This window comes from Cheilinus undulatus, linkage group 13 (genome assembly GCF_018320785.1).
Source record: "Cheilinus undulatus linkage group 13, ASM1832078v1, whole genome shotgun sequence".
In the NCBI taxonomy this organism is placed as follows: domain Eukaryota; kingdom Metazoa; phylum Chordata; class Actinopteri; order Labriformes; family Labridae; genus Cheilinus; species Cheilinus undulatus.
Genome location: NC_054877.1, coordinates 19775446 through 19919624, shown reverse-complemented (window position 1 = coordinate 19919624; position 144179 = coordinate 19775446). Strand labels below are relative to the sequence as shown.

General features: G+C 38.9%; 3 protein-coding genes across 3 annotated transcripts in view; 2 read left to right on the top strand and 1 right to left on the bottom strand.

Annotated features, from left to right (window-relative positions):
- The window catches only part of ubxn7 (UBX domain protein 7), a 13925-nt gene extending 3945 nt beyond the window's left edge, over positions 1-9980 (top strand). The window contains 10 exon segments of the mRNA XM_041804399.1: positions 285-438; positions 648-712; positions 818-883; positions 1027-1139; positions 1454-1600; positions 3478-3568; positions 3899-4029; positions 4440-4950; positions 6473-6552; positions 7907-9980. Of these exon segments, the coding sequence (XP_041660333.1) occupies positions 285-438; positions 648-712; positions 818-883; positions 1027-1139; positions 1454-1600; positions 3478-3568; positions 3899-4029; positions 4440-4950; positions 6473-6552; positions 7907-8068 (1520 nt within the window). The 3' untranslated portion in view covers positions 8069-9980.
- Positions 9981-52366: 42386 nt separating this feature from the next.
- tfa (transferrin-a) lies at positions 52367-65518 on the top strand. The gene is made up of 17 exons (XM_041802694.1): positions 52367-52476; positions 52562-52707; positions 53304-53406; positions 53536-53727; positions 56187-56316; positions 56555-56610; positions 56844-57007; positions 59786-59939; positions 60053-60219; positions 60326-60422; positions 60523-60543; positions 61018-61179; positions 61284-61434; positions 64174-64241; positions 64334-64521; positions 64840-65032; positions 65180-65518. Exons 1-17 carry the CDS (start codon positions 52437-52439, stop codon positions 65224-65226), a joined length of 2079 nt encoding a protein of 692 aa, XP_041658628.1. The 5' UTR covers positions 52367-52436; the 3' UTR covers positions 65227-65518.
- Positions 65519-74815: 9297 nt separating this feature from the next.
- Positions 74816-143741, bottom strand: cacnb2b (calcium channel, voltage-dependent, beta 2b). Its single transcript, XM_041803727.1, has 14 exons — positions 143618-143741; positions 95098-95163; positions 92020-92142; positions 91785-91924; positions 90126-90187; positions 90011-90036; positions 86477-86557; positions 86281-86339; positions 86063-86172; positions 84320-84328; positions 83181-83332; positions 82691-82786; positions 81639-81812; positions 74816-77798 (listed from the first exon to the last, which is right to left on the bottom strand). Exons 1-14 carry the CDS (start codon positions 143663-143665, stop codon positions 77022-77024), a joined length of 1923 nt encoding a protein of 640 aa, XP_041659661.1. The 5' UTR covers positions 143666-143741; the 3' UTR covers positions 74816-77021.
- Positions 143742-144179: the final 438 nt, after the last annotated feature.

The following is a 144179-nucleotide window of genomic DNA, read 5'->3' as shown; positions in this document are numbered from 1 at the left end:
GTTAAACCATCATTCCTTAAATTCATCGATGGCAAACCTTTTTTTTCCAATAGTGATCAATGTTTTAATATAAGAAGGAATTTAGTAGAGAAACTCTTAATATCTTCCTAGAATAAATACTTTCAATATTTAAATCTCAAGTTCTGTTGTGTAGCTGATGATACATTACACAACTTAAATTTCAAATGTTCAGTATTTATGGCATTGATGGTGTTAGTCTTATCAAAGCTGAATTTATGAATATTTTTAAACATCAATTTGCATATGTTCAACCTCATTTTCAGGGGCAACTGAGAGTGTAGGAAAACACATGTTGGAGGCATGCAACAACAACCTGGAGATGGCGGTGACAATGTTTCTGGATGGTGGAGGGATTGCAGAAGAGCCCAGCACCAGCTCTAGCTCAGCAGCTTCAAGCAGCAGAGCTCCCCCTTCAGAGTAAGATCATTCTGTCTTCACAAACTTCAGTCAGAAAACAAGTCAATACAGCTGTCCTCAGACCAGGTCATTTAACTGCTCCGACTCCCAAACTTCTCTCTTGGTTTAGAGTTTCTAACAGTGAAATAGTAGAAAATTTTTGAGCAAAGTGAAAGATCAGAGTGCACCTTTATGACTTGGCTGATTATATTTGTTTCCTTTTGTCTCAGTGAAGTGCGAGCACCCATTCCCCAGAAGCAGGACATATTGGTTGAACCAGAACCCTTGTTTGGAGGTAATAGCCTGCTTCTTCTCTTCTCCACCCTCATGCAAACTGACCTTAAACAAAACCCATGCTACTAGTTGTACTGTTTCTGTAAGGTGTCTTTTTTATGTGCAGTGCCAAAGCGAAGGCGACCTGCCCGATCAATATTTGATGGTTTCCGAGACTTCCAGACTGAAACAAGTGAGTTAATTCAAGCTATCCCAGCTTTAAGAATCTGTTTGCTCGCATATGTGGTACCTCTTAGTGCTGCAGAGTCACAGCCAACAAGGCAATCAGTCATGTCTTTTTGCCTCCAAAAGTAGCAATAATTGTTGTGTTTTTAGTCCGACAGGAACAGGAGCTGCGTAATGGTGGTACGGTGGATAAGAAACTGAGCACCCTGGCAGACCTTTTCCGTCCTCCCATTGAGCTCATGCACAAAGGCAGCTTTGAGACGGTGAGGAGTCACTCACCGGACACGTTACATCACACGTCTTTATTCAGCTTGTGTGAACTGTCAGAGATATTTCAGATGGTGACTGTAGATCACAGATATGAGATCAGGGGTGCCTCCCTTTCTCTCTGGTTGGAAATGCAATCAAATTATTTACAAAACTCAGCTGGTGTTGTTTTTTTTTTTAAATAATGTACATAACCTGGCACTTTGTCAACAAATTTGACTTTAAATCTTTCTTTTTTTTTTTTTTACTTCATCCAGCCTTATTTTTAGTATTTTTTTCTGATTCTGTATTTCCTTTATTGTTCTTAAAGGCGAAAGACTGCGGGCAGCTGGAGAACAAGTGGCTCATGATCAACATTCAAAATGTTCAAGACTTTGCCTGCCAGTGCCTGAACAGGGATGTTTGGAGTAATGATGCTGTGAAGAACATCATCAGAGAGCACTTCATATTCTGGCAGGTATGCAATTTCAGATTCTGGCATACATGGCTTCTTTTTTATTCCTTTAATCTTTTTGTCACGTTGAGCTGTCATTGTCTGAAGTTGCTGATATGAAACAGGTGTCTGTGCAGCAACACAACCTTTTCTAAATGTAGGGAAACCTGTGCTTCATAATTTTCCTGTTGGCTGAAGCAAGTGTGCAAAAGAAAAATGTTTAAGTATGTTTGAGTGTTACATTTACAATTAAAAGATGTGAACAGTTTTGGCCTTTTGAAAACCCTGAAAATAGAGGATTTCGATGACACACTACTAAGGCTAGAATGTTAACAGTAGCCAGCATTTAGTTGTCTCTCAAATCCGCTCTCTTTGTGCATTTTAGCGCATTTCTGGTGAAGCATCAAGCTCAGCCCTGCTCCAATGAAGGACTGAGCCCTGAGCCAGCAGCATTTGATATAGTCTGGGTTGGACATCCTTTCCACTAATAGCATGAAGACTAATTATCAAAAACATAAAGAACCAAGATATAATGGGAAGCTCCAGTGCACAGAACCTTAAAGTTTTGGATCTGCTCTGCTTTTTCTTTGTTCACCCTCTAGCCATGGCTGTAACTAAGCCTGAACAATAAGAGAAAATAAGCATTGTGTGACAATGATGCTCAAAATCACAACAAAAAATTTGCATTGAATTAACAAGCATGATGAGATAATTAGCTCTAAAGTCTCTCTGCTTATTTTAATAGATACCCAGCTTTATCAGTGACAAGCAGCACACTGCTCCTTCTAAATAGTTTATAATTTTGTCTAACATACGATGAGGAAAAATAAATTAAGTAGGAACACTATTCTAAAAGAGCATGAAGTACAACTAAATCCCCCTCTTGAGCAAAGTCACTGAAATTTGCCATCTTTGTAGCATTAATGTTGTTTGTTGTAATGATAGCAAAGTTATTGATTAGCTGCTACTCAACTTTTTGGATTTCTTTGAATAGCTCTGACGGTTTTTTGTACTTCTTTATTGCTGTGGTGCAGCTTGTGATAGAGGTTTGGCAAATTTCCTCTGGAAGTAGCCACAACCACTCAGCAAGTCTTACACAGTAACGGTTGCAATGTGTGGTCTTTCCCGCCCCACACAGTCTTTATATTCCATATTTCCTGCTCTTCTCTCCTGATCGTCCATCGCACTAGTTAACATCACTACCACACCTATGTCAGTACATAAAGTCTTGGGCTCTGATTTAGCTCAGTTGGCAGAGCATACACTCATATACAGAGGCTAAAGCCCTCAGCGCACTGGTTGTAAAATAAAACCCAGATCCATGCTTGGTGCATGTTTTTCCCAACTCTCACCCCATATTTCCTATCTCTCTTCAGCTCTTCTATCTAAAAGGCAAAAGCCCCCCAAAATTTTTAAAACCAATTTATGAGAATGAAATTACTATGAATTACACCCAGTTACTCAGGGGAGTATGTTTGACAACTGGAGCTTCACTTGATCGACCAGCATATCCAAGGCACCATCTGATTAGTCAGATGATGTATACAGACTGAATACATGGCTTGTGTTTAAAAAAGGTGGGTTTTTTGATAATTCAGCCCTACTTGCAACTTTACAGCCACGCTGTGGTCTGACCCTCATCCCTACCTATTTCTCCTTGACAGCCTGACAGCCTTTCACTTATCAAGAGAACCCAAAATGAAATGACATGAAAATGGAGTGGTCAGTGAAAAGTTGTAGTTGATAATGCAGAGCCTTCTTCTGCTACTGTTTACAACTCACTTAGAGCACATAGAATCTTTTCATGGCAAGGTTTAAGCCTGGTAACGCTTACATTTACTAACTTGTCTCATTCTGAAAGTTTCCTCTCTGTTTCACTCTGCCTTTTCTTTTCAATACAGGTATATCATGACAGTGAAGAGGGACAAAGATACATCCAGTTCTATAAGCTAAACAAGTTCCCTTATATTTCCATCCTTGATCCTCGTACAGGTGAGTGAGCTTGGTAAACTTGCTTTAGTTATTTTGAAAATGGCAGCATATGCTTTCATGCGTGCATACATTAATTTGTTGTTTGACTGAGTAGATGCATAATCAAGCATTAGGATAGATACACGCCATAAATTAGTTCTTCACTGGATTAAAAAACAAAGAAAAAAATTGATTTGCGCTGTTATCTGTAACCCTGAGATACAAAATGTATCTCACCTCAGCTGTGTAAGTAGTTCAATTCCTGCATCAATGTATATCAGCTCTGACTTCTAAAGAGCTTCTTTTATAAGTTGTGATATTCACAACAGAGTGTTGGTATGTTCACTTCAGGTCAGAAAATGGTGGAGTGGAACCAGCTGGATGTGGCGTCGTTTCTGGAGCAGGCAACTGGTTTCCTGGCAGAGCACGGACAGCTTGATGGGCCTTCCTGCCATGCACCCCCAGCCAAAAGAGCTCGCTCTGTGGGTCTCTTATCTCACATAAGTATTTTTTTTTATCAACTGAAGCCATTGTTACATGGTTTTGGTTATTTTATATTAAAATACAATTTCTTTGTCTTCTCCTGATCTAAAAGGCTACATGTAAAAAATGGCCATTTCTTATATTTCATTTACAGTTTTAATGCTAGAAATAAAACTGTCTGATTCTATGAGCTTGACCATCTATATATCATATCTCTGATAATTCATCAAATTTACACATGCTTTGTCCTCTTAGTGTTTATCATAACCCCTTAAGATTGTCAAACTATCATCAGAGTAACTGTACTCGCATACATACGTTTCATGTTGTTAGTGCCACGCATTGATTTTATTTTCCCCAGCTCTTTGATTTGTTCGTCTAAAGCCACACACTGTACTTTGTATTCCAGGAGAGTCTGATTGACGCCAGTGAAGACAGTCAGCTGGAGGCAGCGATCCGAGCCTCCCTACAGGAAACCCACTACGAGTCCTCAAATGCTCCCGAACCTCCCGATTCTCCCCGATCAGACGACGAATCAGATGCAGAGCCTTTCTCTGACAGCGAGGGTCCCATCTCTGTGGATGGCTCAGACAGCGAAACACCAGGACCCCACGAAGAGAAAAGTTCCACCAGCAAACACAACCTGCTCCTCCCATCGACAGCGGCTCAGCAGCGTCTACACCCAGATAGTTCCACTTCTTCTTCCTCCCACAGAAAGTCCCCACACAAAGAAAACAACCACAGTCATAAGAAGGAGGAGAGCAAAAAGAACCACCTTGAGCCCTCAGCATCTGGTTCTCGTCATTCTCAATCTGATGCAGACTCTGGAGGGAACCACTGCCCCCCTGAAGCAGAAAGAGCCGGATCCTCCAAAACCAGCAGCACCAAAACCTGTGAAGAAGACTGTCCTGATGACAACGGTATGTCAACATGTCAGACACATGTGAGTTGTCTGTGGTATGAGGGCGTTTGAAAGGGCATGTCTGTGAGTCTCCAGAAAACAACAACGAATGCAGTTTGATGCCGCATTGTGTTTTACTCCTGACTGTAACGGTTCTCTCTTCATCTCCCTCCATACATTGCTGTCTGTCCGTCTGCCTTATATCAGACTGCTAAGTAAATGTGGACACCTGTTGGCTCATTAAGCAACCAAAGGGGAACCACAGTATCTACGGGAGGGATTATTTGGCTAACTGATACTCGAATGTAGCATCATTTAGGCTACAAGACTTCGTAAAATCTCGAGTCCGTCCGACTCAAGTTTGAAGCCTTTGAGAGGTGAGCAGGTCTTCAAGTTGTGACTTCAGCGGTGTGCCTCGTGCACAGACACACCTCTCTCTCTCTCCTTGACTCTCTGCTGAGGTGAGATTAAATAACTCCAAGCACAGATGAGTTTTCTTGTAGGAGCAACATTATATTGCACGGTACTGCCCAGTGTTGAGCTACGTAATGTTTGCCAGTGTGCTGTACAGCTGCTTTGACATGCTTTGTATTGTTTCAGAGGGGGCGGGGTGAGTGTTTGTGAAGTGAGGCACAAGTTGTGCTCCGCTTTAGTGATCCCCCGGATAATATTCCCCAGATATAAGTTCCTCTTTCCAAAATAAAAACAATGCATTTCAGTCAAATTCATTCAATTTCCGTGATTTCCACATTAAATAGTAGATCCCGTTTTTATTGTCCAATTCTGTGATTCCGTCCACGATTCCGTTTACACGGAAATTATAGGGCCCTACTAATAGAGAGGTTAATATTGTTGATTTCAGGTCAGAGAGACTTGTCCAGTCTTAATGGATCTGATTTTTGAAAAAAAAAAAAAATCTAAATAAAGTGTGGTGAGTTAAAAAGAGTGCTTTTATAATTCATACAATGCTTTGAATGTTGGATAAGCTACCCATTTCTGAAGTCCCTAAACATTCTGCTTGGATTGCAGTAAAGTGGCAAATGATGAGGTACTCTTAGAAAGTACTTCACCAGAACGAGTGTCTTAATTTGGCTGTGCTATCACCCTAAAAAACATTGTGATTGGTTTAAATGAATAAATGCAAGCTGTAAGATTTTCTCTCAGTGTGGATTTTAAGGTTTTTAGCCTGACCTTCTTCCTGTAGGAGGTCATCAAAATCCATATAACTCATGTATACACAATGCATGCACAACATGCTCGTATCTTTGTTTGGGTTTTGACATGTGTTTTCTGCCATGCAGTCACTGCAGTGAAGGTTGTGCACAGTTCCTCAGTGTCTTTTTGTCTGTGCACTTTTTTCTGATGTTCAACCCTTAACCTCCCTGAGATTTTAATGGAGGTCCATCCCTTATAACCTTTTCGACACTATTGACTGAGCAAATTGATGACACGGTTAAAATCAATCAAAAGTCAAAAACTGGGTCTTTGATCATTTTTTTTAGATGGATGAAAGATGGTAACTGCTTTTTTCCCTTCTGTAGGTCCCAAAGCCAGGTTGATGCTTCGATACCCAGATGGACAGAGAGAACAAATATCCTTGTCATCTAAAGCAAAACTTTTGGTAAGACTACACTTTATGCATCCTGTCTTTACACCGACACTATAGTTGAGCCATGTAGCTCTGACAGCATGTTCTTACAACATGTGCGCAAGCAAGCGTCAGCATCAGCGTGATTACAGGCATTCCTGTTAGCTTGTCCCAACAGCCTGTAAGCAACACAGCAAGAAGTGATGTGATGAAAAAAAAAATGCTGTTTTCACTCCCTTTTTAATTTCCTTTCTGCTGCTCGCATAGTCATGGATGAAGAACAAGGGGTGAGGAAGATGGATAAGATAATGGGAGTGTTTTACAGGGTGTAAAAAGGGGAATGTTTTCACAAAGCTTTTTTATGAAGGGTAAAAGTAACAAAAAAAAGATGGAGGTGATAAAAACTTGTGAATTAGATGATGAGGAGATAAAATGCATTTGAATATAAAAAAAGAAGTGGTAAATTATAAATTGATCTAATTAATTTGAGGTTGATTTGATGAAAATTGTTTCAATTAAAAGAAAATAGTGGCAGTTTTTAAAAATTATTGTTAACATTTATCATTAACAGCATAGGCATTTTCATTTATTATTTAAGGATGAGGCCTCAATGTTGAAACTAACAAAAAGTGATAAAAATTAATGTGATGAGAATATAGTTGATTTGACTTTTAAAGCATCAAAATTGCACATGAATTTACACATTAAGGGATGAAAATGTTGGTGAAGTAAAAATAAAAGGGATGCTCTTGTTTTTAATTATTAATTGTAATCATTTAATGTATATGACTCCTTTCCTATCTGTCTTTCCCCACTTTCTCATCCTTGATTCTGTCCTACCTCTCTATAATTGAGGGATAAAAAGCCCAAAAATAAATCTTTGAAAATGTGTATTCTATCCTCCCTTGCATCTTGCACTCTGACTTGTGTTAGGCAAATCTTTTTAGTTAACCTCTGTAAAAAGCTCGTTAATACAAAGCAACACACTTTATATGTTTCTCAACCTTTATAATAAAAGAGCAAGATGTCATATTTTTTACAGGGGAAACTCATATTCAAGGGGTAGAGAATAAGATATGTAACAGATGCACTGTGGACAACAGGCATACACTGTGGACAACAGGCATATGATGATGCATTATGCAAAACCATATCTGACAATTACATGCTATTAGGACACGCTCTTAAGACAACAACTTAGGCTAAGTTTATTTATAAGGCCTGATCTGTCATTTTTTTCATCTTGTTATTTGACCCGTCAAGTGATTTTATTACTGCAGACATATGGTTATTGCTTTAGGCAGAAGAAGCATGTTTTTTTTTTAAAGTGCATGGTTATTATTACCACATGGTTACTGATCATTGTGTCTGTCCTTCTTACTTTAAGGCCCTGGTAAGACACGTCCAGTCTAAAGGCTACCCTAACGAACGCTTCGAACTCGTCACCAACTTTCCCAGGAGGAAGCTGACCCACTTGGACTATGACATCACTCTAGAGGAGGCGGGGCTTTGTCCACAGGAAACTGTATTTGTGCAGGAGAGGAACTAGCCTTGTCGGACACACTCACTGTTGCTTGTCTGTATCTCTGATTGACCTCACCCTTTCACAGATGATGATCCCATAACCTTCTGTTCTCCTGGAATTGGGCCCTGTTTTTCTCATGACAGTTCTTAGTGGATGGACTACTTTCCCCGCCACGGCACTAGTCTAAATACTGACGTCCCTGCTGATCCCTTTGTAGTGTCTACAATTGGCCAGTAAGGTTTCAGGGATGCCAGAACTCTAATTTTCTGAAATGATATATTCATGACTGATGCTAGCCTCATTTTGCTCTGAAAACTGAGGCACATCATGGCAGAATATAACATATAGCTTATTTCAAGTAAAAAGAGAACAATTAATGTCCTACTTACTGATGATGAGGCAACAGGGACGCGTACAAAAAGACTTTACCGCCCAGACAGAACAATTAATGTCAGGAGTTAATTTTGTAGCTCTTCTCTGTACCTGGAGGACAGGTAAAGGGAGGATCATCCATTGATTTTGACCCAAATTTGGTCTCTCGCATGGTCATGGAGAGGGGAATTATATTTGTTCTGAGGGTGGGACCTTTGAGTTAAGGTCAGAAACTTACAAGTAAAAAGGAAAACCTCTCCTGTTGGACTTTGTGACACACTTGTCATGTTTATCTGACAGAATTCTGGTTGATCTGCACATTTTTACTCAAGTTTCTATGGGTTCATTAGAGACTAGTAGATTGTTTTTTGGATTTCAACTTTTGATACAGAAGGGAATGAACGAAGGGTGGTACATCTCATCAGTCGGACCTACACTGTACAGAGATGGCTTAGAGACTGATTTAGCTGTAGTCATTGTTTCCTCTCTTTTTTTATATGCTGCCAAGAAAATATGCTGATGTTGAAATATAACCACCAAAACCAAGGGAGATTCTGCTTGGTCTTTTGTTACATTTCTGAATTAACCACACAGCTGTGATATGGAATACAACAGCAGTGAGTAAAGTATTCACCAAATATTTTTGTAATCAATCAATCTATTTGATTATATATAAAAGAAGTGGAAATTCTTTATATCCAGCTTCAAAAATGTGACTACTTTCTGGTTCCTTCACTTGTCTTTTACATGAAACTGAAGATTGCGTGAGGATGTGTACGAGAATGTCATCTTGTGCTTTGGGAAACTTCAATCAACACTGTCACTTTCTTACACTTTATACACCTGACAAACTAACAGTGAATTTAGGAAACCCACAGTTAATCAGAGTAAAATAATTGTTGAAGGCAGCTTTAGTTTGATAAGTAGGCTATTCCTTATCAGACTTACTTATTTATTTTGGATGTATGATATTAGATACATGCCTATATCTGACATGCGTTTATTTCAAAATTATTTTGATTTAAATACTGCTGTCGATTACAATATATAGATATAGTTCGGACCTTAAACTTCAGTCTTGCAAATGCACTTTAAAGTTTAAGAATTTAGAAGAAACACATCACAGTCCTTAAAACATTTTTCAATTTAAAGTAGGGAACAAGAACCAAAAGAGACTTAAGCTGATGCAGGTTTGATGGTCCAGCCTAAAATTCCGCCTACTTAATTGTTCACAACACCTATATATTTACAGATGATATATCAGTTGTGAATACCTAATATCTGCTGTAATGACGCCATTAGTGTTAATAGTCTCTTAAAAAGGGATTAGTGCAGTGAATATGTCCCAAATGATTGTAGTATCAAGACACCTGTACCTGGAAGGTCCAGTCACTGGTTAATCAGTATTCCTGGCTACCATTACACCATGATGACAAATAACACTCCAAGCAACTCAGAGAAAAGAATAAGTCAGGGGAAGGAGTTACAAGCTTCAGCAGCTGAGTTGCGAGAGAGACTGCATAAAACAACTGTTGCCCGGGTTCTCCATCAGTCAAAGCTTTATGGGAAAGTGGCAAATGGAAAGCCACTGTTGAAGAAAACTCGCATTAGATCTCAACTAGAGTTCACCAAACGGCATGTAGACTCCATGGTCAAGTGGAAGAAAGTTCTTTGGTCTGAGACCAAAATGGTGCTTTTTGGCTATCGGGCAAGACACTGCACATCACCAGAAACACGACATCCTCACTGTGAAGCACAGTGGTGGCAGCATCATGCTGAGGGGATGCTTCTCAGCAGCTGGTCCTGGAAGGCTTGTAAATGTAGAGGGTAAAATAAAGGCAGCAAAATATAGGCAAATTCTGGAGGGCAATCTTATTCCGTTTGTAAAAGAACTACGGCTTGGGAGGAGATTTATTTTCCAGCAAGACAATGACCAGAAGCATAAAGCAAAAGCTACACAGAAATGGTTTAAAGACAACAAGGGGAATGTTCTGGAGTGGCCGAGTTGAAGCCCAGATCTCAGTCTAATAGAGAATTTGTGGCTGGACTTGAAAAGGGCTGTTTACAAACAATCCCTGTGCAACCTGACAGAGCTTGAGCAGTTTTACAAAGACGAATGGAGTGAAATTGCAGTGTCCAGATGTGCAAGCCTGACAAAGATCTATCCACACAGACTCAGTGATGTGATTGCAGCCAAAGGTGACTACTAAATACTGACTTGGAGGGGATGAATATTTATGCAGTCGCTTATTTTACATTTTCATATTTTATTTAATGGACATTAGTTTGTAGAGACCTGTTTTCACTTTGACATTAAAAAGTTTTTTTTGTCGGTAAAGCCAAATTATATTGACCATGATTGATTTATAAAACCAATGTAGTGAAAGGGTCAAACATCAAAGGGGATGAACATTTTACATAAGCACTGTATGATACCCTGAGATTACATCACTGGGTTTCCTCTGATGAGTTTAAAAAACACAAAAACCAAATATTGACGAAACGAGCAAAATGTTAATATCTTCAAAGAAATAAAAACGCACAAATGTATGTTTTCTTAGTGTTTCCATAAGAAAATGCAATGGTTTACATCTTAAAACATAAATATAAAGTTGTTTAAAACCAAGAGTGATTATTCTAGAGAGTCTGCCAAGACCAAGAAAACAAATATGTACTGTAGTTGTCTGCAGAGTGTACATGTATCTGATTTAGGCTTGTTTATCAATTTGCTTTACTTGCTAAGATTACAGTAAGACCTTCATATAAGTTTATCCAATATGGTTTCATCAAGGAGAACACCGAAGATGGTTTGGTTTCCCTTTAAAAAATAGATGTGTTGAAAGCTCTCTGAGGGCTTTGAATTGAATATCTTAAATAAGGTAATATGGACAGGTGGTGGCAGTAATGTGCTTTACAGGTGACATCAAGAGGACAATGTTCCCTAACCATAGGCTCAAAAAGAGAATGGGGATGGTTTCTCTTTGTCTCAGCATATTTATTCAGTTCTAATTGTGTTTTATAACAGAAGTGCTCAATTCCTGGAGAAAAAGTGACGAGTGCAGCCCTTTCAGGTGACATTAAAATAACCATAATTGGTCAAGAAAACCCCTCTTCCTCAAACAGAGATGACATAATGTCTCAAGAGTTGTATGTCCTCTGCAGCAGCTTTTCTCTGGGAATTTGTAACGTATTTAGTGGGTTTACCCATCTTAAAAAAAAAAAAAAAAAGATCTTGGCCTTAAATCCAGACTGTGAGGTAATGCTGTGATAATTAGAACTGCCATCTTACATGTATAAACGTTCCTGAGTTCGTTTACTGGACAGGGTCTTTCTATGTCGACTTTGCATGTTGCATGGGTTGGCTCTCTGCAGGTTCTCCAGCTTCATTCTACAGTCTAAAGACAATCTGCCAGGGTACCTGGTGACTCAAAATTGCCTGTTAAGTGTGACTGGTTGTTTGTCAGCCCTGAGGATGACAGGTGACAGTCTAAGATGTGCCCACTCCTTGCCCAAGCAACAGTTTGGATTGGCTTCAATGCTCCATAACCCCAAACTGGAAAAGTGGTATAGACAAGGGGCAGAGGTGGAAAAAGTACCAGACTACTGTTGTCAAGTAAAAGTACAGTTGCTCTGGTTAAAATTTACTTGAGTAGAAGTAAAAGTACTGGTCTATTAATCTATTCAAGTACAAGTAAAAAGTTAAGTCATTTAAAATTTACTCAGAGTACTGAGTAACTACTTTTACACCCAAGGGGCTTCTGCAGTGAAAAATGACCTGTCCTTAATGTGCAGTAACATCAAGAACATATGGACCTCCAACCAGGCTATTTATTATGAGGTTTGATCTCAGTTGAAGTACAGTGCAACAGATGTTTGAGAAGAAATATGGAATCATTCTCTAGCTATGTGCATGTAGCGACCATCATGAGTTGTGAAAGCCAAACGACTGGTTGTTTTCGTGTTGTTGGCAGAAAGCTTGGACCTCCTTGTTTTGGCTTTTAGTGTTTATTATTGTACTCCTAATCAATGTGTCTTAAAATGTAATTAACAATACTTCACTCAAAATATACTTCAGTAAAAGTAAAAGTAGTAATTTTAAAAAACACTCAAAAAAGTACAAGAACACAAAAAAGCTACTTAATTACAGTAATCTGAGTAAATGTAATTAGTTACTTTACACCCATTATTAATGGGTGGGTGGGTTGTTAGATTACCACGAAAATGCAGACAGCATTGAAGCAGCGCACTCTTGTATTCCTTGCAAAATGACATCCAGGAGCTAAAAGTTCTGGGTAATAGTATCAGAAACATAACTTTAGGTAAATACTGCATCCTCACAACTATCCTGAACATCTTCAAAGTACTTCAGTAATTTTTCTACAAGTTCTTCTACTCTCAAAAGGTATTTCTCTTTTTTTTAATGATGATTATGTTAGAGAGCCTTTAAAACACATCTGCCCACAGTCTCTGACAGGTGTTTAACTTGAGATGTGGAAAGGGCAGATAGTCATCTTGGATTGAAAACTTACATCATGACAGAAATCTTCAGTCTAAAGATAAAGGTGTATGTACAATTTTGGTTTATTTATTAATTTATTGTTTTAAGGTTGCTTTACTGCTATTCTTATTTATTTTATCCTGTAACAATAACATCTGTAATTTTATTTTGGAGCATAGATGACTACAGTGATAAAGCTCTTTATAAAAAAAAAAACTATTAGTGATTGATGAAAAACCATGAATAGCAGAAACAAGGATGAATATAACTACTTTAAAGCTCCGGAGATTTTATCCGGTTATGAAACAGGCCCAAATTAAAAATAATATCTCTACATGAGCAGCAAAAACAAACAAATCCATCAGCAATGACATACGTTATTTCTATAAAGTTATTTTAATGTGTCTTAATGTTTGGTGGGGTAGGAGTCACATGAAGGGATTTACATCATGCTGCAGAAATTGCCATCTTTTTACATTTTTCACAGCAAAGATGAAATTTTCACTGAACACAAATTACACATTCACAGGATACGATGTAATGCTCGGGTGCCAGAATCAATGAAAATAACTTCCCCATAGGAGCTTTAAAGGCACAATGTGTAGAACTAGAAATATCAGCAACATTTAGCTCTCAGATTCTAGATTGTGATGCTCACTTCTGGTGGTAACCATGACGATAGGTGGAATTTAAAAAGACAAGTAACTATTATTTGGTCCCTTTTGTGGTACTGTAGAAACATGCAAAAATCAAAGATGGCGGAGTCTGTGGAGGTAACCCTTTCTGTATATGAACTGAAGAATTTTAAGGAATTAAAATTAAAACAGTTGTATCTATCAAGGTAATTTAATACTAATTTAAGTATACCTATTCATAAAAATGTAGGTTTTTTAAGTATTTAACAGGTGTATTCCCTGGTCTGCACATCAGTGCAGTTTCTGGCACTGTTATCTAGAAGGTTCCTGTTGAGGGCCTTTCAATGCAGAGTTTGTATTTTTTCCCTGTGCATGTGTGCTCTCCAGGTACCCCGGCTTCCTCCCACCACCAAAGACATGCATATTAGGCTCTGAATTTGCCATATGTGTGAGAGTGCCTAGTCGTAAGTAATTTGTGATATCATTCTAACCACACCAGGTAAATCAGTTAAAATGGTAAAACTGTTTTGTAAAGTTTAGGAATCATTCACTTCATATTCAACTTTTCTGGTGATAAGTGCAGCGTAGAGGTCCATTTCGAGCTGTTAAGTACAAATTGGCACAAGAGAAAGTCCATTTTCTATCAGTAATGCTCAACTTAAGCCAGAATGGAGAAAGAAACAAAAACATAAACAAAATGTAAACCCTAGGAAATCCAAGCAGACAATAGAGTATATTTTGGATATTAAACAGATTAAACGTCTTCATTCCTTAGTATCCATCAAATGAGTTAGAAAAGGGCCCCACACATCAAGAAAGAGGTCCTCCCAGCCACTCTATGAATTACTCGCTCATAGCTTACCATTGTGCTCAACAGCTCTAGCCATTCTTTAAAAGTAAACATTTTGAAAAAATATAATTTTACAACCATCATACTGCCATGCAAAAAAGTAAAGACAGTTTATAAAACAGAAATTTCACCATTTCCTGAAGATTGGCCGACTTTAATTGCTTTTTGAATATGTTAATATAACAACAGTAGAAATAAAAAGAAATACGTGCAATAAAAGATAAAAAAGTGGGCTTAAACAACAATTTCAGGTAACATTCAGCACAAAGCAAACTGAGCATATTAAAGAACAGGCAGGGTAGTCTAGGCAATTTGTCTCTTAGTCACAATCAAGTCAAACCTTTTGGGGGAACTGAAAGACAAAACTGAATGTGTCAGCACAATAAAAGTTCAATTCATGTTTTATATTTCCCTTTGAACGAAGGCTCCAACTGATATTAGCAGCAGTGTCTGTACAGGGCAATGTTCAAAGGTGAAAGAAAAGGTCCTGCAGCTGTACAAACAGATGAGGACACTGACTCAGTTTCCCTGCATGGATACTACAATACATGGAGGCTGTTACTTCACCTACTGACAAAAAGAGGTGTAGAGGAGCAACAGTCAAGAGGACAGACCACGTTTCCCTACTTACGTAGAACCATGTTCAAATACCTTTAATACAGGCAAAAAAGCTTCACAGGTTTCCTTCACACCAAAACATAAAGAACTGAAAAATTCTCACAATCAATAATCATTTAAACAAAGCAATTTCTGCCGTGGACATCAAACAGATGAAGTTTGTTTATCTGAGGTTATAATAGCTTTTCAAACCCAGCTGAAATAACAATCTATACAGATAATACTAACAGAAACAAACTCCTCAAACTTCTGAGGATCGTTTTTAATGCTTCAACTTTAGAGCAGAGAACGACCTGCATTCACTCCACTTGTGATTTATGACTCCTATAGAAGGTGAATGAGGTAATGGGGACAGAAATGGTCAGACCTGCCTTGTTTGAGGGTTGTTTTTTTTTTTTTTTTGTCTGTTGCATAAGACAGTTACAGATTCTGGATGTTGACCTGAGTCATTAGTGCACCCCTCAGTGAGTTCTCCGAATGAAATCAATAGAGGTTAATGTGTGATCAGTGAGATTAAAGAGGAACTCCACCAATTTTTCCTCAGAGTTCAGTGAATATGGGACAAGGAATTTACTGTAAGCTATCGTCATTTACTGTTTAGGCTTATCCTCTACTGAAGTGTTTTTTGACCTTTTGTAACAAGTGATACTATGCTAAACTCCAGTAACCTTGCTGTCATTTTACTGAGTCCATGTTTGATGTAATTTTGACATATTTTGCACTGAATTCATTTTGTGGTGACTTTTCCTCACTTAAACCTACGAAGCCCTTAATGTGATATGTCATCATGAACTATTCATACCACTATTCCAATAAGAGCTTTTATATGTTGTGGTGACCTTTTTGTCATGGGATTTTGTCATATGATGCCCCCCCCCCCTTTTTTTTTTTTTTTTTTTTTTTACTTAAGCATGTGTGTCTCATCTGCTCATTATGTCCTGATGAAGACTATCTGAAGTCGAAACACGTTGACATCCCTGTTTGAATTAAAGATTTTTATTATATCAGAGTGCCTCAGACTTTCAGTTCTGACTGCCACCTACACTATGGACTTCTATTAAGAAACTAAAGGCAAGTCACTGCTCCCCCCTTCTTTGAAAAGAAATTTACTGGGTTGGGTAATTTCTGCCTTGGGGGAGACTTTTAAAAACCCATCCATTCATGTTGGTCCACAGGTATTTTTTATCAGCCTGTCTAGAGTAACCCTACATCAATGTAGCTGGAAGCACTCATTTAGTCCCAGAAACATCCATCTATGGTAGGGGGCTGTTTCCAAATTATTTTGCAAATTATAAATAATTTATATTCTAAATAATCAATGCAAATGATAGTCAGTATAATTTTCAACTCATCAACAGAGCATAATTCAAATTTTATTGAACAAACCTCCCAATAACAATTTTTTTTTTTCAAAAATAAAAAACTCAAAATGCACTTTTCCAAATGGTTATACACAACATTTTCAAAACATTTCATAGATTGTAAAGACCTGAAAATGGCCATTTGTTGAATTTTCAGCATAAGGAGGTCATATTTACTGAAATCAATGCTATTTTAATCGAAAACATCTTAACAGGCCAAGTAACATGATAACATATGACCACTTCTTTGATATCACCCTCACAGTTCTTGCATCTATTGTACATGTCTTTGAGAGTTTCTGCTTGAATTTCTTTGCAAGGTGTCAGAATAGCCTCCCAGAGCTGCTGTTTAGATGTGAACTGGCTGCCCACAAGGTTGCCTGAAGGTTGCCCACAAGCGGCAACCTTTGGTCCTGAAAAATGAAGCTGATGCAGAAGTGCAAAAAAATGCTATATGGCGAGTGTCCACTTGAGGCTGGCTGCAGGAACACCGGAAGTCCCGTCTGCACACATGTTAAACAGCCGGTTTTGACACACAAAATAAACTGGTTTACAGCCTGGTTCAAAACACCAAACATGTCTCATTAGCTAGCGTCTTATTGTGCTCCCACTGTACGGGGGGGGTGAATTTTTTTGTACCACGATCGTTTGGATTATATTTAGGATGAAAGCGTCTCATTTGATTGACAGATAGTTCGGTAGGCAGAGGCTCCGTTTCTGTCAACCCCAATGCTAGCTGGCAGACTGACAGGAAGTCGCGCTTAGTGGGTGGGCCGTTAGGCTAATCCAAAGTTCGGATGAGACCGCGATTTCAATATGGAAGCCTCCACGGATTGGCTTTAAGAGCCATTTGAGTCCGCTTATTGTAAGCAGACGACTGACGTCACACGGGGTTTGTCCAATTCTTTCTACAGTCTATGGTCTTCCATCCTCATAGATCTTTAGCTTGAGGATGCTCCAAAGGTTCTCAGTAGGGTTGAGGTCAAGGAGGATGAGGGCCACACCATGAATTTCTCTCCTTTTGTGCCCATAGCAGCCAATGACACAGAGGTATTCTTTGCAGCATGAGATGAAGCATTGTCATGCATAAAGATAATTTTGCTACTGAAGGCATGGTTCTTCTTTTTTAACCATGGAAGAAAGTGGTCAATCAAAAACTCTATATACTTTGCTGAAGTCATTTCCACACCTTGAGGGACCCTAAAGGGGCCTACCAACTCTCTCCACATGATTCTGGCCCAAAACATGACTCCGCCACCTCCTTGTTGACGTCACAGCCTTGTTGAGACTTGGTGGCCATCCACCAACCATCCACTACTCCCTTTATCTGGACTATCCAGGCACTCATCAGTAAACAAGACTGTTTGAAAATGAGTCTTCATGTATTTCTGGGCCCACTGCAACCGTGTCTGCTTGTGAGCATTGGTTAAGGGTGGTCGAATAGTAGGTTTATGCATGACTGCAAGCCTCTAGAAGATCCCACACCTTGAGGTTTGTGGGACTCCAGAGGCACCAGCAGCTTCAAATACCTGTTTGCTGCTTTGTAATGGCATTCTAGCAGCTGCTCTCTTAATCAGAAGAATTTGTCTGGCAGAAACCTTCCTCATCATGCCTTTATCTGCACAAACCTGATAAAGGCTCCATACCAGCAACCAAATTTCTTCACAGTACAATGATTACGCTTAAGTTTTCAAGAAATATCTAATGTTTTCATACCTTGTCCAAGGCATTGCAATATTTGACACTTTCAGGGACAGAGAGAGATCCTTTTTCTTTCCCATATTGCTTGAAACCTGTGGTCTGCTTAATAATCTAGAACATCCTTCTTAAGTAGTTTTCCTTTAATTGGGCTCATCTGGCAAAATAATGATCACAGGTGTCTGAGATTTATTTCAGTGAGTCAAAGAGCCCTGAAAAACAATACTGTCCATGAGTTTAATTGACAAACAAAAAACTGAATGTTTATGAAAGTAAAATCCAATTTGGAACGTGGTGTACATACACAGCAAGGTTGAGCTAAATTTTTAACTCAATAAGGCAGTGACTAGACTACTGTCACTGTCCCAATACACATGCACAATAGTAAAATTCATTTAGTGAATGTGCAACTCCACTCATAGGTAGCCATATAACAGTCATGGATCTTCTTCATGTTGACTTTGCTAACAAGTAAGCAAGCGGTTAAGCAGCTGTAAGTCAGTGGTAAAAAAAAAAAACCTGACCAACTTTACAGCTTCATTCTCCCTATGCTTTTCTTTTAGTACAAATATGATGCCATGACGATGCCATGGCCCTACCTTATGGGGATAACTGACAGGAGACAATAACATTTTGTGCATTTATGTTATTCAACTTCTGAATCAAAGCCCTGTGCAGCGACTGTGGAGTGTGTGCATAACACATAGTCCAGTGTGGTCTGACTAAATTGTATATATCCAACTGAATTTCAGTCTCCATCTACATTATCTAAACTTACCTAAACTAAAGTTAGGAAATTTGTGTTTGGTAGTTAATTTCTTTGTTGTAACAGTGTTTCTTGGCAATAAATCTTATACCACTGGAAAGTCTGTTCATTTCCCTTTTAAATGATGTCACATTTGTAAGGAACATGCATTTGTGTGATGAGCAGCAGAGCTGCGTGTGAGGGTGGCACCCATGAAAAATGTGCCAGATCTTCCCTGCTAATGCCAAACAGCTTATTCTGCCGTTGACTCTTATTTGGTGTTGTTTGGTGGATTGGATGGTTAAAGTCTGAAGAAACAAGACATATATTCATTTAACGAATGGTCAGTAGTAAATGAGTGATATGAAAAACCATCTACAGCCACAGCAGCCTGGCAACTCCTGCTCATGCTGGTCACCAGCCTGGTAAGCCCTGGATGGCATCCCATTCTTCAACCAGCATTTGTCGCAAGTCAGCCAATGTGGTTGTGTTGGTCACTCTGGTACCCAAGCTGATCCCAATGGGGCTGGGGTCAGGGCTGCTGGCAGGCCATTCCATCCTCTCCACTCCCAAATTCTAGAGGTAGTCTCTGATAAACCCTGCTCTGTGGGGTTGAGCCTTGTCATCTTGGAGGATAAAGTCTGGTCCCAGACTGTGGAGATATGGGATTGCCACTGAGTGATTGCCATTGAGATTGCCCCCAATGAGGACAAGCCTTGTTTTTCCAGTGAGGAAGATGCCGTCCCACACCATCACACTGCCTCCACCAAAAGATGTTACTCTATCGGTGCAGCAATCAGCATAGTATTCTCTTCATCTCCTAATCACTTTGACCCTACTATCCAACTGCCGTAGGCAGAATCTGGGGATGTCGCTGAACATGACAATCCTCCACATGTTCAGGTTAGAGTGCATGTGTTGCCGACAGTAGGGCAAACAGACCTGACAGTGAAGGGTAGCCATGGCAGGCCTCCTGGCAGCCCTGTGAGATTAGAGATGTGCAGTCTGTTCCAGGATGTCTGGGTAGAGCTGTCAGTCATATCGTCCTGCAAACCTTGAATGTAAATCTACAGAAGACAGCGTACGGTTCGTAAGTGCTAACAGGGTGAGGAAAAGGTCCTCTTGGGGTGGCATCTTCTTGGGCTGCCCACTTTGCATGCCTCTCTGACATCCCCCATTATGTGTAACTTGGCCTTCAGTTTGGAGATGGTACTAGGGCTCACTACAAATATTGTTGCAGCTTGGTTTTTGTGGAACACCTGCTTGAAGTTGCCCTATCACACAGGCCCTATCCAGATCAGTCAAACGGGGCATGCTGATTCTTGTAGCAGACACCTACTGACCACTGTAGCAGGGCCCATGCTACGAGGTGCTGATGGGCACCTGATTGTCAGCACCTGAGAGTACCAGAAGCTCAAAAAAGAGTCAATAACAACAGCAGAATAAGCTGTTTGGCATTGGCCAAAACTCTTACAAACATGTTTTATGTTCTTGAGACTGTCTGTGTGCAATGACTATCTTAATATCTGGTTAACCCCCAACTCATGTGTCAAGAGAAAAAATGCTGATGATAAGCTTATCCACTCCAAGTTTGCACAGTCAGGACAGGCTTCTGGTCAACAAAAGTATTCTGATTATTTTTAGAATATACACTATTATTAAGTTAAGGCTGTCGATAATTGCATATAGAACTACTGACATTATTCAAATTTTAATTTATCCCCAGATTCTTTGAGTCTGCTCATATGAACAGAAACAGAAACTTGAGATAGAACAGTAGTGTTTTTGTCATCCTGATTACATTATCAGACTCTGCCATGAAAATACAATAATGCACCAATAAACAAAGAAACACTCAAATCAAGACACAGAGCAGACCAAAATAGCCCGGTCTTCAGTGACTCAGAACAATCACAATAACAGCAGCACCCGGAAAAACATTTTTTAAACAAAATTTTAAGGAACACCAATTAAATTGTGTGTACAAATGTTCAAAGCTGTAAAGTTTGTCCTTATTCTCACTGTCCAACATAAAACTGGTTTTCTGCTTGCTTACTTGTTAGCATGGTCAACACGAAGACAGTCCCTTGAAAGCAGCTGGAAGGGGACATATTACCATCTACTGTAGCAGAGGCAGACATTCTACCATCAATAAATAAACACCACCGCTGTAAACTCAACTTTACTGTGCATGTACATGTTCTGAAAGTCACCAACCATTGATAATCCTTGTCTCTAAAAGGCTTGTTGTAAAACAAGAGTGTGGAGAGCATTTAATATGCACTCATTGTCTGGGTTTAACTCACTGGATGGGTTCAAAGTGAGGATTAAGTAAGAGCAGCCATACTGGCATCAGGTTATCTTAGTTTGTAATGATTCAGCAAAAAATGATAGCCAGAGGAGCTTTAACTTCAGAACCTGATCACCATTTGATATCTCAAATAAAGCGTTACATAATGTGCTGACTCGCCCTTTTGGAGTCTGTGGAGGGAGCTCTGACCAAAACCATTTAAAAGTGCAGTACAATTCTCGCTATGAGAAAGTTATATTAAAAAATGAACAACTCAACGGGAATCAACGGGACAAATCTTATTGTAAAACTTGGATAAAGGACTGCACAGTATTGTTATTATGAGCATCAAAACAGATATCTATATCAAATGTGACTCCCAGAGTTGTGTGTTGTTGATTAGTAGACCAAATTTGCACACAGATGGCCTGGAGAAATAAGTCTGACCAAAAATAATTATTGCCAATTTGCCTCCAGTAAGCTTAAAAGGTTTTGTTACCTCATGCAGTGATTTTTAACCTTCTCAGCCCGTGACCCCCAAAATAAAGGTGCCAGAGACACAGCCATGAATGATCAAGAATAGTCATGTGCAGACAAAGCTGCCCACAAGGGGGAATAAATGGGAGAGCTTTCTGGGGCTCAACCAAACTAGGGGACCAGGGAGGTCAGCAAAATCATAGTCCATTGTAAAGTTAAGGTGTGATATCTATATTTTTAACATGAATAATAACCACTCTTATCTAATAAACAATTTTTAATTCTATTGTGCTATAGTAAGTAGTCTTCTTATGTAAATCCCTTTGCTTAAACAAAGTAAAGTAAAGGTGACGAAATAGGATTTCAAAACCAGCATAAATGAGTTAGAAGTGGCAAAAAATAAGCAATCAATGGCAAAAATGGGTTAACGTGGAAAAAACAGGCATGAAAATTGGTAAAAGGGGATTAAAAAGACATCAACATGGGTCAACAGAGGCAACAATAGGCAGAAAGTAACAAAATTTGGTTGTAAGGGGCAAAAACAGGCAGAAAAAATTTGGTGGAAAGGGGTTTGATATGGACAAATCATGGGTTTTAATGGGCAAAAACTGTGTTACAATTGGTGGGAAAAAGTGATGAAAACAGTTGAAAATTTGGCAAAATTGGTGTAAAGTGGCAAATGTGTAATAAAAAAAATATTCAAGTTTTTTTTAAGGCATTGACCCCCCTCTCAGTGTCTCACAACCCCCCAATGGGGTCCTGACCACCACTTTGAGAATCAGTGAGCTAATGTATATGATAGCATTAGAGTAAATGATCTAAACCCTGGGGTGACAGGTAAGGATGTTCCTATGCGTCTGTTTCTCCATTCAGCTAAACACTCATTCAAATTGCGTTTGACCAACTAGTCCAAAGAGAAGAAAACACTTAGGAAACATACAAGTTCATCACAGGGTCACTGTGTTAGCCATGCTGTACAGAGTATATCAGACTCACATCATGGCTGCTAACACTAGCAGCTAGCTCTGCCAGCCTTCGTTCCTCTTTGCAGATTAATATCGTGCTATGATATGGGACCTTTTCACTTAGGTTGAATTGTTGTAAGTGAGTTCAACCATCGCCAGCCTACATACCAATTTAATTTATTAGGACTTAAAAAATAGTCATATTGTGCAGCTTCTACTACTAACTGCTAAGCTTCTCATATTTACATCTGGTGAAGTGCGGGGAAAGCTCAGACAGGTAGGCAGCGGCCATTCCCTGAAGCAACAGTGGCTTCTAGTGGTGGGAGGATCATCACAGTTTAAAAGAGCATTGCAGAAGATTATAGGTAATTAGTCTAAATGACTCATAAATATCGCGCCAGATAATTTGATAAATGAATTTGACCGTTTAAATATACGCACCCCTGGTTACAAGATGGGTAACATCCAGCAGTGTATTGTCTGCATATTAGTGGTAAAAGATAGCTATTATGATTTAAAGTACACCCACATCTGTAATAAACCACAAATGTAATAAAAATATGCAGTTGTTAATGCAATAAACCCATAAACATAATAACAGTTGGATACTGCAAACATAGTAACACTAACAGTTTTGTTGTGTGCCAATTTTCATGCATACTTGTGCATGTCTTAACATAACTCTGCTTATGTTAGGCTGCTACCCTGCTATAGTCACGAATGAACCTCCTGTAGAAGTTGGCAAAGCCCAGAAACCTCTGAAGCTCCTTGCGGTTGGTAGGGATGGGCCAATCTGTCACTGCCTTAATTTTGGCGGGGTCTGGCTGTAACTGAGGGTGGTAACCTGAGGACAGACTGACTGTTGCGCCGAGCTCCTTACAAAACTCCTTCCAAACACGTGAAACAAACTGGGGTCCTCGGTCTTAAACGAGGTCACAGGGGATACCACGGAGTCTGACGACGTGAAGAACCAACAGATGAGCTGTTTCCAGGGCAGTGGGGAGTTTGGGGAGAGGGATATAATGGACGCTTTTGGAGAACCGGTCGACTATGGTGAGGATGACAGTGTTTCCATCTGAAGGAGGTAAGCCAGTAACAAAGTCCAAGGCTATATGGGACCAGGGACGGTTAGGGGTGGATAGGGGGCGCAACAAGCCAGCTGGAGGTTGATGGGACGATTTACCTCGGGCACAGACTGAGCAGGCAGCCACAAACTCACGGGTGTCCTTAGTCATGCCAGGCCACCAGAAGCTTTGCTGGAGAAAGCCGAGGGTTCTCTGAAACCCTGGATGGCAGGTGAGTTTGGATGAGTGGGCCCAATGGAGCACAGGAGAGCGGACCGAGTCTGGGATGAAGAGGCAATTAGGAGGTCCGGTACCAGGGTCAGGCTGGAGTCTCTGAGCGTCTCTGATGGTCTGCTCGATTTCCCAAACAGCAGCACCAACGATACATTCGGGGGAAAGAATCCGATCCGGTTCGGGAACATCACGAGAGGGGGACTCAACACGAGATAGGACATCTGGCTTAGTGTTCCGGGAACCAGGGCGGTATGAGAGGGTGAAGTGAAACCTGCTGAGGAACAAGGCCCACCGGGCCTGACGAGAGTTGAGGCATCGTGCAGAGCGGAGATAGGCGAGGTTCTTGTAGTCGGTCCAGATAATGAAGGGGTGTTTCGTGCCCTCCAACCAGTGCCTCCACTCCTGAAGAGCCCACACTACAGCCAGCAACTCTCTGTTTCCCACGTCGTAATTCCTTTCAGCAGGGGACAAACGGCGAGAGAAAAAGGCACAGGGATGCAGCTTTTGGGTCTCTGGGTCTCTCTGGGACAGCACGGCCCCTGCACCTGTCTCGGATGCATCCACCTCAACAACAAACTGAAGGGATGAGTCCGGATGTTTGAGGACAGGAGCAGAGGTAAAAAGAGTCTTGAGCCGTGTGAACGCTGCTGCCGCCTCTGGAGACCACCGGTAGGGGGAGTTAGGGGAGGTGAGCCTAGTGAGAGGGGCTGCTACCCTGCTATAGTCACGAATGAACCTCCTGTAGAAGTTGGCAAAGCCCAGAAACCTCTGAAGCTCCTTGCGGTTGGTAGGGATGGGCCAATCTGTCACTAACTTAATTTTGGCGGGGTCTGGCTGTAACTGGCCCTGAGCAATGATGAACCCTAAAAAACAAACTGAGTCGGAGTGGAACTCACACTTTTCAGGTTTCACATAAAGTCTGTTCTCAAACAGTCTGTGGAGAACTAGGCGAACATGTTGCTGGTGCTGTTCAAGGGAGTGGGAAAAGATGAGTATATCATCTAAATATACAAACACAAATCTATTAAGCATGTCCCTGAGCACGTCGTTAATTAGGGCCTGGAAGACTGCTGGGGCGTTAGTTAGACCGAAAAGCATGACCAAATACTCAGTGTCCCATGGGAGTCTTAAAAGCTGTCTTCCACTCGTCCCCCTCTCTGATCCTGATAAGGTGGTAAGCGTTCCTGAGATCTAGTTTGGAGAAAACCTTGGCAGAACACAGAGGCTCAAAAGAAGGATCGATTAAGGGGAGAGGATACTTGTTCTTTATGGTGATATCATTAAGTCCCCTGAAATCTATGCACGGGCGGAGTGTAGTGTCTTTCTTTTTGACAAAAAAGAACCCTGCCCCTAGTGGAGATGAGGAGGGACGAATGAGACCGGAGGCTAAAGAGTCGTGAATGTACGTCTCCATGGCCTCCTTCTCAGGGATGGAGAGGTTGTAAAGGCGGCTACTAGGCAGGGAGGCGCCAGGGATTAAATCAATCGCACAGTCGTACGGGCGGTGCGGAGGGAGAGAAACAGCTAGCTCTTTGCTAAAGACGGGAGCTAGATCGTGGTACTCAGAGGGAACATTAGTTAAATCCGGAGGAGAGGGAGTGACTGAGGGACGGTGAACAGGAGGATTGGCGGAACGTAAACAGTGGGAGTGACAATGAATGCTCCAGTTAGAGATGGTAGCAGTTTTCCAATTGATTTGGGGGTTATGGAGCTGTAGCCAGGGGAGACCTAATACCACAGGTGCGTGAGGGGACGGAATAACAAAAGGCTGAAGGCTTTCGCGATGATTACCGGAGATGATTAGGGTGATGGGAACAGTACGATGAGTAACTTTAGCGAGAAGTCTGCCGTCAAGGGCCGTGACGGTCTTGGGGACGATTAAGGGCTCTAAGGGAAGGTGAAGCTGTTGCGCGAGGCTGTCTTGAATAAAGTTATCCTCGGCTCCTGAATCAATGAGAGCCTGAATGGGCACCGAGTCGTGTTCCCACAACAAGCTAGCTGGGACTGCTAAACGTAGGGGAGGGCCAGAAAGGGAATTGGTCTGGCTCACTCGTGTGCCCTGATTCACGAGTGAGCCCGGTCTTTTAACAGTTCCGGACAAGAGGTGAGGAAATGACCAGCTTGACCACAATAAATGCAAAGTTTGAGACTAAATCTCCTCTGGCGTTCACTGGGGTTTAAGCGGGCTCTACCAAGTTGCATGGGTTCTTCATGGGAGGACGAGGGAGAATCTACAGGGGGTCTAGGTGTAACAGGAGGTTGAAAAGCTGTCTGACCAGAAGGGGGAGCCATGGTCCGTGGTCTAGGGCTTCTAGCCTGGCTCTTCTCTCGGTGTCTCTCCCTCAAATGATTATCAATGCGTATAGCTAGTGAAATGAGGCCCTCAAGGGAATCAGGTTCATCTCTGGAAGCTAGTTCGTCTTTTAATTCCTCTGACAGGCTTCTAAGGAAAATCCCCTTGAGTCTGGTTTCCCCCCACCCGCTCTCAGAAGCCGCAATACGAACGTCTATAGAAAAATCTGCCACTGATCTAGAACCCTGTGAAAGGGAAAATAAACACTTGGCTGCCTCTTGGCCCTGGAGGGGGTGATCAAATATGCGGCACAACTCACTGGAAAACTCAGAATATGATGCTAACACAGGGGATTCCCGCTCCCAAATAGCGGTGGCCCAACGGGAGGCTTGACCACGTAACAAATTTATCACAAACGCTATCTTAACCCTGTCTGTGGGATAGCTAAGGGGTTGCTGATCAAAAACCAACGAGCAACGTAACAAAAATCCTCGAGCTTTTCCTATCTCACCAGAAAAGAAATCTGGGTGGGGAACCTGAGGCTCTCTAAGGAGGTGGTGAGGGGGGGGAAGGTGTGGGATCAACTAAGGGTGGCTGATTGCTATCAGGTGCTGGCTCTGGTGGTGGAGGCTGAGGCTGATTGGCAGTGAGTAATTGGTTGGAGATACTGGAGACCTGGGTGCTGAGGGATTGTAATGATTGCATGATACCTTTTAACGTGGTCTCGTGTTGTCCGAGGCGTTGTCCTTGGTGAGATATTGCAGTCTTGATTGAGTCCGGGTCCGCTGGGTCCATTTCTGGCCTGAGTTTTCTGTTGTATGATTTGTGGTGGAGAACCCAGGATGCGGACGCGGAGTAGCAGTTTTAACAGTTTTATTTGCACAGGTAAGCAATCAGGGAATGAGAGTCCAAGAGTCCGGAGTGAGAGAGTGCTGGAGCTGGCTGCAGTGAGCGGGGAGTGAGGCACTGGAAGAAAAAAGGAGGAGGCACGTTAGAACAGGTCACAAAAAACACAAGCACTGGAAATAACTCAAGAGATCTAACAATAAACGCTGAAGACTTCTCTAAAGGTTTCTTGAGAGAACGTGTGAGCCTGGAGCAGAGGGGGGGTAGTCAAAACTCAGGCGCTGGTGGAGAGCTGCAGCTGCAGATCTTAAGTAGTCCCTCTTGATGAGAACTCGCTGCAGGTGTGATCTCTCCACAGCACCCGGGGGGGAGGGGAGATTGCCTCAGGGAACACAAAATAAAGTTAGCGGCCAGCAGAAGTGACACCGGAAACCGGAAGTTATCACAATAAATCAAAATGTACAAAGTAAAACACCACAGTACTGTTATTAAAAAATGTACTTTGTACTTTTGAATACTGAAGTATTGTTACAAGTAAGTACTTTAGTACTTTAACTTGAGTACAATTTCACCGAGCAACTTTTACTTGTACTTGAGTAAGATTTGACCATGAGTATCAGTACTTTGACTCAAGTACCGGAGTTGAACACTTTGTCCACCACTGGACATTAGTGTGGATGCTGCTAAAGTGCCAGCTTTATCAGAACTTGACGACATTTCTTTGTTAAAAGAAGAACAAAGAACAGAACTGAGTTGTTTTCTTTTCAAAACCAACAAAAGTTGTGTACTGACATGTCTACAGTCGCCATGGTTTGTGTTATGCAGTTCTCCATGGAGTTTACCCATCAGTAGGGTCTCACCTTGTTAGCCGCTATGTCACAGGTTTTGTTGCTGATTGGCCCGTAAAGATGTGACAGACAGCACATTCATCTAATCACCCGCTGAGTTTTTTTTCAAAGGCCCTGCCCTTTCCCAAACGTTGTCCACATCCATCTGGCGTGCCAGGTTACCCCGACTTTGGAACTCCCTCCCACCAGACATCCGTAATATTTTCTCTCCCTCCATTTTCAAGTCTTGTCTTAAAACCCATCTTTTCAAACTGCTATATTGAGTCTGACTGATTTCTTTTAGTACACCTACACTGTTTCATTGTTTGAACTTATTGCTAACTTGTGTATATTTTGTGGGCTTATTTATTTGTCTTGTTTTAAGCTTTTCTTCTAAGGTGACCTTGAATGCTTTGAAAGAAACCCATAAATAAAATTCATTATTGTTATTATTATTATCATTATATCCACAGTTAAAATCAGTAGCAGATCAAGTGGAAATTGACATGGTATCTTGAATCCTCCAATACAATTAAAAAAAGTTACATCCTGGATTTCTGAATCTCATTCTCAGATGCTTTTTGGGGCTGCTTGGTCAATATCTGCCACTATGAAAATATAATTCTTCAATTTATTCACGTTGGACACCTTTACTGCAGCCTCGTTTTTAGGACCAAATGCCTGCAATGAAAATATTCACTACAAAATCACTCCTTCTCATATGATAATGCTTAAGTTAAAGGGGAAAAAAACTCTACAGATACATATATTTTATTATAGGGGGATTTTGTTTAAGGACTTGTCCTGAAAATGCATTTTCATTAGAGATTTACTGCATTGTGGTTAAGAGAGTCCCAATCACACTCAACTACTTTCTTTATTATACTTCTTCATGAGTGAGTAAGCCTTATAAATATGTCACTCATATTGTCTGTCATCTTATGTAATAAGACAATGAATCACCTAATCCTGAAAAACACAACAAAGGAACATTTAGACATTCATCATGTTGACTATCAGGTGTCGTCCAAGGAAGGAGAGAAAAGGTTCTTTGTGCAACTAAAAATGCAGGCCAAAAGACTGTGAAAAGGATCACTGTGTAATGATCTGAAAATGTTTCCTGCTATGTTGCCAGAACAAAATATGATTTTCCAGAAATCGTTATAGACCACGCTCACTTCAGGTAAATGCAACATTTAGTAGTCTGCTTCCTTAGTCGTTCCCATAACATCAAGCCTGCCCATCTGTAGTTTCTTTTAAAAAGTTACTAACAACTCATTTTTATCGATTAGCGTTTGTTTTTTAAAATTCTTATTAACCCATCTGTTTTTTTAGTTGTGTCTGCCATTGAATTCATGCTCGTTATTCTATTTATTGTGGGTATGTTTGCTTTGTTTGTTTGCTTGTCTTTCTGTCCCTTCTGGGATTTGTGAAGCACTTCGTAACTGTGTTTTTAAAAAGTTCTAAATAATAAAGTTAATTATTTTATAATTATAAATCAGTGTTTCCTTCATCATCAAAATCTTTACACATTTATTTAAATCTTGGAAGACATACTGAGGGACAACCTTCATTTTCAATGGTGCTGAGGTGTACAACAAAGAAGATAAAAAGAAATCGGAAACAGATTAAACAGAGAAGTTAAGATGTAACCAAATAATTAACATGAATAAAGCAATCATTGAAGAAGTAAAATATTAAGACATTTATACATTACACCGATCAAATAAATGTAGAAAATGAGAGCTAGAACGAATGTAACACAGTGCTTATAAAAAGTATTCACCCTCTAGGATGTTTAATACTTTTATTGATTTTATAAATCAATTATGGTCAAATTTTCCTACAAAGTAATGTCAGTTGAATAAAAATATGTAAGGCAAAATAAATTACTGCATAAATATTTGCACCCTTTAAAGTGACTGACCTAATTCAACAGAGGTCCAGCATATTGGTAGGACGGTTAAACGCAAAAAAATAGGCCTTTGACTTCAAGTCCTGATGCAAAGGTCCCCTTTGGCATGGAAGTACCTTAGGGTCACACAAATAAATTTATCCTAAGACACAAGTGAGTTCACTCTTTGTATCGGAAATAGACACGTTTTTCAAAAATGGCCACTAATTCGCTGAAAATACCCTAGAACCCATATCTTTGCCTCTGTTATAGCTATAATGACAAACTTGGTGTCAAAGTGTACATTTTTGGGGTCAAGGAATCCAATAAAATAGGTTTCAAGTTTAAAAAAACAACAATATTCCCCTTACCATGAGAATTGGGGGGTAAATATGCACATTTTACATAAAAAATTGGCTTTACTTATCTTTTCCTTCAAAAAATTTAAAATTTTGTATTTAAGCAGTGCAGCTACTTCTGCACATTACATTTGTCCAAAGGAGCATGAGATTTCGACCAGTCAGGAGTGACAACACATCCCATCTGCACCAGGGGCTGTGACAGCTGTTGTTGTCAGAGGTGACAGGTTAACACTTTGAGGTTTGTGTGACTTTCTCATTGAATATAAAAAATGTTTTTAAAATTATATAACTAATAACTAGCTTACTAGTAACTAGTTAGCCTCATTATAACTAGCTAGTAACAAGTTAGCTTCATTATAACTAGCTAGTCACTAGTTAGCTTCATTATAACTAGCTAGTCACTAGTTAGCTTCATTATAACTAGCTAGTCACTAGTTAGCTTCATTATAACTAGCTAGTCACTAGTTAGCTTCATTATAACTAGCTAGTCACTAGTTAGCTTCATTATAACTAGCTAGTCACTAGTTAGCTTCATTATAACTAGCTAGTCACTAGTTGGCCTCATTATAACTAGCTAGTCACTAGTTGGCCTCATTATAACTAGCTAGTCACTAGTTAGCCTCATTATAACTAGCTTCCTAGTGAAGCATGGTGAGATATACTGCGAGAGAACTTCGGCAAGACAATAACCAGATGCATACGCTGAAAGCTACACAGAAATGGTTAAAAGACAACAAGGTGAATGTTCTAGAGTGGCCGAGGCCAAAGCACCGGATCTCAATCCAATAAAGAGTTTGTGGCTGGATTTGAAAGCGGCTGTTCACGTCTGATCCATGTGCAACCTGGCGGAGGGAAAGAAGAATGAAGTAAAATTGCAATGTCCAGATGTACAAGCTTGCTCTTTGTTACATGGATAAAAGAGGACTTGACCTCATCTTCCTTGACACACTATTACCAGTCTAAAAGTTATTTATGAAATGATGTTCAACTATTGTTATCAAACTTAATCGGTAAAGTTTTAGTAAAAGTGATCAACTGTGTCAAATGCTTCAGACACATCCACAAACAGTGCTACAGAGTGTTTTTTCTTATCTGGAGCTGAAATAATCTCATTAATAACAGGAGACGTGGCAGAAATGATGCTGTGCTTAAATCTGTACCCAGATTAAAATGGTGTAAGAATGGTCTTAATAAAAATAATTTCAAATGAATATTTTGAGATAGGATGATAGTTATTTAACAAACACTTATGGTACCTTAATGTCAAACTGAGTTGTTTTAGGATATGAAGCAGCAGACATACAGATCAGAAGTTCTAATACAAGTAGTTTAATATACTTTTCTACCTTTACTGGATTAGAATTGTTCTTATTTGTTGGAACTTTACCTTTAAAGGCCTCCATGTTTCACATTGGTGTAAACAAATTTGATTTAAAAGGGTTGAACAGGAAAGAAAGAACAGCTATTAATCTTGGCTTCCAGTAAAAGACAAACAATAGGTCCCTTGTATGACAAAATGAAGCCAGATACTGTGACAAAGTGTCATAGTTTTAATGTTTGCTTTTTGTTTTAATGACCTTTGTTTACTTTTTCTCAAAGGTGGAGTCAGTAATTGTGTCCTGGAGTTTTTGTTATGTTGAAATCTGAGAATTTAGAATCTGTATTCATGCCATTGCAAACATACCAGCACATGGAAAGCACATCAAGCACCTGCTACACCCAAGAGCCAAGTTTTTTGTCCAACATGAGGCCGCTTATGATTTTGGTTTTACTCAACTATTTTTAAATTTACTTACATTTTAACACAGTCACAGCAGCTCAATACCATACCTGGATGCTATGAGAATATCAAGCCCTTGTTTCCTTGCCTCTTTTACACTTAACTGGCTAAATAAAAGTGAGGGTAAAAGCTGTGTTTGCACAGAAATCAGGAACAGAACATTTGTTTTGACTCATTGATCTTCCTCTCTCAGTGGTTGCAAACTACACTTACTTTGCTCTTTAACAGTTGTGTGCTGTCACAGTTGTGCATTTGTGTGTGTGTGTGTGTTAGCGAGTGAAGCGTGCATGCGTGTGTGTTTGTGTGTTGTCTTGACTTCGGTGATGTCAATCAAAATAAGAACCCACAATCCTTTCTCAATAAAAGTTTTCAATGTGTTCTAATGGAGCTGGAAATGATAAAATTCATCTCTTCTGCACCTGCTCTCATCAAGACCTTGACAGGAGCTGCATGTCTGTATAAAATTCAATTAAAGGACTCTATTTCATAGGGAGGGCCAACACCACCAGGTATATCAAGAAGACAGCTGAATCTCAGGTGCCAGGTGATCAGCATCAGCTAATCAGGCCACACATGACTAAAACACATGAATGAAGTCTCCTATCATGTACAGTGTTTCTCAACCATTTCACTGTGTCATAGTGCAGCTACATGCTGCTTCAGCCTGGACTTGGGCATGACCTTGTAATGACAAGTCAGGTGTACTTCCTAAAAGTTCAGCTTTTGTCCACAGAATATTTCTCCAAATGTCTTGGGGATCATCAAGACTTTTCTTTGCAAATGTGAGACGAGCCGTTGTGTTTTTTTTTTTGTTTTTTGTCAGCAGGTTTGGCCTTAGACATCTCCCATGATGCCATTTTTGCCCAGTGTCTTTCTTATGATTGAATGATGAACTTTGACCTTAACTGAGGCCAGTGAGCCAATGAGTGGCCAATGAGGCCAATACCAGGAATCCTTCAGCAGCTACACTTGTTCCTGATTAGCTACCGCATTGATTTTAAGATTCTGCTCCTGACCTTCAAAGCCATCCATAACCTCGCCCCTCCGTACCTTTCTGACCTCCTTCACATCAGCACCCCCTCTTACACTCTTGAATCCTCTTTCTCTCTCCAACTCACCTTCCCACCTGCCCGCTTCACCACCATGGGCTCCAGAGCCTTTAGTCGCTCTGCTACCCGACTTTAACCATACAACGCAGTTGGATACGCTCGTGTTACAACTCCGCCGCACCTGAAAGTACTGCCCCTCGTCACTGATTGGTCCTGTCACTGTCTAACCAGGCCCAGAGGGTTCAGACGGGAGCTCTGCAAGATGGATTCACCAGTGAGAAACATGGAAACGGGCGTTTCCATCTGCTTTGCAAGGTAAAGCAGCAACAAGGGGCCGGTGCATTTATGGCGGAAGATATTAGCAGTGGCGGACAGTAACGGAGTACATTTACCTGAGTACTGTACTTAAGTACATTTTTTTAGTATTTGTACTTTACTTGAGTATTTGTTTTTTTGGAAGCTTATGACTTTCACTCCACTAAACTTCAAAGACAAATATTGTACTTTCGACTCCACTACATTTCTAGGAAGCCTGTCATTACTCGTTCCTTATAGGTTCAGAATAGCTTTGTAGTCAGATGTTCATGTTTTTCTTTTCTAAAATGCAATTGGCCACACGCTGTGCTCCTCACAGAAGGGAACCAATCACAGTCACCACTCAAACCTGGGATGGATTTGGAAATAGGCTACGTCATCCTCCCTCCGTGTAGCAAGCTCTCCCGCCTTCATTCAAACAAAACTCAGCAATGGAGATGGCAGGAGAAACTCAAGCTGAAAAACCAGCGCACCCATGGCCATATCTCAGCTTGATGTTTGAGATTTCAGAAATGAGGAATGATTCTTATCATTTCAAATATCTTCTGTGTAAACAGCTAACAAACTACATTTCAGCAGTCAAGAAAAAAAAAATGACAATAGTTGTCCTTATTGTTTTTGATTGCATTTTTATGGTGAAGCTTTTACAGGTGTTTTTATAGACTTTTTGCAGCAGAGTGGTTCAACATGTAAGTCAGTACATCATTAGGTGGTTTCAGAGAGTTACAAGGTTCTGTAAAAGCACTGAGAAAACAATACAGCAATGTACTGTTATTAAAAAATGTACTTTGTACTTTTGAATACTGAAGTATTGTTACAAGTAAGTACTTTAGTACTTTAACTTGAGTACAATTTCACCGAGCAACTTTTACTTGTACTTGAGTAAGATTTGACCACGAGTATCAGTACTTTGACTCAAGTACTGGAGTTGAACACTTTGTCCACCACTGGACATTAGTGTGGATGCTGCTAAAGTGCCAGTTTTATCAGAACTTGACGACATCTCTTTGTTAAAAGAAGAACAAAGAACAGAACTGAGTTGTTTTCTTTTCAAAACCAACAAAAGTTGTGTACTGACATGTCTACAGTCGCCATGGTTTGTGTTATGCAGTTCTCCATGGAGTTTACCCGTCAGTAGGGTCTCACCTTGTTAGCCGCTATGTCACAGGTGACAGACAGCACATTCATCTAATCACCCGCTGAGTTTTTTTTCAAAGGCCCTGCCCTTTTCCAAACGTTGTCCACATCCATCTGGCGTGCCAGGTTACCCCGACTTTGGAACTCCCTCCCACCAGACATCCGTAATATTTTCTCTCCCTCCATTTTCAAGTCTTGTCTTAAAACCCATCTTTTCAAACTGCTATATTGAGTCTGACTGATTTCTTTTAGTACACCTACACTGTTTCATTGTTTGAACTTATTGCTAACTTGTGTATATTTTGTGGGCTTATTTATTTGTCTTGTTTTAAGCTTTTCTTCTAAGGTGACCTTGAATGCTTTGAAAGAAACCCATAAATAAAATTCATTATTGTTATTATTATTATCATTATATCCACAGTTAAAATCAGTAGCAGATCAAGTGGAAATTGACATGGTATCTTGAATCCTCCAATAAAATTAAAAAAAGTTACATCCTGGATTTCTGAATCTCATTCTCAGATGCTTTTTGGGGCTGCTTGGTCAATATCTGCCACTATGAAAATATAATTCTTCAATTTATTCACGTTGGACACCTTTACTGCAGCCTCGTTTTTAGGACCAAATGCCTGCAATGAAAATATTCACTACAAAATCACTCCTTCTCATATGATAATGCTTAAGTTAAAGGGGAAAAAAACTCTACAGATACATATATTTTATTATAGGGGGATTTTGTTTAAGGACTTGTCCTGAAAATGCATTTTCATTAGAGATTTACTGCATTGTGGTTAAGAGAGTCCCAATCACACTCAACTACTTTCTTTATTATACTTCTTCATGAGTGAGTAAGCCTTATAAATATGTCACTCATATTGTCTGTCATCTAATGTAATAAGACAATGAATCACCTAATCCTGAAAAACACAACAAAGGAACATTTAGACATTCATCATGTTGACTATCAGGTGTCATCCAAGGAAGGAGAGAAAAGGTTCTTTGTGCAACTAAATATGCAGGCCAAAAGACTGTGAAAAGGATCACTGTGTAATGATCTGAAAATCTTTATAGACCACGCTCACTTCAGGTAAATGCAACATTTAGTAGTCTGCTTCCTTCGTCGTTCCCATAACATCAAGCCTGCCCATCTGTAGTTTCTTTTAAAAAGTTACTAACAACTCATTTTTATCGATTAGCGTTTGTTTTTTAAAATTCTTATTAACCCATCTGTTTTTTTAGTTGTGTCTGCCATTGAATTCATGCTCGTTATTCTATTTATTGTGGGTATGTTTGCTTTGTTTGTTTGCTTGTCTTTCTGTCCCTTCTGGGATTTGTGAAGCACTTCGTAACTGTGTTTTTAAAAAGTTCTAAATAATAAAGTTAATTATTTTATAATTATAAATCAGTGTTTCCTTCATCATCAAAATCTTTACACATTTATTTAAATCTTGGAAGACATACTGAGGGACAACCTTCATTTTCAATGGTGCTGAGGTGTACAACAAAGAAGATAAAAAGAAATCGGAAACAGATTAAACAGAGAAGTTAAGATGTAACCAAATAATTAACATGAATAAAGCAATCATTGAAGCAGTAAAATATTAAGACATTTATACATTACACCGATCAAATAAATGTAGAAAATGAGAGCTAGAACGAATGTAACACAGTGCTTATAAAAAGTATTCACCCTCTAGGATGTTTAATACTTTTATTGATTTTATAAATCAATTATGGTCAAATTTTCCTACAAAGTAATGTCAGTTGAATAAAAATATGTAAGGCAAAATAAATTACTGCATAAATATTTGCACCCTTTAAAGTGACTGACCTAATTCAACAGAGGTCCAGCATATTGGTAGGACGGTTAAACGCAAAAAAATAGGCCTTTGACTTCAAGTCCTGATGCAAAGGTCCCCTTTGGCATGGAAGTACCTTAGGGTCACACAAATAAATTTATCCTAAGACACAAGTGAGTTCACTCTTTGTATCGGAAATAGACACGTTTTTCAAAAATGGCCACTAATTCGCTGAAAATACCCTAGAACCCATATCTTTGCCTCTGTTATAGCTATAATGACAAACTTGGTGTCAAAGTGTACATTTTTGGGGTCAAGGAATCCAATAAAATAGGTTTCAAGTTTAAAAAAACAACAATATTCCCCTTACCATGAGAATTGGGGGGTAAATATGCACATTTTACATAAAAAATAGGCTTTACTTATCTTTTCCTTCAAAAATTTAAAATTTTGTATTTAAGCAGTGCAGCTACTTCTGCACATTACATTTGTCCAAAGGAGCATGAGATTTCGACCAGTCAGGAGTGACAACACATCCCATCTGCACCAGGGGCTGTGACAGCTGTTGTTGTCAGAGGTGACAGGTTAACACTTTGAGGTTTGTGTGACTTTCTCATTGAATATAAAAAATGTTTTTAAAATTATATAACTAATAACTAGCCTACTAGTCAATAGTTAGCTACATTATAACTAGCTTACTAGTCAATAGTTAGCTTTATTATAACTAGCCTACTAGTCACTAGATAGCTTTATTATAACTAGCCTACTAGTCAATAGTTAGCTTTATTATAACTAGCCTACTAGTCACTAGATAGCTTTATTATAACTAGCCTACTAGTCACTAGATAGCTTTATTATAACTAGCCTACTAGTCAATAGTTAGCTTTATTATAACTAGCCTACTAGTCAATAGTTAGCTACATTATAACTAGCTTACTAGTCAATAGTTAGCTACATTATAACTAGCCTACTAGTCAATAGTTAGCTACATTATAACTAGCTTACTAGTCAATAGTTAGCTTCATTATAACTAGCTTACTAGTGAAGCATGGTGAGATATACTGCGAGAGAACTTCGGCAAGACAATAACCAGATGCATACGCTGAAAGCTACACAGAAATGGTTAAAAGACAACAAGGTGAATGTTCTAGAGTGGCCGAGGCCAAAGCACCGGATCTCAATCCAATAAAGAGTTTGTGGCTGGATTTGAAAGCGGCTGTTCACGTCTGATCCATGTGCAACCTGGCGGAGGGAAAGAAGAATGAAGTAAAATTGCAATGTCCAGATGTACAAGCTTGCTCTTTGTTACATGGATAAAAGAGGACTTGACCTCATCTTCCTTGACACACTATTACCAGTCTAAAAGTTATTTATGAAATGATGTTCAACTATTGTTATCAAACTTAATCGGTAAAGTTTTAGTAAAAGTGATCAACTGTGTCAAATGCTTCAGACACATCCACAAACAGTGCTACAGAGTGTTTTTTCTTATCTGGAGCTGAAATAATCTCATTAATAACAGGAGACGTGGCAGAAATGATGCTGTGCTTAAATCTGTACCCAGATTAAAATGGTGTAAGAATGGTCTTAATAAAAATAATTTCAAATGAATATTTTGAGATAGGATGATAGTTATTTAACAAACACTTATGGTACCTTAATGTCAAACTGAGTTGTTTTAGGATATGAAGCAGCAGACATAGAGATCAGAAGTTCTAATACAAGTAGTTTAATATACTTTTCTACCTTTACTGGATTAGAATTGTTCTTATTTGTTGGAACTTTACCTTTAAAGGCCTCCATGTTTTACATTGGTGTAAACAAATTTGATTTAAAAGGGTTGAACAGGAAAGAAAGAACAGATATTAATCTTGGCTTCCAGTAAAGACAAACAATAGGTCCCTTGTATGACAAAATGAAGCCAGATACTGTGACAAAGTGTCATAGTTTTAATGTTTGCTTTTTGTTTTAATGACCTTTGTTTACTTTTTCTCAAAGGTGGAGTCAGTAATTGTGTCCTGGAGTTTTTGTTATGTTGAAATCTGAGAATTTAGAATCTGTATTCATGCCATTGCAAACATACCAGCACATGGAAAGCACATCAAGCACCTGCTACACCCAAGAGCCAAGTTTTTTGTCCAACATGAGGCCGCTTATGATTTTGGTTTTACTCAACTATTTTTAAATTTACTTACATTTTAACACAGTCACAGCAGCTCAATACCATACCTGGATGCTATGAGAATATCAAGCCCTTGTTTCCTTGCCTCTTTTACACTTAACTGGCTAAATAAAAGTGAGGGTAAAAGCTGTGTTTGCACAGAAATCAGGAACAGAACATTTGTTTTGACTCATTGATCTTCCTCTCTCAGTGGTTGCAAACTACACTTACTTTGCTCTTTAACAGTTGTGTGCTGTCACAGTTGTGCATTTGTGTGTGTGTGTGTGTGTTAGCGAGTGAAGCGTGCATGCGTGTGTGTTTGTGTGTTGTCTTGACTTCGGTGATGTCAATCAAAATAAGAACCCACAATCCTTTCTCAATAAAAGTTTTCAATGTGTTCTAATGGAGCTGGAAATGATAAAATTCATCTCTTCTGCACCTGCTCTCATCAAGACCTTGACAGGAGCTGCATGTCTGTATAAAATTCAATTAAAGGACTCTATTTCATAGGGAGGGCCAACACCACCAGGTATATCAAGAAGACAGCTGAATCTCAGGTGCCAGGTGATCAGCATCAGCTAATCAGGCCACACATGACTAAAACACATGAATGAAGTCTCCTATCATGTACAGTGTTTCTCAACCATTTCACTGTGTCATAGTGCAGCTACATGCTGCTTCAGCCTGGACTTGGGCATGACCTTGTAATGACAAGTCAGGTGTACTTCCTAAAAGTTCAGCTTTTGTCCACAGAATATTTCTCCAAATGTCTTGGGGATCATCAAGACTTTTCTTTGCAAATGTGAGACGAGCCGTTGTGTTTTTTTTTTTGTTTTTTGTCAGCAGGTTTGGCCTTAGACATCTCCCATGATGCCATTTTTGCCCAGTGTCTTTCTTATGATTGAATGATGAACTTTGACCTTAACTGAGGCCAGTGAGCCAATGAGTGGCCAATGAGGCCAATACCAGGAATCCTTCAGCAGCTACACTTGTTCCTGATTAGCTACCGCATTGATTTTAAGATTCTGCTCCTGACCTTCAAAGCCATCCATAACCTCGCCCCTCCGTACCTTTCTGACCTCCTTCACATCAGCACCCCCTCTTACACTCTTGAATCCTCTTTCTCTCTCCAACTCACCTTCCCACCTGCCCGCTTCACCACCATGGGCTCCAGAGCCTTTAGTCGCTCTGCTACCCGACTTTAACCATACAACGCAGTTGGATACGCTCGTGTTACAACTCCGCCGCACCTGAAAGTACTGCCCCTCGTCACTGATTGGTCCTGTCACTGTCTAACCAGGCCCAGAGGGTTCAGACGGGAGCTCTGCAAGATGGATTCACCAGTGAGAAACATGGAAACGGGCGTTTCCATCTGCTTTGCAAGGTAAAGCAGCAACAAGGGGCCGGTGCATTTATGGCGGAAGATATTAGCAGTGGCGGACAGTAACGAAGTACATTTACCTGAGTACTGTACTTAAGTACATTTTTTTAGTATTTGTACTTTACTTGAGTATTTGTTTTTTTGGAAGCTTATGACTTTCACTCCACTAAACTTCAAAGACAAATATTGTACTTTCGACTCCACTACATTTCTAGGAAGCCTGTCATTACTCGTTCCTTATAGGTTCAGAATAGCTTTGTAGTCAGATGTTCATGTTTTTCTTTTCTAAAATGCAATTGGCCACACGCTGTGCTCCTCACAGAAGGGAACCAATCACAGTCACCACTCAAACCTGGGATGGATTTGGAAATAGGCTACGTCATCCTCCCTCCGTGTAGCAAGCTCTCCAGCCTACATTCAAACAAAACTCAGCAATGGAGATGGCAGGAGAAACTCAAGCTGAAAAACCAGCGCACCCATGGCCATATCTCAGCTTGATGTTTGAGATTTCAGAAATGAGGAATGATTCTTATCATTTCAAATATCTTCTGTGTAAACAGCTAACAAACTACATTTCAGCAGTCAAGAAAAAAAAAATGACAATAGTTGTCCTTATTGTTTTTGATTGCATTTTTATGGTGAAGCTTTTACAGGTGTTTTTATAGACTTTTTGCAGCAGAGTGGTTCAACATGTAAGTCAGTACATCATTAGGTGGTTTCAGAGAGTTACAAGGTTCTGTAAAAGCACTGAGAAAACAATACAGCAATGTACTGTTATTAAAAAATGTACTTTGTACTTTTGAATACTGAAGTATTGTTACAAGTAAGTACTTTAGTACTTTAACTTGAGTACAATTTCACCGAGCAACTTTTACTTGTACTTGAGTAAGATTTGACCACGAGTATCAGTACTTTGACTCAAGTACTGGAGTTGAACACTTTGTCCACCACTGGACATTAGTGTGGATGCTGCTAAAGTGCCAGTTTTATCAGAACTTGACGACATCTCTTTGTTAAAAGAAGAACAAAGAACAGAACTGAGTTGTTTTCTTTTCAAAACCAACAAAAGTTGTGTACTGACATGTCTACAGTCGCCATGGTTTGTGTTATGCAGTTCTCCATGGAGTTTACCCGTCAGTAGGGTCTCACCTTGTTAGCCGCTATGTCACAGGTTTTGTTGCTGATTGGCCCGTAAAGATGTGACAGACAGCACATTCATCTAATCACCCGCTGAGTTTTTTTTCAAAGGCCCTGCCCTTTCCCAAACGTTGTCCACATCCATCTGGCGTGCCAGGTTACCCCGACTTTGGAACTCCCTCCCACCAGACATCCGTAATATTTTCTCTCCCTCCATTTTCAAGTCTTGTCTTAAAACCCATCTTTTCAAACTGCTATATTGAGTCTGACTGATTTCTTTTAGTACACCTACACTGTTTCATTGTTTGAACTTATTGCTAACTTGTGTATATTTTGTGGGCTTATTTATTTGTCTTGTTTTAAGCTTTTCTTCTAAGGTGACCTTGAATGCTTTGAAAGAAACCCATAAATAAAATTCATTATTGTTATTATTATTATCATTATATCCACAGTTAAAATCAGTAGCAGATCAAGTGGAAATTGACATGGTATCTTGAATCCTCCAATACAATTAAAAAAAGTTACATCCTGGATTTCTGAATCTCATTCTCAGATGCTTTTTGGGGCTGCTTGGTCAATATCTGCCACTATGAAAATATAATTCTTCAATTTATTCATGTTGGACACCTTTACTGCAGCCTCGTTTTTAGGACCAAATGCCTGCAATGAAAATATTCACTACAAAATCACTCCTTCTCATATGATAATGCTTAAGTTAAAGGGGAAAAAAACTCTACAGATACATATATTTTATTATAGGGGGATTTTGTTTAAGGACTTGTCCTGAAAATGCATTTTCATTAGAGATTTACTGCATTGTGGTTAAGAGAGTCCCAATCACACTCAACTACTTTCTTTATTATACTTCTTCATGAGTGAGTAAGCCTTATAAATATGTCACTCATATTGTCTGTCATCTAATGTAATAAGACAATGAATCACCTAATCCTGAAAAACACAACAAAGGAACATTTAGACATTCATCATGTTGACTATCAGGTGTCATCCAAGGAAGGAGAGAAAAGGTTCTTTGTGCAACTAAATATGCAGGCCAAAAGACTGTGAAAAGGATCACTGTGTAATGATCTGAAAATCTTTATAGACCACGCTCACTTCAGGTAAATGCAACATTTAGTAGTCTGCTTCCTTCGTCGTTCCCATAACATCAAGCCTGCCCATCTGTAGTTTCTTTTAAAAAGTTACTAACAACTCATTTTTATCGATTAGCGTTTGTTTTTTAAAATTCTTATTAACCCATCTGTTTTTTTAGTTGTGTCTGCCATTGAATTCATGCTCGTTATTCTATTTATTGTGGGTATGTTTGCTTTGTTTGTTTGCTTGTCTTTCTGCCCCTTCTGGGATTTGTGAAGCACTTCGTAACTGTGTTTTTAAAAAGTTCTAAATAATAAAGTTAATTATTTTATAATTATAAATCAGTGTTTCCTTCATCATCAAAATCTTTACACATTTATTTAAATCTTGGAAGACATACTGAGGGACAACCTTCATTTTCAATGGTGCTGAGGTGTACAACAAAGAAGATAAAAAGAAATCGGAAACAGATTAAACAGAGAAGTTAAGATGTAACCAAATAATTAACATGAATACAGCAATCATTGAAGCAGTAAAATATTAAGACATTTATACATTACACCGATCAAACAAATGTAAAAAATGAGAGCTAGAACGAATGTAACACAGTGCTTATAAAAAGTATTCACCCTCTAGGATGTTTAATACTTTTATTGATTTTATAAATCAATTATGGTCAAATTTTCCTACAAAGTAATGTCAGTTGAATAAAAATATGTAAGGCAAAATAAATTACTGCATAAATATTTGCACCCTTTAAAGTGACTGACCTAATTCAACAGAGGTCCAGCATATTGGTAGGACGGTTAAACGCGAAAAAATAGGCCTTTGACTTCAAGTCCTGATGCAAAGGTCCCCTTTGGCATGGAAGTACCTTAGGGTCACACAAATAAATTTATCCTAAGACACAAGTGAGTTCACTCTTTGTATCGGAAATAGACACGTTTTTCAAAAATGGCCACTAATTCGCTGAAAATACTCTAGAACCCATATCTTTGCCTCTGTTATAGCTATAATGACAAACTTGGTGTCAAAGTGTACATTTTTGGGGTCAAGGAATCCAATAAAATAGGTTTCAAGTTTAAAAAAACAACAATATTACCCTTACCATGAGAATTGGGGGGTAAATATGCACATTTTACATAAAAAATTGGCTTTACTTATCTTTTCCTTCAAAAACTTTAAAATTTTGTATTTAAGCAGTGCAGCTACTTCTGCACATTACATTTGTCCAAAGGAGCATGAGATTTCGACCAGTCAGGAGTGACAACACATCCCCTCTGCACCAGGGGCTGTGACGGCTGTTGTTGTCAGAGGTGACAGGTTAACACTTTGAGGTTTGTGTGACTTTCTCATTGAATATAAAAAATGTTTTTAACATTATACAACTAATAACTAGCTTACTAGTAACTAGTTAGCCTCATTATAACTAGCTAGTCACTAGTTAGCTTCATTATAACTAGCTAGTCACTAGTTAGCTTCATTATAACTAGCTAGTCACTAGTTAGCTTCATTATAACTAGCTAGTCACTAGTTAGCTTCATTATAACTAGCTAGTCACTAGTTAGCTTCATTATAACTAGCTAGTCACTAGTTGGCCTCATTATAACTAGCTAGTCACTAGTTAGCCTCATTATAACTAGCTAGTCACTAGTTGGCCTCATTATAACTAGCTAGTCACTAGTTAGCCTCATTATAACTAGCTAGTCACTAGTTAGCTTCATTATAACTAGCTAGTCACTAGTTAGCTTCATTATAACTAGCTTCCTAGTGAAGCATGGTGAGATATACTGCGAGAGAACTTCGGCAAGACAATAACCAGATGCATACGCTGAAAGCTACACAGAAATGGTTAAAAGACAACAAGGTGAATGTTCTAGAGTGGCCGAGGCCAAAGCACCGGATCTCAATCCAATAAAGAGTTTGTGGCTGGATTTGAAAGCGGCTGTTCACGTCTGATCCATGTGCAACCTGGCGGAGGGAAAGAAGAATGAAGTAAAATTGCAATGTCCAGATGTACAAGCTTGCTCTTTGTTACATGGATAAAAGAGGACTTGACCTCATCTTCCTTGACACACTATTACCAGTCTAAAAGTTATTTATGAAATGATGTTCAACTATTGTTATCAAACTTAATCGGTAAAGTTTTAGTAAAAGTGATCAACTGTGTCAAATGCTTCAGACACATCCACAAACAGTGCTACAGAGTGTTTTTTCTTATCTGGAGCTGAAATAATCTCATTAATAACAGGAGACGTGGCAGAAATGATGCTGTGCTTAAATCTGTACCCAGATTAAAATGGTGTAAGAATGGTCTTAATAAAAATAATTTCAAATGAATATTTTGAGATAGGATGATAGTTATTTAACAAACACTTATGGTACCTTAATGTCAAACTGAGTTGTTTTAGGATATGAAGCAGCAGACATAGAGATCAGAAGTTCTAATACAAGTAGTTTAATATACTTTTCTACCTTTACTGGATTAGAATTGTTCTTATTTGTTGGAACTTTACCTTTAAAGGCCTCCATGTTTTACATTGGTGTAAACAAATTTGATTTAAAAGGGTTGAACAGGAAAGAAAGAACAGCTATTAATCTTGGCTTCCAGTAAAAGACAAACAATAGGTCCCTTGTATGACAAAATGAAGCCAGATACTGTGACAAAGTGTCATAGTTTTAATGTTTGCTTTTTGTTTTAATGACCTTTGTTTACTTTTTCTTGAGGGTGGAGTCAGTAACTGTGTCCTGGAGTTTTTGTTATATTGAAATCTGGGGATTTAGAATCTGTATTCATGCCATTGCAAACATACCAGCACATGGAAAGCACACCAAGCACCTGCCACACCCATGAGCCAAGTTTTTTGTCCAACATGAGGCCGCTTATGATTTTGGTTTTACTCAACTATTTTTAAATTTACTTACATTTTAACACAATCACAGCAGCTCAATACCATACCTGGATGCTATGAGAATATCAAGCCCTTGTTTCCTTGCCTCTTTTACACTTAACTGGCTAAATAAAAGTGAGGGTAAAAGCTGTGTTTGCACAGAAATCAGGAACATTTGTTTTGACTCATTGATCTTCCTCTCTCAGTGGTTGCAAACTCCACTTACTTTGTTCTTTAACATTAAATATTTGTTTTTCCCAATCAAAAAGGTTCAAAGTTAAAATTCCAGATGAAGTTGATTTTTTTATAGTACCGTGAAAAATGGTTTTCCCCTTTCTGATTCCTGTTTTTTTTTTTTTTTTTTTTTTTTTTTGCATATTTATCACACTTAAATGTTTCAGATCATCAAACCAATTTTAATATCTCACAAAGACAATCATAGTAAACACAAAATGCAGGTTCTAAGAAATGATTATATTAATTAAGGGGGAAAAAATACAAATCTATCTGGCCCTATGTGAAAAAGTAATTGAAAAAGTAAAGTGATGTTCTTTTTATCAAATGCTTTATTATTTTTACGCCAGATGTAACAGGGCGCACACCTTCCAAAAAGTTAAGCTTTTGTCCACAGAATGTTTCCCAAAAAGTATTGGGGATCATCAAGACGTTTCTTGGCAAATGTGAGACGAGCCGTTGTGGGGGGTTTTTTGTCAGCAGTGGTGTTGGCCTTGGACTTCTCCCATGATGCCATTTTTGCCCAGTGTCTTTCTTATGATTGAGTTATGAACTCTGGCCTTAACTGAGGCCAGTGAGGCCTTCAGTTCTTTGGATGTGGTTCTGGGTTCGTTTGTGACCTCCTAGATGAGTCGTCGTTGCACTCTTGGAGTATTTATAGTTGGCTGACCCCTCCTTCACCCAATTCACCCAGTTTTGCCAATTTGTGGATAATGACTCTGTCTGTGTTTTGCTAGAGTCCCAAAGCCTTGGAAATGGCTTTGTAATCATTTCCGGACTGACGGATTACAATCACGTTGTTTCTCATTTGTTCTTGAATTTCTTTGGATCATGGCATTTTGTGTTTCTTTTTGACCCACAACAGTCACAGAGTCACTCTGATGACCATTCAACAGTCATAGAGTCACTCTGATGATAACTCAACAGTCACAGAGTTACTCTGATGACCATTCAACAGTCACAGAGTCACTCTGATGACAACTCACCAATCACAGAGTTACTCTGATGACCATTCAACAGTCACAGAGTCACTCTAATGACCACTCAACAGTCACAGAGTTACACTGATGGTCAGTTAACAGTCACAGAGTCATTTTGATGACCACTCAACAGTCACAGAGTCACTCTGATCATAACTCAACAGTCACAGAGTGACTCTGAGGACCATTCAACAGTCACAGAGTCACTCTGATGACCACTCAACAGTCACAGAGTTACACTGATGGTCAGTTAACAGTCACAGAGTCATTTATATTACCACCCAGTAGTCACAGAGTCACTCTGAAGATAACTCAACATTCACAGAGTCACTCTGATGACTAGCCAACAGTCATAGAGTTACTCTGATGACCACTCAATGGTCACAGAGTCGCTCTGATGACAACTCAACAGTCACAGAGTCACACTGATGACCACTCAACAGTCACAGAGTCACTCTGATGACAACTCAACAGTCACAGACTGACTCTGATGATAGCTCAACAGTCACAGTCACTCTGATGACCACTTTATGGTCACAGATTTACACTGATGGTCAGTCAACAGTCACAGAGTTAATCTTTTGACAACTCAACAGTCACAGAGGAGCTCTGATGACCACTCAACAGTCACAGAGTTACTCTGATGACCATTCAACAGTCACAGAGTCACTCTAATAACCACTCAACAGTCACAGAGTTACACTGATGGTCAGTTAACAGTCACAGAGTCATTTATATTACTACCCAGTAGTCACAGAGTCACTCTGATGATAACTCAACATTCACAGAGTCACTCTGATGACTAGCCAACAGTCACAGAGTTACTCTGATGACCACTCAATGGTCACAGAGTCACTCTGATGACCACTCAACAGTCACAGAGTCACTCTGATGACCACTCAACAGTCACAGAGTCACTCTGATGACAACTCAACAGTCACAGAGTGACTCTGATGATAGCTCAACAGTCAGAGTCACTCTGATGACCACTTTATGGTCACAGATTTACACTGATGGTCAGTCAACAGTCACAGAGTTAATCTTTTGACAACTCAACAGTCACAGAGGAGCTCTGATGACCACTCAACAGTCACAGAGTGACTCTGATAACCACTCAACAGTCACAGATTTACACTGATGGTCAGTCAACAGTCACAGATTGACTCTGATGACAACTCAACAGTCACTGTTTTACACTGATGGTCAGTCAACAGTCACAGAGTAACTCTAATGACAACTCAACAGTCACGGAGTGACTCTGATGATAGCTCAACAGTCACAGTCACTCTGATGACCACTTTATGGCTCGGAGTTAATCTGATGACCACTCAACGGTCACAGAGTTACTCTGATGAAAACTCAACAATCACAGAGTCACTCTCATGACCACTCAACAGTCACAGACTTACACTGATGGTCAGTCAATGGTCACAGAGTCACTCTGATGACCACTCAACAGTCAAAGAGTTACTCTGATGACAACTCACCAGTCACAGAGTTACTCTGATGACCATTCAACAGTCACAGAGTCACTCTAATGACCACTCAACAGTCACAGAGTTACACTGATGGTCAGTTAACAGTCACAGAGTCATTTTGATGACCACTCAACAGTCACAGGGTCACTCTGATCATAACTCAACAGTCACAGAGTGACTCTGATGACCATTCAACAGTCACAGAGTCACTCTGATGACCAATCAAACAGTCAGAGAGTCACTCTGATGACAACTCAACAGTCACAGACTGACTCTGATGATAGCTCAACAGTCACAGTCACTCTGATGACCACTTTATGGTCACAGATTTACACTGATGGTCAGTCAACAGTCACAGAGTTAATCTTTTGACAACTCAACAGTCACAGTGGAGCTCTGATAACCACTCAACAGTCACAGAGTCACTCTGATGACCATTCAACAGTCACAGAGTCACTCTAATGACCACTCAACAGTCACAGAGTTACACTGATGGTCAGTTAACAGTCACAGAGTCATTTTGATGACCACTCAACAGTCACAGGGTCACTCTGATCATAACTCAACAGTCACAGAGTGACTCTGAGGACCATTCAACAGTCACAGAGTCACTCTGTTGACCACTTAACAGTCACAGAGTTACACTGATGGTCAGTTAACAGTCACAGAGTCATTTATATTACCACCCAGTAGTCACAGAGTCACTCTGATGATAACTCAACATTCACAGAGTCACTCTAATGACTAGCCAACAGTCATAGAGTTACTCTGATGACCACTCAATGGTCACAGAGTCACTCTGATGACCACTTAACAGTCACAGAGTCACTCTGATGACAACTCAACAGTCACAGAGTGACTCTGATGATAGCTCAACAGTCACAGAGTCATTTTGATGACCACTCAACAGTCACAGGGTCACTCTGATCATAACTCAACAGTCACAGAGTCACTCTGATGACCACTCAACAGTCAAAGAGTTACTGTGATGACAACTCAACAGTCACAGACCTACTCTGATGACCATTTAACAGTCACAGACTTACTCTGATGATAACTCAACAGTCACAGTCACTCTGATGACCACTTTATTGTCACAGAGTCACTCTGATGACCACTCAACAGTCACAGAGTTAATCTGATGACCACTTAACAGTCACAGACTTACTCTGATGACCACTTTATGGACAAAGAGTCACTCTGTTGACCACTCAATAGTCACAGATTTACACTGATGGTCAGTCAACAGTCACAGTGTAACTCTGATGACACCTCAACAGTCACAGAGTTACTCTGTTGATAGCTCAACAGTCACAGTCACTCTGATGACCACTCAACAGTGACAGAGTTAATCTGATGATCACTCAACAGTCAAAGAGTTACTCTGATGACAGCTCAACGGTCACAGAGGCACTCTGATGACCACTCAACAGTCACAGATTTACACTGATGGTCAGTTGACAGTCACAGAGTGACTCTGATGATAGCTCAACAGTTACAGAGTCACTCTGATGACCGCTCAACAGTCACAGAATTACTCTGATGACCACTCAACAGGCACAGAGTCACTCTGATGACCACTTTATGGTCACAGAGTTAATCCGATGACAACTAAAGAGTCACTGAGTCACTCTGATGACCACTCAACAGTCACAGAATCACACTGATGGTTAGTCAGTAGTCACAGGGTCACTCTGATGACCACTTTATGGTCAGGGTTATTTTGATGATCACCTGTTACAGAGTCGCTCTGATAACCATTCAACAGTCACAGAGTTACTCTGATGTTAACTCAACGGTCACAGAGTTACTCTGATGACCACTTAACAGTCACAGAGTGACTCTGATTACCATTTTACAGTCACAGAGTTACTCTGATGACCATGCAACAGTCACAGAGTCACTCTGATGACCACTCAACAGTCACGAAGGACTCTGATGATAACACAACAGTCACAGAGTTACTCTGATGACCACTTTATGGTCACAGAGTTACTCTGATAACCACTCAACAGTCACAGAGTCACTCTGATGACCATTTAACAGTCACAGAGTTACTATGATGACCACTTAACAGTCACAGAGTCACTCTGATGACCTCTCAACAGTGACAGAGTTAATCTGATGATCACTCAACAGTCAAAGAGTTACTCTGATGACAGCTCAACAGTCACAGAGTCACTCTGATGACCACTCAACAGTCACAGAGTCACTCTGATGGTCAGTCAGTAGTCACAGAGTAACTCTGATGACAACTCAACAGTCACAGAGTGACTCTGATGATAGCTCAACAGTCACAGAGTTACTCTGATGACCACTTAACGGTCACAGAGTCGCTCTGATGACCACTCAACAGCCACAGAGTCACTCTGATGACCGCTCAACAGTCACAGAGTTAATCTGATGAACACCTAACAGTCAGAGTTACTCTGATGATAGCTCAACAGTCACAAAATCACTCTGATGACCGCTCAACAGTCACAAAGTCACTCTGATGACCACCTAACAGTCAGAGAGTTACTGTGATGACAGCTCAACTGTCACAGAGTCACTCTGATGACCAATCAACAGTCACAGAGTTACTGTGATGATAACTCAACAGTCACAGAGTCACTCTGATGACCACTCAACAGTCACAGATTTACACTGATGGTCAGTTGACAGTCACAGAGTTAATCTGTTGACAACTCAACAGTCACAGAGTTACTCTGTTTACCACTCAACAGTCACAGAGTGACTCTGATGATAGCTCAACAGTCACAAAGTCACTCTGATGACCACCTAACAGTCACAGAGTTACTGTGATGACAGCTCAACAGTCACAAAGTCACTCTGATGACCACTCAACAGTCACAATGTTACTCTGATGACCATTCAACAGTCAGAGAGTTACTCTGATGACCACTCCACAGTCACAGAGTCACTCTGATGACCACTCAACAGTCACAAAGTCACTCTGATGACCACCTAACAGTCACAGAGTTACTGTGATGACAGCTCAACTGTCACAGAGTCACTCTGATGACCACTCAACAGTCACAGATTTACACTGATGGTCAGTTGACAGTCACAGAGTTAATCTGTTGACAACTGAACAGTCACAGAGTAACTCTGTTGACCACTCAACAGTCACAGAGTCACTCTGATGACCACTTAACAGTCACAGAGTCACTCTGATGACCACTCAACAGTGACAGAGTTAATCTGTTGACCACTCAACAGTCACAGATTTACACTGATGGTCAGTTAACAGTCACAGAGTAACTCTGATGACAACTCAACAGTCACAGAGTTACTGTGTTGACCACTCAACAGTCACAGAGTCACTCTGATGACAACTCAACAGTCACAGAGTCCCTGTAAAACATCTAAAAACACCCCTTTTCTCCAGTAAACTTCACATACCTGCTTTACTTTCTATTGACATTTATATTTTTATCACAACAACCACCTTGTTTACTCAGCATTGGCCCATTTCACATTACCCTGTTCATATATTTATTTCCAGTCAAAATCTTTGTCCTTTGCACTACAGCCATTCTTGACTTTCAAGTTTTTACTGTAATTATAAAGCTTGGTCCATTTATTTTAATCTACCTATACCTATATTTGAAATAGTCTATATAGTGTTTATTTTTGTATATAGACATACATATATGTATATATTGTTTAACAACTTCACTTTTCTTTAAATATTGTTTATATTTGCAATTGTATTTCTTGTTTTACTTCCCCCTTTCGTTTATGTAATGCTGCAGCTTTTGGTGCCTTTAATTGTCCCCCTGAGGACAAATAAAGATTTTTGAATTTCATGGATCTATACCAGGCATTTTTTTTTCATTTCATAGACCTGTAGGCAATCATACCCAGAAATTGTGCAAAAATGTCCCCAAAAAGTATTTTTTGATATATTAAACTTTGGTAGGTAACAAGACAAAGGTGTTGAGTCAGTTCACAGACTAACATGAACCTTTGCTCTAGTGTTGGGCAACACTGACTCTGTAAACAAAGCTCTAAATGTTTGTCACACTGCAGTTCTCCTTGGTAAAATGCTTTGGTATCTGTTCCTACAGTACTTTAGGTATGAAATTTGACTGGGTCATCTGGACCTCTGCTCTGAATAAATGAGGTTGATAACTCATGGTAAATGCAACACTTCCTTGTCAGCCTGAATCATCATTTACTCCCAAACATTTTTAGCAGGTCCTGTCTGGCTCAAGTAAACCTCATGATGTCACTTCAGGATATAACTCGACAAAAAAAAAAAAAAAAAAAAAAAGGCAGTCAATTACCCATCGTTCTAAGACAGTAAAAAAATTTAAAATAACATGAAAAAATGTTTGAACTGCAACATAGCGGAATTTAAGATGCAATAAAAGGGTCCATTAATCGTGATAAAGTACAGAAATTCTGAGATTAATCACAATCAAAATTTGCAATCATCTGACAGCGCTAATTTCTTGTCATGACTTTAAAAAGACAGTGTCAGAGAGGCCAGAGTTCCATGCACCCTATAGGGGTGCCCAGACCAAGGTTGTGAACCAATGTAACCTGCTAAATTAGATTAAAATAATAATTACAATAAAATGAATAAGGATTTAAGAAAAGGTCAGGAATTTGAGATGGAAAGTCAAAATTATAAGCAAGTCATAATTATTGTGCTAAAAGGTAGAGCAAATATTTGTTTCTGACTTTCCAGTGTGTAGAAATTAGGATTTTTCCAGCTAGCCCGCGCTCCTGCAAACAAAGGTACGCGCGCCCACGCACGAGAGAGGAGAGAGAGGATAGGCCCACATGAGGAAACCTGAGCAAACGGACGGGTTTTTTTTTTTTTTTTTTTTTTTTTTTTTTTTTTTCCGGGTGAAGTTTGCTATATAAAGCCTGAGCTCCCTCCCGGACACCACTTGTCTGAAGACTCTGCTGCCCAACATGAAGCTTCTTCTCCTCGTGTCGCTGCTCGGGTGTCTCGGTAAAGACTTCTACACACCTGTACAGCACAATAATTTATTCAGAATCATTGCGACACTCTCAGTTTCTCTGAATTTCATCCACAGCGACCGTGTTCGCGGTCCCTTCCGTTGTGAGATGGTGCGTCAGGTCGGAAAAGGAGCAGCAGAAATGTTTGGCCCTTGCAGCGAGTAATACTGTGTTTTCCTGCGTGTTGAGAGACAACACTCTGGACTGCATCATTGCTATCCAGGTGAGAAGAGAAAATATTTAGAACACAGGCTGTTATCCTGATAATCTTCAAGATTCGAAATAATGCAGATGAATGAAAATGAGGCCATAGCTGTTTGTAATATTAATATAGCATGTAGACTGTTTTGATGATTTAAGCAATGGAGGATACAGACTTTTTGTTTTTGCTAACGTATCAATAATGAAAAAAACATAACACTTCAGGATTACATAGCTTTGTTTTATGGGCATTAATTTTCTACTTTTGGCCCAGCTGCAAAAAAATATTGAGCTGTAATGCAGTAGTCACTCATGTAGTGCCATATTAGTACAAAAATGTTATACTCAAGCAGACTGTAGTTATCTATCTATCTATCTATTACATTAAAATCTTTAGTTATTATATTAATTAAGAAGTTAAAAAGTACATATTTTTTCCACAGTGGTTTATAATTAAAGAGAAAATTAGATGAATGCATTTAAATATATATATATATATATATATATATATATATATATATATATATTCCAGTGTGATGCAAAAGTCACTACTTCAAAGCACTGTATTGTATTTCTGAGCTGCTGGGGCAATGACGGGGGGGCTGGTGGGTTTTTCAGGCTGGTGAAGCAGATGCCATTACTTTGGACGGAGGGGACATCTATACAGCTGGTCTGAACAACTACAATCTGCAGCCCATCATTGCTGAAGATTACGGCACCAGTAAGTTTACCAATCAGCAAACATTCACTGATGAAAATAACCAGAGAAAATGAGATTTTTAGCATTTGCATGAACTAGACATGTAACTTTTTTTTTTCTTTCTTTTTGCTTGTTTGTTTTTTGTTTCAGCTTCAGAAACCTGTTACTACGCTGTGGCTGTGGTGAAGAAGGGCAGTGGATTTAAGTTCAGTGAGCTTAGGGGTAAGAGGTCTTGCCACACTGGTTTGGGGAAATCTGCAGGCTGGAACATCCCCATAGGAACTCTGGTGTCCATGGGCTTGATTCAGTGGGAGGGCATGGAAGACACATCACTGGAGACTGGTGAGTTACCCGAATGATTAACACAATCCTCAAATTTAATTTAAGTACACTTTATCAGCCCTGATCACTGTGTGAAATACAAAATGAGAATGAGGTATTTTAAGGGCTCCAAAATCTAACTAGTATAGTTCCTAATTCTTATTACAGGTGTCAATGAACTTAGCTTGACTTGAAGCTGGGAGCCGTCTGGTCACTCTCTGAGGTTTCCCATGCTTCTCCTACAGGAAATCAGCCAAATAATGAACGATTACTTTCAAAAATCTTTGTATCTCCTCAGGAACTGACCAGTATTGGTTGTATAATAACATAAAAGCCATATCACACAATTTGGAGTGATGTGCTGCAGAATATCATAACTGCTGTGTTTTGGTCATAGGTATGAGGCTGTAGGCTGAGTGGCAAAGATAGTCGCATCAGTGACGATATGCAGTACAACATCATTCCACTTTGTTCATAGACAAAGTCTGGCAGTAGCGTCATGAAGTTACAAGGTTGCAAACATTACAAAAACATTTCATAATAAATACAATCAAGAAAAAGATAGAGGTCTAATCCAAGATCAAATTTTTGTAAAGACCCATTTTAATAGTAATTAGAGAAATGGTGGCTCATTTTACATTTGTTAGCTTAAGCTAAAACTAGCATAGCTACGTTAGCTATGTTATTAATGTTACTATATAAGCTAATGTAGCTAAGTTAGTTTTACCAATGTGAGCCTTAGCAGATGTAGCTTACGTTAACAGAGCTACACAGACAGTGTACCTTCGTTGCTTACATAGGTGCTTTGTGAGCTTAGCTTTAGTTATTTAGCTATGTTAGGTACATAGCTACATTATCAATTGCTAAGTTTGCTTTAATAAAATGAGCTTTAGCAAACGTAGCTAAAGCTAACTCAGCTACGCAGATAACTTAAACATGCAGCTTACATAGCTGCTTTGTGAGCTTAGCGTTACATTATCTATGGGTAAGTTAGCTTTAACAAAGTGAGCTTTAGCAAATGTAGCCAGAGCTAACTCAGCTACGCAGATAACTTAGACACATCACTTATATAGCTACTTTGTGAGCTTAGCTTTAAATATGATGGCAACGTAGCTTGTGCAGTTTACAGAGCTACATAAGTGTTGTAGTTTTCATTAATGACAAGCTTTTTACCTGTAAGCGGACTGTTTAAAGGGCTTTATTTAACATCTTGTAATTAGATTTTAACTTTTGGTATTGCAACCCTTACCATAACCCAAGACAGAAGTTTAATGTGATTTTATTTTGAATGTGCTAAGATGTATGGCATCTCGGATGAACCATGGAGAGAGTGGTTGTCAGCAATGAATGGTCTGCAGAAGGGAATGTTTTGATTATTCCTCCGCCTTTTACTATTAAGGAAAGAGAGGAGAAATAAAAAGAAATAGCTCTAGATAAGATACACAAGTATATTTAGCAAATATTATATCTCCATATCAGTGTTTGTTTAGGGAGATCATATTTTGTTGATGGGGGTAGTACATGACCTTTCATACTTAAAAGCAGTTGTAGAGACCAGTCAAAGCCTTAGCATTGCTCTTTTTAGTTTCTGGATGTTCTGAAATTCATATTATTTCAGAAACTAGTCTCTCTTTTAATATCTGTTTCATGCAGTCATGATTTACATGGGCACCCCTTCAAGTCTGTAAGTCTAAAAACCTAAATGAAATTCATTTCGACAGTGAACAGATTTAACAGCTTAAAACACCACAGCTGTTAAAGAAACATATTAACACTGTCTAGTTATACGTTTTAAAATGAAGAGAACAATTTATAATTTACAGTTTGTAAAAACAGTTGTTGTTTTTGTTGTTTTTTTTTAACTGGACACAGTATTTACTAAACTAAAGGGAAATTCCTTTTAAAACAACTGCTGTTGGTGGTTAGCCACTGATAGAAACATGTTTTTCTGTCGGTTATACCAGCAGAGGTTCCACCTATAATCATATCTGCAGTAGAGCCCCCATAAATGAGGTGGATATGTTAAAAGAAATTATGTTTATCATGAAAAAAGAGAAATTACAGTCTGTTAGGTGATTCTGAGAAATGAGACTGATGAAAAACACTGATGGTTGTAAATGTAGCCTTTAATAAAAGCATTTTAGAACATCAGGCTGAGATGGATACTTGATATGATAAATCCCAGTGATGTTGTTTCCCTTTAACATCACTCATGGAAGGCCTCTTGTCCAATCAGATCCCTTGGTTCAAACCAACTGTTGTTATATATTTTATATATATATTTGTAATATATATATATATATATATGTATATATATATATAAAATATAATATAATACTGTTTTATATATTGGAAAATTTGAACATATTCTTGCTTTCTGGGCAAAATAAAATCAATATTGTTCAGTGTGTTTTTACAAAATATTTTAATAAAAAATATGAGTTTAAAACCCGTATTATTTTGTGGTACTATTATTGCAGTGGTGAGTAACTTCTTCTCAGCCAGCTGTGCCCCAGGAGCTGTTAGGAACACCAAGCTGTGCCAGCTGTGCAAGTCAGACTGCTCCAAATCCCACAGGGAGCCTTACTATGACTACGCTGGAGCTTTCCAGTCAGTATTCCTTTTCTTATCCTATACAGTCCAGAAATAATCTTTACTGTTCTTTTTCTGTCTCTGCACATTCATTTTCTAAATATAAAAAGCAGTCACAGCAAAGTATGCCCCTCTATACACATACATACATACACATACACAAACACACACACACACGCACATATATATGTATATATGTGTATTTTTTTTTCATTTTTTTTTTCTATGATACAGAGTAACAGAGTCTATGTTACAGGTGTCTGAAGGAGGACGCTGGAGATGTTGCTTTTGTGAAGCATCTCACTGTCCCGGGTCAGTATCAGTTATATTTATTCTAATATTACCAGACTGTTTTTCTCTGTTAATAGTTCAAACTTTCACTCTTCATATTGAAATTTTATTCCTTTTTTTGTTACCAGGCTCCACAACATTGTTTTTTAATCATCAGTGCTTAAATCGATAATCATAAAAATGACTCTTACTCTAACCTGTGTGATTTAAGGGAAAGGAATTTTTAAAAAATCTTTTATTTTTCAAACGTTCAGCCTCTGAAAAGTCCAGTTATGAGCTGCTGTGCAAGGATGACACCAGAGCCCCTATCGACAACTATCAATCCTGCCACCTGGCAAAAGTACCTGCTCATGCTGTTGTCACTCGCAAGGATCCACAGCTGGCTGATTTTATCTGGACGAGCCTCAGTTCAATTCAGGTATAATTTAAACGATTACACTTTACTGGGTACTTTACTACAAAAGAGACAGAAACAGGGTTGTGTTGAGGGGCTGAGGTGGTACAAGTCCACCAAATCCTGATTGGACACCCAAGGTGCCACCCAATGATCTTAACTCTTATGCTGGAGCACTGTATGTGTGAGGAAATTAAAGATGATTCTAAGGGACAATGGCTTACAAGGGGCTGAAAAACATGATAACAAAAGTAACATTTTTCCTTTTTCAAGATTTGTTTTTGTTCTTCAAAAAGTCTTGACACCACGTTCCACATTATTATGCAAATGACATTTTTCTCTGATATTCCTAAATATTAATGCAAATGACCGTTAGAGCATAATTCAAATGTTTTTGAACAAACATCATAATGAAAACCATTATTTCAAAAGAAACAAAAACCTCAAAATGCACTGTTCCACATTATTATGCACAACAGCATTTTAAAACATTTTATAGGTTGTAAAGAACTGAAAATGGTCATTTGTTAAATTTGCAGCATTAGGAGGTCATATTTACTGAAATCAAAAGCTATTCTTTCAAAAACATCTTAACAGGCAGAGTTACATGTTAACATAGGACCCCTTCTTTGATACCACCTTCACTATTCTTGCATCCATTGAACTTGTGAGCTTTTGGAGAGTTTCTGCTGGAATTTCTTTACCAGATGTCAGAATATCCTCCCAGAGCTGCTGTTTTGATATGAACTGCCTCCCACCCTTATAGATCTTTAGCTTTAGGATGCTCCACAGGTTCTCAATAGGGTTGAGGTCAGGGGAGGATGGGGGACACACCATGAGTTTCTCTCCTTTTATGCCCATAGCAGCCAGTGACACAGAGGTATTCTTTTCAGCATGAGATGGTGCATTGTCATGCATGAAGATAATTTTGCTACAGAAGACACGGTTCTTCTTTGTGTACCATGGAAGAAAGTGGTCCGTCAGAAACTCTATATGCTTTGCCGAGGTCATTTTCACACCTTCAGGGACCCTAAAGGGGCCTACTAGCTCTCTCTTCATAAATCCAGCCCAAAACATGACCCTTCCACCTCCTTGTTGACGTCACAGCCGCGTTGAGACATGGTGGCCATCCACCAACCATCCACTACTCCTCCATCTGGACCATCCAGGGTTGCACGGCACTCATCAGTCAACAAGACTGTTTGAAAATGAGTCTTCATGTTTTTCAGGGCCCACTGCAACTGTTTCTGCTGACCATTGGATAGGGTGGCTGAATAGTAGGTTTATACACAGCTGCAAGCCTTTGGAGGATCTCACACCTTGAGGTTGGTGGGACTCCAGAGGCACCAGCAGCTTCAAATACTTCTTTTGCTGCTTTGTAATGGCATTTTAGCATCTGCTCTCTTAATCTGGCAGAAACCTTCCTCATTATGCCTTTATCTGCATGAACCCATCTGTGCTCTGAATTAGCCACAAATTTCTTCACAGTACAATGATCACACTTAATTTTCATGACATATCTAATGGTTTCATTCCTTGTCCAAGGCATTACACTATTTGACACTTTTCGACAGCAGAGAGATTTTTTTTTCTTTTCCATATTGCTTGAAACCTGTGGCCTGCATAATAATGTGGAGCAGTGCATTTTGAGGTTTTTATTTTTATTTTTTTAAATTATCATTATGAAGTTTGTTCAAAAACATTTGAATTATGCTCTAATGGCTGATGACTTGAAAAATATTCTGACTGTCATTTGCATTAACATTGAGGAAAATCAGAGGAAAATATCATTTGCATTATAATGTGGAACGCGGTGTATATGAGAGATTGAAGAGTTTGATATAGTTGGAAATAGAGGAGAGATAGTGGGGAATAACATGCAGTAAACCCGGACACCATATTTGAAACCAGCCTCTATACCTGGGGCATGCACACATAACCAGTAGGCTACTGGCCCACTATTAATGAACTTTGTTTTTTAGATATTTTTATTTATGTAGGGCTATTCGATTAGGGCAAAAATCATAAACATGATCATTTTGTTAAAATAAAATACAACGTCTGCATCAGGTGTATTACTGTATTTAAAGCTATTAAAAACTTTTACAAAGCAAACACAAATCATCAAAGAACATAAATATACTTTAAAGATAATATATAATTCTGAGTACAAACAAAATTAGGTTTTGAGGCAATGAGGCCAGTATGCAGCAGCAATTGCTGAAATGCAACAAACTCTGTGGACGAAAAAATGCAATGCCAAATGTGGCCATACAATTATTTGTCCTCGATGATTTCAGTTTCTTGACAATGGAAAGACAAAATTGTAACTGAAACTCAAGTATTGCACAGCACTATAATTATGTTCATTTTCATGGGTACTTTGTAGGAGGTGGTTTGCAATCAAAGTCGAACAGCCATGATGCAGCAGGCTGCTAGAATGTTTGTGGCATTCAATATAGCACATTATCTCTCCTATTTTGTGACTTCTGCTTTGCAGCCTTTGAAATTCAAAATGGATTGAGCTATCACGTCATTCAGTTTTGACATTTTTTTAGCTATAAATCTTAAAACAGAACTTAAACAGTGATTTGATTCCTAAATACTGAAACAGATAAAATAAGTGCAAAAAGTTACTGATGTTTTACTTGATACCGTCCCTACATGATCAGCGGGCCAGCTTGTGCAAACCCTGCTTGAAAACATCTGGATGTAAAATGATTCATGCAAACTTGTGGCAATTTCTTTACTATACAATGAAGGGCTAACACAAGTAATTAACATACTTCATGTGTTTTTCAGAACTTTGACCTCTTCTCATCTGAAGCCTATGCACCTTCCAAAAACCTGATGTTCAAAGACTCCACAGAGAGACTAGTGAGGGTGCCAGCAAACACAGACTCCTTCCTGTACTTGGGTGCTGAGTACATAAGCATCATCCATTCCCTTACGAAAGGTAACCTGTAAATTAAAGCACATTTAGCACACATATTAACACAAACCAGCAGACAGGCACATTTATTAGATGGCAGACAGAGTCTCATGGCTATGTTTGACTTCATTTTACAGAGCCGTCCACTACCAGAACACCCAATGTCATCAAATGGTGTGCTGTGGGCCATCAAGAGACAGCCAAGTGTGACAGTTGGGTCATCAGCAGCGCAAGTGAAGACGGCAACGCTGATCTTGAATGTGTGAGAGGCAACACTGTTGAGGAATGTCTCAAGAAGATAATGGTATATCGCTCACACAAAGATATGTGAATATGGTGTCTGCTTGAATTATTTGATGCATTTCTGCTGCATTTGTCTCTGATAATCTACTGTCTTGTTCATCGCGTAGCAAAAAGAAGCTGATGCAGTGGCAGTGGATGGAGGACAGGTGTACACAGCTGGAAAGTGTGGTCTGGTTCCAGTTATGGCAGAGCAGTATGATGAAAGTATGTAATTGGAAAGCACAAAAACCATCATATAAAATTTAGATTTTTGCTTTTAGCTTTTCTACATGGATAAAATTTTAATCTTTGTATCTCTTCTCAGCACAGTGCAACACCCCTGAAGGTAAGAAACCTACCTGTGCAGTGCTTTTATACATATAACATAGTAATAGCATAGTGGCATTACAATATCACTCATCCGAAACCTCAACATTAATTTATAAATTTGTATAATTAGCCATTATTAAAATGTTTTTTTCATTCCTAATGATAACTGAAGAAGTTTCCTATTTATTATTAAAACTTTGCTCCCCAACAGTTTTGAGAGTCATTTAGATAAACTTCTCATTATGCCATATTTAGCTGACCTGTTTTTTCTCAAATACTATGCATATTATGATAAAAGTTAAATAAAACTGATTATTGAAAAGTGTACAAACCAAATAGACTTTTTCTGTTCCTCATGTACATTAATACTCTTTCAAGAAAGCTGTATGGATATATTACTGGATCAAAGATTAATAGATACAAGTTTTTCTTCCAGCAAAATATTTTAATGAAATTAACAATAATACTAATTAAATCTTACTTTTTACAGCTGCAGCCTCCTACTATGCCGTTGCTGTTGTAAAGAGCACCTCAGACGTGACATGGGACACCCTGCAGAATAAGAGCTCTTGCCACACAGGGGTTGGAAGAACTGCCGGCTGGAACATCCCAATGGGTCAAATCTACAAACAAACCGGAAACTGTGACTTCTGTATGTCTGGAATTAGAGCAGTACAGGGATATCATTTGTAGCAGATACTTTCCTCATTATTGAGTGTAACACATCACACTGACTACCTCTCTTTCTCTCCTTAGCCACATTCTTCAGCAGTGGCTGTGCCCCTGGGTCAGACCCCAACTCTTCTTTCTGTGCAAAATGTGCTGGCAGCGGCAAAGCTGTGGAAGTTGAGTCCAAGTGCAAGGCCAGCGCTGTGGAGCAGTATTACGGCTATGCTGGAGCCTTCAGGTAGGACAAAACAGCACATTGATATATATTCTGCATAAATTTTATTTGTGTTTGCATGTTTTTATTGCACCAGGAAAACTAGTACACCTATAGACCCTATGCATGATTAAAAGAGGAAGGCAAAGCAATGTAGGATAGAATGAGTGCCCTATATAGGGTATAACAAAGGTAATTCAGAATTCAGACATCACTACAAAAGGGTATATTCACTATATATGGTGCACTCCATAGTGAATAGGATGTAGTGAAAGTCCATAGTGAATAGACGCAGCTAAAATAATGAGAGGGGTCTGGCTGCAGACGGTTCATCTCTGATGGCCACTCTCACAAACCATTTATCTGAGATACGGCTTGCTGGTACATTGTGTTTCCAAGTTTAGATAAAAAAAATCATTCATAAACAAAGTCTGGCTGTTACATTCATAAATAACAACATTGCAAACATTACAGACCAAGCAACATTTCATGAGTAAAATAGAAAGGTCGGGGGCCTAACCCGGGATGTATATAGGTCTACGTTAGGGTGACCAGACGTCCCGATTTACTCAGGACAGTCTCATTTTCAGGCTTTGTGTCCAGTTTCCTGACAAAAATCAATAAAACACCAATATGTTCCTTTTTTGAACAGCCCCTGTCCCGATTTTAGCCAATGGAAATAGGGAAATACCAAAACATAGCAACATGCACCATGCCTGCAACACTTTCTTTGTATTTGTCTGTATTTATGTCAATCATTGTCATTGCCAAGACAGCTGTGGTTTAACCAATGGAAAAACAGAGCTAATGTCCTGCACATCAAAGCTCACTCCTGATTCGTCAGTACTTATGTCAGTCAATTTTGGAGTACTGGTTGGACCTGCTGCAAAACATCAGGTAGACCAGCTGTCATGCAATGATAGGAGTAAGTGTAGAGCGCCATGAGAGAGAAAACTTTCTACAAGTAAACGCTGTGTTTTTAACTTTTAACTTTTGGTATCCTAACCCTTACCCTAACCCTAAATGGGAGTTTAATCTGATTTTGTTTCCAAATTTTCGGCCTGTATTTCCATTCTGAGAGATAAGGTGTCTCAGAGGAATGGTCTGTGAGAGTTGCTATCAGAGATGAACAGTCTGCAGCCAGATTGTCTTGAAAAAAAAATAATGCAAGAGTAAACAGCTAGCTTAGGTCACTTCTCATGTTTTTCCAACATTATCTGATCTTCATTTTCTAGCCAACCTAGTGAGATTTTAATCATTGTTTTTTGAATATAAAAATCGATTACATTATAAGTGACAGCATTTACAGCAGTGCTGTGTCAACCCTGCTCCCTATGTGTAAGCAGGTCTCAGAGAGGAGCCTTTAGTGTAAGAGAGATATTAGGGAAAATATTTAAGAAAAAAAGCAGATGTATTCAGCCACACATAGAGGGCTCATCGTTGTTAAAGGCTGTCCCAGAAAGCAGCTGAAAAATCAGTGCCAGCAATGTGATGGCACCGTGAGCATCCATAAAGTTCTCTGTCCATGTTTTCATTCTCACTCCCTCATCTCTGCACCTCTTCTCTCTCTGTGTAGAAAATATCCTTTAGAAACAGATATTTAGCAGCACGGCTTGTTATATTTCAGAGAAAATAGTGATGTCACATTTACAAATCAGCATTTTAGCCCTTTATTTTAATACTGCGACCTGCAGCAATACCATGTGCATATAGACCAATCAGTAAACACAGTATATTGATGATTGATTGACAAAAAACAAGGCAAATCATCTGAAATCTTTAAAACCAGTCACTTATGCAGGGAGAGAAAGGTAGAGTTGACATGCTACAGTCAGAGTTTTTAAGGTTCATCCTTAAGGTTAATCCTGAAGCTTGTAGATAACCTTCTATTTATGTTTGCCTTTATGTACGGTTTACTTTAGATAGGCTTTATGTTTGTAGGTGTTAAAGCAGTTAACAGACTTTTCCAATGTGATTCTGTTTAATATGAGACTAAACAGTTTGAGAGGAACATGTAGAAAATCAAAAATCCAAGCTAACTAGAACACAAGCTTCATTCTGTTAGCAATCAATTATTTTGTATTTCTAACTGGATTTCTTCCACTAGTTGTTGCATAAATATTTTCCAGAATTCAGTGGTGGAAGGTTGACATTTCCAGCGGAAGGACCCCCAGATCCCTCTCTTATTTACAGTACTCACTGTGTTTAAATGAACTCTGTACTGTTGTAAAACACTAGTCCAGTTCTCTAACATTTGGGCAACCAAGTTTCTGAATGTTATATTGATTTTTAACAGTTATACTGTTTAGAATCAGCTGAGCACACCTGCAAACATGAGTTATGAAAAAATATAAATACACAGTATTTTGATAGAATTAAGGCATTAAATGTGCCAAAAAACATCAAATTTGGGCATTTACCCCCCCCCCACCAAAATCCTAATTCTACACCATTTGACATTCTGAAACAGTACATTAATTTAGAAAATTCAAACCTGGTCAGAGAAACCTCACATGCCTTTAATTTTAACCATTTGCTATGTAAAAAGTTGTATTAAATTTTCATCGTTCAGGTTTTAAAAAGGCTTTTTAAAAGGCTTAAATTTGATGTTTGAAACTGTGTATCAACCCTGAGACAAAGAAGCAAAGTATGCTGAAAAGTGTGGCTAACTTGTCAGTCAGACACATAGCTCAGCAATGCTTATCCAGCCTCTTCTAGTAATATCACTTCTTAACACAAGTCATGTTTTGCATATCATAACAGATGTCTTGTTGAGGGTGCTGGCGATGTTGCATTCATCAAACACACAACCGTTGGTGAGAACTCCGATGGTAAGCCACTGAAACAGGCTTTATGTCATTTCTTTTACTGTTTGGCCTTGTCAACATTTTAATATTTTTAATGCTACCTCATCCTTTCAAAGGCAATGGTCCAGCATGGGCTGCAGGTCTGAGGTCTGAAGACTTCAAGCTCATCTGCCCTGGATCACCTGAAAATTCAGTGCCAATCAGCCAGTACAAGGATTGTAACCTTGCTAAAGTGCCTGCACATGCTGTGGTGACTCGTCCAGAGAGCCGCAACACAGTGGTCAGTTTTCTCACAGAGCAACAGGTAAGTTAAACTTAATTTCAGAGTGCACTTAATGTTTAGGGATTTTTTGCTTTAAAAAGAGTACATTTTTGAATGCTGTATATGAAAAAAAAAAAAAAAAAAGTGTTTTAATTTTTCTCCAATCTGTGAAATGATAGATTGTCTCACATCTGCAACCATCTTTATCACCTAGCTCATCATTTTCTTGTTTTAACATTCTTTTTAACTATAGTGGGTGTTTATTTTTACAGTGCTCTTAAAATTAAACTCCTGATGGTCTCTGGCTTTGATCTGACATTGAAGCATCTTCTAAATCACACTGTACTTTCTGATTTATAGATGAAATTTGGTATGGATTCAGCTGATGATGGATTCAAATTGTTCGTGTCACAAGATGCCAAAAACCTCCTCTTCAAAGACTCCACTAAGTGTTTCCATGAGATTCCAGCTGGAACAAGATATGACCAGTTTTTGGGGTCAGAGTACATGGATGCCATGAAATCACTCAGAATGTGTGGAACAACCGCTCCAGGTTGGTACAAATTGTGTGTGGGTTGTACAAATATTTACAGGAGGCTGAGTTTACAAATTTATATCCTTAAAGCTGTGACATATATAAATATATACATGTCTCTGCTCAACATTCATTAGTCTTTTTCTAATTTGTCTTTTTTAACAGATCTGGAGAAATCTTGCTCTTTCCATTCCTGTCAGCAAAAAAATTAACTTTGACCATGGACCATGTGGGTTCTCATCCAGCCCTCCATGATTCAAGCACCTTACCCACAGTTCCCAAACTCATCTCTAAAATTGCATTTTGTATTTTTCTATTGATCTTATTTTAGATTTTCTAAAACACTTTCACTTACAAATCCTACAAACCAGCTACTCTCTGATCAGTCATGCTCATAAGTTCCTATTTGAAAGCTTTTGAAAAAAGTTACAGCCTGCCATTCAATCAACTTTTGTTTGTTTTTTTTCTTAATGTGACTTTTCCCAAATAAAGCATTTAAATGATCGCTTGTGTATTTGCTGTTTTTGTAGCAGTATTGTTGTTTCAACCTTCTATTGAAAAGTCATGAAAAGTAATATTGCCATTGAAAGAAAATATTAATGGACGGTATCATTTTGCTTCAGTTTCAAGTGCACAGGCTAGAACAGTTGACATAGTTTCTTGTTCAATAACACGTTTATCAAAAATAAATATAATTTAAAATACAGCTAAGAAAAAACTGTGTTTTTCTAAAAGAAAATACATTCTTCTGAAAAGAGCTGTTTCTAGTCAAGGAAGGCTTTAGATGAGGGGAGGAATGAAATGACAGGTAATCAGCTTTTCTTGTGGGGTAAGGGACCGCTGGGCTTTCAGACTCTGTGAAGCCTCCAAATAAAATCCAACTGACCCAGAAATCTCCACAAAATCTTTTCACGGCCCTCTAGCACAGAAACAGAGAAATGTTATATCATTGGGATAGTTTACACAGTACAATGACCCCATCTAGAACGTTAATTGACAATGTCACATCTTAGGTAAAAAAAAAACATTTTGTCACTGACAGAAGAGGCTGTCATGGCTGAAACTAACTTGCTTTTATAGGCCACGAGGCAAACATTAACTCTGGACTGAAAAGATTTTTCCCCTACAGTGCCTATAAAAAGTATTTACCCCTAGGATGTTTTACATTTATTGATTTCATAAACAGTCATGAGGAATATAATTTGGTTTTGTTGACAAAAAGATTTACAAAAACGACAGTCAAAAAGTGACTGACCTAATTAAACAGAGATCCAGCCATCTGGTGCAAGTAGTCTGAGTGCAGTCAACTAAGAGAAAAGGTTATTTGAAAGGTATAAGTCAGGGGACGGGACACAAAAAGAGTTCCAAAGCACTGAACATCCCCAGGAGTTCAGATGAATAGTGTTTGTGTTTAATTTGTAGGCTGGGTAAGCCCTTGTTTTAAAGTGCTATACAAATAAAGTTATTATTATTTGGGCCCAAGCACCGAACCTTGGTGGGAGGACCTATTTGTAATCTGAAGGATTCTCGTTTGTTATTATTATACTCTGCATTTAATCTGAGATTTAAGTATCTAAACGTGTAAAAAATCCTGAATTTTGGCATGTGCATCAGGCCCAGTGAAAAATTAAAATTTTTTATGGGACCACAAGTAATTTTGGGAATTGCCTCGATAGCACCCCCTAACAGTTTTCAAAGTTAAAGCCCCCTCCTTTTATTTGTGCTGATGCTACTTGGGGAGATCTACAAAAAAGCCTCTTGGGTCCCTCCCTTATCTCCAACAAGAGATCCAACATTTTGAAAGAATGAGCTAAATTTGGTTTTTTTTTGACCATTGCAAGGGGTCCTTTGAAGATTATCTTCTCCAACAGCATTTATTCAACCAAGCTTAGTTTTGTAATACTGGCAGAGGAGACATAAATGATCAAAAGTTATTCAGAACTCTTATTAGTCTTACGGTGTGGCCATGGTGAGCCCTCAAATTTACATATTTTTCAACAGAAACATGAAGTTGTTTACAACTCAGCAGACCATTGTCCAATTGGGCTCAAACTGCTTGTGTTTATGGAGCGTTAATGTCTGCACAGTCATATGGTTATGATTTTCATAGATCATAGCGCCTCCCAGTGGTGACAGGAAATGTCAAGCTTTACAGTGCAAGCTGCTATTAAAAGTCCTTCGAAGATATCCACTTCAAATTTGTGTAAGGAAGGCCTCAAGAACTGGATTTATGTCTGTGCTAAAATCTGAAATACTAGGACTAATGTGTGATGATCATTGTAACATTTGGTGATTACTGAAATAAACACTGAAAAGTTATAAGGCAATATTGGTGTAATTTCACAGCAAAAAATAGACAAAAATGAACTTCAACTTTGGGCACTGATAACCTACAACGTCACGTGTTTTGTTGCTCTGATTGGCCCGTAAAGATGTGACAGACAGAACGTTCATCCAATCACCCCCCAAGTTTTTTTTTAAAGGCTCAGGCCTTTCCCAAACACAGTCTATGGGAGGTTTCCTAGATGGATGTGTGAAACAAATCAATCTAATCTTAAAGTGTGACTTTTGTCCTTAGTAATGGTGAGTCAGTATTTCCCAAATTAATAGTTGTTGGATTAGACAGTTAATTTAAATTGTTTCCAAATTACTGCAAAAATTTATAGTGAGTTCATTTGATCAGATACTACGGAAATATTTTAAATTTGTTTATTTTCTTCATGTGGTGTACCACCTGGAACAATGCAAATTACTTTATAACAAGCAAAAACACAAAACTATCCAAAAAGCTAGCTAAGGTCAGCTACACCACATGGTTTTAAAATCTTGACCAACTTGTTAAGTGTGGGATTGGGTTTGGCGTTCATTTTTTAAATAAATCTTCTCAAAATGTCTGCGGTATACAGTATTTCCACCACATGTTTAAAATACAAGAAGCAAGTCAGACCAAGTCCTTGGACAGCATGTGTGAAAGAAGTTGTTTTAAACGTTATCGAGTTCTTCTGCAATAATCAGTTAAATGTTTGTTTTTTGCAGAGCAGATTCTACATTTCAACTAACCAACAAGGCCACTGGGTTTTGCTTGGTTAAAACAGATAACATCGGCAATGAAGTACGGTGGACAACCAGTGACAGACTTCTGGTTCCTCGAAGGAATAAGTGCCCGGGCACCCAGGGCAGAAGTGTTGGGAGTGAAATAGTGACATACAACTCTATGACTGTGATGAAAACAGTTAGCTCTAAAAGTGGTAATGAGTGAATGAAACCATGCTGGCGCTAAAAGACCAAGCACTCTACATTAAGCTCACTGCAGAAAACACAGCTGTTCTTTCCAGAACAGCAGGGGCAAAAAACAATCTCACCATTTTAAGGATGTCCAGTGGTGCTTGCACAAGAACATATTGAGGTATACCACATCATCAGTATTCAGTATTCAGTTAAAAGTTGTTGCTCCAATATTTTGTACATTGCAAATTTTTCCAATATGTTAAAAAGTTTATGGAATAAAATGTTACTTTGGCCAACAATCAATTATCAGAAATGGTTGAATTGCTATTTACAACACTAATGACCCAGGGTCAAAACTTATCATAGACTTTTCTTGATATTGTAAATATAAAAAAATCTGAAACTGATCTTTATTTGTTATCTCCCATAAGAGCTTTATTCCATTGGTGGAAATGCAGCAGGGATGCCTTGTATGTTTCCCTTCCAGTACCAACACCAGTGGTACTCAGAATGCACCATACACAGGAAAATCTAGGGAGTAATTTTTCCAGGGTTAAAAAGTCCATCCATCCATCTATCCATCCATCTTCTTCTGCTTATCTGAGATCGGGTCACGGGGGCAGCAGCCTAAGCAGGGAGACCCAGACTTCCCTCTCCCCGGCCACTTCGTCCAGCTGTTCCCGGGGGATCCCAAGGCGTTCCCAGGCCAGCTGAGCGACATAGTCTCTCCAGAATGCCCTAGGTCTCCCCGGGGGTCTCCTCCCAGTGGGACTTGCCTGGAACACCTCACCCGGGAGGCGTCCAGGAGGCACCCGGACCAGATGCCTGAGCCACCTCATCTGGCTCCTCTCGACACGGAGGAGCAGCGGCTCTACTCCAAATCTCTCCCGAATGGCCAAGCTTCTCACCCTATCTCTAAGGGAGAGCCCATACACCCTGTGGAGGAAACTCATTTCAGCTGCCTGTATCCGTGATCTCGTTTTTTCGGTCACAACCCACAGCTCATGACCATAGGTGAGGGTGGGAGCGTAGATCGACCGGTAAATCGAGAGCTTCGCCTTTCGACTCAGCTCTTTCTTCACCACGACGGACCGGTGCAGAAACTGCATCACTGCAGACGTCGCGCTGATTTGCCTGTCGATCTCTTGCTCCATTCTTCCCTCACTCGTGAACAAGACCCCGAGATACTTGAACTCCTCCACTTGGGGCAGGGTCTCATTCCCAACCCTGAGAGGGCATTCCACCCTTTTCCGACTGAGGACCATGGCCTCAGATTTGGAGGTGCTGATTCTCATCCCAGCCGCTTTACACTTGGTTGCAAACCGTTCAAGTGAGAACTGGAGGTCACGGCCTGTTGAAGCCAACAGAACCAAATCATCCGCAAAAAGCAGAGACCCAATCCTGAGGCCACCAAACCGGATGCCCTCAACGCCCTGGCTGCACCTAGAAATTCTATCCATGAAAGTTATGAACAGAACCAGTGATAAAGGGCAGCCCTGGTGGAGTCCAACCCCCACCGGAAACGAGTCCGACTTTCTTCCGGCAATAAGGACCAAGCTCTGACACTGGTCATACAGGGACTGAACTGCCCTTATCAGGGGGTCCGGTACCCCAAATTCCCATAACCCCCTCCACAGGATTCCCCGCAGGATACGGTCGAATGCCTTCTCCAGGTCCACAAAATACATGTAGACTGGTTGGGCAAACTCCCATGCACCCTCTAGGACCCTGCCGAGAGTGTAGAGCTGGTCCACTGTTCCACGACCAGGACGAAAACCACATTGCTCCTCCTGGATCCAAGGATCGACTATCTGATGGACCCTCCTCTCCAGGACCCCTGAATAGACCTTACCGGGGAGGCTGAGAAGTGTGATCCCCTATAATTGGAACACACCCTCCAGTCCCCCTTCTTAAAGAGGGGGACCACCACCCCAGTCTGCCAGTCCAGGGGCACTGTCCCTGATGTCCACGCGATGTTGCAAAGGCATGTCAACCAAGACAGCCCTACAACATCCAGAGCCTTGAGGAACTCAGGGCGGATCTCATCCACCCCCGGGGCCCTGTCACCAAGGAGCTTTTTGACCACCTCGGTGACCTCAGTCCCAGAGATAGAAGAGCCCACACCCAAGTCCCCAGGCTCTGCTTCCCCATCGGAAGGCGTGTTGATGGGATTGAGGAGGTCCTTGAAGTATTCCTTCCACCGACCCACAACATCCCGAGTTGAGGTCAACAGTGTGCCATCTCCACTGTACAAGGTGTTGACAGCGTACTGCTTCCCCCTCCTGAGATGCCGGATGGTGGTCCAGAATCTTCTTGAAGCCGTATGGAAGTCGTTCTCCATGGCCTCCCCGAACTCCTCTCACGTATGGGTTTTTGCCTTGGCAAACTCTGAAGCCGCAAACCGCTTGGCCTGCCAATACCTGTCAGCTGCCTCTGGAGTCCCGCAGGCCAAAAAGGCCCAATAAGACTCCTTCTTCAGCTTGACAGCATCCCTCACCGCCGGTGTCCACCAGCGGGCTCGGGGGTTACTACCACAACAGGCACCGACCACCTTACGGTTGCAGCTCCTATCAGCCGCCTCGACAATAGAGGTACGGAACACGGCCCTCTCGGACTCAATGTCCCCTGCCTCCCCCGAAACATGATTGAAACTCTGTCGGAGGTGAGAGTTGAAGCGCCTTCTGACAGGGGACTCCGCCAGACGTACCCAGCAGACTCTCACAATACGTTTGGGCCTGCCAGGTCTGACCGGCATCCTCCCCCACCAGCGGAGCCAACTCACCACCAGGTGGTGATCAGTTGACAGCTCCGCCCCTCTCTTTACCCGAGTGTCCAGGACATGTGGCCGTAGGTCCGATGATACGACTACAAAATCGATCATCAAACTGCAACCTAGGGTCTCCTGGTGCCAAGTGCACATGTGGACACCCTTATGCCTGAACATGGTGTTCGTTATAGACATTCCATGACGAGCACAAAAGCCCAGCAACAGAACACCGCTCAGGTTCAGTTCAGGGGGGCCGTTCCTCCCAATCACCCCCTTCCAAGTCTCACTGTCATTGCCCACGTGAGCATTGAAGTCCCCCAGCAGAACGAAGGAGTCCCCAGAGGGATCGCTCTCCAGCACCCCCTCCAGCGACTCCAAAAGGGGTGGGTACTCTGAACTGCTGTTCGGTGCAAAAGTATTTTACTAAAATAGTAAAATTTACTCTTTATTGAGTATATTTATTACCAGCCACCACGAGAGTTGGAGTAAATTCTGCCGGAGTAAAACTTTTAACAACACCCACCTAAGTTTCAACTCCGCTGCCATCAGTCATGGACGGTCCCAGCTATAGCTCATTAACTGTCCCAGCTGATAATCCTTGGCAATCAAGATCTCACCAGGTGATGAACCTTTGGTCACCTTTGTACTACAGCTTCTAGTCAGGTAACTCCTCTTCAACCTGTGATGATCTAGTGATTTTTCAGTGAGTTTTCATTTTTCCTTGTCTAACTCCATTTGTCTTCTTTTTTTGCAGTGTCTCCATCTTTCTGCCAGTGCTATTTCCAAGCACCAGCCAGTACACTCACCATCATTGGCACTATTGTTGTCAAATAAACTTCTTTTACTTTACCACGTTGTCTCGTGCTCTGCTCCTGAGTTCTTGTCATATGTTCATCACAATTGTTTCTGTAATATTAGAACACTGTCTAATATACAAAAACACCTCTTTAGTACCTTTTATAGATAGAAAGGCAGAATTATCTATTAAGAGGAAAATGTAGCTGTATATAAAGAGGAATATCAGTCTATTTAGAGTAAGATACAGCTCTACACAACCTTTACCCAATTCTATATGGAGTTGAAATTGTTCTGTAATAAGTAGAGACATTTTTATAAGGAACGAAAAACAGTTCTGAAAGGACTAAATAAAACACTGTATTGAGAAAAAAAACAGCTCTATAATGAATAAACTAAGGTCTGTATTACTCTGTAGTGAGCAAAATTGCTTTAGAGTTGTTTTTATTTTGTTCATTGTGGAGTACATAAGTATAACTGATCCCCATGAGCTGGCCTATATCACAGGTATTATATCTATAAAGGTTAGTTTATCTGAGAAAGTACGATGTTGTATATTTTATGGTTATTATATATTTCTTCCCCATTTACATCAAATACCACTTCTTGGGACAGAGGGAAATAAGCTTTGGACTGGGCTCATCCTGGATCCAGAACATGGTTGTAGGTGGTCTAATAGAAAACCTTACTGCTATAAGAAATGGGACTCAGGTAGGGTTTTTCTTTCCTATTCCCACATTCAGTACCTGAAATCCAAGCAAAAAAAAAAAAAAAGTTTTTAAAATCCTGACATTAAAATTAACTTGAATCTCTTTAAAAACAAATTTGAGAGAAATTTACAAAAGCAGATGCAGTAGAAAGCGGGGATGGTGTAGGCCAGTGCCTTGATTTTCTAACTGACTGAAATTACTGTATAAACTCAAAGTGAGCATTGACTTGTTCCCAACCCTAGAAACAAAGTGTAAAAGCAACAAAGAAGACTGGAGTTGAAATGTTCTTGTCTGATCAAGTTTTTCTTTTTCTTTCCACATAAAGATTTTTACTACTCTCATATTTTCTGTTTTTCAATTAAATTTTAGAAGTTACTCAGGAGGGTTATTTAATAGGATGTTCAGGAAATAACATGGCAATTTTAATTTCAGTCTTGTTCAAGGGAATCCCCTTCCTAATCTTGGATACAGCTGTGCATATGTTGACCCTGTTGTACGGTACTCCTGGCAGAGCTCCACTTGCAGCAAAAATCTTGGGTACATCTGCTCCAGCAAAGCGAGCGAGGCGCTACCCACAGAAGGTGCGGTATAAAGAACTATTAAAGTCCATACATACCTGGAAACTGATGAGCTCCATTTAATATGTCAGTAAATCTTTTTATTTCTGTTCCTTTCATGAACATCTGGGAGTTTGGAAACCTGCTTTTTCAACTGATATCAAATACTGTGTCGTCATCAGAGGGGAGGTAAGAAGTCTCAAAATGTATCTTCACAAATTAACTTAAAAATTAGTTGATAGCATACAACACAATGATTACGATAAGACAAATAGTGCTATTCACTCATCAGGTAACATGAAAGAATACCGTGTGACTTCATACCATAGATTAATGTTTCTAATACCATGTTTGGCATAACAGTTTGACATTACATTGAATGCTGCCTCTACCAGCACACACAGTTGTCAAATAAATAAATACTGATTTATATTTTGTTGCAGATTGGGAACTGGGCTGACTGTGTGTGTGAGGAGAAACATGGCTTCATTTGTATGAAGCTGAGTTCCACAGAGGCCACAGAGGATGAAGTTGTAATGGATGAAGGCTGTAAAAGTTAGTTTACTTTTAGAGCAAGATTTATACAGTCAGTGCATAGCACTAAAAGTTTAATCAGAGCAACAAAGCAACGTAAAAGGCACTTCATAACGCATGGTCATGCCCACTATCAGTGCCAGTCAGCCAGTTGGTGAGTATAGCTTGGTTTCACGTCCAGCTAATATTGCAAAGGTTTGAAAAATTGAGAAGAAGCAAAGCAACAATGGTTCTCATGATGCATCTAATTTTTGGCTCAGCAAGGTTTTTGTTTTATTTTCAAATCAGTCCCTGCTTTCAGAAACCCTTTAAAATTGTTATCATTCGCTACTGTTGTTTCCCACCACTACAGTATATAATGGAACATGATTAGAAAAATACAAGATACTAATTCATTACTTCTGTTATTTTTTCTTTCATCAATCCAGGGATGGAGAAGACATGGCTCATACTGCTACTTTTCAGGCCTCAGACCAAAACCTTTGATGAAGCTGTGAATGACTGCAGTAGTTATGGTTCTTACTTAGCTGAATAACTAAAATCAAATGATTTTTGACAGCAGTGTATGGTTTTTCCAAGTGAGCTCAGCTTTTCTTAGATAAAAGTAGGGGGCCTCAGAAGAAAAGAGGCTAGAAACCAGTGGTACAAGAGCAAAATATGTGGTATGAATATTATAGAACATGAAAGTGTTGGCACCTTTAAATATAGACAAACCAAAAGCATTTTAAGTTTTACATTTTAATAATTTTCAACAAAAGAATGCATATTTGTCAAAATCAATTCCTGAATAATGTACAAAACACATATGTAACCAAAACATATAAGTTTAAAAGAAACTGAGTCATTTCAGTGTTGTCAACTCAAATCAATCATACACAGAAGATCTACCAAACAGTGCAACAGGCTTTCTGGTTCTCCTTACAATAACCTAACAAGGCAGTTATGAAGTATGTACAAATGCATAGAGATTGAATTCAAGCAAGATATTTTATCACAAGGAGATGCATAGAGTATCCAGCGTATAGCACAGGTCAGTGTCACCGAAAAAAAATCATGCTTCCAGACAGGGCAAATGCAAGTCAGTGAATATACTTCAACACCCTTTCTTAAAAAAGTAGGAGGCATGGTAGGGCCTCTTTTAAGAAGAACTTTTAAGAGTCATGTAGAAAAATAGTTTGACTTTCCATGTTTAAAATAAATTGTTGCCTTTTCAAGATACACCCATGGGGGCAGAGTTGGATGTGACACTGAAACAAAAGTCTGTGGTTTTATAAATTATTCTGACCATTAAACTTAACAAGACATCCCTTTTTCTCATCTTTACATTGAAATTATAACATGTATTTGCTGTACAGAAGCCAAGAACAGCAGACGTTGCAAAGAATCCATTTGGTCTCATTACAAGATGTTAACAAATAAATTTTCCTGATTGTGATTTGTTTTGGGAAATTGTTATGTGCATTTTAGTAAAAGCTGTCAAATATAGGGGCAAATCATGCTCATCCTAGTATTTTTAAAAGCCAGAGTGAGATCTTCAGCTGATTTATTGTGTCTGTTTCACAGTCCAGGACTTAAATATTTTCCATGTTCATTAAAATAATGTAGAAATAAGAAAATATGCCTTTAAATGAGAAAGGCTGAAACAAGATGATGTTTTCCACCTTGGCTAAAAAAAAAAAAATCAAGTTAAGGCTAAACCAATATTACTTTTCTGTCAGTCAGTCAGTTAACTTAACATCAATCAGCAGTTTTTAGCTGGTCTAGCCTCTCAAATTCATATAATTAGGATTGATGCAATTTGAACCTGGAACAGAGAAAAACATCAGCATTTCTTTTTGATGGCTTCACACTTCACTCTGAGGTTTCTGTCCAATTTGTCCTAAAGTAAAGAAAAATAAAACCCAAGTTATGTGTATTCTGTGACATAATCATGTCACACTAGGCAAAACTGGCAGCATAAAAATGTTGCACTTCTACATGTTTTGTCTTTAATTGATAATTTTGTGCTGCTGTCTTTCTTGGCCAGGACACTCTTGTAAATGAGATTTTTTGATCTCAATGAGGTTTTCCTGGTTAAATAAAATTAAATAAATAGATAGAACCTAGTATTAGCAACCCTCACTATAATTTCCACAAAACAAGTGTAAAACATAAACTTTTTGCCAAAACTTTTTATTCCCAGGAACACTTCTGCAACCCGCTCAAAAAGGCTCAATGACCCACTTTGGGGTGTTGACCCACCAGCTGAGAATACAGATGTAAATCATAACCCTGCTTTATTGGAAAATACCCTCTTCTTCAGAGATATACATCTCAAAAATACTTTTCATTTCTTTTATTTTTTATATAAATAAATATTGTACTGTGGATTTGTTAACAAGGTATTATCATACCATGGCATGTTGATATTGTTACATTCCTATATTATAATCATTTTTAAGGGTAATTATTTTGATTCAATTTCAAACAAAAGTTCCAGACGGAAGTAAATGTAATATAGTGCAATATCAAAAAAAGTTTAGCCCAGAACAGAATGAGAAAAAAAAATGTTTCAACATAAAACTTGTAAATTGGCAGAAACCTGCCAAAATTTGGCCATTAACTGTAAATAACTCCCTTTCTGTATATTTTTAACAATGACAAAGGGAGACTTTTTCGTTTGTATGGAAATGATGCATGTTAGTCAATTTTCACGTATCTCAATCCCACTTAAGGGGGGTGCAGTATGACTTGGGGGAGTCACACCATTGCAATAATGATGATTCTCTGCAGTTTAAAATCCCTTGGAAACTAAATCGTATAGCCTTAACAGAAAAAAAAAGTAGGAGCCATTTTTTTGTAAAGGCTCATTTATGCTCTATTTGCATATGAAAGTAGATCCACATGTTTCAGGGTCACTGCCCATATACTCACATACATCTGTAATGTTGGAGAGGACATCAAAGAATTCATCCATTGGAGGGCATGGTCTCACATGGGACTGTTTGCTTACAATGCAAGCTAGCCAACTCCAAATCTTTCCGTAAAAAGTTATCGCCATTTTCCAAACTATTCTTTTTCATTGTTTTGCTGGTCTGGCTAGGCTATACTACTCAGCACTGTGCCCTGCAATTTCAGCTGTTATGGTGACATTTGGTCCAAATCCAAAACCTCCAGAAAAGTTGCTAAACTATAGACAAAATAAACCCAGAGGATGCATGGAACAGAAGGCTTCGTCTGTATCCATTTCAGACAGAGAGCATAAATGAGCCTGTAGGTGAAACACTAAAACAAGAGAGAAATAATAATGGAAAATAAAACAGCAATGAGGTAAAAAGGTAAAATGAAAATATGAGACACTCTGCCCCGTGCATTAGTGCATAACAACTTGAGCAGCATAAAAAACATGCACCAACACAGGGAAAGAACATCAGTCACTAGTGTATGTAGGAATCCCTGTGCCATTGTCGTACATCTCTGTCTCGTTCTCTACCATGATCCCTCTCTCTTTCTCTGTCCTTGTGTCTTTCTCTGTCTCTATCTCTGTCTCTCTCTCTGTCCCGGTCTCTGTCTCTCTCTCTGTCTCTGTCCCGGTCTCTGCCGTGATAGTGGTGGTAGCTGTGATGATTGTGTGCGGGGTAGTGATCCGTGTGTTGAGTCCGTGTTGAAACGTGCTGGTGATGTCTGTGCTGCCGGTTGCGTTCGTTGTGCTCCTGCTCGTAGTCCTCCCCGACTTGCGGCTGGCTGCTGCCGCGGTGTTGATGTTGGTGATGGTGGTGGTGGTGGTGATGGTGGTGGTTGCTGTTGTGATGCTGGTGGTTATGGCCCCGGTGGTTATAGCGAGTCTCCTCCTCGTCCTCCTCCACCACATCCTCCACCACCTCCTCCTCCTCCTGTTCCTCCTGTATGTGCCTGCGGTGAATTTTCTGGCTGTACTCCCTGCTAGTCTGTACCTCCGCTCCTCCAGATGTTTGGTTGCTCTGGCTGTGGCCGTGGTGCTCCATTCGGCGGTTGTGGTGGTGGTGGTGATGGTGGTGGTGATGGGTGTGCTGGGGTCTCTTTGGTTCAGTCCTCAGAAGTCGCTCCTCCTCCTCTCTATGGCCCTCCTCCGTCGTCTGCTCCTGTGCTGGGGCTGAAGGGGGCTCCTCATCTAGATGGTTCTCCCTGGAACCCTTCCTCTTGGGTGCTGCTGACTTCTTGTTTTTCTGCCCTTCCTGGATCAAGGAAATAAGCATAATGTCACATTCATGTACAGACAAGAAAACCCATTGCTTTTACTGGGGAAGGTACAAAGCCAGAGCCCATGTGTGTATACTTAGACACCTGCAAAACTAAAACAAACATACACAGCTGCTGTTAGGAGGACAGCTGACTCTCAAGAGCCCAAACTGGCAATCTCCATCACACTACTGGCATACGGAATATTTCTGGAATATCAGGGGACTCTTGGCTACTCACTCCTGCTATGAGCTATTACTCACATGAAAACAGACTGACTCGCTGCCTCCAGCATCTCTGCATCTGTTGTACAGCTGCTGCAACTACCGATTGTATTCACTAGCTGTTAATTTTTCCAGCTTTGACCCTTTTCAGTACTTAAAGGTTTATTACGTAATATTGAGCCTAGTAGGATTTAAGGGATCAAACTTTGATGAAAGAAACATAATATTCATACAGTGCCTATAGAAAGTATTCAACCTCTTGGATGTTTTATCCTTTTACTGATTTTATAAAATAAATCATGGTCAATATAATTAGGCTTTTTGGACAAAAGAAATACCAAACCTCTTTAATGTCAAAATGAAAACAGATCTCTACGAAATAATTTAAAATAAATAGAAATATGTAAGGTAAAATAAGTTACTGCATAAATATTCAATCCCTTAAAAATGACTGACCTAATCCAACAGAGATCCAGACAATTGGTCTTAGTAGTCTCACAATTAGGGAATTGATGATCACCTGAATGAAGTGAATGTGTCTCAAGTGATTGTAGTATAAAGACAATGGTTAATCAATATTCCTGGCTACATTACACCATGAAGACAAAAGAACACTCCATGCAACTCAGAGAAAAGTTTATTGAAAAGTAAAAGTCTGTGGATGTAAAGAAAAAAAAAAAAAATCCAAGCACTGAACATCATCAAGAAATGAAAGGAATATGGTGCATGTGTAAACCTGCCTAGATCAGGCTGTCCTCACAGGCTCAGTGACCATGCAAAAAGGAGACTTGTGAGAGAGGCCATCAAGACATCTGTGACTACTCTGAAGGAGTTACAAGCTTCAGCAGCTGACATTGGAGAGACTCTGCACACAACAACTGCTGTTGGTTCTTCACCAGTCAAAGCTTTATGGGAGAGTGGCAAAGTGAAAGATACTGTTGAAAAAACTTATAAAGTCTCAACTAGAGTTCACCAAAAGGCATGTGGGAGATTCCATGGTCAAGTTGAAGAAAGCTCTCTGCTCTGATCTGGCCCTTAGACAAGACACAATGTTTGATGGACCCTCAAACACTGCACCATCCCCACTGTGAAGCACGGTGGTGGCAGCATCATGCTGTGGGGATGTTACTCGGCAACCAGCACTGAAAGGCTTGTAAAAGTAGAGGGTAAGATCACTATGGCAAAATATTGGAATATTCTTGAGGACCATTTTATTCAGTCTGCAAGAGAACTATGGCTATAGGGGATTTATTTTCCAGCAAGACAATGACCCAAAGCATAAAGTAAAAGCTACAGAAATTGTTTGAAGACAACAAGGTCAACATTCTGGAATGACAGAGTCAAAGCTAAGACCTCAATCCAAAAGAGAATTTGTGGATGAACTTGAAAGGGTTGTTCAAGCCCAATCCCCATGCAGCCTGACAGAGCTTGAGCAGTTTTGAAAAGAAGAATGGAGTAAAATTACAGTGTCCTGATGTGCAAGCCTGATTGAGACCTATCCACACAGACTCAATGCTGTGATTGCAGCCAAAAATGAGTCTACTACAGTAAACACTGACTTGAAGGGGGTGAATATTTATGCAAATATATATATTATATATATTGATCACATTATATTTATATTACAAATTTTATTTAGTCGACATTACTGTGTAGAAATCTGTTTTTAACTTTGACATTAAAGAGGGTTTTTTTTGGCAAAAAAAACAAAGGGTAAAACATCAACATCACATAAATATATGACTTAATAGTTTTTTAAAAATGCATATTTTTTTCCATATTCCTTTTTCTAAAGGTACTGTTGTAAACTTAAAAGGCCTTTCTGCAGAAAGTTTGTAAACCTTTGGGAGCGCAGATGGTTGAGTGGTTAAAGGTGCTACCCATGTATGCGGGCGGCCTGGGCTCAAATCTGGCCTGTGGCCCTCTACCCCATGTCTCTCCCCACTCTCGTTCCTGTTTCCAAGTCTATCCACCGTCCTTCCTCTATCAAATAAAGGCATGAAAAGGCCCAAAAATAAATCTTTAAAAAAAAAAGTTTGTAAACCTTTCAAATCCTCAAAGAAAAAATGATGGCAGCCTTGTGAGCAATTATGTACAAGCAGTTATGCTCATCACAATTTCATTTACATTAATTGTGAAGCACAACCTCTTACTATTTTTTTCATCTGTTGTTTGTTTTTCACAAAAACCTAAAGTCATACCCCTCATATGTATAAATGTTCTTAGCAATAAAATTCTCTTCTGATTTTATTCTTTGTTCATCTTCTTTCATTTGCACAAGTAAATAAAGAACTAGAAGAATTTGACATAGTCTGTAGGTGCACTCCTTTAAAAAGAGAAATTATGTAAAAGAGGAAACAGAAAAACTAGAACTACTGCCTACCGGTTATGTGACTCCACAAGATCTACGGTGAAACTACTGAAATAAGCTGGGGTGGTTTATGACATTATACCTCTATGATGTAATCAGTTCATCCTTGAGTCAGAGTGGACATTGTGCAAAGTTTGAAGAAAATCCCTCAAAGCTTTCATGAGTTCATTGACCTTGATATTGGACTTTTGAGCTCCAAAATCAAATCAGTTTACCTCTGATCCCTAAAAGCAGTCTTTATATTTACATGAAAGGACTTATTGGATATACGGATGTAAGAACAGAAAGATGTAAGGACATATGACGTACGGACTGGTGATCTGAAAACCTAAATCTTTTGGCCCTTGCTATTGCTGGCAAAGCAGCATAAATATAAAAAATGCCATATAAAGAAAAAAGGAGATTAAAATAAAGAATTGGCAAAGTGAAAAGCATGATTTGAGATAGCTATTGACAAAACAGAACAAATATTAAAGGACCAGTATCCTTTAATTGAAGCTTTCATCTCAGGTCTTTAGCCAAGAGCAGTGCTTTTAAATAAGGTCGTGGATATTTTCATGGATAAGAGTGAAGAGTAAAAGCCAGTTTTAAATTCTCTAAAAGCTCCAGTTGTCATTGTGTCTTCTACTGCCTGGTTCGTGATTATGACAAACAGCAGGATTTCCGGGCTTAAAAACTATGAACATATGGCAGGTATTATAAAAATTAATGACACAAAAGATGTTAAGTGCCATTTACATTTACCTATATAAGTACTCCAACTATTTTTTGGCTCATTGCATTGGTCTCCATACTAACAATAATTCCCCATACAGGTATTATGTCATCCAAATATTAAATCAGCCTTCTGTGTGGATTTTGCACATAAGTCTCATTTACTTCTAGTGTAGGCACAGCTAAAACTAATCTCTATTTCTGCAGAAGGAAACTCGGCTACAGTAAAATTATATCACTCACCAGAGGTACTATTTCATTTCTTCAACTTTCCAGAGGAGTAGAATAAGGAGAAATGAAATGAAAATGTTAGATGGTCACCAATAAACAACACACGCTGGTCTTTCTCTCTCTACAAAATTATAACTCACTTTGCAAACTTTTTTTTTTCCACAGTCATCAAAATCTCTGTGGAGATGGAATGGGTGGGATGTAATGAGACGGTACAATAAAATCTTATCAAGTTGTATAAGATCATTTATAATAACTTATGTTATATTTCCTTTATGGTTGTCTGTTTACTGTACCTGTATTCCTGTTGGGTTGGTGGGCAGTGTGTTCTCAACCAGCCCAGCCACCAGAGCGTTAGAGGACTCCATCTCTGGTGGGTGAGTGGCTCTCCAGTAAGACTCAAGATAATCAGCGATGTGCTCACAGGCGTCCGTCAGCTGGTTCTCATCTAAGATGACGTCAAACATTTCCTGCAGGGTTATGAAAACAGAGTAAGAAGAAACAAAGGTTAGTCTGTAACTAACTAGACTGTGATTGCAGTGAAAGTGTGAGAACTTTTCAGCAAGATTTGACTTTGGGTACAAATACAAACCCCCTAGCTTATGGTGATATCAAAAAGAAGAAAATGGTGCAAATTCTGCTATATTATGCATTCATGCTGTTTTAAATCCTGTGCCCAGCGCAGAGGCTGTGGAGTGCAGTACACCTAGCCTAGTCTGGGTTCAGTCCAACTTTGTGTATGATTTCAGTCAGACTAAAATGTCTGCTTGTATTTAAAAAGTCCGGGTTTAGTTAGACTACCAATAGTTTTTTCTGTAACTGCATGTAAACAAACTTAATAAGAAAAAGACTTCTGAGATCTACCGCACTTAATCTTGCATCAGTAGAGTGCATAATTTCATGGCTTTTGCAATAATCTTAAATCACTAAAATAATATCTGTTATTACATAAACATTTCTTACAATGTATGCAATTTTTAAGTAATTTATTGCATTATCTGCTGGATTTATTTCCTTATATTGCCATTTAAATGCCATTTTAATTCTGCTTTCTTTAATTTATTAATGCCAGCCTCATACAAGTATACTAAAGGTAGACAGGACTTAGAATACGGTTTTCAGCCAAAGCTTTTTTAATGCATTGCAAAATATCAGAGAAGTCATCAATCATCAACGGTCTCTAAAACACTCTGCATTAACTCTCCTAATGGTGAGTTAATGAAGAGTTACATACTTTCTTTGAAATAACTCAAAGATAAAACACTGATGGGACAAAAAAATCCATTCATCCAAGATAAAGTATAACCACCACATCTGCATTATACAGTGGCCACTAGATGGCACTCACCGGTGGGCATTGGGCGAGCTTGTCTGCAGCCACGAGCTGAACGTTGAGATGCTTGGTCTGTGACTTCCCTCTGGTTTTGATCAGTCTCGTCAGTACCTACACAAGATGAGAGAAGAGAAAGGAAAAAACAGTTTTAATGTGTGAATATTTACAGGATATTACATCCTTTGTACAAACCAGTTTAAGGAAATGTACCACTTCATTAGGTGCTCCAGTTCAACAATTCAATCAACCAATCACATGGCAGGAACAAATACACTCAAGCATGTAGAGTTGATCCATCTTCAAAGTCACTTAAATCACCCTTCTTCCTCATTCTGATGCTCAGTTTGAATTTCAGCATCATCTCGTCCATCTCTACATTCCTAAATGCATTGATTTCTGCAAAGTGATTGGCTGAAAAGATATTTGCATTAAAGGGCAGTTAAACAGATATACCGGTAAATAAGTCAGTGTGTGTAGTTGTAGAGTGTTCTCTTGAAAAGCTCACCTTTGGTGAGGAGATTTTGACGTAGACCAGGATGGGGGCCAGTGAGGTCTTGGATACCTGGAGAGGGTGGTTTATTGTGTCTGCATCTAAAACCACCAGTTGTAAGCTGCGGGCTAGCTCAAAGATGCGCTCCACCTCACCCTGGATCTGAGCTGTAATAGCAGAAAGTAAAGCATGATGGTGCCAATGAGGAAAATGAAGGGAAATTAATCTTTACAGCAATACTCCACATTACAGCTACACAGCTTTGGATAAAATATTTCTATTTTACTGAGCCACATTTTAAACTTTCAATCGACTGTTAATGACATCTATTTTGACATACCTACATTATGCCATTGATGACCTTTAAAAATTTCATTTGTACTGTCAATGCTGTTTGTACAGATGTTGATATGGGGATATAATCTGGTGTCTTTCATTTTAAAACTTGAGGTAAATTATTAAAACAATTCAGAAAATATTTTGTCTTTCAATACAACACAAAAGACAAAAGCGACATATTTTGTAAGAAAAGCTCAAGACTTGTGAGCAACTCACAAAACAAATGGAGCTCAAAAAAACATATAAAAACCACAAATGCGACCATTAATGAAACACTGCCCACAAACTGAGAATATTTAATCTGTACAGATGTTGTACTCATGTTGTTGGTTATAGCATGTTTAACTGTTAAAAAATAAAGTTTAGCACTCTTCATCACTCTAACCCTCCATTAACATGTCCATAGGATCATGTTTGCGCATATTCATGACCTAATCATATGTAGCATGATCTATAAGCAAAGATAAAAACTGAGTTCCCCCTCATTGATGAATGACGTATGTCTTTTTTCTCATTTTCTTAACCCATTATTAACCAGGGTCCATTGCACTCATATAAGGATGTAATGCTAACTCTGGCCACTAGAGGGAGACATTCTACCATAACAGTAAATGACACCTCACACATTAGACGCTCACTAAACAAGTAAGCAGCAGAGGACGTTGGTGAGTGTCAGTGTTGGTTTGCGTCCACACATTGAACAATGGCTCTTGTTACTGATATGGGATGAAGTGAAGGAAGGAAGGCAGATATAAAGGAAGAAAGGTGGAGCGTTTAGACAGACACGGACTACCAGTGCTTTCAGTCATACATACCGGCAGCATCTGGGATGAGAGAGCAATGAGAGAGACAAGAGTAGAGAAAACCAAGTAAATCTTATCCCCCTCCTGAATACCCATCCTTTCATTTGATCAGAAAGGCGAGACTTAGCCTCCTAGCCTACTGCACAATGTTACCGCAGACAAACACTTCAAACCAAATAATTCAGAGACCTTCTGCTTCAGGTTGAATGTTTTCTCCAACAGCAAATGGAATTTCTAAATTATATATGCTTTCTTGCAGAGTAAGATCAATCTTACCCCTCAGCTTAACATTACACAGGAACAGGAAGGGAAAGTTACAAAATGTACATCAGAGGTTTTGGTGGTTAGCCCCCCCCCCCCCCCCCCACACACACACACACAGTGACTCTAATTGCCATCATATGTCCTTACTTAACTTTGATTGAGTGAATAGTCTTTTGGAAAGCTTCAAGAAAAACTTAAAGTGTGACACTTATATTTCAGACCTGGGTCAGATAGCTTTTATGGCTTGTTTTAACCTAATTAGAGTTTTAAGTGGGTTTGCCACAAGGGAGAACACAAAGCCTGCTAGAATGCAGAGAAAATTACAGTGAGTTATTTAAGAATACAATTTATTTTCTGTTGCTATTACTATCTCAGTCACCCTGCACTGATTGCATCAGCTATGTGCAGATGAGGATGAAATTATTAGCCCCCGTATGAACATTTCAGTTTTTCCAAAGTATTTCCAAAGTGCTGTTTAACAGAGCAAGAAATTTTAACACAGCCTTTCCAAACATCCTAGTTTTATTTTTGTGCTTACAGTATTTTACTTTGAACCAAAAATAAAATAAAATAAAATAATGCCAGGGTCAAAACTACATAGTAAGATAATTCAAGCCTCCAAAATAAAACTAGGATGTTTGGACAACTGTAATAATTCCTTGTTCTGTCGGAAATACTTAAAAAATAGGGGGGCGAATAATTTCCTCCTCATCTGTACGCAGGTATACAAAGCATACCCACTTTTTTGTCTCCTCTGAGTATATCCACATCAGAATGAAGAGCATACCTAATAAAGTATAAAGTAAGTATAAAGTAAATTAAGAGTATACCCACTTCTGCCTGCACAACTGCACCACTGTGTGTTCTCAGTTACAGATTTCATCCTCAGAAATGTTTCAGGACCCTGTTTTGTGCACATGCCTTAGTTTTTATAAAGATGAGTTTCTGCCCAACTATAGAGTACCAATAAATACCTCGTGGTGTGTGATAATTTCACCACCCAATGTCACTGATATTTTTACCTTGGCTATAGACTTTAGGGTGTAGGCTTAGTTATCAATTAATCATCATATTTTGTGCACCATTTTTTTGCCCCTTGAGAATTCACAACAGTTAAGGGAAGTTACTTCATCTCTTAGTCTTTTCAGAGAGAGTTAGACACAAAAGGCAACACCATAACAGATAATACATTTGGAAAATACTGCCTGGTCAAATAAACTCAAAGCGTAAATTCTGCTACAATATCTTGGAACTCTGCTAGTTATAAGAGGAACTTTCTGCCTTCATGGTGCAACCAAATAAAGACTCAACTTGAGTTACAACTCAGCTAGTTTTAATGAAAGGTTTGGTGTCGATTTTAAACAGATAGAACTGACACATAGGTGGTCCAACAGGCCCTGTAAAGTAAACCTTCAGTATCTTCCTTCTTTAAGTGCCTGATATCATTTAACTCAGCTCCTAGCTACATGCTGAGACTATAAAGCTGCATACCTAAGTTGGAACGGGTGTTGGACCGGTCTATTAAGGCCTTTTTGCCTGGGTTGTTGAGGATGGACCGTTTAGCCAGAGAGATGTCTGCTGTGACCCGGGTAATAGTTATTCTGTAAAGAAGGCAGAGAAAACAGGGATTGTTACAAAGTCTTGATTTTTTTTTTTTTTTTAAATCCAGAATAAAAGATGAGGCACTGAAGAGTTGAGTCAGGACCTACCTGCCTTCAAATCGATGTTTTAAGAAGTCAAACAGAGCTTTTTGCATCATATCTGTAACCTGGAATTACACCAGAAAGTCAAGTTATAAATAAAATTCTGTAAGTCCAACACAAGAAATCAGGTTCATTTTAAAACTCAGTGAGAATTATCAGCTCCAGAAATGTTGAGGAAAGTAAATGTGTGAGGCAGACTCACCTCTAAGCCCTTCAGTGATGGTCCCATTAGAACCACAGGGCGCATTGTAGGCACTACATCATACATCGCCACCTGCTCCCCCTGTTTGCACAAAGACAGTTTAACTCAGAGTATGAGTAGTGGTTTTTAGGGGAGGTATCAAATGTCTATTACAGCATGATTATACTGCAAGAATTATCTCAATCCCATTAAAAGTGAAACCATTTATAATCTCATAGTTTAGGTTTTCAACTTATTTAGAAAAAAGCCTTTCAGTCCCTGCATAAATCCTCTTTCAGTTAAGATCAAGATTAATTTTGTTTTCCCACAAAGTGAGAAATTTGTCTTAGGCTCTTCATCCATGCTACAGCCATAAAAAAGACTACTGCACAGTGCAAAAGCTCAGATCTAGAAAGTGTATTTGTCTACTTTCTGGTCAAAAAATATCTCAGAACTCTTATTTTATGCCACATTCACCTAAAAAAGGCTACATAAACATTTTATTTTAAGATATAAAACAGCTGGAACTGCCACCTATTATTACATGCCTCTGTGAGGTACAGTGAAAATACCATGGTGGTTCAAGAAGAGGGGCTGAGGTGGGTTTCTTGTGGTAGTGTGACTGGTTGAAATCGTATTTCTTTAGTGGTGTAGGTACATTTTTTTGTTTTAAACTTTGAATGACAATGCTAGGTGTGTGTATGGGGTTAAAACTGACCTTCAAAATCTAATCAGTTGACCCAGAAATCAAAGTTTAGACATTGTGTCATTGACTATAATCCCTAAATGCATTTTCAAAATATATTGCGCTCACAAGATTTGAGGTTGCAGTGACCTTTGACCTCTAAAATGGACTAAGTTTATCCTTGAGTCAGAGTAGACATGTATGCAAAGCTGAAAATGTTCTTGAGATACGTTTTCAGAAGAAAGGCCTTGACGGTGCATGGAGTTCAGCTTGTTTAGCACTTTTATGGTCATATGAATACTGATGGTGAAGGCTGCTATGTAAAGTCTACATCAGTATAAACTTATCCCATTTATACACAGACCACTGAAGCCGACACAGCAGTTTGAGGTTAAGCGTCTTGCCCAAAGATACACTGTAAGTGGCCATTTAGCATCTTTTATTTTGGTATGCGCTTTTCATGTTCCAGGTGGAAGTCGACACCCCGGGACTAGTATAAATAAGCTTAATTGGCATCTCTACACACCAGCCTCATCCCCATCAGTGCAGGTATCATTGCGCATGATATGCTAAATTCAGTTGTTTACATTTGTTTTCTCATAAGTCTTTAACGCTAGACATATGTGTGTTTTAAGCATGGAGTGCAGTCGCTGTCGGCTAATGTGCACGTGCCTTTTTTTGATACAAGTCTCCAGCCATGTGTATAAAAATTTACACCCCTTGGTAAGCGGAGCGAGGTTTGTTTAACATGTTTCGAACCTTGTTAGTTGAACTTTGAGATTGAACTGGATTGACTGTACTGTATTGTATTGGACTGTATTGTTGTACTGTTGTACAAACGGGATATGCGATATGGTTAATTTCATGTTTGAGAGAATTTAAGATGTGAAATGATTTTCTATTTAATGCACTGTGTTTAATTATGTCAATGTATGCCTATTTGGAAGGTTTATTGTGAATCTTTTGTCTTTAAGTTTTAAAGTGCTTAAAGGACAATAAAGAAATTGCCTCAAGAAGGCAGCTACATACATCATTACATGACTGCAGAAGCAAGGGATCGAACCTACAACCTTCCATTTGACAAACGACTACCTACTGAGCCACAGTTGCCTGAAAAGATAATGTCTCAGTCCTGGCTTTGCCACCATGGAGACATAAAATATCAGGCTTGCATTGTTTGTAATAGATAAATGCCAGGGAGGCATGCAAATTTTACTTTTTGTTGAATACATCTCAATGCAAGACATTCAACAGGTAAAATCCGCCAGCACCACTAGCAGATGTTTTTTATTTCTTACGAGCAATGCCAGCCTTGTTTGTTGCTTTTTATATCTTTTTATAAAATTTTGATCTGGACGTTTCAGGTGAATGTGGCTAGGAAAAAGTGTAATGAGATATTTTGGCCAGATATTAGACAGATACACTTGCTTATATATGCAGTCTAAAGTCTGAAATTTGTAAAACACATCAGTCTTAAACATCAGACATAAAAACGAAACAGAACTAGTGCTCCATAATTACATGATAAACCATTTAAGTATAATAAAACTGTTATAAGGTTTTAACAACAGTGTTTAAAAAAAACCTGTGGCAAACTTCTAACTACTCTTTAGAGTTCTATACTACATTATTATGAATTATTTGTCAAGAAAATACCCTTAGTATGGCTGTTACTTGATTTGGCCACGTCTTAATACAGACAACTATTTACACCCTTAATAAAGTTATGTCCAAATATGGTTCCTCCATTTTTATGCTAAAATTTCAGTATTGTCTAGAAATCCTTCACAAACAAAACGTATCAAGACCTTTAGCACAACCATTCACCTTTATAATGTGTGAGTTTCATCAGCTTATCATGGTTAGTTATGGTGTTAGAGCCATATGTTTGGAAGCAAAAGTTGTAAAACTTCCTTTTTCGAGTTCTGGGAGAAAACAGGAAGTTTGAGATGCTCTGGGCCACGGCTGATTGGTTGGATGGTGTGATGTCACTTCCTGTGATATTGACTGACCTCCACTGATTGAAAAATCATTTTGGGTCTACTGTATCACAGAGAGCTGGGGGGAGGCCACAAAGGAAGTTGACAAAGATACCATATATGGTTCCCTCCCCCATAAAGGGTTTTAGTATTATTACACTTAAAGGTTTTTCTTTTGAAGAAAAAAGGTGCAACAGTGACACTTTTGTAAACTTTAAGGCTTTTTGTAAACCTTTTATGTAATAATGAATACAAAAATGACTGCAGCCTTTTATGTGATTATGTAATTGCACAGCCTGACATCAGTCTGATTGCAATTGCGATTATGTTAACTGTACAACACTATAAACTACAAACTACAGGGTACAGGAGGTACAAATATTGAAATTTTTGAATATCTATTGATCAAGATCAATTTAGTATGAAAGAAAGGACTTTTATTTCATGGTCAGAAACTCCAAAATCTGCAAATCAAGAAGATCCTGATTTAATATTAAACCATAGGAAATCCCTCATGATTAAAAATACAAAGGTTCAATGTTGCACACAGCAGCGTACCAGTGTAACAAACATTTATTTGAGCCAAAACAATGCAGACTACTGTAGCTTATCCACAGAATGCTTCTGAAAAATGATAAAAGCATTTTTTTAACACAGTTTCAGTAATTTCGTAACATGTTCCTGACTCAAGCACACGGCTTGCACTGCAAACACTGTAAACATGGATGAATGATGAGTTGTTTTTTCCTTCCCTTGATGAATAAAGCATGATGCCAAGCTTACTAATAAAACAGTCTTGAAAAGCAGCCCATAGGCTGACATATCTCCATAATGAGACGGTGAGGGATGTTGAGGCGATAACAAGACAAAAACAAAAGGTGAGTCACTTACCGGTTTCTTTTTCACCTGCTGATTGGCTGCATGTACAGACAGAAGAGATGGCCATCTTATGTTAACGCAACAACCATCAATAAGTGTTTTTACACTATGAGGCACACGCACTGACCTTGTGATGGAGGAGTGTATTTCTTTGAGTTCATATCTTGAGCTGCTTGAGACGCTGCTTTGCTGAAATAAGAGAACATAAGCTCAGATCTTTTTCCCATTAAAGACAAAGTGTACGTTTCATAGTTTCATTCAGGGTGAAAATAGAGCCCTATGTGTCTGTGATATGAATTTATCTGTGCTTACAGACTGCATATCGACTTATATAAGACACAGCTTTAGAGCGCTTAGAGGGTAAATCCCTTGAAGTGATTCAGCAAACATTTCCCACCAAAGCCAAATTTCCAAGATCCTCCAGATTCGTTTCGTTCGGCATAACTGGGTCAAGCAAAGTATCTTTCAGTATGGTGTGGAGACCAGTGTGATTGGAGGAAACACAACCCTACCATATGAAAAAGAAAGTAAAATTTCTGCTCTTTAATGTGAAATTGTTTAAAAGTTGATTGTGAATTTTAAAAAGCATGGCTAAAATTAACTTCACTAAATTCACTTTTATTGAATAGGGATGAAGTAATTTACTAGTGTCAATACAGAACAGGATACTGATGCTAATTTCAGACTTGTCTTCCCAGTTGGGCCTCTCTGTATACAGTGAATAAAATGTATATCATTCAATACGTTTAACCAAATCTTTGTACATGCAATGTCTCAGGAGGTTAATTAAAGCAGTGTTGCTCCTAACTCTAGGACCCACCACTACTTCCTCAATGAGAAATTTCAACCCATATTTCAAATTTATACATAAAGCACGATGCCAGGCTTAATTCAAAGGTCTGTCAAAAGCAGCCCAACGGTGTGCTATAATGCAACTATGTTCTAGGTCAGTGTTTCCCAACCGTTTTTCCATAGATCCCCCCTACTCATATCCAAGAAAAGCTAAGCCCCCCAGGACCTACTAAGAAAGACAAAACATTGATTACCTCCGCCAAGGAGGTTATGTGATTGGCAGGGTTTGTTAGTTAGTTTGTTAGTTTGTTAGTATGTTTGTTAGCAACATAACTCAAAAAGTTATGGACGGATTTTGATGAAATTTTCGGGAAATGTCAGAAATGGCATAAGGAAGAACTGATTCAATTTTGGGAGTGAAAGATCGGTTTATTACTACATGCTAAAAAAAATAGACTTTAAAAGTCATAAATGAACATAAACCAACTCTAACAACTTTTGAGATTATAAGCTTAAAATAGCCAAATTGCATGAAATAAAACCCTACCAGATGAAGCTGTTTTCCTTGCTAAAGTGCTTCAGCTGAGTGTCTAATCAACTGGTACTTCTTACTGGGACTGGTCAAAAAGGAAATACTTGTGGTTTTAGGCCAGAATCATCATATTACATTATATAGCATTATCATCATGACTAAGAAGAGACATTTCTGTAAACTTGTGCTACCCAACCACCATTTTCAGTTATGTTTCTTTAAAACTTACGACTCTATAATGTCATCACATTAGATATTTTACACCTGAAATTTTTGAGTTTTATAGTTTCTGAATTGATAACTTTTAAAACTTTAAAATTCTGGGTTGGTTTCTTGTTAATATCTGACTTTATACTTTCAAAAAATTCAAGTTTTTTCTAAAAGTTAATGAATCCTGATTTTCCGTCTCTTGTACACTGTCATACATTATGTCTGGTTCTTTGTAAAACTTCCTGTACATACTTGGCTAAGGCCTTGGCAGCTTTCCTCGCCTGGACTTCTCTTCTGATGAGAATGGTTTCCAGGTTGACTGGACTGGGGATGAAGCCCACCACACCATCCTCCTTCACCGGTCGCCCGATCCACCAGTCATTGTTAAATTTCTGCTCATTAAGACAAAACAGACACTTGTTGTAATTATACATATGTACTGCTTCAGTGCTTTGTTTATTTGCATTATTAATAAATGGTTTCCGACCTCTTTGACATGTAGGAAGTCTCTGGCCTCAAAGGTGACGGCCTGGCCCGGCACAGGAACGTTGTCGTCGTCTGCTGGCGTGTAAGAGAAGTTGCAACGTACTGCGAATGCCACGGGCTTGTACTGAAGAACCAGCAGGACAGGAATGTGAAATATTATTACCCCTGTTATATTACATAGAAACCACACTTCATCACTGTGTTCAGGCTTCCCAAAGTTACAGGTAAACCCAATTTCAACACATAAAATACATAAAAATGACTCTGCTCCAACATAGCAACTTTCCTAACAAAGAGGAGCAAAAAACTGATGTATTAATGCTGATACACTTGATTACAACTGCTGCTTGTACAGTCATTTAGATGAATGACTCTAATTTTCATGTCTTTCCTTCCTACTACAAGTTGCTGTATTAGAGCTTGTTAAGTATAGCATTACCTCCTTACTTTAGGTTTGATTAAAAAAGGCATGTGTGGGAAGTATTTTGGATGAAGGCAGAACGTATTACAGTTTACTGGGCAGCAGTAAATGTAATGGAAAAAGATGATTTTTAACTGTAATGCAATTTTTTTGCACAACATTTGACAAAATCTAGCACAGAAGTGTATTCTTAACATTTAGGGATTAGCAACGTTTTTTTTACATGCACTATATAGCCAAAAGTATTTGGACACCTGACCATAACACCAAGGGACTTTAATGACATTGTATTCAAATACATGTATTTCAATATGGAGTAAGGTGGCATCTGTCACAATACCAGGCTTGAAGTCACTGAGCTCTTCAGAACGACCTATTTTGTATCACGAATGTTTGCATATTGAGCCTGCATGGCTAGGTGCTTGATTTCATTCACCTGTGGCAACAGGTTTGATTGAAACACCTGAATTCAATAATTAACAGGTGTGGGCAAATTCTTTTGTTCACATAGTGTATGTTTATTACTTAAAATGTTTTTGTAATTTTTTTGCCACAACACTTAAAACCTGAATCTTATCACTGCTCTAATATTATATTACACATACAAAGTATGATGTCAGATCTGTTTTTGGAGCTTTTTTGCTTTTTTTTAAGAGATAGGACAGTGAATGGATCAGAAACTGCAGAGAGAGTGAGTGGGGAATGACAAGCCACAGGCCAGACTCTAAACCTGGTTGCCTGCTTTAAGAATCTCTGTCCATGGGGCACACAGATGTAACCACTTAACTTCAAGTGCTCTTCTTTCTTTCTTTGCTGTTGACATGACAGAAAATTGTCTGCATAGAAGTCAAACAAAACGATTTCATTAATCTGCCTTAGTTGAATGATCTGACTTATTTCCATGCTGGCTTTGATACTTAAAAAGAGTAGATACTTTTAATTTATCAGTAAACTTTGAGCTTTTCCTTCTATGACAAATCAAACTCTCCTCTGTGGTAAAGACTTCTCTCAACTTAGTCTTTTTGCTGCACTGTGGCTCCTCTGTGCCTCCTGCTGGAGTTGTAATCCTATCAGAGTCAAATGTCAGTGACATGCAGATCAGTCTGCTAATTACTCCACTTTGAAGACGAGGCAGCGGGAGACACTGCAGGGGTCAGCAGGGGATGGGACGAGTGTGTTCGCCGCCTTAATTACAAAGCAGCAGTGGGGGCACGTTATATCTGTGGGGGAGGATTTAATTCAATATTCAACTGGACGCGTATCAGCAGACGGTGCATGAAAAAAGGAGAGAGGGGAAGAGTTTGATATCAGTTGTAATGATCTAATTTAATTAGGAAACTATCTTTTAAAGTTGACATCCCAGATTTCCTGTCAATTTAAAGCATAAACAGAAATGGCTTGTGCAGAGGTCTTTTTTTTTTTTTTTAACAACAAATGTTACTTCAGAGGTTTAACTTGGCCTATTTTTAACTGCTTACATTTTAGGAGGATTTATTTCATAAACAGCTTCTATGGTACAGCATATTTTTCTGATTTTAAAGCTCCTGTTGGAAACTTTCAGTGTTTGTTGATTTTTATTGCCCCCTTTGGACCAAACAGATCTATCTTGTATGTTGTGGGTTGTGTTTTATAAAAAATTCACCCTACTTTATCACATACACTATATGGACAAAAGTATATGGACACCCCTGCTTATCATTGATTTCAGGTGTTTCAATCAGACCCATTGGCACAGGTGTAAAACATTTGTGATAATAAATTAGTTGTTTTGAAGAGCTCAGTGACTTCAAGTGTGCTTCAGCATACCAAGACATTTTGGAAAATGCTATGCTTCCAACTTTGTGGCAACAGTTTGGGGAAGGCCCTTTTCTTTTCCAACATGACTGTGCTCCAGTGCACAAAGCAAGGACTATAATGAGTTCAGTCTGAAGAACTTGACTGGCCTGCACAGAACCCTGACCTCAATCCCATCGAGCAACTTTTGGATAAACTGGAACAGAGATTGTGATCCAGGCTTTGTTGTTCAACATCATCGCCTGACCTCATAGATGCTCTACAGAATCAACGGGCAAAAATATCCCATAGAAACACTCCAAGATCTTGTGGAAAGCCTTCCAAGAAGAATAGAAGCAATTGTAGGTGCAAAAGAGGGCCAACTGCACTTTAAAATACAAATATTTGAAAACAATGTCAGAGTCCATGATGGTGAAATGATAAGGTGGCAAAATACTTTTGTCCATGTATACCCAGAACCTGTTTGTGAAGCATGCAGCTACACATTTCTTTTGTAAGCCACCTACCCCCGTCAGCAGTGTCAGACACATTCATTCCAGCTTGTTTTATAACCAGCTAAAAAGTCTTCATAGTAGCTTTAAATGGAACTGGAGAAAGTGTTAGAAAGTATGCAAACTTAATCAGCACTAATCAATATCCTTTGCCATTGCTCTTCCTAACACTGAGCTCTCAACAGCATGACAGGGGCCACTAGCGATTCATTTTAAAGGTAGCATATTGCTTTGTTAATCCACTGTCCTGATGTCTCTGTTTCCTGTCTGTGATAAAATAATGTCCTTGAAAACTGCCTTTGTGAAAGATGACTCTCTGACACCACACTGTGTTTGGTTCTGATGTTCCCATGATGCAACAGTGAGACAGTACCTTGGCCTTCTCCAGCTGCACCTGGGCGTTTCTTTCTTCAACAGCGTCTGAGTCCTGACGCTCTCCCTGCAAGAGAGAGAGAGAGAGAGAAATATGACAATTAAAAAAAAATCCATGCATGATATCCCGCAGTTTTATGGAATCAGTCAGCTTCTTGTTTTAAAAAATGTAGAAAACTGATTCATGATTATGAGAAAAAAAAAGATTTAAAACAGTCAAACAATACCATCCCATCACAGTTTTGATTGAACTGATTCAACATGGAATTAAAATGATTTCTCAGCCAATTTTACTTACTTTATGATTTGTCCATCAGTGAATTGATGAGAAAAAAATTCACATCAAATCAAATATCAAAGAGAAAGGTTAAAATGGTCACTTTATAAAGTGTGACTTCAAAGGAAAAGATACGATGACTACAGTTTGGGCGCTACAATGTCTTTAATTAAGAGTGCTGACAGACCAAGATTTAAGTTAATACATATTAGAAGCAAAAAAAAAAAAAAAAAAAGACTTACAGCAGAAATGACCACAAGCAAGACGGCAGCTATTTTGTAGTAAACCTCAATATAGGTTTACAACAAACACTACATATCCTAAAATGAGTTGCAGCATTTACCCTCTATGCACACACAGTATGTGTCAAAGACTCTAAAGTGAACAGAGCTGAGCAAAAATCTTTAAACCAATCAAATGTTAATTATTGATTGTGTTTTTTTTTTTTGCAATAGATTTTAATGCAGATGTTTATTTTGAAAATGTTGATCAAAGCCTTGAACTTCTGTTGAATTCAGTTTCCATTATCATCATTTCAAAATAAAGAACAAACTGCTTTCTGTTCTTTAGAGAGGTGACTGAAATCCAGCCAAAATGAAATGCACGCTTTTATTGTGAAATGCTCCTTTCCCCTTGTGGGGTTATGTACTTCTGAGGCTCCTCTAGACTGAATCAAAATGTGTTTACTGTTTGTTGTAGATGTAAATCAATCTGGGGGTCTTTGTGGATGTAAGTTTTTTAAATTTGTGCATTAATTTTTTAAATAACATTAACCGTACGTCTTATAGTCTTTTTCTGCACCTTATTTTATCAGTTGTCACATTTTTACAGCTCTCTTATCTCATTTTCAATGCATAACAATCTCCTTTTCAGTGGTGAAGTTCATACCATAGTCTTCAATCTACCAGAGGTTCTTTGTTTTCTAATGAAAGCTAGTTACCCTTAGTTTAATGCAGTACAAAAATTAAGAATAGAAAAAACAGTTCCAAATGCAAAACAGTAGAATTTCAAAATTTTACAAAAAGAAGAGATTAATAGCAATTGCCCACAGAAATTCAGAGCTTAATCGTGATTAAAATTTATAATCCCTTGGCAGCCATAGTCTGGATTAAATCTGTTACTGGACTTTGATTTTGGGGACCCTTTCTGAAGCAGCAGGAATGTTTTTTTTTATTTTTTTTATCGATATTATGATCAGGAAAATACAGAGGGGCCTTAAACTGTGCATTTTTATGACAAAGGAAATCATTGTTTGTTTGTTGATCTGCTGGATTTGTAGACTGTGGTTGATTGTGGTCTTTTTTGGTCTATGTATTTATCAATTTTAATACAGCATGAAACAACACATAAAAAAGGACACAACTGAACTTTGATAAGATTTCTACATTAATATTTACCTTGATTAATTTCGAGAGTTTAATCGTTAATCTCCTTGTAAAGTGAAATCAAAACTTTGTGTTTTGAACACAGGGTAAGTTGGAATAAGGTTGCTGTAAACACATAAAAACACTGAGATCAATGCATGACTAAATTCTGAAATTAGACCGTTAGAAATTTTGTCCTCCCCTTTCCTGGCTTGGTTTTATGTGAGCAGGGTGAGCAGTTAGGGTTAGGGTAAAGGGTCATGGTTACAAATACTTTACTGATGCATCAACAATCCATTTCAAGCTGTATTTTTAAATGATGAAATATAAGTAAGTTGTAAATAATGTAGCTCCACTAATGCTTTGCTGATGCATTGATACATTTCCTAAAGCCCAGTTTTTAAACTGCATCCAGATAATCTTTAATGCTTTTTAGATGATAAGTTAAGTATTCGCTTATTGTTTAATGCTTTATGAATGCTGAAAGTGTGGAGTTATCGTTTAGTGTTATCTGATTAACTGCTATCTACATTAGTGTCTATGTTGATGGATTAATGGTTTAATGAGTTAAATTTCTGTTTATCTGTGCCACCTCTTAAATTATATTGAATTGATTAGTTTGCCTTTAAATTTGTAATAATACAAAAGATCTGTGATGAGTTTGTGTCATTGGATGTGAGCTTCTTATCAATCCAAGCAAATTAAGACTTTCTTTGATATACCAGTGGATATCTTCACTGTTGTGTACAACAAATTGACATGAGTTACAGTGTTTTACAAAATATCTTCCTCATTTTTTAGTTTACCATCTAACTGAAGAAAATATCTTTTCATTAATGAGTCTTATAAGCATAAAACTATTTTATCCAGTTTTAGGAAATTAGATTTTTTTTTTCTTTTCAGTGAAACTGCATATTATATGAGGGAACATAAATTATATTGCTGGATGTATGGGTGTTTGTACTTCACTTCTTGGCTAACCACATTTAAATGAAAACTATTTAAAAAAAAAAAAAAGTTAATTTATTTTGACTTATGAAAACTGAGTTACTTATACAAAAGTTAACTGTGTGATCTAACCACTGACCATATCAAGAATTGCCTTGCTTTCTGACCTTAGTGCTTTATTAAAAATTGTAGACAGAGTTGCATTTCTGTCTTGCTGTGTTTCCTTATGGATAATAAAGCTCTATAACTCTGAAGTGGTTTATTACTTGTATCTGTTGATCATGTTCTTCCTATCCAAGCCACAATCCAAGACAGCTGACATCCCTGTCAGACTTTTGACCTAAAAAGAGCCGAGACATGCTTTTACACGGTTCCTTTTCCCAGAAGCCTCCTGCCTCTAATTGTTGGGAAACGACGCAGCAGATCCCCCGGGATGCTCAGGTTTATGTGCCATGTGTCCCAGAGATTAGACTGTCCCCTCAAAGACATGCTAATTAATGCCCTCTGTGTCATAGCCAGGAGGAGGCACAGCCCTCTGCATCAATCTGGCATTCAAAGATACACATTTGCATCTTACAGTCACAAATCATCCGTCTTAGTGTAGACAGTCTGCTCAGTCTGATGCATTTTAACAGCACGCTGATCCCAAGTCCTTGGTGAGTTACACTGGCATATAGCTTCTCTATTTAAATACATGGCATATAAATGAGGGGGAAATTCACATCACAGCTTCCTAGAGCTAAAAGAGACATCCTCAGATGTTTTTTAATCCAACGTACAGTCCCAAACAAAAAAAGAGTCACCTTTATCTCATGGCAACAAAAAAACAGCAAATCCTTACATTCTAGATGAAGGTTTATGCAAATGTTTGGCATTTTAGCAACTGACTCACACTATGACAGGACTAAAGAAGCAGAGACTAAAGAATTACGGGTAGCGACTTTGTTGGAGTTACTTGCAAATTTTGTCTTCTGCTTTCTAGAGTTATGTTGCTGTGCCTGCATAAAGGTTACTACTAAAAACCAATGCTAAGAGATACAATCTGCAACCATGACTGTGAATTGAGAAAGTCTAAAGTTGAAAGAAATTGAAATAAATAGAAGAAAACAGCTAGGCCTACTTCTATTCTAGCAATTCCAAGCTAACTCTGCTTCATAAACGTAACTTTACAATACAATACAATAACTTTATTATCCCCAAAGGGAAATTTGTTTGTCTGGAGTCTGGGTTTGTCTTAGTTGAGTTAAGTGAACCAAACGTAACTCTTACACAGCTTACTCTAAGCTAAGCTGACTCTACTTAAATAAATGATGAAAAGGTTTACCTGCGCTATTCAGGCTAACTTTACTTGTGTACACAAGTGGGTCCCAGCCTGTTTCTACTTTTCTCTACTTATGCTAAGCTATGCTAATTGTACCTATACAAAGAGATAGGGGCCAGGGCTGCTTCTATATTTTATCTAAAATGCTTTAACTAATCTTATTTTGCTCTGCCAAGCTAACTCTACTCTGCTAAATGAGGAAAAGCTGGGTCTGCCTGTTCCACACTTTATTAATGCTACGCTAAGCTAACTCCACTTATACAATGCTATCCTCCTCTACTTACATTAAGGCATACATGGAGTCACCAGGCATTTTCTTGTCTACTCAATGGCATAGAGCAGGCTAACTTTAATGCAAAGAGAGCAGTTAGCTTGGCCTTATTTTTCTCTTCTGTACCTGTTTAGTTAAGCTTAATCTCCTCTCATAAACTGAGTTGTATTAGACCTGCTTCAATTTTATATATGCTAAGCTAACCTAAGCTAACGCTGCTTATTCAGTGGAGGTTGACCAAAACTTCGGTCCTACTTATGCTATGCTAAGCTAACTCTGTTCATACAAGAGAAGAAGTCAGGACGGCCCCATCCGCTCTGCTTAATCTAAGATAACTTTATTTCAGCTATAAACATGTCTTAAAATGCATACTTCTGTTAGTTTAGACTTAAATGCAGTGCTGAATCACAGCAGTTTAGTATTTTTCCAAATTGCGCACAGTTTTTTGCACTTAAAAGTGACGACGGTTCAGCCTGTTCTTATTCTACTTCTTTTATGACAGCAAGAGACGTTAGGCGAATATAGTCAAGATTTGGCGACTAGTTTCGCTTACTGTTAGATTTGTGTGATGTGTATTTCATGTTAATATTATTTGCTCAAAGAAAATGAATTTTTGCCCAAAATGCTCTTTTCTTGATTTAAATGCGCTGTACTTGCTAATAACACATTAGTTAGCTAGCAGATACTATTGTTAGCTAGCGCGCTAGCTTGCCAACAGTACAATATCTGCTACATCACCAATATGTACACAAATTGGCAATATCAATTCGTTGAAAGTTCTGAATGGGCCAGTAGTACTACATTTGAGTATAGTTCTCAGTTTGAATTGCACTTCATGCACTTTTATGCTCAAAATTACTATTATTTAGTATTTTGTACAGAAGTATGTGATTTGGGACACGCCATATGGTTGTGTACTTGAGCTAGCAGCTATGCTACTGAGGTGCTCCTCATAACCTTTGACAAAGGTGCAGTGCTGGCGACTAATTTAATTTCAACAAAGTACACGCACAACATTGGAAACAAATTGCATGCATTTATGGCCTGATGACACATTAAGTATCAGTAAAAATAGTTAAAACGCTGTCAGGAAGTTAACCAAAAAGTAAATTCCAATAAGCAAAACTATCAAAACATGAGAAAATGGAGAAAACCAGGTTTTCTAATAGGAGGAAAATTATTCAAAAAGCTACAATAGCATTGGAGACAATTAAATACAGCTTCAAATATTATGGCTAAAGAAAGATGAGGACATAATGTATGTAGGTGGGTAAGTGTTGATAATTAACATCGAGTGTAAACTACAGAGGCGAGAGGATGCAGTAGAGAAAATGTCAGTACAGAGACTTTAGCATGATGAGGAGGGAATAAGAGAGGATGAAGGGGAGGAAATAAATCTCCCCCTGGGCAGAATTATGCCCAGGCATGAGTTTGTGTTTACCCATGGCTGGTGTAGACATCTGTTCGCACAGCACTCGCCTCTCCTGCAAGCCAATGTCACCCAGCCAATAGAACAAAACGCCCACGCTGAATTATTAAACAATGTGCAGCTCAATTCTGCAGGTGCACTTTATTAAAGATATCTACAGTCAGAAATAAATTATCTACTGGTTTATATCTTCTGCACTGTGTCCATTTAAACCTTGCAAAGATTATGAGATATGTGTTATAATCATGTACACAAAAACAGCTTGTGACATCAGGTTTTACAGCAACACTAGTTTTAATTAATTTATGCATTTAAGATTGTTTTAACGGACGAGAGAGGACTGGACATGCACAGAAGGGTCAAGGCCAAGAGTGGATTCACAGAGGGCTGTGGCCTCTACTCCTGTGTGGCCCACTCCAACTACCCAGCTGACCCGACACTCACGAAAGGACTAACCTTTAAGGTACAGGTGATAAGGGGGAAGTCTAGTACTTCCAATTAGCTGTAAAATTGTTTACTTCTAACCCATCATGCAATTAATGCAATTTTAAAAAGTTAATGCACCATGAGCCGTACTATAGATGCAAGGCTGATCAGATGCCATTCATACAGGTGAGAACAAAGTGCTTTTTCAGGGGGATTTGGGTTGTCTAACTGGGTGCTGCCCCTGTTAAAAAAGCGTTTCTGAGTCAGGTCCCCACAGAGTACCTATTTCATTGTATGTGCTTTATTTGGACTGTGAGCTACATCTATGTGGAAGGACCAGGTTGTCATGACTCATGAGATGATTGTATTAAACATTCTTATAAAATCTGTGGCCATTTCAGCACCACAGTAATGTAGACAGCTCCTATTCTCTGGTGCTAATTGTCACTTTACAGAACACTGGGCCTCACTCACCAATGTTTTCCTAAGATTTTTCGTCAATTTGTTCTAAAGACAGATGATGAATGCCTTTTGCTTTTAAGCTGGACACACGTGCACATTTCCCCCTATTAAGCATAAAGAAATGCCCCTTTTAAACTCATATAGGGGCATGAGACTGCAGGGCATTGGGCAAACACAGAAGGTACACAGGAGTGTGAGAAGAAGCAAGGTAGCAATTAGGGCTGGGTGATTAATCACAAATCGCAATATGTCCCACTGCAATTTTTCAAATTGCAGAAGGTGCAATATTTCTTTGATATGAAATGTGTCAAAATACTAGTTTAATAATATTTTGGCAATGTTTACTGCAGAGATGTTCTCTACACATCATGAAAACATTCAAGTGTCATTTGTTAGAATAGTTTACAGAAAATCCTACTTTCCTTGTTTTATATGTTTCTTTTTCTTAGCTAAGAACAAATCACAGATCAGACGCATAAGAGGGTTTTAAGATCAAATTTCTTTTTAAGAACAGTTGGTGAATGAGGTCCAGTGACTGTCAAAGCGCTATCCATGGTCCTGAAACCTTCCTCCCTGGTCTTAGTACTTTGCAACCACAATAGCCACGTGAAAACCTGGTCTTTAAACACCGAGTGTGTTTTTTCAGATGCATTTTTAGGTTCTTAATCAGATTTTTTTCTAAAGTTACATACACACATATCTTGTGCATGCATGTGCTTCCTAAGGAGCAAAGGGTCCTGTCATAATAGCCTGCACTGGGCCTGTCAGAACTACATTACACCACTGTAATTATGGACCCTAATCACATAAAGTTTGCCATGACTGTAGAGCATCTAACAATTCCACATAGATTCAGTCAGCTCCACATCATAGTTTGGGGTTTCGCATTTAAAAAAATTAAGAAAATAGGACATGAAAAAAAAACACGGGGACCGAGCACATCACACTTGCAACAGGATTTCTTTTTTAATATTTTTTGCTTTTTTTTTTTGTCAACCATTATATTGCCCCAAGATTTCCTGCTTTTTCAAATAAAAAGGGGCATTTTGAAGTGACTGTAAAGTTTAAATTAAAGAAACTCCTTTTAATACCCAGAATTCCCATGCTTCACCCTGCCTTGTGGTGTTTTCTTTCTCCCTGTTATATCACATTCATGCTGTCTTGTCTTCGTGTGAACTCTCTACCCTTCTCCTTCATTCATCCCCACCCTCCCTGCTGAAGAGCCATCTCAGCCCATTACCGTGATTATGCGGCTTAGAAGGTGGGCAAAGGAAGGTGGAGGACAAGGATGCTGGGAGGGTGGGGGGAACAAGTACAGCAGCACGGTCGTGCACTACCTGAAGGTGACTCCTTTCCCGCTCAAAAGAGTTTACGCAGCTTTTTCGGCACATGCCAGGGCAGTGCATTAGGAGAGGAGAGTCTGATTGGGGAGATGGACTCCATCCCTGAACAGAAATAATCAGAGCCATCGAGTCACCAGGAGCCAGCTGGCTGGCCTCGAGCACTGCAACTCCCCAGAGGACAAACCCAACTCTGGTGTAGGTCTTAAAAATGCTGAGATTCAAGTTATGTTCACTTTGGTGGTATGATCGGGAGTTTAATCCTTGTTTTCAAATTTAGGTAGAAAACAAGTGCTGAGATTTCTACTTTGAGCCCGGGGCAGGATGAGCGGTCTAATTGAATTATCTACACGCACTCAATAATAACTCCAAGAGAGGATTGTTTCAAAGAGTAGAATAACTTTTGTTGTACAAAAATTGCCTAAAAAGAACGGAACATTGATGTGGAAAAAAATCAACAAACTTTGACTCCATGGAAGAGTGGGTTGTTTACCAGCTGGAAGGAACAACGGTGTAATCCCTCAGCTCCTGCAGTCTACAAGTCAAAGTGCCTTTGGTAAGTTCACTTCAGCATCATTTCTTTATAAAATTAGAAAATCTCAAGTAAAGTCTTGTGTGAACCTAGTATTATGGTATGCATTATATCATAAGTGGAGTATATCATTCAATCATTTAGCCTTGGGCAAAAATCTGAACCCCTAGTTACCCTTGTGCAGTGTTAGAAGTACAACCGTTTCAATATCATCACTGACTTCCACCAGAAAATGATTTTTACCATCATTGCCAGTTTAAACATGTGCCTTTGGTTGTAGTACACATAGATGACAAATTAATAACACAGATGGCTCAACTTACCAGCCAGGATGGTAGGTCAATAAACAGGCATCAGTTCAGACTGAACCTCCTACATGTTTCACACTGACCCTTACAGAGCAGAGCCAGGCCGACCTACACACTCACTGATCAAACAGCACAGCCTTCCTGTCAAAGTGGGTATGCCAGAAATTCAGAAATATCTATGGCCCGAATGATGATAACCCATCCTTTTCTGAAAGTTTATTTTCAACTGTGTCTGCTTTGGAAGGTCTTTATATAATAGGAGGCGATTTTAATTGTACCCTTGATCCTTTATTGGACAAATATACCCAGTCAGATATTTCTCATACACAAACCAGGAAAACGCTGGTTAATTTACAGAGTTACTCTCTCATTTAAGAAAAATGCTGGTCTAATAGCATTGTTATCAGTGATCATGCAGCAGTCTCCATGAAGATTCAGTTGGGATGGACTGAACTTCACCAAAGTTGTTAAATTTGTAGAAAGTTGGATAGACAGCTATTTTGAACTAAACCATGATGAAACAACTGCTAGCATTTGATGGGAAGCATTTAAAGCATATATAAGGGGCAAATTATTAGCTCTACCAGTATTAAAACTAAACAGTACAATCAAGAGCTACAGTCATTGGAAAATCAAATCAAGACTGCTGAAAACAAATTTTGTCATAGTAGAACCTGTCCATAATGAGTGCAAAATAGGATAAATTAACAACTGAGTAAGTGGCAAAGAGTTTAATGAGGACTAAACAAACGTGTTATGACCAAGGGGAAAAAGCAGGCAGGTTATTAGCATGGAGAATAAAGAAAGCACAAGCTGAATGAACAATTAACAGTATTAAAACAATGTCAGGTAAATTAACATTTGAATCATCAGAGATAAACAAAACCTTTAGAGAATTTTACAAAGAACAATACAAATCAGAATAAAACAGGTGATGAAGAAACCCAGAATAAATTTCTTGACCAACTAAACTTCCAAACTTTATCAGAGGAAGAACGGATGAGAGTGGATAGTCCTTTAACAATAGAAGAACTTTAGGAAGCTATAGGAAACATAAACAGTGGCAAAGCACCTGGGCCTGATGGGTGATAGAGTTTTATAAAACTTTGAAAAGAAAACTTGTTCAACCACTCTTCGACATGTACGAAGAATCATTTACTCTTGGAATGCTCTCTGAATCATTGAGATTAGCTACAATAACACTCTTATTAAAACCAAACAAACCACCAGATCAACGCTCATCTTAGAGGGGAATTTGTCTTATGGGATGTGACACTAAGATATTATGCAAAGCGCTATCTAGACGATTAGATAAATATATGCTTCAGTTAATAGTAGATGACTAACAAGGTTTTGTACAAAGAAGGCAGGGATATCAATATTAGACGCGTCCTAAATATATTATATGAACGGCATAATGCAAAAAGATACAGCAATGTTATCAGTAGATGCATGTCAAGCATCTGACAGAATAGAGTGGAATTACCCTTTAAAAATGCTTCCAAGATATGGGTTAGGCCAAAAATTTCTCAAATGGATTCAGTTACTATATACAAACCCAAATGCACAAATTCTTACAAATAGCAACATCTCTAAATCCTTCAGTCTACAACGATCAACCAGACAGGGGGGGCCCTGTCTCCCTTACTTTTTACATCAGCAATAGAGCCCCTCGCCACAGCCATAAGAGCACATACGGAAATATCAGGTATTGTACTAGGAGGAGTCGATCATTGTATTTCTTTATATGCGGACGACATTATATTTTTCCTGACAGATTTAAAAAAAATAATAATCCAAATCTGATGAGATTAATGGAAAACTTTGGAGAGTTCTCTGGATACAAAATTAATAATTCTAAATCAGTAATAATGTTTCCTAACGATGAGGAACGAAGAAATCCAACTATAAACACTCCATTTATAACAACTACTGAAGGCTTTAGATATTTAGGTGTCAAAGTCACTCCTGAACTCAGTAAAATAATTCCAGCAAATTATGACTCTCTGGTAGAAGACACCACTGAAGCACTGAACCAATGATCTAGTCTATATCCATGATAGGACAAATAAATATAATAAAAATGACAATTCTACCTAAATTTTTGTATTATTTCCAAACTCTCCCTTTGCCATTACCAAACCTCTTTATAACAAACTCAATCAATTATTTAGTCAGTTCATTTGGAATAACAGGAAAGCTGGACTTCGTCTTAAACTATTATATTTGATTTATAAAAGGGGGGAATTCAACTTCCTAATCTAAGTTGGTACTATATGGCTGCACAGTTGACATCAGCGTCACACTATTTTTGTTTAACCTCACCTCCAGCCTGGGTCAGTATTGAGCAAACCTCAATCCCAGACTTGCTTTTAAAAGTATATCTATACTCCTCAGATATTAAGGCACTAAAAAAACAGACAAAAAATCCTTTTCTGAATAATACCATTTTAGTTTGGTATGAAGCCCATAAACATGTTGGTGGTATGCCAGAATTGTCTCAGTTTACTCCTATTTGGGGTAATGACCAGTTTACACCAGGGGAAAAAGATGGAGGATTTAAGTCATGGAGTATAAAAGGCATTTAGAAAATGAAAGATCTTTATCAGGATGGAGTTTTGCTTACTTTTGAGCAATAAACAGAGAAATAACAACTCCCTCAAAAACATTTCTTTAAATATTTACAGTTAAAAAGCTTCATGTTATCCAAATGCAAACAAGTTATGTGCATTCCAATTCTATCAAAAATTGAGGTGATAGCTCAAGGTAATTTAGATGGAAAGTGTTACCTCCCTAAGTATTATAATATATTGATGTCCAACACTGAACAATCTGCTATGGATAGATTGAATGCATGGAAAGTTGATATCCAAGAAGACATTAACAAGGAAACTTATTTTATTCAAATGAAGCATGCAAGTTTAGCAAAAGTGTGCATATGTATGTATGTATGTATGTGGGTATATATGTTTGTACTAGTCTTCATGTGTGTTGTTGTTTTTGGTTTCAAATTGTTCAGTATATGTTCAATGCTCTTTAATAATGACAGGAAAATCAATAAATATATTGGGGAAAAAAAGTGAACATGATCTCTCTTCATCAAGTTTGAAGTCTGTAATATCAGTAACATAAAGTGAGTAATCTTGTTTAGCAGAGCGTCTCTGTTGGCCTGTATGGGGCTTTATCACAGGCTATGTGCTGGAATAGAATGATTTGATTTGCCTCAACCCAACACTGCCGTGCTGGATCATCAACAGTGGCTGGGGCCCTTCCTCCCATAGCTTCCTAATATAAACACATGCAAATCAGCAGTGTTACCACTACTTTCTGACGTTGTTCCCTCTTGTCTAGATCTTTGTTTGTGTTCTACTTGTTCTCAGATGTGCGTTGCTTTGGGCAAAAGTACTAACTGACATTGTAACATTGTAAAGACATTGTACAATAAAATGCTTAAAGTTATAATTGACCAAATGCCAAAAAACGGCCTCAGGCATCGCTCAAGCCAATAATAGGTCGACCCTATTATTTATGGTGATAAAAGTCCTGATCAATTGCGTTGTTCGAATGCTTTTATTGTGAACTGCCATATCAGGAGAGGAGGTGTTTTCAGTAGCAGCTTGTAACTGAGCAGGACAGAAAGGAAACTTTTTCATTCAGCTACAAACTACAACGTACTGAGAAATGAACACATAGAGAAAAGCATCTTTTTATGAATTTGTGCGCAGACATGAGACAAGTTTACTATCACAGGCTAGTTTTAGAGAGTTGAAGTCGACTGTAGCACTTGAACATGCATTTGAATGTGTGATCCCTGTTAATTGATAAATTAAAGGTCATATTTCCCAGCTGTACTCTTCTACCCTTGAGGCATAGCCGTTGGTGCAAGTTGTAAATGCATTATCTGATAATCAGCCTCATATGGATTTGAAATAAGCATGTGAACTGGTAAATTTTACATGCATTGCACATGCATATCCTCCCTTGGATCAAGATCTTCACATGTCTAATTTGTGATACTTTGATGTTTTCTGTGCACCAACTAAGTACATCTGTGAATCCTGGAGAGGGACATTAACTCTTTACTCTGTATTTTTTACAGCAGAGGTTTTTATTATCCAACTCATAGGAACTCTAAGGCTGCATCAAAGGTGGAATATTTGATTATTTTGATCCGTGCGAAGTCCATCAAAAGCAAATGGGTTTGCCCTCCAAACAAGTCAGTTTGAACAGTAGCATGGATTTGCTGCTGTTACAGGATGTACCATAGTGTTTTGTATGATCTCCATGTGCTGCTGTTTTTTGTATCTGCAGGACAGAGTCCAAGACAAATTTCCCTGAGGATACATTAAAGTATATCTTATCATCTTATTAGTCTTTTCTTTGAAAAGCTAAAAGAAAACTCTTTTTAAAAGCTCATAATAGAGGAAGAACTGTTTTACATTTTGCATTTCATACAAATTTGGATTGAAGCCACTCCAGGGAACAAGAGTACTTAAAAATACTAGGAAAATAGCCACACACAGAAAAAGTGAGCTGTTTTTTGAATGGCTTTTATAACATCAATCTATTCTAGAGAGACAGGCTTTAAAGATAAAGTAAAGTCATACTTTATTAATCCCCGAAGGGAAATTCACTGTTTCTGCACTTCAACAGTGCTCAGGACGTGATCTGGCACCTCTCCAGTGACCAGGCCAAGGTCCAGACATGCTCCAACCGGGACTCAAACCGGCGACCTTCCGATGATGAGGACTACCTTGTTGGTTTGGCCAGATTTAAAATGTCAGCCTCCAGAAACACATGCAAACAAATCCACATTTCAGTGATTGAGACCAAAAAATGTTTTTGTTGGATTAAAAAAAAATGCATGTGTCAAAACTATTTAAAAAGTGAGTTCAGTTGTTTTTCTCTGCATTTTGTTTGTGGAGATCCAAAGCTGTCATCGTATTTAGGCTCACGATGGCTGCTTTAATAAGGCTGCTTTTGTGATGTATTGCATCAAACTGTATTATTATTGCATAATATCAAATTTTTTTATCTACTGTATAATAATGCATTATATAATATTGTATCCTATCTTATCCTTTTACATCCTAAACCTATATTTTTCATGTTATATACCATGGTATCCTATCATTTTTTACTATTCCACTTTTTTTACTTATAACATATTGCATCATATTGTATCTCAGACAGTATTGTATCCAGCAGTATCCTATCATATTCTATCATATTTTCTTTTTTTCAATTTTTCCTTATCTTCTATCACATCCTACTTTGTCGTATCGTACCTGAAAATACTATATTGTATTACATCCTATCCAGCATTACTTTATAATATCCTATCATACTTTAATATTCCATATCTTCCTTACAGTTACATATCATATTGTGTCTGACTGTATAATATTGCTGTATTGTATTGTATAATATAATTACATATCGTATCCTAACATATTAAATGTTGCATATTTTCTTTATCATATTGTAATGAATCATATCTGACTGTATCATATTGTCATATTATATCATATATATCTTAATCTTCCATGTCTTCCTTATCGTATCTGACTGTATCGTACAGTTGTATTATATCATGTCATATCAAACCATATCTTAATGGTCCCAGTCTTCCTTATTGTATCAGACTGTATCATGTTGCTGTATTGTATTGTATAGTACAACATCAAATTAGGGTTGAATGGATTCCTTGAATTATCCAAGTGATTTGATCCAAAAAAATCCTCTAGGAAAACCATCTGCCTCAAGGCTTCGCTTTAATCAGTCATGTATCCATATACGCCCATGCTGGAATCTTGGACATCGCGCCGTGTGTTGTGAGCGTGCTGTGTTTCGCACGGACGGCTGTTTATCTGGCACAATGCACTTGTTTTCGCTGTTACCATAATGTAACAAGCATGATACAGGGCGTGAAAATCACACATTTATGCATAAAGTAGAGGATTTTTAAATGATTAAGTGTCCCTTTACTTTAGTGACAAATTGGAAAGTAAACTACAATAGAAGAAATAAAGTGTCAGCACCCAAAATGTCCCTATTTAACTTCCCTTCCTTGTAACTTTAAGAAATGTAAATTGTCATCAGAACTTCATTGTACTTTGTAAAATGTACAGCACTTAAGAAATTTATTAGACCACCTGTCATATTTGTCTCAGAGACCATCCAGCATCATGAAGTGCTTTAATGCGGACTCTTTTATTTTCAGTGAGCTCTCCACATTTTACCATTTTGAACAGGAATGAGGGATTTCAAACTGAATTCACCCAAATTTGAGCCGGCTCACTGGGCTTCTCTGAGAAGTCAAAAATTAATTAGGCATAACATTCAACCACTAAAACTCATTTTTCTGTTCAGGAATGCAAGTAAATAAGTATAATTTGACCTATTAATCAAGAAATAATAATGTGCTTTACTATTTTTTCAGGTTTTTTTTGTAAATCAGTAAATTTGAAAATTCATGGATAACATTAATAATTCTATTTTAGCATTAAAAATATCATTTGGGTTAAAGAGCTTCTACATATTGGTGTATTAACCATTGCAGAAACATAAAAAAATGAAATGATTTTGGTAATTATCCACTTCTTGCCACAAATGCAATGTTTTGCCTCTCTTTGTCAACTATTTTTAATACACTAATTACAAGAGCTTCAAATGTCAGATATAGTAACTGGACAGAGTTTAAAGTTACATAAATTATTTCCTACCAAACCAACTGAAACCAGAAACTGTGCTGTTCGTGTTTTCTTTTTTAGCAGCCTGCCCCTCTTCTTACATAACAATATCCTGAGGTCAGCAATAGTAGCAATCACTGCAGCAGATATATATTACACACACTTGGGTCACTAAAGACACCAGATCCTGCTGCACACCCTGCTCCACAAATGAGAAGATGTTTCCATGGCAACATATGTGGGGTTGGGGGGGGGGTGCCATCTCAGCAAAAATGACTCCCACTGATGAAAATAGTTCTCCGGTTGTGGCTTGTATGCTTTAATCTTCAGAGAAATTTTAAAAAAGCCTACCAAACTGTGTCTTTGACTACAACTATTCACTGAAACCCACAACACACTCATACACTGTTTAAAGACAGAGCCAAGAGTAATTGAGCAGTACATTAAAATCAATGGAAGATCCATCGAGGAGCTATTGGATTGACAGATAAAGAGAGCGTCTGTATAATTAAGTCAGCTTGGCAGCGTTTAATATCACTGCTTCTGTACTTTTCAAGACCAAGACGTCAAATTTCCAACGGTGGAGTGTCACTCAAACTTGTTACACGCCAAATACATGAATGAATGGGCACACACAGAGCCAAGAGTTTCAAAACTGCACACAAATACATAACAAAGGTCCAATTAAAATGATAAAATGAAGGATATGATAAAACAGAAGCAGTAAATTGGTGCTTACCCTGCGTGTTATGAGCATCCTTCTCACACTGAGCCGCATGAGTACAAATAATGTAGACTCCACGTGTAAGCAGGGCTGACTGATCCAGTGGGTTCATAGTGCTGCACATGAAGGATGTATGTGAGACTAATGTACATGTCACTCTTCTTGCCTGGGTGGGCATTGTTATCCTGATTGTCTTCACCGTCAGATTAAGTGTGTGTGCTCTCTTGCCACTCTCTTTGCTCCATCCCTGAAGCTTCCTTGCTCTGTGCTGGCTTCTTACCATGTTCTGCTCTTATCTGTGCCTCATTTGTAGCTACAGAGAGACCAAAGTTTCTGCACTGCAGCTTCAGCGAGCAGACCGGTGATGCCTTCAGCCCTGTGGCTGCTGAGCTTCTAACAGAGGAAATGAAAGCTTAACCACTTTTGGCAAATGTACTGCTGAAAATTTCTGAAAAATTGAGACAGACTGATCCTGAAGATTTCCTGAGTTGTTTGCTAGAACATGCCCCTCACAGTGAAAGACCCCCTTTAAGGTAAGAGAGGGGGTCTCATGAGGTGACATAATGTAAAAAGGACAATGCAGAAATGGCGGCAAAGTAGATACATAGATACATCTCTGAAGTGTTCAGTACACCTGCCAAAATGAGTAATATTTTCCTACCTTTATATCTTTTACATAACAATTAAATGTACCTGTAAAAATAAAATAAACAATTAAACTAAGTTATGCAAGTTATGCAAGTCTTACCTGTCAAACTATATTTTTATGGATAATGTGGTAAATTTCAGACATATTTTAATACTAATGTTATGTCATCAAGTTTTGAAATCAGGACTTTCCCTTGTACCACTGCAGCTATATTGTGGGGGACACTTTTACTCCTAAGTAAATTAAACTAAAGAAGTCTTATTTCATCTGGAATACGGTGTTTTGTTTTGATAAAATGGTTGTAAATTTTTTCAGCCCAATGTCAAAATTCCTGTAGCTCTCCTTATCAATATTAAACTTGATACTGCACCATGAAAAACTAATGTAGCTAAAAGGGGGCTAACCAACCTGAATGAGGGGAAGCAAATATCTTTAGCTGGTATTCAACTTCTTATATTTACATGTTTTAATAAGTAAATGCTTATATAGCAACACCTGCAACTCTTTGCTCACTCTTATTTCTGTGTCTCTGTCCTGCAGGTATGCATTCGAGCTTTGGATTAAACCAACTGTAGAGAGAGGAGGGGGGGTCGCCTTTTTCAGGCATGATATAGCCAAATGACACGCAAGTCTGACATAGTACTGATTATGACGACATATTATTTAAAATAAAAATATACCTATCAGACTCTAAAAGTCTGGTTGGAGAGTGACCTTGTCTTTTGAGCAGTGCTGAGAGGAAGTTCAGAGGTGCTACACCACCCCTAAAAAGAGTCTAAAACTGCACATCCATCACTATGATGACACACTGCTTTTATACAAATGCAATGTGTAGTTCAACAAATACCAACAAAAGAGTGGAGAGGACAGCACCATTGAACAGAAAACGAAATAAAGAAGTTTTAATTAGTATGGAAGCATTTTGCATTAACTTGAGAAAATAAAAATTCCTCTTAAAGTCTTTCATTTGGGAAAAACATAAACATGCTGGCAGTAACATTCACCATGAGTCCTCTGTGTGTTTCATTATAGTAAAATAACAATCACCATTATTTCTGAGTGATATTGAGATCTGATTGTTATATATGATTACTGACTCAGGTGCCAGTTTGGCTCACTGGTAGAGCAAGCGCCCACATAAAGAGGCTGTAGTCCTTCACACACTGGTCCCGGGATTGATATCCGGTCTCTGCGTTATTTGGTGCGGGTCTTTTCCCTCTCTCTCTCCACATATTTCCTGTCTCTTCTCTTCTTTATCCTTAATAAAGCAAAAAAGCCCAAAAATAATCTTAAAAAGAAAAGAAAATGAAATATTACTGATTTTGTAGGTGCATGAATTGCAAATGATTAGTAGTAGATTGTGATACATTTCTTAGTTTTATTAGTTTCATAAGGAATGATTTTATATGAGATGTGTATCCAACTCAAGTTTAATTAATGCACATCAATAGAACATTTTAATCACTTTTCATTTTACTAGCTTTTTGTCAAACCTTACAGCGATGTTATTGTACAGATCTCAGGAAACAATCATCTTTATTTTTTAAAGCCTGATAAACATAAAGGTGCAAAAAACACCAGCATGCACTGGAAGGGTCAAAGAGGGAGGCAGAGAGTGAAATCTAAAATGTAAACTTAAAACAAAAAGTAAGGCAATTTGTCTTTGGTACATTAGTTCTTTGTTGTAACAATGTTTCTTGGTAATAACTCTTATACGTTGGAAAGCCTGTTTATTACCCTTTAAAATGATGTCAGTAGATGTCTGCTTCAAGAATCAGCATGCCACGTTTGACTGATATGGATAGGGCCCGTCGGCTAGGCCACTTCAAGCTGGTGTTCTGCAAAACCAGGTTGCAACATTGTTTGGAGTGAGCCCTTGTACCATCTCCAAACTGAAGGCCGAGTTCCATATAACGGGTAATGTCAGAGACAGGCCGCGAAGTGGGAGTCCCAAGAAGACAACGCCCCAAGAATACTGTTTTCTCACCCTGTCAGCAAGAACTCTATCTTCCAAGATGACAACACTCGCCCTCACAGAGCGGGGCTTATCAGAGACTAGCTCCAGAATTTGGGAGTGGAGAGGATGGAATGGCCTGCCAGCAGTCCTGACCTTAACCCCACTGAACACTTGTGGGATCAGCTTGGGTGTGCTTTTCGTGCCAGAGTGACCAACACAACCACATTGGCTGACCTGCGACAAATGCTGGTTGAAGAATGGGATGCCATCCCACAGCAGTGTGTGACCAGGCTGGTGATAAGCATGAGGAGGAGGAGCCAAGCTGTTGTGGCTGTGTATGGTTCTTCCACACGCTACTGAGGCTCCTGTTTGTCAAATGAATAAATTGTTAAATTGTCAATATGTCTTGTTTCTTCAAACTTCAATCATCCAATCCACCAAACACCAAACAAGAGTCAATGGCAGAATCAGCTGTTTGGCATTGGCAGAGAAGATTTTCATGGGCACAACCCACATACTCAGCTCAGCTGCTCATCCCACTAATGCATGATCCTTACATATGTGGCATCATTTTAAAGGGTAATAAAATGATGTGGGTAGTCTTATCATAAAGTAAGTAAAGCAAAACTTTATTTATATAGCACTTTTAAAACACTCAGTTACAAAGTGCTTCACAAAAATTAAAAAATAAAAATAGAAACAGGTAATCAACAAAAGGAGAAAATTAAATCACATCGTATTTCACATCATCAAACAAGACATGATAAGAACACACTACATTCTAAGAAATGCAAGTTACAAGATCAAAATAGTCACAAGTCCTATCCTTCAGTGGTAAAAGTGACAAAAGGCAATAAATCCTCAATGGATAAAGGATCAGTAAAAGCAGCAAAAAGAAACCAAAAAAAAAGGTGTTGACAGCTAACCACAAACACCAGCCTGTCACAGACAAGAATACTTCCGTGTTGAAGTTAGTCTGTAATTTTTTATTTAGGCGTCTGATGACAAAACTTTTACTCTGGGTTTAAACACGTTGATAAAACAACTTGCAGCCAGAAGTGGAACTTCAGATAGTGACTTGAAAACAGGACAAAAACCATTTCTGTCAGATGCCGGCATGCCAACCAACAACAGGTCACGCATGCATGATGATAGAAGATGCTTTTACATTGAAATGCATTCCTGAAGTGTAGCGTACCTTATAATTCAAACTCTTTTGAATTCAAACTTTACTATCCTAAAGAAAAATCTGCAGAACTGACCCAGAGAGACGGCATCAAATACAAAAAGTCTGCAGCTAAGGTAAAAAAAAAAAAAACAACAACAACAAAAAAAAAACCAGGTACTTCAACCACACCGAGTCAAAGGTAGAAAGCATTAAGAAACAACAAAGACAAGAGCATTATGTCAAACAAGTGCTGTGCAGTTGGTAAAAGTAACAATAATGTTGAATAATCAATGAAGACAAATGATCACAGCAATCCATGATTTCAAGCTTGCAAAAAGCTCAGCTGCAGAAATACAAATGTCACGCTTTGCCTGCAAAAACAGTCTATTAAGCTACAGACAGGTTCATCCTGTCTCTTCCATCTGTTTTTTTTTTTCTTATCATTAAAAAGTTCAGTTCCAAAATGATAAAAGGCTAACTCAGGGGAACAGAAGAAAAGGTGTCAGGCAGCACACAGCAGTGTTAATTCTGCATAATTACCCCCAGGGATGCACAGATAAAAGCTTCTAGTCTTTACCAAAACGTGTTTAATATGCAGCAAATTAAGACAGCTTTGACTTGAAAAAATATGGACCCCAAAATAACATTTTCCAGACTTGATCAGAGATCAGCACTGTATTATGTTTTTTTTTTTTTTTTTTTTTTATCTAAGTGACAGAGTGTGATGCTCTTAAAGTTTAAAGCAGGTTTTAGTTGACTCTTTGTACATGGTGGCTCTGTTTTTACAGATTGGCAAACTAGGTACATGCAAACCGCCACCTACCTTATCAGACTGTGCAGGGAGCGCTAACATTAAAGCAGAGTAAGGGGAGCAATCTTTCTGGGTAAACATTTTCCAAGCTTATGTAAGGAAATGTCTAACCCTTTACTTCTTGTTATTGTTGCTGCAGCATCCATCCATTTTCTTTACCACTTATCCCGTTAGGGGTCGTGGGTGGGCTGGAGCCTGTCCCAGCTGGTGTTGGGCGAGAGGCAGGGTACACCCTGGACTGGCCGCCAGGCAATCAAGTCTCTCTTCTAATGCTAAACTTCAACTCATCCAGTTTAAAGTTATTCACTGGTTACATTACTCCAAGACTAAATTAAACAGGCTTTTTCCCTCTGTTTCTGCTACATGTGACAAATCTGGGTTGGGTGATGGAACTCTGGGATATCTTTTTTGGTCATTTCCTAAACTTAGAGGCTTCTGGAACAATATTTTTCATCTGTACAGTGTTATATATAGTATAGACCTGAGCCCCAATAGCCTTACTGTGATACTGGGTTGTTCCAGTCATTCTCTGACCGTTCCCTCTACCTTGCAACAATCCCTGAGGTTTAGTATGGTAATAGCAAAAAGAGTTTGAAACAGTGGAAATCCACTCCTTGTTTTAAACTTGGTTAAGCGATATCATTTCCTGTATCTTAAAGAAATCAGGTATTCTTTGTCTAACTCTCATCCAAAGTTTCTTAAGATTTGGGGTCCTTTCATTGCTTACATAAGGAAAGAGAAATGCCAAACAAGAAACTGACTGCTTTTTTTTTTTTTCTTTTTGTGCTTTTCTGTACATAATCGCTATGAGCTGCTCTGTTTGAAACATACTGGTCTTTGGGCCTGGTCTTTGCTCTGTGCCTCACTCAACTATATACAATTTGGGATTGATGGACTCTCCTTCTGCCCTCTGTTTGATTCATGGACATTACTAACCGCTGGACTGACATGGACACATTCCTTTTTTTTTTTTTTCTTTTTTGTTGTTTTTGGTCTGTTGTTTTTGGTATACTGTATTGGATTTGCTTTGAATTTTTGTCTGTTTTTTCCGTTTGTGTATTTAAATAACAACAATGTTCAGAAATAAAATGTATTAAAAAAAAAATACAGATTTTCTATAGTTAAAAAGGTCAAAACTTTAATTTATTTTTCTCCTCTCTCTGATATTTTAGCTGCTCTGCAGAAACAGTTTTGGTTTGTTAGATAAATGAGTTTCATTTAAAGCTTACTGCTTTAGCGGATAGAGTCATGCACCAAAAAGGACAAAAACACTGCCTCTTTACTACAGTTTATTGTTGTCCGTGGAGCGGGTCACCATCCTAATTGTGACTAATTTCCTGTCAGCCCTCCAGTGAGTGGCTGGCACTGAGCCTAGGTGTTCACAAACTCCTCTCCTATGAATATTTTCCTGTATCGGCTCTTTTTGCAATCCAGGAACAGTGGAAATCATCTAATGACATCTTATCTCTTGCAATTTTGCTGCCCTTCATTTGCATTGATGTGTTTTCAGGGATACTCGGATGATTTTCGCCACTCTTCTTCTTCTCCATTACAGACCGTTCATTTGCATGCAGTGTGAGTTCAAATCCTGTTTTCTCCGAGCCCTGTCTAATCAGCCGCTCAGCATCATCTGTCTGAAGGAGACTGGCTCCATGCCCTCTGCCTGATGCTACCACAGAGCAGATACGGCTGGGCTGGCACCGCCACCTTTACTTTGGCACGAGTCTCCGTCTGTGGAGTTAAAGGCTGCACCGCGGCCCTTTAGATCTCCAATTATAGATCAAGAGTGGCAGTGAATCTATCCGCTCTAAATGTAATAAATGTCTGTAAAGTACATTAATATGGCATTGATCGTGATTACAGATACCTACAGTTTGTCATTGTGGTTACACACTCAGGCAAACCTAAAAAGTGAAATTCACTTGAATTCCTTTGATGTAACTCAACCTGCTGCTGCTAAGCCTGCTAACCTTCATTTCCTCCACAGCCTAAATATAAACATAAAGTTTTTAGACAGATTTATGACCCAGAATGATTTTCTTAAACCATGTTTCCTGATGAAAAACAGATACTGCGGGCTCATCCAACCCACGCTTTGACCACAACTCTCAAAAGCTGATGACACCCCCGTCTACTGACAGAAACGTTTTTACAGATGCTGGCACAGCAGCGTGTCCAAACGACTGCAACTTTCTGTACGTCTGAGATGTGGGATATGATTTTTGTTAAAGTGTGATCGCATCAATAGCGGCAGTGATTTAGTTTAGTTATCAGAGGGCTAACATTAACACACATAATAAAAGCTAGTTCAAAATTAGCTTAAAATGTAATCATAAACTGAGTCACTCTGCTGTACAAGTACACTGTTGTTCTGTTGTTCAACTATGTTACTCCTGTCTGAGTGGCATATTACTGTCTAAGATCTGAACCAAATCTAACCCATATAAAACTGAACCTGATAATAAACCTGTTCTTGTTACAGACCGCCTGTTTACACAGATTACACATGATGAGAGCATAAATAATGACTATGAGAGACATCATTTCATTTATCTTGATCTAAGATGTTTTAACAATAAAAAAGTGTCATCAGCTGTTTCTTGCAGTGCAACATACATGCTGCATTTAACACATGGCCAACACTTAGCTTCACATTAGCTCTAAATTAGCCAGTTAGCACATTAACCACAGATAAATCCAACAAACTCATACTTGAAATGAAACTGGATCTTACTGTCCAATTCCTCAGCTGCAGCTGCTCTTGGCTTAAAACTTGAAAGTCCAACCATGGTAGTTTTTTTGGAGTCCAGCAAGAGAGAGAAAAATGTCTACTGTGGATAGCTCAGTGCTGTCCTCTAGTCTGCAGGGCTCCGCTGGGAGCGGGATCCTGCGGGACAAATCTTGTGGGAGCAGGCGGTTTTGACACCGCTGCGAGCTGGAGCGGGCAGACAAAAAAAAAAACTGCTGCGGTCCCGGAACATCAATTTTTGTAAGGGAAAGCAACTGTTCACTATAATGGAACTAAACAAAAGCAATGCCAGTCTGTGAATGAATTTTTCATAAGAGTAAATGACAGAGCAGCAAACTATTGGGCTTTGCTGAGATGCCAACAAGGAACGTATCTGGCACGTCTGGATGAGATGATACACCTGCTCCACGATCTGAAATCAAAGTAAGTGCTGTTTAATGATAAGGCACCTCTTCATGTTCATATGAAACAAGATAGCACAGGAGTCATGTTTCTAGTAGAAATCATGGTTTAACTGATGTTATTTATCACTTGGAGCATGTATGAATCTGGGTTTGTCTCTACGCAGCCTAACATGTGATGCTGTTTTAAAGTTCCACAATAAACTGCACACACTAAAACTTTGTAAATAACTCAAATGGTACAGCTTAAATGCCGCAGTTATTGTGCACACGAATGCTGAGCCATTATGGTCATTTAGGGAAAAACAGCCCTTTCCATGCAAATTTGCCTTATTTTATTAATCATTTAATGACAAGGATGTTTTTTTTATCACTCAAAATATTTTGCATGATTTCCTCAGTCTCAACTTCATAAATTTTTGTTGCCTTAATTAGCCATGTGAGACGTGATTTGTCCATAGGCAAATACTAGCTAAGGTAGCCTTAATTTTGCTCACTCTACTCCGTCAACAAGTGATACTGTGAATGTAGCTTTCACAAGCAGATTGTAGACAATTCTATATACCTTTCTCTGATATTTTCAAAACATCTTTTTTTTTTTTTGTAGGAATGTTCAATTATTTCCTAGGCCAGTCCTGTGTTAATAATGCTGTCTCAAATAATCTATGAAATCCATAATGGTCTCCTCTTTCGGTCATCGGTGTACACAAACACCCACAAACACATTTTCAACTAATAATCTATCATTTGTATAAACATAGGCCTGATATCACCTCAAATGCCTTTTTTAAAACTGTAATAAAGCCTCCTGCCACTAGTGGCCACTGTAGCTTCAGTTAATGGCTGCTACCTTCTGGCCAGAGCATTCCTCTGGCTCTTCACCGGACGTAAACATGAGAAGTTAGCAAATAGCATGTTGTAGAAACAGCGCGGTATGGCAGTATTTGAATTTGAAAATGGAAATAAGGCTGTATGTAGGCTGTTGAGGGATATACTCACATATAACGACTCAAGCGAAGTGAGGAGTGACCACATTAAACATAATATTAGTTGAAAGAGAAGAACAAGGGCTGGCAGAGCTAGCTGCTAACTTTAGCCACACTCTACTCAGCCCACTGACACAGTGATCCTGTGATGAGTTGGCTGTCTTCTGACCTCTTTCCCTTTCTTTGGACCAGACAGTTAAACACAATTTCAATGAAAGTTAGCCAGACGAAACAAACACAGTACCCTGGGAATATCAATAGTTAAAAATGTTGTTTTATAGAAATCTGTTGGGATTTGGGACATGGAGAAAAGGGGATGGCACTAGTAAAGTTTCCCATCATATCCAAGCAGAAAATGTAACAAAGTTAGCTAAAACTCTGATACAGTATTCAAAACCAGCACATATACATTAGGGAATCCATCATGTACTATACAGTGGAGAGTAGACATTATGGGGTCTTTTTTAATTGGAATTAAACATTGGCTAATAAGGAAGCAGCCACTGCAGTAGGAAGTAACACAAGGTGACTCTTGTAGACCTGAGCTAGCTAGCTTCTAATTCTAACATTACAGCTTATATTGTTTGATCTCCACCTTATATTTATTATTTTGTATTTATGGTTTTGTTTGAATTCATTGAAAGTTAGACGTTAGGTGTACTCTTTAGTCTTTATAGTTTTTGTGTGTGGGATCAGGCTTTATACCTTGAATGCCTCTTCAAAGAATTAGTCTACACTGGGACTACAAAGAAAATCTGCATATTAAGAAGAACATTAAAAAGAGAAAAAAATATTCACTGTAGAGAGAATCCCGGCACCAAAGACTAAATTTGGAAAAAAATTATTACAGGCAGAAAACCTATGTGTATTTGAGCTCCTCGGTCTCTCTCTGGGTCATGATTGTCTCTGAGTAAGGAGATTAAGATAGCATGCGTCAATCCAGGATTTAGAGAGAGGGAGACAAATGCAAACTCCTCACAGACAGCCAACACACCGCTGCTGTGCTGCGTGTGCTCAGGCTCCCTGACAGTCATCAGATAGAGACACAATAGAAGTATTAAAATTATCTATACAACTTAATACCTGGCCTGCACAGCCCCTGTAACAGATACATTTCACCTATAGTTCACAGACGGGGAGTCTCTCTGCTTTGCTGCATTGCACAGCATTATGATGCAACATGATTACTGTCGGTATAAGGAGGGGGGTGCGTGTGTGGGGATTATAAAAGAAACATTTGCCAACCATCCCTGTTATGTTATAATTTCTCACGTATTGCACTGAGGCTATTATTGAACCACCACCACCGTCACACTGGAAATGTCATCTCTGCAACACTCTCCATCTAAAAAAGAAGAAGCATCCTTCTGAGCCTGAGCCTAAAAAGACAGTAAAGAAAGAGTAAAATATACACCATGGTAGCCATCCTAAACTCAAACAGGTCTACACGCTGTTCTGCTTTTTTCAGACAGCTCAGTTTCTTTATTGCTCCACTTCCTCCCTGGAAGGAGAGCAGGTATCTGCCCCACTAACAGCTTCTAAGAGGCTTTTCCTATTCTAGGTAACAAGCAGTGGGGCAGCACTGACAGCACACACTGCAACACAAGTCAGTAGGTCATCCAGAGACCGTGAGGGCTCCTCTCTATGTTCCTGATAAATTCAAGACAAGGATTTGTTTTTCTGAAAAAGATAAATAAATAAATAAAGGACTTTGGGAGGAAAGAAGGTTGTGCATCATTCACTGCTCTTTAGTATTCTAAGAATCAGAAAGATATTCCTCCAACCACAATACTGGAAAACACTGGCCTTGCCTTATCTTTCCTTTCTGCAACATTGGTACATTCAAATGGAGTTGTGTTTACCACATTTATGAGAAGAAACCATATGAATGCCTCCCCCATAAAAACAATAACGACATCATAAATCATATTTTTCTGTTTGCTGTGAGTTCATGAGTTGCGGCGTTTGCAGAAATAGTGGAGCCCATGGACTCTAGTGTAGTATTTTGGAAGGTAAAGAACCAAAAAGAGCTATGAGAAGTTTTTATCAAAATCGCTAACACTGTAACATGTCTCTTGTCGCTGAACCTGTCACCTAGAAATCACAGGGCTGACAAACAACCAGCCACACTCACACCCATGGGCAATTTAGAATCACCAGTTAATCTAAAGAGCACATTTTTGACTGTAGGGGGGAGCTGGAGTACCAATAAAGAACCCATGAATGCACAGGTAGAACATGAAAAGTCCATACAGAAAGGCCATGTCCAATTCCTAATCTGAACCAGGAGGCAACTTAGTGGCATGTGGCAATCTCAGAGAAAGAGTGTAATGGTATTATTTACATACAGAACAAATAATCCTTTGGTATCCATATTGTCATTCTCACAGCTACCACTTCAACGCCAAGTCTCCCCTGTGAGCGACTTCACATGACTTAAAACTTTATGAGTTCTATTTGATAGCAAAATATATTGGTATATGAAAAACAGTTTAATGTAAATATAGCAAGTTTATCTAGGCTTAAACATCCCAATTTGAATCATACATTCATTACTTGATTATTCTGTGTAAGTCTCTTTTATCTGACGCCTGCACAATACAAGGAAAAAATGTGGAATGACATTGTGCAACATTGTGATAAGGATATTAAGCATGGTAATTTAACTAATATTAGTGACCCATGTGAGCTTAAAGTGGGGGTATTATGCCTTTTTTTCAAGGCTTTACACCATCTCTCTGATACCATGTAGTAGCTTCACATGGTTTACAGCTCAAAAAACTCCTCATGTTTCTCACACTGGTGTCCTGAAAAACCCTTATTTTAACCTATGTCTGAAATGCTTCGTTTTCGCTGATGTCTCTTTAACACCCCCCCGGACCTGCTATCCTCCAATTGGTCGATTTCTCAGAGGCTGGCCCGGGGCAGGACTCAATGTTTTGTGCCTGCCCCCTCCAATGTGGCTATGTTTATGTACTTGTAAACTTTGAATGAACCGGTCAGACCAGAAAACCAGCAGCAGCGAAGGATAGAGCAGGACGTATCTGTTTGGTAAGTGTTTAATTACTGTGTTAGTAAATGGCTAAATGGCCTTGTGGGGGCGGTCTGTTCCGCTTTGCCGGCAGCAAGAACGAACCAGTCAGGAGATCCTATTGCGATGACCTCATCAGTTTGCTCTATCGAAAACTCATCTCAGAAGATCTCGGAGAGATTCCAAACGAACTGTTTTCATCAGTTTACACTCTAATTCCAAGATAACTGCCACATATGTTTATCTTGCTGTTTGAAAATTTGCATACGTGAAATATGGACACCCAACATTGTGACTTTATATTCGTTTTAAACATCGGAAAAGTATAATACCCCCTCTTTAAGCTGCAGCAATTGCAACATCCATCTATCCATTATCTACACTGTTTATCCCGTTCAGGGCTGTGGGGGCTTCAAACCAATCCAAGCTGCCATTATTTCAGGGGCAGGGTACACCCTGAACCTGTGCCTGTCACTCGCAGTGCTGACACATAGAGACAGACAACCGGCCATGCTCACACTCATGTTTACAGGCAATTTAGAGTCAACCAATTAACCCAACGAGCATGCTTTTGGACTGTGCGTGGAAGATGGAGTGCCCAGAAAGAACCCATGAATGCACAAGGAGAACATGCAAACTTCATAAAGAAAGGCCTTGTTCAGTTCCTGATCTAAACCAGGAGGCAACAGGGCGTACCCTGTGCCTCCCTGTAACCCTATTTTACTACATGTTTCTGCTGAATCCAGAATAAATGGCTGTAATATTTAGGCACCCATGGAAGACATAAAATGTCTACATTATTTGTTTACTGCAATTATTTCAGACTTATGCAATGTCTTTATTAAAAATGCTCATATGGTAATAATGATAATGCAATTTATTGTGCAGCCCTACCCCTGACATAGACTTATTTTCAGGTTTTGGATTGCAATGGATAATATAGTTAACATAGATAACTTATATAACAGCTCCTTTTCATCTCATCCAGCAGTTATATATATATAGTTATGTTATTATATACAGTATATATCTTCATTGTTATAGGCAATGCATTTTTTCTTCTTGTCTTCTGTATATATTGTCTTAACAGCCATAAGTGTATTTTTGTTTTTGTTTTTGTTTTTTGTTTTTTTAGTTTTTAAACCAGCGCAAGAGAAGCAACGAGAGGCAAGTTTCATCATCTTAAGTCCTGAGCTCTTTTTGTCTCATGAGTCTCTGCATGCAGGATAAATGTTACTGCAACAGTAAAAATACTTCTCAGGAAAACTGAGGATTGTAGAAGTATGTAACAAAATCATGATTTAAATGTTCTACTCTGATAAGAAACTGTACCCCATGAATTTAGTTATTCTTCACAGCTTGTGCATCAAGAGGATTGGGAATATGATCACACCTGCTGTCATTGCACTGGATACTAATTTGCCCATTTATTAGGTACACCTGTTAAATTGTCCAGCAATGCAAATACCAGCCAATCACATGGCAGCAACCAGGGGTTTTAAGCCTGGAGGTGGTGATCTGCTGAGGTTCAAACTTAGCATCAGAATGATGAAGAAAGGTGATTTAAATGATTTTGAATGTGCTATGGTTGATGGTGCCAGACAGAGTGGTCTGAGTATTCAAAAAACTGCTGATCTATGGGATTAACATGCACAACAATACTGTGTGTCATGTTAACAAAGTATGGTGAGAAAAAGAGAAAATATCTAGTAAGTGACAGTGCTCCAGGTGAAAATGCCTTGTTGATGATCAGAGGTGAATGAACAGACAGACTGGTTTGAGCTGATAAAAAAAATACAGTTACTCAAAAAAAGCACTAGTTACAACTGACATAAGAGAATCTCTGGACACACAACATGTCGAACCTTGAAGCAGATGGGCTACAGCAGCAGAAGACAGCACTGGCTTTCATTTCTGTCAATTAAGAGCAGGAAACTGAGGCTACAGTTTACACAAGCTTCACAAAATTGGACAATAGAAAACTTGACAAAAGTAAAAGTCACCTGGTCTGATGAGTCTCAATTCTAGGCACACTTTTAAGTTTATCCATCTTCTGATGGCTTTTCCTGCAGGATAATGTACCATGGCACAAAGCTCAAATCATCTCAAACTGGTTTCTTTAGCATGTTAATAAGTTCACTGTACTCAAACGACCTCTAGAGTCACCAGATCTCAATCCAATTGTGTACCTTTAGGATGGGGTGGAACAGCTTGCATCATGCCTGGCCGACAAACTACATGATACTTTCATATCTAAATGAAGCAAAATCTCTGAAGAATGTGTCCAGCACCTTTCTGAAACTAAGCCATGAAGAATTAAGGCAGTCCTGAAGGCTAAAGTGGGCAAACCTGGCCCTGGGAAGGTGTACCTAATAAAGAGACCAGTGAAATTATACATCTTATGACTGGAAAATAGAGCCATATGTACAGGTCTCTTAATACCTGCAGCATACAGAGTTAATACAGTATCATGCAAAGGTCATAGCAAGTCCAGGAGTCAGAAGAATGAATGCGAGAAGACTCATATAATCCATCTGATGTCACAGGCAATTGGTTATGCAACTTTCTGTGAAGCCTGTAGTTTTAACTGAACACATGGTATGATTCATGCATGTGGATATGCATCTCCGTCCGCCCTGCGCCGCATTGTGACTGTTTTACTGAGAGCAGCGATGTGGAAAGGCCTCACACAAGGATTAACGCCCGGTGCAACAGATGGTGCATTCTCCTACCCTTCCTGTCCACACAAACACACAGCCACACATACACATGTGAAGAATAAACACCATAATTTCTCATATTTTACCTTTTTCTTGGGTGGCATGGTGGTTAAAGCGCTCCACCGGTGTTATTCCACGGATGCAACGACCAGATCAGATTATCGCTCACCTGGCTCCACTGAATGAAACATGGACAAGTCTTCCATGAGCCCCTGTTTACCTCTGAAACAGGTGGATACGTCCGAACGTGCCAATAAATGCAGGAAAAACGCCGTTACTGGCGCACCGTTTCGTGCGTAAAGGTAAAAGAAAAACTTTCCTCCAAAACACCGAGACGCGCAGGACACTACCGGAGACGCAGATGAGTGCCGTGACTGGGTTTCACTTAAGTATGCATTGTGTATTGAGAGTTACCCTCTCCAGAGTCCTCGGGGTATTAACGGCTTATTTCTCGGTGCGGCATCTGTTGAGCCGCGCGCACCGCTCAGTCTGACCTGCAGAAAAATCCAAGAAGTCGCTCCACCAGTCCGCACTGCCCACTCTGTGTCCGAGCGAAGTGAGGAGTGTCTCATTTATGTTGTTGACCACAGTTTGGCGGCATCCACTGTGCGCGCGATGCCTGATTAATGTGAGCGCGCGCGAGTGCGTCCAAACAACTTCCAAAAATGGGAGCATTACAATGGCCAGGCTCCAAAATAGAAAGATGAAATTAAAAAGCCAGCACATATAATTACGTTACGTAGCCGATTTACGGCTCACAACTACGGACAAACCTACAACTCCAGATCGTGAGATATTACTGCATCTCATCAGTGCTGTGCTTTTTCTGTCACTACTGAAGACACACAGGCTGCTTCCTGCTCATCATTCATCTCTCTCAGCTATCCTCATATTACCCTCATACAGGGTGAGGCTACATTCAGTGGGGCACATCCTACGCATGATTAAGCCACATTCAAACTACTAGCCAATAAAAGACTTACTGCTTAAGCTTCGCTCCTTCAAACCTCAGTGAACGATAGTGAACCACTTTAAACAGCCACAATTCTTCGAGAAAGTGATTTGAAGAAGGTAAATGACACCAAGCCCTCAGTTCAGGTCATCATGAGGGGGCACAGATTTGTTTTAAAGCTCTGAAACCAAACCTGGGTCTAATTCTAGTGAACACAAGGATAAAGTTAAACAAACATACGCCTGCTGCCTGCTGAAAATACAGTGAAATACGGTGGCCTGGAAGTGCAATACAAAATTACAAGTCTGAAACACTTTTAAAAAGCTTGAAAGAAATTTACATCAACAAAAACTTTTTTTTACATCTTACAAAAACAAGCTTACATTGGTAAAACACTTATAAAAATAATGCAACAAATTTACATTTATGGAATTGTTTACAAAAAATATGATCCAAAAATACAAAGTCTGAAACACTTTTACAGAAACATTTTTACATTTCTTTAAACAAATTCAAAATGTAAAACACTACATTCAAGATTCTTAATTACTTCACAAAACAAATTTACAAAACACTCACACATAACAAATTCACTAACAACAGTATTTTATGGAAAGGGTCAGGGTACCAAAGTGTATTTTATTTTGAAAGGGCATGGAAAACAAGAGAACGTCCCACCTCACTCCTTTTTGGTTTTTGACCAGAGACCCTAAAACGAATAGACAGCGCCATTTTTTCTTTTGTGTTTTTTCCATAAAAGTGATAAAACGAGGAAACAATCCTTGAAAAAATGGTTACATTTCATTTCATGTATTTTCTTTTGTTGTTTTACAATAAGGCAGTAAAGAAGCGAAAAGGGACGGTCAAGTAGTCCAGAAGTAAATGTAAACTTTTCAAAATAAAAGCCATTTTTGATTTCAATACAGCCAAATGCCTTTTAAAACGAATTATACTTTGGTAATCTGACCAAAAAGGAAATGTAGCAAGTGCTGCAAAAGTCACCCAAGTTTCAAGTTTTGTTGAAATGTTTCAGACTTTATAATTATGTGTCAGATTTTGTTTATAAAAGTGATTTAGACATTAAAATCTAGTACTGCACTTCTAGGCCACCATAATTGCAAACACAGGCCTACTTAAGCATATTTGAAATTTATTGTATCATTTCCACTGAAGGCTTGAGCAGACAGATATCCAAGCATTTAATTTTACTCAATTTTTTAAGTGCTATAACATAATTTTCAGGTTTTTTTTTTTTTTTTTTCAAGATTTCAATTTAATTGTCATTATCTTGTGATAACAATGCTAGTGTTGAGATGAGTCATGTCTGTCTTCATTTTCCTGAGTCTATGGAGGTGCAACAGGCACACCTGTGCTGACTGCAGTAATCAGTCACAGGTGATTCAACAATTACCTCTATCGGGAGTCTACCATTGCTCAGTTTGCTCTACTGTTGATAAAAAAAATATATATAAAAAAAATAAAAAAAACTGCTTATCTCAGCTGTTAAGTGTGTCAAATAAAAGTCCACTTGACAAATTAAGGTGCAACTCTGTAAATAAAACTTTAAGTGGAATCCTCATCTCATACCCTTATTTGTGAAGCCTCGTTTTCATAAACAAAAAACCCTCAAATTTCTTCTTAGAAATTAGATGTTTTTTGTCACAACACTGAGACAAATAAGCTCAGATTTACCAAAGTGTGCTTGTTATCATGTATAAGCAGAGTAAAACAAAATGTATCGATTCATGTCCTATTTGGGCCACCATACAGTTCACAGTGTAATAACGTATTTCATCTTGCCAGTATAGCAGCTTCTTTAATGTATTATAGTGTTAAAATTACATTTTTCAGGAATCTCTTAGTGGATATGTATCATAAATCATTTTTCTCCATGTTTTTAGTGATGTGAAGCGTAATTTTCAGTTTTCCCCTCAAGATCCCAACATTTTTTTCCTCTTCAAGACAAAATTATTCTGTTTTCCCAAGCTGACTTAATTTCGTAGGAATCTTTAAAAAATGACTGAAAGAACACAGAAAACCACTGTCTCTCAAAATAACAAGATAAGATTTACAGAAAATAACTAGTTTCATGGGAAATCAATTAAATGAACTATTTGTCTACCTAAACATGTTGCCATTTTATGTATATTTTTTTATAGATCCATGGATCCTAAAGGTTGTACTGTTTCTGTTTTTATACCCAAAACATAACAATCTTCATTGTGTGTCCTTAAAGTAAAGTAAAGCCAAATCTCTTAAATCTGGTTCTTGGTAAAAAAAAAATTTAGAGTCTTGTTCAATGATGCTACATTTTCTTCAGCACAAACAAGACTCTAATATTTGAGATAACACTTTTATCATATTTTATAGGGGGTTGGAGCATCTTTTTTTGGAGCCAAAGCTGCATAGGAAGCGGCAACAGAGATCAGCAAGTTAAACACTGTTACTTCACATAGTTAAATTGAAATAACTTCATAAATAAAAATATGTGCATGTGCATTAATATGTAAATAAGTACCTTTTTTTTTTTAAAGACATACTGTGATATTTTTTAGTTACCAAAAATGAGTTTTTATGGTTTGTTGCCTCAGGGCAACATTATGCAGTTAGGCCACTACTATTAGAGTAATTTTGCTGAAGCAGTGGTTCCCTGCTCTGGCCTTGGAGACATCCCACCATACATGTTTAGATGCTTGTCTTCTTCATTACATCTGAACCAAATGATCAGCTTGTTGTAAATCCAGTTGATGAAATAAGTCAAGCAAAGGCAGTGAAAAGGGGTCCTAGGGACCAGGGCTAAGAGGCACTAAGTTACAATTTTCAGAACATTGTCATTAGCGATTAGTAATATAATAATTAGTATTTTGAATTGGAGATTAACCAGTCAGAGATCATCTTTGATGTAAATGAGTTAGCTGTGGTATATGTAGATGTCAGTGTTTAGTGAGTCCTTTTTTTGGAAGGCTGGAGAAGTCATATTGTAAATGTATGTTTGTCTTTTATATGACACGGCCTGTTTACATCCACCACTGCTACTGCACTGCATCCAAAGCAATAGCTTTCCTTGGTTCTACACCAAATACTGTTGCAAAGACACACTGGGACTGAAATATGTTCAACTAACATACTATTCAGACACACACAATCACACACTTCTACTGACATGCACACACTAACTCCTGCATGCAAACATGCATTCAGACCTACAAAGGCATGGAAAAGTACAGTTATTTCCTCACACTAGGCTTTGCCTGCTTATAAAAGGTGTAATACAAGGGTAGAGCAGGGTTAAAAATGATCTCTCAATAAGGACCCCAAAGGTACCAAAAAGTAGGGTGAAATATTTTTTCTCAAAAAAAAAAGAAAAAAAAAATCATGCAATTTCATTAATTTACACTCAGTTCCCCATAATGACAAAATAAAAACAGAATTTTAGAAATCAGTGCAAATTAACTAGAAAGAAAAAACTGACATATCACATTGACATAAGTATTAAGACCCTTTATTTGGCAGTAATTACAGCCTCAAACTTTTTGAATATGAAGCAATAAGCTCTGCAGTTTGCACACCTGGATTGGGGGATTTTATGCCACTCTTCTTTGCAAATCCTTTCAAGCTCTGTGGACAACCATTTTCAGGTCTCTCCAGGGATGTTCAACAGGGTTCTAGTCAGGCCTATGGCTGGACCACTCTAGGAGATTCAGAGTTGCCCCTAAGCCACTCCTGTGTTGTCTTGGCTTTGTGCTTAGGGTTATTGTGATGTTGTAAGGTGAACCTTCGGTCAAGTCTGAGGTCCAGAGTGCTGTGGAACAGGTTTTCATTGAGGATATCTCTGTACTTTGCATCCCCAAAGCATGATGCTGTCACTATCATGCTTCACTGCTGGAATAGTATTGGACAGGTGATGAGGGATGCCTGGTTTCTTCCAGGCATAACGTTTAAAATTGAGGCCAAACAGTTCAATCTTGCTTTTTATTAGACCAGAGAATCTTGTTTCTCACAAGTTTTGGAGTTTTTGCAAACTCCAAGTGGGCTTTCACGTGTTTTCCACTGAGGAAAGGCTTCCATCAAGCCTCTTTGCCATAAGCCCATTTCAGTAGATCATCACTGCACTGAGGGTTGTCCTTCTGGAAATTTGCAATAATTTCTAAAATTCTGTTTTCACTTTGTCATTATGGGGTGCTAAGAGTAGATTAATGAGAATAAATGTGAATGTAAAAAGGCTGCAACATAACAAAATTGAAAAAATGAAGGGGATCTGGATACTTTCTTTCACTGTATGACAGGATTCTTTATTCATTTTCATCCAAAACCTTACAAAATGCTCAAATAATATAGTTAACTTTGAAATAGCAACACCGAAACCAGCTACAGCCAGCTAAATAAATAATTAGTTCATATTGAATCCTTGGTTAATGTCATGCAATGAAGCGATGTCCTTGGTGAGCTATAGGACACCTCTGCTTCTGCTTAATTTAATGTTAAGTTAGACTGACTTTTTCCAGTGAAAACTAAACTTGAAATTCAGCTTCATAATTGTTTTCTAAAGGCAGAATTATCTGTAGATTACAGAGGGACTAATTTATGGAAGGTCCCTCCTTCCACTAGCCATCTTACCTCTTAAAATCTGGGAAATGCTACAAAAATGATCTTTTATCTGTGAAAACAAACCCTTATTGTGGTTCTTTGAATGGAGGGCTCTTGTATTTATTTCTAAAGAGCGGCACTGGTCAGTTTTAACAGACATCTTAATGCCTCTTCCATCATTGTTCAGTCTAAATGTAAGTAACACTGTTCAGTCCATTTATCACAGTGATGTTTAACCCTCAGAGAACAGATGGGTGATGCATTTAGGTACCAAAATCTCCCGAGAGCTTTGGGAGGCGAGGGATGCAGATGAGAGTTACATAATGGGAATGAAACATGCAGAGCTGGCGTCAGCTGGACTGCAGAAAGATCTTGTGACACTGACCTCTTGGTCAAACACACATCTGGACTCACATCTGACTTACAGCTGCACACCCACGCTCACATACTGGCTAATAACATCCTCATCAGTATCTCTGCTACTGGAGTGGACATCACCATCAGAGGTCACAGCAGCCGTGGCAGAAAAGGAAACACTGAGGAGTGAAGGTCCTGACGTTTAGCCCATGACCTGGGATTGAACCAGAGTTGTGGCTTTGCTAAATGAGCTCCATGACACCTCAAATCTCCTGCAGCAGGAGCCAACTCTGCTCAAGAGCCAACAAAACACTCCATCAGAGCCCCTGCTTACGCTGACTCCGACTGAGGACATCTGTGGTGTTGTTACATAAGGCGGTCGGATCATTTCTGTGCTGCTAAAACGAGCTATACATGGAATACATGGAGAGGCTAAAATTTTCTCCAACACCCACTGAAGCATTTATACGTTCTGTACACCAGTGGCATGCTAACCCTTAAGAACATGAGCATTTATTCCTGGGCCTACACTTAGACTCAAAAAACTCTGAGCACAGACAATGTTCTTAGAGTTGTTTCTCCAATTCAATCACATAAAAATGCTGTTACATTAAGATGAAAGAAATGCCTTTAGCATCTAGGGAACATTTTGCATAAATCCTTGTCAACTATAGCCTGATGGATTTGTTTCACACATCCATCTGGAAAACCTTCGATATACAGCATTTAGGACAGGGCAGAGCCTTTGAAAAAAAACCTGGAGGGTGACTGGATGAACATTCTGTCTGTCACATCTTTACGGGCCAATCAGAACAACAAAACAAGTGACGTCTGAGGTGCATGTGTGCAGCTACCAAGGAATAAACTCCATATAGAACAGCATAACGCAAAACATGGCAACTCTAGACATGTCAGCACTCGACTTTTGTCATTTTTGAAAAGAAAACAACTCACTGCTGTTCTTTGTTCTTCTTTTAATGAAAAAATGTCATCAAGTTCTGATAAAACTGGCGCTTTAGCAGCATCCACACTAATCTCTTCCACCATAACAGCACCGACCTCTTGTTGCTGCTTGCTTACGTCACGCGCCTGAAGTACTGCCCCTTGTCACTGATTGGTCCTGTTCTAACCGGGCCCAAACGGTTCAGACGGGAGCTTTGAAAGATGGATTCACCAGTGAGAAACAAGGAAATGGGCATATCCATCTGCTTTGCAAGGTTAAGTCAAATGCATTATTAAGGAAAAACTACTTTATACAAACATCTTCAAACAGATCTCAGAAAGCAACACATGCCATTGCAACAACCACAGACTTGACTTGACACTTTATGGAGGACCTCTACAGGCCACCCCCACTGCAAAGTTCCTGGGTGTAACATTCCAACAAAACATGAAATGGACTGTTCACACAGAGTTAATGGAAAAAGAGGCAAGAAGGAGGCTCAACCACTTAAAGGTCCTTTGCAGGGACAGGGAGGCGCAAAGCCAGAAATAGCTCTGAGAATGTGCCAGTCCTACATAAGATCTCTTTTTGAATATGCCATACCTGCATGGTGTAATGTGGGGACTACACAACTGCAAAAACTGCAAAGAGTCCAAAACCTGAAAATAAAAAATGTGCTACAGACTCCCCACTTACACTAACAATCAATACACCCATGAACTCTCCAGCCTGATGACATTACAAGAGAGAATCTCTGTCCTTGGTCAAAACTACATCCAAAGAGCTGATAACTATCCATCACTGCAGCCAGTTAGAGAGGAGGAGAAAACAAACCCACCCAGATTCATCTGTAGCACCCCACTCTCAGTTTTAATTGGTTGTAATTAGCCCTTAATTTAATTGATGACATGATTTTAGTTTTCTTAGGTTTTAAGACATTACAGGAATTGTATTTTTTTTATCACAAGTTTTGTATTATTGTTGTACCTAAAGACAGGGCTTCAAATTAGGTTTACTTTATTTATTTTATTCTTTTAAAACAGGATTAACTACACTCGTCTTAGATTTCTGGTTGTTTTTATTAAAACTTATTTGATCATTTTAGGAGTTTTAAGAAATCTGACAAGGTCATTTTTTTTCATTGAGTCTTGGATTTTAAAATTTTTAATTCTCTCCAACAAGAGGAACATGGTTTACAGAAAAATAAAACCACCAACAAAAATTAAAATTATGAAAATATACCAAAGGAAAAAAAAGGAAAAGGTGAAAGGTGAAAACATAAAAAGTATAGAATCGATAAAGGAAAAAGAGGGTCAAATTATTTGGTGATTGTGAACTGTGACTTGTTTAACCAGGCTACCTCCTGAAAGGACTGCTAGTCCTGAGCTGTCCCTACAGGAACCATGTCATTGCTGCTACTGCTGTGACGTAAAGAAATTCAAGAAACGATGAGAAACAAAGTCACTATAATGTATTAGTCTGGGAATGGTTGGCAATTTCTAAAGCTTTTTGACTCAAGAAAACCACAGTGAGCCATCACCTAGAAATGGAGAAAACTTTGCACGATGGTGACAATAACAATAAGAAAGAGACTGGGCAAATATGGCCAAGGCCAAAACCACTGCTGACCAAAGAGAACTCAAAGGCTGGGAAGGTGTGTGGCCCATTACATCTGGTGTAAAACAAACAGCGTTTCATAAAAAGAACATCATACCAACAGTCAAACATGGCGGTGGTAGTGTGATGGTCTGGGGCTGCCTGCTGTTTCAGGATCTGGATGACTTGTCATAAATAATGCTTATCCAAACCTACCTGTCCCTATGTGAAAAATAGTAATTGCCTCCTAAACCTAGGACTATAAATCCATTTCCAAGGCTCTGGGACTCCAGCAAACCATGTGAAAGCCATGTTCCACAAACGGAGAAAACTTGGGACATCGGTGAACCTTCCCAGGCATGGCTGGCCCACCAAAATTGCTTGCTGTAATTAATGGAAGCATGAAATCTACTCTCTACCAGAAAATCCTGAAGAATGGTCGGCTGTCAGTTTGTGACCTCAAGCTCAAGCGCACTTGGGTTATTCAGCAGGCCGATGATCCAAGACACACCAGTGTAAATTTTGTCAACTAAAACTCTGACTAAAAATGTTTGTCCACAGCCTCTTTTCCATGAGAAAAAGAACAGACATAGAAGAAAGAAAGACTAGAATACATCTTTGATGACTAAAACTGACTTCAAGTAAGTTTATTTTTTGTCAAGATGACTAAAACTAGATCAAAATGTAATTTAGTCTGTCAAAAAGCAATGCATCTGTATCTTTTCTGCCTCTCAGCTGTAGAAAGCAGGGAAAAATAGTTTTTCACAGCACTTTAAATCTAACAATGAGAAAAAAATAAGTTGTTACACATTTCCTTTCACTGTACTTAAAAACTGTAAAAGCAGGTATGCAAAGTATGTTAATATAAGTTAATGTTTTTGATAAATCCTCTCAATAATATTGCATTGTGTGCTAGTCACAGACAGATTAAAAAGAGGCAGAAATATCCCATCCACCTGATACAGAGACAAAAGTCCAGCTTTTACCCTGACTGCATCATTCACAGAGGAGAACCCGTCAGTGATCTCTCCCTCCATGCAAACACAGCACACGTGCTCATGTGCACATGTACTCTCCCACATACATAAACAAACATCTGTCCCTAAGCTTCTTACAACCAGAATGTGTGGGTGTGGGTGTGTGTGTGTGTGTGTGAGTGCTGTCAAGCTCGGGCCAGTGGTGCAGGGCAGGGCTGCCATGGCAGAGATGGTAGACACGCACGACTTCAGGCAGCGCTCCAGACCTCGGCCTTCCACTCTGCCCTCCTCTGTGTCCACACCGCTACAAACCCCACATCTGCCCTGACCCACAAAAGACTCCAGAGCTCATTATTTGCATACAAATGGATGCAACAGAAAAGATTTTTCGCTAAACTTTCAGCTGCAGTCATGCAAAGTCCTCAGGTAAGGCTTTCTGCCTTCGCATGCATTGATTTGAGGATAATTGTCAGCCTTTTCTCCGTTTAAAGCTCTTTTATTGTTGGCTGGTTGAGTAGGAAGGTGTGAAGCAGAATGGAAAAAGCACAGAGGGCTTTGGAATAGTTATGATCCTACAGCTGTAAGTCAAGTGAAGACAGATGTGAAAAAAGGACAATCAAAGGTGATGCTTTTAGGTTTATTTGGTTTATTTGATCAAGATCCCTGATAAAAGCTTGTTTTTGTTGTAAAAGACAGCATTTTAGCTTTGGGTAAGAATAATAACAAACTTCTGTATGTTAAAATCCCTCTTATTCCAGGAATTCCTGCACAAAATATCACATTTCAAGGCACAAAAGGTTAATAGGAAGGATAAACTAAACATTTCCAACCCCCAGTCTAAGAGCCAGAGAGGCAGTACTCACCCAGGAGACATTTTTGTTCTTGGGCAATTTTGACATGGCTTTAGGGCAGAGAGGTCAAGGCCCAAACTCCCAAAACACGCAGCGTCCTTCCACTCACACTGATCCCAGTCCGCTTTCAGCAGCAGCAGCAGCAGCCGGCTCGGAAATATAGACGAGCTTTTCATTTGAGGTCCTCCACTGTACCAACAACAACCCTCACCAGATTTACAACCGCCTGGAGCATTGCCTTTTTCCAATCACAACCGGCCCAAGAGGAGGAGGAGGAGGAGAGGGAGAAACAAAGATAGGACAACTCAAAAAGAGCCTGAAATAGACCGTGAAGGAAAGTTCCTCTAGTCTGTTCACCTGAATCCTCCTCTTCCTCCTCTTCTTAGAGGCTGTCTGCACTCTTCACAATCATAAACCCTGTATGAATATGCAACCAAACATCTGGCTGATGCCCCTCCTCCGGGATGCCGGAGGCTGCGGCCGACAAACGACCAATCCAGCCCTCAAAACATCTGGGTGTGGGGGAGATTGACAGCAGATGCATGAAGGGGGAGAAGCGTAGAAATGATGGGTAGGAGGTGGGCGAGGACGGCGGATGGTCCTGTCAGTGGAGGGCACAGCAGGCCTGCGTGGATTGTGGGTTACTGATCCCGGATATGAGATTAAAAACATAGTCAGCGCTTTCAAAAATATACAACACTTGCCCGAACTGTGACCCCTTATTTTCCCACACCAACAGAAAGGAGCATTTAGAGGCTATTTTTGTATATTCTTTGGGCTTGTGTTTCTATTTCTGTACGTTTTGACAGTAATCATGCTGCTGAGCTCCAGGACAGTGATTGGTTTGTTTTAGAGGGAGTCTGAGAGAGTCATGGCCTGACACAACAAGAGACTGATGGTATTAGAGATGGACTGGATGTCATTCTCTGCCAAATCCCAGTCAGTTTTCCATAAAGCCCTGCTTGAGTTAGAAATAATATTCTGCAGATACAGCCCTAGAAAGGTTCCTTGTAACATGTAATCAACTGCTACAGACGGAAACATGTATTTTTAAAAGGCTAAGGCACTATTGCACTGGATTAGTGTTACCTGGGGACTCCTGATAATCTGTAATCGGTGTAGAGGACGTCAGTATTTTTAATTCCATCTAAATCAACCATCTAAACTAAGAGTTTCAGGAAAAATTACCTGGCATATTTCAACTAAAAAAGAGGTCCTATGATGACAGTAGTCTAATTTTTCTCTCTTCTTCTTCTGAGTTTAATACTCAGCTATAAACTACATCAAGATGACATACAAATGTAGGATTATATTGACACAAATACTGTTAATTGATTTTTTTCACTACTGTATTATGCTACAAGAAAACATTTATAATTTGCAGGAATTCATAAAATCAAAGAGCCATGGACATGTAAATTTTTCACACGAGAGTTATTAGAAATGACATCCTATCCTATGTGTTTCATTCCTTACCTTTTCATCACTTGGATAGACTGAAGACTGAGTCCCCTAGCCTCAGACTCAAGGAAACCATGTTGAGAGCCATTATCCACAAATGGAGAAAAATTGGAGCAGTGGAGAACCTTCCCAGGAGTGGGCAGTTCACTAAAGCTACACCAAAAGTGCACAGATGACTCATTCAGGAAGTCTTGAATAACCCAGAACAACATCTTCAGATCTGCAGGGCTCACTTGACTCAGTTCAGGTCAGTGTTCGTGATTCAACAATAAGAAAGAGACCGGGCAAAAATGGCATCCATTTGGAGGGTTCCAAGGCCAAAACCACTACGGACCAGAATGAACACAAAGGCTCGCCTCACATTTGACAAAAAAAACCATCTTGATGATCACAAAGACTTTTGACAAAAGTTGAACTTTTTATAAGGTATCTGGTGTAAGACAAACGTAACATTTTATTAAAAGATAATACGATACACTTTACTGTCCCCTTGGAAAAATTTGTCCAGGGCGCATCAGGGCAGCATTTACATGGGTTTGTCTAATGTTTAAATTTGTTTAATGATCTGAAATATTTTAGTGTGTTAACTATGCAAAACTGCAGCCATGGGGTAAATACTTTTTTGCAGCACAGTAAATTTGGCTAGCTCACTGGGCTACACAACATGGAAAACTGTTTGCAGAAAGTAAAATCCATCAGAAGAACCAGCTGATTAAAAGTAATGAGACAGATGACTTGCTATGTGCAAGGGGCACTGCACTAGCTTTAGAACTGGATTACAAAAAAGGTGAGTAAAGTGCCTTAATTAAAGTTGCTAGAAAAACACTAACCCTTGATGTTTTCAATCAGAAATGCTAAAGAATTTAAGAAATTAGCTTCAAGCTGATAATCTAGTGTGAAAATGCCATACCACCATCGATGTTTGGTGATAAAATCCCGGAGATTCTCACGTATTTCTAATCCTGGGTGAATAGGGTTTTGGTCAAAAAATTGAGAAATCTTTTCTGACCTCAGCTCTATTTACAACAGTGATTAAAAGTAACCTTGCAAAGCAGATGGATTAGCCAGATTCCATTTCTGTTGTCAGGCAGATCCATCTTGCAAAGCTCCAATCTGAAATGATTGTGCCCAGTCTGAGAACGGACCTGACAAATCAGCGTCAATTGAGGAGAACAAGGCAGTAGCTACAGGTGGGTTTAGCTATACTGAAGGCTGATAGCAATGGACACCGCTGGTGTAGCAAACTCAGATGTAGCCATAACAGCTGTTTCATCAGAACTGGACCACATTTCTTTATGCAATAAAGAGCTAAGAACAGCGCTGAAAGCTCTTCATGACAAATATGTTTTTGCTCTTCTCTCAACTTTTTCAGCATGAGTTTGTGAAAGTTATGGGCAGCGTTTAGTTGTACTGTATACAATGACAGCTGGTGTAGCATTTAGCATGGATGCAGCTTTAGTATGATGGCAGTTTTATCAAAAGTTGTCCACATTTCTTTATCAAAACAACAGCAAAGAGCCAAACCAAAAACTTCTCTCTGCAGAGATGTTTTTGCACTTCTCCTGACTGGTCCTGGCATGAGTTTTATCCACCAACATGGTCCATTGTTCAAAAACTATGACAGCACCTGTCTGTTGAGCCCATTTTACTATTGTAGCTGCATGCCTACTTCCTCATTTTGTCTTGCTGCTCTGATTGGCCTATAATGAATGTAACAGACAGAACGTTTGTTTAATCCCCTTTTGAATTTTTTTTTAACTCCCAAGAGCTTTCTATGGGAGGTTTCCCAGATGAATGTGGAGTATATCTTATGCAAGGCATATATAAAACAGTCCATCTGGCATGTTAGGTTTCAAAAACAGCTGAGAAAAAGTGAGCTTAACCTGGTAAGATTAAAAGCATAATGAAAAAGCTAGGTGGTCATAAATTTGTATCTTTTTGAGATGCACTAAAAACAAAGTGACTATATTCAGTATACATGCCTATACCCTGCACTATTTCACTGATGCCAGCATCAAATTAATATTCTGAAATCCTGTCATGCTACATTCTTTGCTGTCAATAGGGCAGATGTTGCCAATTACTGATGCTAAACCAATGCACCATACATATACTGTATATATAAACATTTAAGTGTTTATAGATTGTCTTTCAGTCAGACAGAAGATTTAATTCATGATAAAAACAGCTTGCTTCTCTTGGTATTACATTGAAATAAATGTATCCTCCTTTTACTCTTCTGTTCTGAATAAATAAGTGAATAAATAAATAAATAAATAGATGTTGAGCTTTTTTGTCCTACACAGATACCCGTCTGTGATCTACAATCCCTTCGCCTGCAGTGAAGCAGGAAATAGCAGTGAGAGTGTTGAGTGTGGAAACAAGTCAATACAGACTACAGCTCGCAGCCTGTTTACTAAATCCACAGGATTTGATTCAGCGTTATAATCAATGTCCACCTTAGCAGTGTATGGATCTGTGGTCCTTATGGATTCACCTCGTCTGAAGATGGAGAAAAGGCACGAAACCACCTCTGCAAAGTGAAGAAATTAGAGAAAGAACATTTCAAACGCTGCATACTTCATAGTAAAAATTTAGAGTCTGATCAGTGCTCAAGATCTTTTTAGAAAATACACTCAGCGGCCTGTTCTGTTAAGACAAACATCATCCACTGCTGCACATGTTTCCTCTCCTGTGCTGATTGAAGACTCGATATGACCGAGAACAGCAGAATAAGCAAAGCAGTAATCTGATGTTAAAACTGTGAAGGTTAAAATAAAAGGGTAAAGACAAATTCACTGTCACTACTGAAATTTAGAGACCAACATAACTTCTACATGCATGGTACCTGCTAGTTTTCAATTTTTTAGCCTCTTCCATCACTCATAGTTCTAACTGAAATGCAATAATTATATTCAATTGTTTTAATATAAAGATAATAAAATATATAAACAGTATAGGAATAGAGATGTAGCTCTCCAGCTAATTTAAAATGTGTTAAGCGAAGTTTGAGGTTAAGATCAAATATCTAGAAAGTCTTCTTTTTCCTAAAATGCCTTTGCTTTTGGTTTAACAGATTTATGTAATGGGGTAAAGCTGAGCCTTGTCCTTCACCTGTTGGCCAAGCCGTCCCAACACTTAGAGTTATGAAACAGCAGCAAGCAGAGAACAGCGAGACATCTTAAGCTCCTTCTAAGAGCCAGACGAGCACTGAAGATAATCCAGCTGTGTTTCTGTGCCAGTGAAGGCCAAACCTGGAGGGACATTAAAAATAATACATGATTTCAGTGCTTAAAAAGGTATGTTGATTTTAATGCATATCATGTCAAAAAAGAGACTTTTCCTAAACATATTTTTATGTACAGTTTCCGTTGATGATTCTTTAAATTCAATCTGAAGTTTTCTGTCATAATAAAAATGATCAAAACATGAATTCACACTTAAATGACTCAGATCAGCAGAAAAAGTTAATATTAAATTTAAAATGCAGTTTTTAAGTGATGATTTTATGATTCAAGGGGAAAAACATCCAAGCCACCTGGCCCTATGTGAAAAAGTAATTGCATCTATTTGCCCCACGCTTGGCGGCAACGACCACAAGCAAGCATTTAATTGGCAATGAGTCTTTCACGTGACCTTTCCTAAACTTCCTTACTAAAACAGCTACCACCACCATTGTGCTGTTGGCATGATGTTTTTTTTATGAAATGTTCTGTGAGTTTTATGCCAGAATGAGACGCACTCCTTCCAAAAGGTTCAACTTTTGTCTTGTCAGTCCACAGAATATTTTCCCAAAAGTCTCAGGGATCATCAAGATTTGTGTCAAATGTAGGACATGCCTTTGTGTTCTTTTTGGAAAGAACTCTCCCATGGGTGCCATTTTCGCCCAGTCTCTTTCTTATACTTGAATCATGAACACCGACCTTAACTGAGTCAAGTGAAGCTGGCAGGTCTTTAAATGTTGCCCTGGGTTCTTTTTGGCCTCCTGAATGAGTCGTCGATGCACTTTCAGAGTAATTTTGGCAGGCCGGCCACTCCTGGTAAGATTCATTGCTGTTCCAAGTTCTCTTCATTTGTGGATAATGGCTCTCACCTTGGTTTGCTGGAGTCAAAAAGCCATAGAAATATCTTTGTAACCCTTTCCAGATTGATAGATATCAGTGATTTTGTTTCTTATCTTTTCTTTAAAGTTTTTTTTTAGATTGTGGCATGATATGTTCTATTTTTGAGATCTATCAGCCTTTTTGAAAAATATCAAATGGGGTGTATTTTCTCAATGCACCACAGTAGCAGCAGGAAAATAGTGATGCCACATCAGTGGTACTCAGGCTTTGGTGCTGATTAGCTAGTACTTGTGTGATGTTTAAACTGTCACTTTGTGATGTGAGCTGGTAAGACCTAGGAGTGTGAAAAAAGGGCCAGAAGCGAAGACACACCTTGCAGTGGAGCTAAAATTTTTGATTAACAAATGTAATCGATTATTAGTAAAAGAAAATGTTGATACAGATAATCAGCCAAATACTGAATATCAGCCTCAATAATCAACTAGGCCAATAATCATTCTGCCCCTATTTTTTCTGGGCCAGTAGGATTGGGGGTTAGAGGGGTTCTCTGTGATCAGGGTGACTGTCCTGATCACAGCCAGCTTTCTGCCTGCTTTTGCTGTCCACAGTGAGTGTTTCTGCACTATACGTCAAAGCATACTGATATGCAATTGGTCAACAAAGCTCAGACTACAAATGTAGAAGAAAAGGAAATGAGAACACCACCCATTGCTGACAATCCAGAGCCCTGAGTATAGATTCTACATTCCTATGTACCACAGATTACCGAGCGACAGAAAACATTGGGAGACCAAGTTCAGGATGATAGCACCAAATAGTGGCAGGTTTGGAATCCAACATGTGTGTGAGAAGGACCCTGTTCTACCAGGATTCATGGCAGTGCTGAACTTATCTTGGACTCTCCATTGGGTTTGCAGCCTCAGGGTTGGGAACCAAAGTCTGAAACTAAGTTGTACCTAAGACTGATCCATTCTTAATCATGTTGAGAGCTGTGCTGTTAGCAACACAATATAAAAAGAACTGTAGAGAGGAAATAAAGAATGAGTAATGGACCTATGCTGCAGGAAGGCAGCTTTAAAAGCCAAAGTGCATCCAAACAACACATTTATTTCTTACTTCCTAATGTTTACATGAACTTTCTCACATTACAGTCTTTATTTTCTTGCTAAAATGTGGTTAAAAACTAAAATCCATCAGAAAAGACTGGCACTTCTTTAAGCCGTGTATGTGAGTTTCTTTTCTGGCTTGTTGCTGAGGTGGGCACACGTTGCATGCAGCAGCACAGATTGTGGTAATCTGCACGGCTCTGCGCTGTCAGCCTATTGAGCGTTGAGGTCTGACAGTAAGCCTATTTTCATGTAGGAGCGTGGGTATGATAGGGACCTCTGCAGTCACCGCCATCACACAATGCACAGCTCTGACTCTATAGAGTATGAGCTAACAGCAGACATCATGTTGTGCAGAAAACATGAGAACAATAAGTTTGGTGAAGCAGCAAAGGAGGAAAAACTGAAAGAGAGGAGAGAGAGGGAGGGAAGGGGGAGTTTATGAGAAGAGAAGGAACAGGTGGAGGAGAGGAGTGTGGCTGTCCTGCCTGCTCCTCTCTGTCATTGAGAGGACGGTAAAACCTGGCTTGTAATGAGATAACTACACCTGTCTCTTGCCCCTCTGTCTCTTCTAATCAAGACAAATAATGTGAGGGGAAAAGCTTTTCCAAGCAGCTGCTGTGTTTTTAAAATCAATCAAAGATCATTAATTGTCCGCTACAGTTCCTTGACAATAAAATCAAACTGTTGCCTCACAAAACCAGCAGAGGTGAAGCCGTCCAATACAGGTTAATGGCTGTTAGGTAATGTTTTCATGGAGTCCTGTACTGCAATCGATACACAGGCTGTTTGACAAAGCCACTGTCTGTCCTGATAAACTGCAGTGTGGTTGAAAACTCACAGAGACAACACTGAGGAGTAAAGAAAGTCTCATAACACCTCCTAGTCTGCTTCAAATGCAAAAGGATGTACGGTAAAGTACAAGACAGCAATATGAGCAGTAATCTGCCATACAGTTTCCTTTAAGATGCATCGCCCCCTCCCCTTCTGAAACAAGAAAACTCCGCTGTTGCTATGGGATCAGAAACATGCGGATGGTTATTCCTGTGATGCTCACTTACATAGGTGGACTGCACTCTCCGCCAGTGTCCCAGCCCACAGCAATACATCAAGACATCCAGGTGGTGGGGAGAGGAGGGGACAGGCCGATAGAGCCTTTGAGGTGGTGGGGATAGGGGGGGTCGTTTCAGGCCAGGATCCTCATGGCACAGGTGATCCACCTGATCGCCTGCTTTTCAGGGGGATCCCAAGAGATGATAAGTCTGTTTCTTGTGTCCACAGGTTCTCTCAGTGGAGGGAGCACCTGGGGAGATGGTCCCTCAGAGGAATCCAGGTGATCCAGGCGCCAAATGCTTCATAACATCTTCAAAGTCCTGGAGAGAGAGAGAGAGGTGTTTAGATGCTGAATCAGAAAAAATTCTGAGTGATGTCGGTGGTTATGCATGTGCTCACCTCATCGCAGAAGGACAGGTGGTCCATCTGCCATCCTGTGTCTATTCACCTCGCCTCACCCTCTCCTCTGTCCCAACTCACCCCCCGTCTGCAGACCTCCCTTCCAGACTCCCCCGGCTTAAGCCCCCCGAAGACTCCAGCTACGAAAACTAAATGTCATTTTCTTCTCTG

What these genes read in the sequence shown, in the direction of transcription:
- cacnb2b (XM_041803727.1), bottom strand. Translation starts at nt 143,665, where the DNA reads ATGTATTGCTGTGGGCTGGGACACTGGCGGAGAGTGCAGTCCACCTAT. An exon ending in GCTGCCAAGGCCTTAGCCAA is followed by an intron (nt 90,188 to 91,784) that starts GTATGTACAGGA and finishes CTCTTATTTCAG; the next exon opens with CAAAGCAGCGTCTCAAGCAG. An exon ending in TCAAAATCTCCTCACCAAAG is followed by an intron (nt 82,787 to 83,180) that starts GTGAGCTTTTCA and finishes CATCTTGTGTAG; the next exon opens with GTACTGACGAGACTGATCAA.
- tfa (XM_041802694.1), top strand. Translation starts at nt 52,437, where the DNA reads ATGAAGCTTCTTCTCCTCGTGTCGCTGCTCGGGTGTCTCG. An exon ending in GACTACGCTGGAGCTTTCCA is followed by an intron (nt 56,317 to 56,554) that starts GTCAGTATTCCT and finishes TCTATGTTACAG; the next exon opens with GTGTCTGAAGGAGGACGCTG. An exon ending in GTGTGGAACAACCGCTCCAG is followed by an intron (nt 65,033 to 65,179) that starts GTTGGTACAAAT and finishes CTTTTTTAACAG; the next exon opens with ATCTGGAGAAATCTTGCTCT.